This window comes from Siniperca chuatsi, linkage group LG19 (assembly GCF_020085105.1).
Source record: "Siniperca chuatsi isolate FFG_IHB_CAS linkage group LG19, ASM2008510v1, whole genome shotgun sequence".
NCBI lineage: Eukaryota > Metazoa > Chordata > Actinopteri > Centrarchiformes > Sinipercidae > Siniperca > Siniperca chuatsi.
In genome coordinates, this window is record NC_058060.1 from 20,119,136 (window position 1) to 20,263,314 (window position 144,179).

A 144,179-nucleotide genomic window follows, 5' to 3' on the forward strand; every position below is an offset into this window, starting at 1 on the left:
ATAAAGAAAATACAATCCTAGTTAGTGAATATGTGATGGTTGTCCGTAATAATAATGCTCCTCTTGGGTGAATGCTGATGTTGGTAAAATGACACATAACACACAACAAATAAGATCTGTTGCTATGGATGCAGGATGTAGTCAAGGTGAGAAAAGCAAGTCTCTAAATCTTACCTGTGGTTGGGATAAATAAATCATCAGCACTTTCCCCCTGTATAATGTTGCACAGGAGCTGATTTTCTAACATGTAACATGTAAACAAGGTTTCATATTTAGCATACGCTCACGTTTCTTTTACTTCTCCCTCATCCGCTCTCGCTATCAGATTTAATTTTAAAACAAAAGTGAATGAGATCTGGCTCCATCCAAGTGGCTTGAGAATTAAGCTGAAAGTGATAATTAGATGCAGGCTAAGCCTCTTGTGTGAGGCATATAGTTTGAAAGCATTATTAATATTCATGTAGTTAGCATATAAGCTACAAATCCCTGTTGAGTAAGTGTGGCGTTCTTGTCACAATTGGCTGTTTATGTGGAGAAACAAGAGGAAAAAGTCAGTATCTGTCTCTTCATGCTAGTACTTACAATACAAAACTCCAATTATGAGCAGCTAGTTACCTGTAAACAGAGTGAGAGTAGGTTAGAAATTGTCTCTCAAAAGATTCCAGATCATTGTTCATTGATCATTGAAATCTGCATCATGTTTTGTGTGAAATTTACTGGAATTTTGTTCTGAGATGATAATAAGGCTAGTCTCAACAGTCTCAACAAATAGAAGTGGAAGAAAAGTTGCTAAAATACATTCATCTTGAAAAGGTTTCCTGATCTTAAAATTGTCAGAAGATGATAAAAAAGAGCATTTTCAATTAAGAACCTATCATTAATTAAAAGTTACATGCTTGAATGAAATTTGGTTAAAAAAATAGTTTTGTTTCATTCAAACTTGTTTCTGTTTTCTAATTGAGTTAATGAAAGAGCCTTAGGTAACATTGGTATAATAATTACGTTTATGATGAATAATTGCATGAATAATTCATTGTTGAGTTTTTTTAAATTGCTTTAGAGAAATTGCTCCCACAAAGAGCAAAATGAAGAAATGTGTCCTTGAAGAAGTTTTTAATGATTATGTAACAGTGCTCAGGTGGGTGACATGAACTTTTAATAGTAGCTCTGCAAAAGTTTCAAGTAATTACGGTACTAAATATGAATAAGATGTGGAAGAGGCAAGGCATTCTGAGGTCCAATACTGCTCCATTATGTATGTTTTTCTCAGAAAGGCACTGCATGTTTTTAGTGTAATTATAGCCGTGTGTCCTCAGATATTCAGCATGTTGTTCTATGTAGTATCAATCCAAGTACTTAAGCACTGAAGGTCACAATTAGCATCTACTTTTAGTAACTAATGATGGCTCATACAGCCACTTCAATCTCTGCACCTAAAATTTACTTTACTTGAATTTGAGGCAGTGGATGCCAGTTTTTTGTTGATATGTCATGACACACTGTGGACTACACACTGACTGCCATTTAAGTGTGGTTTTAAAAAAAATATACTTCACTTTCCCGGGTCTAAGCTGCTCTGAAATTAATTGTCCTAGGCCACAAAACCTTTTTCGACAAATGGAAGTAACAAAGGAGTCACTAATGTTCACCTACAGAATTTATCCAGAAAATGCAAGTTTATTTTTTTTTTTATTAGAATAAATGTAAATCAATGATACAACATAGAAATATACAGTAAAAACTACCACTAATACTTTATACCTACAATAACAAAACACACACAAAAATGTCCCTCACTCTGTCCAACCTCAGTTTCTTAAAATCCATTTTACCTGGTTTATTTTCTGTTGCTATCCTCTCTTCAATTTTGAAATAATCTAACCAAAAATTTTTTTTGTTTTCAGAAATCATTTTTTTCAACTGATTATATCTAAAAGTCCCCCTGTGCTGCGAATTACATTGTTTTTTCAAGTTTGCAATAATAACACTTTTCCCCCTTCTGTAATATCAAACCAACAGACCAAAACCAGCACACAGGTTATTTTTACTACTATACAGTATTGGCCCTATACATTTTTTGTCACAATGTACTTTCAATTTTCTCACTTTTACACATCCTGTGATATTGCAGGATAGTATCTTGAAAGGCTACAGGTTGTGAAATTTAAATCATGTCAGTACAACCTTATCCAAGTGGCCTTGCAGCAAAATGGGCAGTGCATTTTAAAGCCAAGAGGCTCGTGGCACACAGCTGAGGCTGGAAGCTAGTCAGCTAGCTGCAAGCCGCACATGCCAAAGTCACCAGAAAAAGCCATTCACTGCAAGGTTCAATGGGAAGGAACAATAGCAGGCAAGCATCCTTAGACTCTCTCTTGCCCTCTTCTTTCAGGAGAATGTGTATAAGGAAAACCTGCATGGCTGCCAGAGTACTACTGGCCTCTTTTCACTATCAGCTTCTGCAGAATCTGATTAAGAATGATGTCCATTTCTGCCACAGCCATCGGGAGCCCTCCTTCCAGAAGCACCTGTGCCTACAAACTGAAACCAAGAACCCCTCCAGTTTGGCTGAAGTAAGAAAGCGTGTAGCCTTGCTTGGAGATGAGCCTGGACACACACGCACACACAAACACACTCACCACATTTCCATCTTACACCCCTTTTGTATTGGCCCACCATTTAAGTGCCCAACAAGATCTAAAGTTCCCATTGCTAAGCTGCACCAACACTAACCTTTACTCTACATTAAGAATTGCAAGTTAGAGAAAAAAAGGAAAAATATACACAGTATAAACAATAGTATATAATGTGATACGTGTGTTAAAATAATCTGAGCCCTGTAACAACTTAAAAATCACATCTACCACAATCCTAATACGTACTGACAAAGGCTTTTTCAGCATCACAGCCCACCATGTATAACAGGTTTGCATAATTGATTAACTTACATTTAATTAACCCTTACATTTCACCTTGACTTAGTGAGTCTAAAGAATGATCTCATCATGACTCTCTACCTTAGGGCTTATGCTAATAGATGTACATGTAAATTGTTGACCATTTTACCTTTAATCCTTTGCCTCAGCAACAATACACAATACAATTCACAATATCAATAGAATGAATATAGTATAACATTAAAGGAATAACCCATGCAAATAAAATATATTACTTTAATTCATAACACAAAAAATAATTATAAGAATAACAGAATACTATGATTTTTTTAGTACCAGCATTATATGCCTGGTGTTTCATAAGAGGCAGGAAGAAAGAAGAAGAATCAGCCCAACTGTAATTCAATAGCAGATATGTATCAACAATACTAAATTGAGCTAAACTTTTAAATAGAAAGTTTTGAATATAAAGACAACATCAGGAAGGAGTTGGGGCACATGAGGCCACCCAACACAAAAACAAACATTCAATAGCGACTGTGTCCGGTATATTGTACAGCATATAGATACTGAGCAAGAAAGATATACTTTAAATGGATTCTTCAGGAAACATAACTGACTTCAGTGAAGCTCCACTCAGGTATGAAATTAGTAATCAGTCTAATGAAGTAGTTTTGTTTCCAAATTTAGATTATGACTACAGTATATACCAGAGAGTCCTGTCTTGTCTTTTAGCCTTCATTCGTCAACATCAGCTGTAGCTTGAGAAAACTCAGCTCAATTTACCTGAACAAACAGTAGGCCTGTTTTGTTTTTTTTTGCAAGGTAGTTAATTAGCTATCAGGCTGTTAATATTTTAATAGCAATTTTAATTTACAGATGGAAATTAACTAGTAGCTAAATCTGGTACAAAGAATCTCTTTTCTTAGTGAGATTAATGTATTTTGTACATGGTCTCTGATGTAAATACATTTGATAAACTAAACTAAACCAACACTGCTAGCATCAACTGTGCATGCTAGCTTGTGTGCTAATCAGATGACACAGTGATGATTAGAGCCAGCCAAAAATATTTCCCTGTCAAAAATAGAAAATACATTAAAAAATGTTAAGAAGGAAATGGCCAAGAGCTGAAGACGCCCATTATGTTAAACAAAAGGTGTATTTGGTCAACTAAAAGTCATATATAGACAAATAATACACCACCATCTCACTTAATACAAATTAAAGCTTTGCAGGACAGACGCAGCTTGATGCCATATCAGGTTTGCTTTTAGCAATAAAATATAATACACCATAACTTGTACAATATACTTTTGTGTGACAGGAGCCTTGTGGCTAAAATAGCCAGAGTAGTTTCACAGTGAAAGGGTGGACAAGCATTTTTGCCTTTGTCTCTGACTACCAGGGCACAATTCCTAACTCGTGTTTTTAGCCAAGTTAATTTTTCATTTTCAGCAACACAGGCATCAGAGGTGGCAAATCAGAGGTGACAAAGGCTTATGCAAAGGTCTTTAATACATCAAAATCAAAGACATCCAAGGTGTTTTTTTCCAGACTTGCAGACAGACATAGAAATGGGAAACATACTGGGCTTGAATACCAAATCATTCTCTGTACATTTCATAAATGGCCTTGAAAATCCTGGGGACAAATTGACAATTTCAGGTGATTTTCCCCCCCACATCCACTGCTGACAAATAATGACACTAGCTATTACATAATCTCACTTTGTGCAGTGTGTTTAGTCGTACCTAGCAGCTCTTTTGCTATTATGGGCACTAAGAAAAGAGCAAAGAAGGAGAGGAGGCAGCAATCATGTCCATCAATATACTGTATATTCTTTCACCATATTCTCTCAAAGTTGAATCCAATATTATATATCTGTTTGGAGCAAATACTGTATATATTTTTTCATATTTAATTAGGTACAGATATCTTTAAAGCCCCTGAAAACGTGATTTGAAATATTTAGTATGTCTCTATAACATTAAATATTCATGACTAAATAAGCTACAACATCCAAAGTTAATTTATTAGGACTTTAACAGTCAAAAACTCACATTTTGATTCAAATGTTGCTAAACTCTGATTGGTGCATGGGAAATATGGGACATCACGTTTTACCAACTGAGCCCAGCCCACTTCAAACCAATGACAAGAGCACAGACAACGCAATAAAAATACAGAAATCTCTCCTGTGTCATAACCAAAAGTGATATAACTGTGGCTCGAAATCTTATGTTAATGTTGGACCCCAACGATCGCTCATAGTAAGAGGCTGACCAAGAAAATAGGTTTTCAGGGCCTTTAGACTTTAAATAGACTACAGTATTCTGGGGAAATCTGAGAAAACTGCGAAACTGACATATGCAGCCAGTAAAGAGATTTTTAAGGAACACATTAAAAGCCATTTAGCTGATAAAGTTCGCAATTTAGTTCCAACATTCACAGTTGGACCAATTTCATCCTCCTGTGATCGAACAAAGTACTTAAATGGTTCAGCATCTGTGAAAATGTCCAATGAGATGTCCATTATCAGAAATCCAAAGCAATTCTGTCCCTACCTGTATCTTCAGCCACACATACACTCTAATGTGCAATGCAATACTGCTATGGAGAAATGGCATGGCACACAGAAGAACAGTAACGCTGCATGAAAACAAATTAACTGTCATGTACTTATGTTAGTTAATTATCAAAGGGCACGTGCAGCACACAGCACAATCAGCCTGTGTCAGTCCCACAATGCGCCAGGCCATGTAGTGGCCAGGAGAGTCCTGCTACTTTGTGTTGAAAAGGTCATCCTGCCTCCGTCTCTGTGGGGCCCGGTGGCAGTCACACCGAAATGGAAATGTCCCTGTGTGATATGACAATTAATCTGACTGCTGTTAACAAGGTAAGTACATAAGATGTGTGTGCATCTGTTCAGAGGGACCTTTCTTCTTCTTCCCTTTGCTTCCTCCTTTTTTTGTGTTTCAGTTGGGATAGGGCTGTCGCACTGTTTACCTCCCTTTTCAAAGCCAATTATTTTGTTCATCAGGATGTAACGATGTGAGCAATTTTTTCCAGCTCCTTGTCACCGACTGAGCACAATTAATTTCAGTGCAGAGGCCAACCTTTTCCTCAAGACCCCTCTTTCTCTAACCTTGACCGGAAGCGTAAATGCTTTGTAAGATGGCATTGCAGCGCGCTGTCAGTAAATTGGTAAACTCAAGTTCAGTGTCTATGTGTGCATCCACATGTCTGTCTGGCCATCTATTTGACTGTCTGTGTGTGTCTGAACCTTTGACCTGTTAATTCATACTTTTGTTTACCTCTCTTGACAAGGCATCAAAATGAGTATTACTTGGAGGGGAAGAAAAACACAGTGTGAGTGAATACAGAACGCCTGTAATTGGGTCTTATTTCACAGCCAGACAACACAGAGGAGAGCGCCTTGGTTTGCATGAGAATTCCAACAACTGTTGACTGTTATTTTGTTCAGAACGACTTTGACTATTCAACTCCAGTACATCAATAGCAAGCAAGCAAACAGACAAACAACCAAATGCAGTCCACAGGGGCATAGGTAAAAAAAACAAAAAATCCTCTCAAAAGGATTATTAATCTGGGTTTGGGATGTCTGTGGCCTCCTTAGCATCTTGACAACCATCATTTAACTCCCATAGTGAAGCAGTGACATTTCCTTAAATATAAAGATAAATAAATGAAGACTACTAAAGGAAAGTTTTGACATTTTTCCATAATAATTATCATAATTGTGGGTGTGCCGACTAATAGGTGATTATAAATTTGCATTTGCCACCTCTGTTGTATAGATTAGAGGGACAAATTTGACAAACGTAAAGCTTTCCAGCTAAATTTGCATTTTACATGAATCATTTTAAACGCTTTCGGTGCAAACAATCTGGGAGAACAATGGAAAAATCACTTCCAACTATTTATCCTGCTCATTAAGCATACACCACAAATTTAGCATTGCACTCCAAAACCATTGTCAGACTCACAATGGGCAGGTTTTAAAAATGTGCAAAATAGATGCAGCAGAACATAGAAGATATCGTCTTTTTTATTCCACACATTCTTCTTTCTTGTCAAAATCTGGTGCCTACATTACCAACAATGCAGCTCATCCACCGACAGATTCTGGTGTGTTATGCTAGTAGCCGTTAGCCTCAAGCAGAGATGTGGAGAGGGCTACAGAGGTCTGGTAGGCTCACTTCTTTCTTATTCCAGACCCCCAGATTTTTTTCATCTTTAAACTTGTAGTCAATCAACAATTTATCAGATTTTGTGCAGCTCCCTCTGGGCCCACAAACGGCATCATACAACTATTTTCACATATGCAGTAATTCTCCCAGTAATTCTTGATGTGTAAAATTGGTGACGTTCCCCTTTACGGAGAAAACCTAAAACTGAAACACTTGAAAACACTGCATTTTGAAGATGACATTTTTGACAATATGTTTTAGTCATTACAAATACGTCTAATATTAAACTCAGAATGCCCTCTCTCAGACATCAGACCAAAGTAAGTAAGTGTACTTTGGGCAAAGTCATTTAGACATAATAGGTATATTAAAAGTATTAAACTGAAAACAGACAGAAGTGTGACCTTCTGAACGTCAGATTCAATGTAACATAAAAATGATCGTGTACTGATGGCTATACTCTATTTACCTGACTTGAGGAAAAGATTATGGATCATAACTTACGACCTTATTTTTCGTATCTTCAAAAGCTGATACATATATCTCAGTTCGTGACTTTGATGACACTGTTTCCTGATGTGCAAATGAAAGTCAGAAAGACCCTTTTAAACCCTGTACTGGTTCTAATATCTGCTTCATTATATAGATCCCATTTCGATGTATAAATAAAGCTATAAATGTACAGAAATTTACTGTACAGCGGTAGCAGAAAATAAATAAATAAACCACAGTTTCTTGTTATAATAAGAACATCCTTTTGTTATAATGAGTTGCTTTTGTCATGAGAATATAAGCACTGGATCTCATAAGCCACAGCTGAAGGTTAGACAGAGGAATAAAGATAGTGGAACAAGCTGTCCCATAAAGAATAATGCAGCTCTCAAATTTCACTTTGCTTCTCTCTCTGATACTGTAGACAAAGTCCTTTGTAATATCCGTATACTAATGAAAATCCCATTAAATATTATATTGCTTAACAATCCCATTGTGCTCTAGCTCTGAAAGGGAGAAAGAGTTGACTAGTTCATTAGTGGCCTCTTCCTGTTTTGTGCTGTATTACATTTTAACCTGATGCTTGATACTGTAAAACGCAGCTCAAAGTATGGTGGAAGCTGCCAATCTTCTTGCTGTTTGTCTAGATTATTGTCAATAACTTTCTTAAAATTACTGTGATTTACTGATGATATTATTACACATAGTAGCTTTAAAGTTATAATCCTTAAGATTTCTGTCAATTTGGTGACAGCTGTGCATCACCAGTATGGTTTAAAACAACTGCAAACACTACTTTTTCAGAAATACAACAGAAGGGCAATGAATATGTTTACAGTGCAGCCAAACAAAGTCTCATTGCTTTAATAAAGAAGTCAGTCAATAATGCCATGAACAACCACAATTTGATTTCATGCTGCGCACACTGCAAGTAGTTTTCCACACAACAGTAGAACACAGTGAAGTTGTTATTATGTTCCTTCTCCTTTTTGTTCCATAACACCCTGCAATACTTAAAACTGATCTATTGCCAAACAATTCCAAAAATAAAAATGTCTTGTTTTGTAGATGCATCTTTGATGAACAATCGCTGTCAGCGCTAACCTTGGCTACAAATACAATGCATGTTCTGTGACTGCTTCACAACAAAGGCCACCCTGTGTTTCGCCAGCTGAACACTTTTAATGTGAAGTAGTTGCAGTAGGAAATGTTGGGTTTGCATTAGCAGTAATTTGATACAGCTCTGACACAGTGTTAAGAGAGTGAACAGTAACTAGTGAGGCTGATATCAGTGGGATAAATTAAAAACAGTAAAACGCTGGAAACATGCTGCATCATTTCCTGTGAATTCTGTGTGCATGTGAAGGCAATTTGAATCCAGTGCGGGAATGGCAGGCTCTGCCAGTAACAATGAATGGCTTTTGCAGAACAAAATGGAGACCATACATAGTATCAAAAATGTGGTTTGATTTCATGAAATGCTTAAGGATTATAAGGATTATACCCCTCAGCATCATTCCCTTCTGAACTGCTATCCACCAAGTCATGCAATGACTTTGCTTCTTATTTCACAGATAAAATATTTAAGATAAGAAAAAAAGTCTGTAACTCCATCTCGGGCAAAATAGCCATGTCACCTGTGTCTACCCATAAAACTAATCTAATTCATTTGGCACATTTCTACCCCATAGATTTTGCACCCTTTTCAGAAATTGTTTGAAACCTGAGACCTAATACCCGCTGCATTGACACTCTGCCTACAAGCTTTTTTAAGGATGTTTTCAACTGCATAGCATCAGATGTACTACAGATAGTCAATAGTTCACTTCAGTCAGGCATTTTTCCCAGGGCCCCAAAGACTGCAGTTATTAAACCGCTAGTCTAATCTGGATGCCTCAGTAATAAATAACTACAGGCCCATATCAAACCTACCTTTTATGGAAATATCATTGAAAAGGTTGTTTTCCAGTAACTTAACGCTTTCCTGGTGCAAAACAGACTTCTCGACAGATTAGAAAAATGGGTGGGACTCTCTGGCACTGTGTTAAATTGGTTCAAATCATATTTACAAGATAGGGACTGCTTCGTGTCAATTGGTAATCAGAAATCTAAGCGAACAAAAATCATATGTGGAGTTCCTCAAGGGTCCATTCTCGGGCCTCTTGTATTCAATATCTACATGCTCCCCCTTGCTCAGATTGTAGAACACTATAACATCTCCTACCATTCTTATGCAGATGACACACAACTCTACGTAAAAGTGTCACCACAGGACTACAGTCCCTACTGAGTAAGTGTATTGAACATATCAGTGAATGGATATGCCAGACCTTTCTACAACTGAACATAGAAAAAACTGAAATTATTGTTTTTGGCCCCAAACAAAAGAGATCAAAAGTCAGTGCTCACCTCGAATCCAAAAAATGGCAAAAAAATCTACAAATCAAGTCATAAATCCTGGTGTAGTTATGGATTCGGACTTAAATTTCAACAGCCAAATGAAAACAATTGCAAAATCAGCCTACTACCATCTTAAAAACATAGTAAGAAATAAAGGATTTAAGGATAAACAAGATACAGAAAAACTTGTTCATGCGGTTATTTTCAGCAGGCTAGATTATTTTAACAGTGTCTTCACAGATCTCAGTAAAAAATTAATCAGACTGCTGCAGCTCGTCCAGAATGCTGTGGCCAGAGTCCTCACTAACACCAAGAAAGTGCATATTACACCTGTCCTTAAATCACTGACTGGCTTTCTGTGTGTCAAAGGATAGATTTTAAAATCCTATTACTTGTTTACAAAGCACTAAATGGTCTCAGGCCTAAATAAATCTCTGATTTACTTGTACATTACGAAGCATCCAGACCCCTCAGGTCATCCGGGACAGGTTTACTCAGTGTTCCCAGGATCAAAACCAAGCAAGGTGAAGCTTATAGTTTCTATGCTCCACACCTGTGGAACAAGCTTCCTGACTACCTGAGGTCTGCTGAAACCATCAGCTTATTTAAATCAGGGCTTAAAACATTATAGTTTACTGCAGCTTTCCAATAACTCAGATACATAATCTCATTTTAGTCTGTAACTATTTACTTGCTTTTGTTTTATTGACTTTCGAATGTAATTTTAACATTTTCTTAATCTCTTATGTTTAATGTATTCCTGTTCTTAACAACTAACAAATGTATTTGTTAGTTTGTTTTGTTTGTTTTATTGTTTTTATTATTGTTTTATTCTGTGTGCTTTTGATTGTTTGTTTCATTGTTTTTTATTGGTCTTATTCTGTTTTTTTTTGTCTGTTTGCTTTTATTGTTTATATTTATCCTGCTTGCTTGCTTTTGTTGTTTTTAGAATTAGTTTTTTTATGCTTTTGCCTGTGTTTTCTGTAAAACACTTTGGTTTGCCTTTAGGTATGAAATGTGCTATATAAATACATTTGCCTCGTCTTTCCTTGCCTTTAAGACAAATCAAACAATTTGCTATTTGTCTCCTAATTGACTGGAGTAAACCTTCTACAGTAGGTCTTAAAACTTAAACTGTTAGTCTAAGATGGTACCAGAGACTGATGGTTTTTAGTACACATATCTACAAGACCTCTAAGAGTCAAACATAGGATTATCTGCAGGGTGACTGCTAGTCATGTCTTATGTCCAAACAGGCTGCTGTGGGTCAGTCAGTGCAGCCCCTGACAGGGACAAAGAGAAGAATGAAAATGAAGGTGTCACATAAACACATGGGGGATCCATTTAATTGAGTCTGATACATAAAATGCATTGGTTGACATTTTTCCAACTGACCCAGCCCACACAAAAACATTTCCAACCTTTAGAATATGCATAACGGTGTAAAAAGCCTCCCCTGAAATGATTTTACTAAACCCGCATTCCAATGCTGATATTAGCAAACACAGGCAATGCAAAAAGGCTGTCAAGTATAATTTCATTTTGAATTATTTGATATAATCCTTCCACCTCAAGCTCTAGATTTGTAAATGTAACCTATTTATTGTAATGAGCATTAAATCCCCTTACAGTTATGTGCGCACACTCGCACAATTTCTGCAGACTCCTTGACAAAATGATAATTAAAGAATACAAATCCTCTCATTGCTTTAATAAAAGGAAATTAATTCAGTCCATAGTTTTTTTGTATTGCTACAGGATCCAGTGCGCTACCGCCACACATTGAAGAGGGCCTCAGCTGTGTGTGGGATGACCATGCTTTGACTTTACATGATAGAAAGTTCATCCAAATTAAAGATAAAACGTCACACACAAAGCAGAAAAAAGGGATTATGTTATATTCCTCTTTAAATGATTATATCCCTTCACAGAGGGCATTTTGTATTATTACTGAGATGGGTCATGGATATTGGTCCTTAGTATCACTAGAGGTAGCTGTATAACTGAACACATTTTTCTTTCTTTTCTACGTTGCTGCATGTTGCACTTGATTCCAGCCAATAAATAATGCACTAACAAATATTGATTAATGCACCTCGAGAGGAAACACCTTGGATGTGTGGAAAGGTCCAAAAGCCCACATGTTTTGAGCTCTGCCTCTGATTGGCTCTGTATGGCCAAAGGCAATGAGTGGTTCTTGCACAGTGCTATACTAATGGGGAACAGGCAATGAATTATGATTTAGTTCAGCTTCATACTTTATTTAATTTGTAAAACTACTAATGGCGATTCAGGTACACAGCAATATAGAAATGGAAAATTTATATTTTCGTTGTGTCTTTGGCCGTGAAGGGGCTGCTGAGTGTATACAAAGAGCAGCACCACGTCAAAAGGATTGATATTTCTTATTTCAGATATTCATAAAGGGCATTCCTTTAACCTTGCGAGTCTCTTTCTGATGCACCAGCATAGTTGATAAACAGCACAGACCTGAAACCTGAGTGTGTATCGCAGTACACATGACAGCATCTCCCACGTTTATGGTCACATATGTATTAATCATGTCAGGTGAGACATAAATTCTTTATTTACCTGTATATCTTCTACAGCATCCATTAAAAGTTATGCAGCATTATTAAACTGGGAGAAAACTTGATTTTAGGCCAAATGACTGTTTGTTAATAACGATGTCATGCATCAGTCAGAGTTTATTATAGAGTGTGGTATTAGATTACAAGGAATTTTGCTGGCTGTGGTTTAATTGCATCATTTTCTTTGTCATCTCTGCTCTGCCCACATGTTGGTGCCTATTTTTGTATTTACTATCCAACTCTTAAGTTAGACCTCTGCAGCTTTCTGAATCATCTCATTGACAGTGAGTTAGGTCATGAACACCCCCAGGCATCGATAATTATGGTCTGACATGTCCTGCATGACAACACGCTGATGGTCACGTTTAGTTTATAGGCACAAAGACCAATGTGCTATCACACTGTTGACATATGACATCAAATGAGATAGAAAAAACAGTGCAGTGCAGTACGTTGCCAAAGTGATTTAACAGGCTCTGATGACTAAATGAAAGGAGAGGTAAACACACTCAGAGATAAGTTTCTAGATTTTGCATCAAGGAAAGTTTGATCACTGTTCTTGGACACCCAATGTATTCTGTGGAGACTGTAAAGCGTTTTACATTGTGCCTCCCAAAGGCTTGGATGCGATCTGAAAAGTAAATTAAATTAGACAGTGCTTAAGGTGGAAACAGTGCACCAACCATGGTTATGATGAATGAATGGTGACAGTTGTCTCCAGTGCTGCGTGTTACATGAATTTTGTCTGACAACTGCAGTCAGATGCTAATGCATCAATAACACATTATTACTTTCCTGTCTGGCACAATCAGCAATAACCTATATTTCTCAGGTGTATTTATTTAACAAATGAGAGAGAGAGAGAGAGAGAGAGAGAGAGAGAGAGAGAGAGAGAGAGAGAGAGAGAGAGAGAGACAGAGAGAGAGAGAGGGAGAAAAGATTTTTACAGGTAGTCAAGTAGGTGCTATACTATGAATCCGAAATGCCAATAAAACCTACCACAAGTGTCACCTCTTTGGGTTCTGGGCCATAAATGAATAAATGATTGCAGTGTCTCTCTATCTATGATGCCTGAACAGCATTTAGGCACACTGAGTATAGGGTGAAAGCCACCCAGTTTCAGCACCATGGACAGAGCTGCACGGCATTAGGAGTATGACACATTGTTTGTTTGTTGTTCTAACATTAAGAGTATGACCCATTGTTTGTTTGTTGTTCTAAATAATGATACACATGCGTTCACTTTCAGCACCATGGGCAGGGATAATACTGTTGTTTGTCCTAAATGTGCTAGGCTCTCCCAGTTTCAGCACCATGGACATGGCTTAATGATTTTAAGCAAGTATGATAGTGGTGGGTATTTGTCCTAAATGTACTACTATGTTAAGAATATGATACTATTGTTGGTTTGTTCTAAATCATGCAACAACCCTTGTGTTTAAGCACCATGGACAGGGCTGGGTGATATAAGCAGTATGTCATGTCCAAAATCATTCACTATTTGCTATATAGTTGACTTTAAAGTGTGTTTGCCAATTTGTAATGTTGTCCAAATGTCTAACAAATCTTATGGTATACCCTATATAGCGGACTCAATATATATTCCATTATTCATTGTAAATAATAGTGCACAATCAATGGCCACAAACCATGAAGCAACTCATTGTGCAGACAGGAAAAAAAGCTACATTTTAATCAACTGCTACATGATATGAGTATCGTCCTACATAAAATTTACTCTACATAAAATTCCGCATTCAGTGAATAATGAATAAATGAACAATTCCAGACTTCTGAGTTTCTTTGTGCTAAATTCCCTCAGTTTTTCAGCATCATGGACAGGGCAAGATGGTGTTAAGAAATAGTTCTGTCTGAAATAATTCACTATTCACTATTATTTATTTATTTATTCCACTTTATAGTATGTTTATTTATTTATTCCACTTTATAGTATGTTCACCATTTTTTAGTGAGCATTATTTTATCTGATATCATGGACTCAAGTTATTCCATAATGCAATGTAAAAAGCAGCATACAATCAGTGGTCACTAAGAGACAACTAGCATCATGTATTATGCAGACAGAACAGAAGGTACATTTAAATGACTGACATAATAAAGAAATTACCACAGTAGTGTCTGGGCCGTTTCTTTATCCATCTGACACATTTTATATAATGGTGTTGTTTGTTTGTTTGTTCTAAATTGTGCCACACTCCCTAAGTTCCAGCACAAAAATAGACAAAATTGGGGGTTGTTAAGACTATATTTTTTGTTTGTTTCCATTTCAGAACCATATATAGTGGTGAAACCATGGTTTGTCTTCAGTGTTCTGCACTTCCTCTGTTTCAGCACCATGGACAGGAATGGGTGATGTTAAGAGTATAATACTGTTGGGTTTTCTGTCCTAGATGTGCTACTACACAAGTATAGCTGTGTCTTCTATTCTATATATATTCTATACTATATATATGTATATATATATATTCTATACTACACACTAATTGTATACAATATCAAATCAGACTGTATTTATATAGTGCCTTTTGTGCAAAATACAATAATACAGTGAAAATAAATGGTTATATAAGGAAAAAATAATATAGTAAATAAGAAACATGGTAGAACAGAGTCCAGTGTAGCACAGTAGAAGAGGGTAAATTAAAATAAAATATGAAGGGAATGCTAAGCTAAAAAGGTATGTCTTAAGATTTCTTTTAAATGTATGTACAGATTGTGATGCCCTCAGCTCATCTATGTGTTATACTAATTGTCTTAGTATACTGTTTTTACAGTTCGTATACAAAAATTCAGCATACTTAACCGTTACAAAATAAGAGAGCAGCAAATGATTCAATATGTGTTTACAATGCACAATCAAACTGCAACTTCAGAGTGTCACTGCTAATTAAACTTCACTAACAGAGAGCAAAATGTTTTTCCAAAGATTTAATAGTTATTTTGTTGTTTTCTGGGTTGTTCACAAAAGTGTTTTACTATCATCCACAATTTGATTACATTTTTTCCAGCAGTAAGCATCTCCTCCATTGTCTTTGTGTAATGCATCAAGGGAAGATAGTGTCCATCAACAGCCCATTAAAAATCTAAAATCTATTTTGTATGCATACTGACCTTTTTGTGTAAACTTGATTTAAAGTACTACAATCTCAAAACATGTAAGTAGTACATAGTGTGTAATTGGGACACCGCTATTGATATTATTGTTTGTTCTAAATTGAACTGCACTCCATTATTTCACCACCTTAAAAATAAAAATAATAAACTTTATTTATATAGCACCTTTCATACAAAACATGCAGCTCAAAGTGCTTTACATTTAAAAGGAATAAAAACAGGAAACACAAATTAAGTAGAAAATAAAGCAATAAAGATAAAGTGCTTAGGTTGCAGAGAAAGCAAGCAATTTAAAAGATTTTGAAAAAAGACATTTTTTTTTACAAAAGGTCATTTAAAAACAGCATGTGGGACTCCATGTGAAGCATGCGCCTCCCTAAGAAGTAGTGTTAGAAAAAGGCTAGATTAAATGGACAGGGCTGGGTGATGTTAGAATGATACTTTTGTTTGCTTTTCCTCAATGTACTATATTCTATTTCAGCAGCATGGACAGGGACTGGCATGGTGTTATGGGTAGAATACTATTGTTTGTCCTGAATGTGCTACACTTCCACAGTTTCAGCACCATGGACAGAGCAGCGCGCTATTACGAGAATGATGCAGTTATGTTTTTCTTAAATGTGCTACACGTACATACGTTGACCACCCCCACTGTAATAACCAACACGCCTCTCCCTTCATTTCTCATAAGAGAACAGACACATGCAGTGCATAACAGCCCATGCTTCTACTGAATGGAATGAAAGCATGTCTGGATGCCGCCGTGGCGCTGACACCGAGTGAGCTCTGCATCTTTAAAACAGAAAAAAAAAGCCTGAGGAAAACACACAACCAGCTCAGTCATAACTGTGGGATGATAAGGACTACCTCTTTTTACTTTTGGAGAGAGCCAAGCCGTTAGGAGAGCATTCAGCATCAGCTGTTCAACACTGGTCTCTCATTGCTGGAAGTCGGGGCTGAATCAGTCACATGACAGAACTGGAGGCAGAGATCTAGAGAAAAGGCACAGCATTTCGGCTTGCACCGCCATACTGTATTTTGAGCCATATCACATTTTTATTGCAACATTTTACTCCCGCTCGGTGAGTACATTTCCAATGGCTTTTTTGTAAGCATTTTTGTCTTTTTAATTGCCCCCTTTTTTATTTTTCCTCCTTTTGCTGGTGTTTGAATTTGAGCATTGACATGGTGGTTTTGAGCGTTTTTCACATCCAGGCTTCAAGTTTTTAGCATGCAGTTATTCTGATCGAGAGTGCCAAGAGGGTAAACGGGTGCGATATCGGTCTTGAGAAAGCCTTTACTTGCTTGCAGATTTGTTTCGAGGGTCGAAACCAAGCAGCTTTTGTCAGTATTGAGATTTTTTAAACATTTATTGGTGGTTTTGAAACATTTTTATTTTTTTGTTTCTGTCGACTTTTGCTGTTGCTATGCTTTGGTTTGCATTTTGCAGTGTTGTTTGTTGCCTTCGAGTTTTGTGATTTTGATGTCTCGGTGAATCTCACCGATCAAACCCTTTGCTTTTACTTTGTTCCTCTTTTCTTTATAAAAAGGAGTCATTTTTAAAGCCTGGTGACGTTTTAACGTGATACTTTTCTTGCAGCTGAGCTCACAGGTTTGTTGTTTTTGTGTTTCTCTCTTTTTTCGATTTCATTATACTTTTGCTGGTGGCAGTGTCAAGTATTTTTGGATGTTATCATTTTTTGACTAGATGATGCTGGGTGGACGAGGGGAGTTTTGATTCTTGGGGCAGTTCAATGCGTTTTTGTTTTCTGTATCAACGAGGATGAACAGACATTTTCCCTTTTGCAGGTATATAATATGAGTGGATAAGTGACACGTTTCTGTATTTACAATAAAGAATAAGGTGACAGAAATATGCACCTGTGGCTGACGTGTTCTTTTGTAAGGCTGGCCAAATTGCTCTTTTTAGAGAAAGCTTTCTTGATCAATGTTATCTGAAGGTTACCTGATCTGATCGATCTGTCCGTAATGCTTCATAACAAAAAAAACAAGTGACGCGATCAACAGTTCAAGAACAAGGATTGGAATCACACGCAGATCGTTTGATCACAATGTTTTCTTTGTTTTGAGTTCAACAATCTTCACGCCGTCGCAGCTGAGGAATAAATGTAAGTAGCTGCATTCAGGTCCCTCGGAAGGATGCACTGTAACGACTGTAATGATCTCCCACAGATAAACTATCGAAACTCCATCCATATATCGACTTGTAGGGGCAGACATAACAATTTCCTTTGCTGCAGGAGTCGTTTCTTTGAACTGAAGTAGACTATGCTACCAAGTTGGGAAGAAAATAATTAGGATAAACCACAGTTTGCACTACAGTAGCCTATGTCATGGGCAAAGTATAGCACTACACTTAAGTGCCCTCCTTATTGCTGGACAAACTCAAATCGGCTTTTGTAGGCCTGGATTCATAAATACTCTTGGATTTGTCACATCTGATATTGCAGAACTAAAAGAGGACTTAGAGTGAATTAATCCTTCGAGAAGCATGTTTAAATTCAGATTACTTGTGTGCTGCAGGAAACGCAAACATGAGTAAATAGATGCCATGTAGTCTCAGAAGAGCGCATGCTTGCAACTAGTTACTGGAATTATTTTTCTGTTTTGTAGGCTGCAATACTGCTGTGTGTATGTTCTGTGAGCAGATTTCAAGCTACTGTAACATTGCTGTCTGTTCATGAATCTTCCCTAAGTTTAGTCTTTTTTTTTTTAGGAAATGAGTACATAATCAAAAGGTACTGGTACTAAACAGAAATCCACAAATCTTCTTTGACTTTTTATGGACTACTCCTGGAATAATCTAAACCGTTTCTCTGTAAATGCTGGCTTTAGTATTGGCTTTCTATTGTAAGAAAGGAGTCCAGTTTGTGCATCAGATCTCACCATTTTGCTTCATTTTGATCCATATGTATTCAGTTTAACAGAACACAGGTTTTGTCAGTGCAATATCGTAGGCCTATAAAATAAATGAGAGTGGCCCATTAAGTCTGAGTATAGACCGTTAAGTCCCAGTGTCATTAAACAAGCTGACATGGTAGATCAGAATCAGAACCATTTAATGTGGTGAAATGGAATATTGATAAATGTTGAATTCAGAACTAGGTTGGTAAACTTACATTTTTAATAAGGCAAATTGATTAGAGCAATTAAGATAATACATTTTATCATGTACTGAAAAGCAAACAGATTTGCCTGTCCCCTGTTAAGAAGGCCATAAAGCAGAGCCACAGGAAGATTTGAATGTTTTTTAAGTTGTTAGAAACAGTATGTATAGTCCAACCAGGAAGACATTTCTTATAGTCTTTGCATTCAGTGTTTGGTTGTATTACAGGCCCCTTAGAGACAGAGCAGTCAGTAAACAGGTTCAAGGTGTTAATTTACCAGCGTGTCAATTATTGAGCGGAGGGGTGTAACAATTCATTCCAATAGTTTGATTCTGCTGCAATGTTTTAATGCATCAAGTCTCATATTTTTCTCAAGATTATATTTGATTTAATCTGATTCTTCAAAAAAAGTTGGCAATAATTAAACATATGTAAGTCTTACACTAAGTCACTAGTTGAGAGAATGACTTTCATTTTCTAGGCATTTATTTTTAGCCTCAAACAAACACAGCATCTCATTGTGTTGAGATGATGTGTTCAACAACTTCTTCAAGGCAACACACCTGTTTTCTCTGCAGAATGGAGCACAAACATTTGCTAAATTCAATCAAACCGAGGCTTTTACATTACATTTTTAGCTGTGTAAATAGTAGCCTGTAATGTTTCAATAAATACTGAACAAATAGATTTTGATTGAACGGAACATTTCAAATCTTGCCTTTCAAACCTCGAATTGCAACATCACGACACATCAACATTTCTTCACGCCCGTAGTTGAGAGGTGTTTCTGCCACGCCGCCACAGTACGAGCTCCTGGACATCTCTCCTGCTAAGCATTATGATAGCTTCTATTATGTCCTGTGGTGTTGTGTCTCCCCTCCAGGCAGGTTTCCTGTTATCTAGGCCAAGCCAGACCTGCACAGGAGACTTACAGAGAAATATGATAGCTCATGAATGGATATACTTCTGCTACCATGAATAAAACATCACGCAAGAGCAACTTGCATACACTAAGCATGTGCTTAACTATTGAATGTATGTGCGTCTCCATGCTTGTTGGTGTGAATGTGAGTGTAACTGAAACAACAGTTTAGGTTTCAGCTTGACAGAGTTGGGCAAATGGAAACATAATTAATACGCTGTGTATTGCATCTTTTATGCACATGTTGTGTAGTTATTATGGGATGTTGGATTCAGTGGCACATGGTATGAACACTGTAACCCACATAGATAAATGTTACAAGCACAGATGCATCTTCTGTTATATTCTTAACAAGCTTTGCATTAGCTTGTTTAGTCTCAGTTTTAGGACACGTACTACAAACTTTACAGTCAAAATGCCAGCTATTAAGGCTGAATAATATGTAGTAAAGGACCAGAATTTAAGATTTTTTACAGATAATTTGTGTTCCTGAGCAAAATTAGACTTGTGTTATTTTTCACTTTAAGACATTGGAAGGGGTCTGAAAGAAGTTATATAAGAAGCAGCAGTGGAGCTTTAGTGGGTTTATTGGCCTTCTTGATACATAAATCACAAGTAGTTGAAAGTTTCATTTAAATGCCCTTTATTGACCTAAAATCAATACCTGCAAAGTCAATTCAATGTTTACACTCATAGATCCTCTACAGTGTTTTTAATCTGAGCCCACTGATTTCCTTAATCCATAACTCATATATAACTCATATCTAAGGGAGTATGTTTGGTTTCAGAAGTGTTGTGTTTTTGTTCTCGTTTCTTTTTTGGTTGAAGAACTAAAAAAAAGAAAAAAAAACTGAATGCTATTTTCTGGATTGATATACATTTATATCAATCTAAAAAATAAATTATGAAATTGGTTATTGTGCAAAAAATAGATAAATAAATACTATGTAAATTGCTGAATTATTAATGCACTATATCTACTTAAAATATAATTTAGCTTCCTGACTGAGACCTGATACTGAGCCATACTGATTAATAATGTTGTATTTGCAGCTTGACAACAAAGAGCACTGGCCTTAATAGAAGACTATTAATTATAAATAAATAATATGATTAAATGTTAGATTTTCTTTTTTACCTAAAAAAAAACATTCTAAATTGGTGGAAGTACTTTTTTCAGCCCCAACAACCTCTACTAAGAAGAAAGGACAGCCTTATGTAGCCTGAGAGGCAAAATCCGGGGCAAAAAAGTTAGAAAATGACTCCTCGGTAAAGCTTAATTTCTGTAAACGCACGGTATTAACTGAAGCTGATTCAAATGAGCATATCAACATTGTTTATCAACTCAAAGCATCTTTCATCTGGATTTTGGCAGCTGGACACCCTTGCCCATATCTATATGACCTGGAGTATCAAACTGAAACTGGCATGTTTTACTCTCTGAATGAGGCATTCTCTGCCTGCTCCCCCATTTAACAGATAAACAGCTTACCTTTGGCATGACTCATTCTACTGAAACGAGTGTTAAGTACTTACTGTCCTTTTCTGTGCTGTTAATTTGATAAGTGAGGGGATCTCACACTTCATATTCTGGGCAATTAAACCCATATCTGAAGAATAGGGTCAGGCTGAATGACTTTTCACTGTCTATTATGGGAACCAGTTGAGTTATAGTGCATCACTTAAATGAGCCGTCTGCACCGACATGCTGAGACCTGATTGTACTTTTAGAATTTGAGATGAAAGCACAGTTTCGTTTTAGTTATATTTCATTAACATTTGGTCTCAAGTGTGCCGTTCTTCATAGCCTGATAAGATGCTAATGAAGACATTCAGAGAAGTTAGAAAGCAGTGGTTTTTGACTACCAGTAAACGGATATTACTTTCATTTGACCTTTAATTAGAATTTAGAAAACAAGACACAGAGTGAGAGTTGATGTGGGTGCATGTGTTTAAAATGAGCAACTCACAGGAGTATAAATGCAGTATAAAAATAGCCAATTAAGCCCCAATCACTTCCATTTTTCCTTGTTCAAGCGTTAACAAATTCACAGAGGAATTTTTCTAATTTTAGAAGAAAATAAGTCATGCAGTCTGATAAGAAGTATAAACTAAACATACAAAGAAAGTTGGATCTTAGATGTTCCAAACTTTACAGTGAAATTCTTTCTAAAGAACGAAAGTGGAGTTTATGCTGTTTTACTACCTTGTCAGTCAGTGTGCAGATATCGATCCAGCCAACCTGATAGCTTCCAGGACATATGTGCTTCAGGTCGAGTCAACACAGTCAATACAATTTTCTCATCATACTGTTCATCAAATTACATTCAGCAGCATCGAAACATTCAGAGTTAGTTTTCAGATTACATATAGATTCAGCATCGCTGCCCCTGATACATACATGTATTGCTTTTCTTCTTAGATAGGAGTAAATCAAAATTCAAATCATGACATTTTCTGCAACAGCATCTTTCCCCCCCAAACCTCCCTGTTATTAAACTGTAATTTTAGAAAATGGTGAGTCTCATTGTTTATACACAAGCTTGTTTCATCACGCTTAACTTTTTGGCATATTAATACATGTTTTTCACATCCGTCTGCAGAGCATCATCATTAAAGTTTAACCCTCAGGCAGGAAGATGACCGTACTAAAGATGATTCGCCAGTTTTCTGCTCGAGTCTGTCTTTTCTGAAAATAATGGAAAGTCTCTGCTCGGGTATATATAGAATTATGGAAATGTGGCTGAAATGTTTTGACAGAATGCAACAATGTTGCTCCATAAAACATTATGAATATAATACTGTACATACACAGACTCACACATATATACATAAAAATGATTAGACAAGGAACAGGAGAATGAAACAGAGGCTAAGCAAGCTTTTGCAGATTGAATAGTAAGATTTTTCTTTCTTTTTTGACAAACAACATCATCATAGTTGTCTGATACATGGCAGCATCAGATTTGTTTGTTTGTTTCTTCCTTATAGTACTAGCCATTCAGTATTAAGTGGAGTAGTAGTAACTTCAGTAATGCCATATAAGAAGGCTATTTAGAATAGAGTAGAACTTGTCTTTGTCTTTACTTTACTGAAACGTAAAAAAGCACAAAACCTAGAGTATAGCAGAGCAAATAATAGTAACAGAGCACCATCAAACAAAGTGCACTATAAAATGCTAAAAGCAGCATTAAAAGGATAATTAATACAAAAGATATAACAAAAAATTACAGAGCAGGTCTTAAAGGTCAATTTGTAGAGTTTAAATTTCTGATTGCACTTGAAATAAAAGACTTAAAAACATTCCTGGTTGCCTTTGGCAAGCTATAAGGCACACTTAATTAATCTAACATTAAGATGCAAAACGACTACTACTGGCAATTTAGAAATGACCCGGGCACGAATATAATAAATAAAGAAACATCATGCATGGGAAACATCTAATTGGGGAAATCATTTTTGTTTGCTACTAGATAAGTAGCAGAGTAGTCCCCATGGCAGTTAGAGCGGAAGAGTATTAGTGTGCCTACTTTATTGGAAAGATTGACTATCAGGACATAAGGTCTTCAGTGAGGAGACAAAGGTTCAGACAAACAGAGACGACTTGATCCATACTTCTCAGGCACATATCTGATATGTCTAAGTGGCTGTGTGATGCCCTCTGAATCTGGGAAAGAGAAGTAAACAAACAAACCTGAAATAAAAAGAGGCAGAGGAGCGGCGTGAGGGCTTCCAGAGCAGGTGGCGGAGCCCTCCAGATGCTGAGAGAAGCAGCGAAGCAGATAATGTCCTGCCTAGATTACCTCAGGGACCCCGATTACAGTGGAGCGTCCTCATCTGGGTCAGCTCCAAGCTGGTTCTGCAGGGATCAGCTGTTCTCGCTGTCGTCCTGCTGGCCTCAGCTGTCTTTCACCTGCTCGTGACCAGATGCAGATGCATTGACACACTGAAAACCACAGTCTCAACAGACATGAAATACTGTGCTGTACCTAATACATAGTGACAGCTTTGCAAGCTTATTGATAGTGTGGATATTGTTTTGACTACATCTGCATGGAGACATTTTTCATAAGCATGGAAGGATTACTGAATGGGCCTACTGGGAACCGTGACCCCTTAGGCCCCTAGGCCAGAGCCTCTGTTTGAAGTGACTGTTAACATCGCTTGTTGGAAAGTCAATCAAACGACTACAAAGAGATGCAAAATGACAGCAGAGACGCAAAGTGATCACAAAGAGAAACAAACTGACCACAAAGAGACGCAAAACGGCCGCAAAAAGACACAAACCCACTGCAATGAGACACAGACGAACCATAAAGAGAGACAAAACAACACAAGGTGTCTTGCTCCTATGTAGGCGGGGTGGGGGGGCTTCTCCATGTCTGTGCCCAGGGGCCCATTGTCTCATAATCCGTTCATGTTCATAAGGCAGTTTGAAACAGGAGTCAGAGGTTTGAAAACTATGAAGTCTATATCGAGAAATAGAGTCACATCACATAATGAAGATTTACCAGCCTGGAAAGTCTGTCATCACTTTACACAAAATGCTGCCAAAGGGTGGAGAAAAGTAAAATATTTTATGTTGGTTTGCTGTGTCTTGACAGAGGGCTCGCTTCTTACTACTGCTGTTAAGGAGACAGTTGGGATTTCAATGCTGAGTTCCAAACCTTAACTTACTTACAGAATTCAAACTGAGGGGGGTGAAGGGGTTACCTTTATTGCTGCATAATGTTTTTAAGGTGATTAAAGCTGATAATTCAGGTGTTTTTACTCTTGTTTAGTGATTAGATTTAATAAAGGAAATTGCAGTGGCTTCGGAAAGCATTCAGACCCCTTTTTTCTTTATTGTGTTATATACTTAATTAAAAAAATGATTAAATACACTTGTTTGGCAATCAATTCTACACACAATAATCCATAATGAGAAAAAAAAAACATTTAGGGGCATCCTGTTTGTGTTAGAGTTAGAGTTATATATAATTATAGATAGATGCACTACTGCAGTATTAAATCTATATTATACAAAGGAGATGTAGAAAAAGAATCAGATATATAAGACTGTGAATTGTGCAAAAACGGCTACAAATTTACATAAGAAAAATATCCCTTAGATTTTGTGTACTCAGTAATAGGGAGAAGGTAAATGTGTAGAAATATCCCGTATAGATATTTCAAGGAGATGTACCCTGAAACAGAGAAAAAAAGAAAGACATTTCAGCACAGAGGCATCCTGACTCACATACCTACGTGGATCATGACCTCAATTTTCAGCGTCTGCCACTAGGAAAGCACAGGTGCACTCAAGGAGAGACGGCTAGCTAGCTAGCTAGCTATTGAGTTTGTGTACCCCTGAGGGCAAAAACATGTCCACCGAGCAAACCTTTTATGTTTCTCTCAACAAACGGTTCACACAGGGGTAGCAAGGGACTGTTGGTGATGGCGAAAATGTATTCCGCTCCACATTCAAACTTTGATTGAGCCTGACAGGGAATCCTTAACTGACTACAGCATATGGACAGAGTTGGGGTTTTTCATTCGGAGAGATTCACATAGTTATTTAAATGTTGTCTGCCTTTGTAGAGTTCCTTTGTCCTGCAGAACTTTTACTAGGAGAAAGTAAAGCAGACATTTGTTATTTTCTTTCTTTATTACACTTTATTACAGTCTTCTCAGCACTTGGTTTATCAGTATGGGACACAAAGTGAACCTAACCCATGTGATAATCCCAATTGTGTGTTTGTGTGCATGCACACACCCCTGCAATTATGCATCCCGAACAGGATTGCATGCTCGCCGGATTGAGATTAAGAATGGCAAATGTCTGTCTGATTACAGGCTACAGAGGCTCTCTGAGCTAAATCTGAGGGTTGTTTTTTTTAAAGACAAAAACATCTGTCTTGCTAAAATGTAGCCCTACTCACCAGTGTGTTTATGGGTAAAAATAGAACTTCCATCATTTAATTCCCCACTTAGCCTCAAAAAGCAATCTTCTCCTGAAACATTAATAGCTTGTTGACATCTTGCAGTGAACCACAGTCTATCAGGTGGCGTGTGTAAATAAGGCTTCATTCTTCATATTGATTTTTCCTCCAGGTTTTGACATCAGAGGAAATCAAGGAGCTCATTGCTGTGTGTTCTCGCAGATACCAGGGGCTATTACAGCCTTTACTTCTTTTTCCATCCACTTTCTCTAATAAACATCATGAACCTACTCTCATCACTGTGCAAAGACATGGTTAGGATTCTTGCATTGTTTATTGGAAATTAAAAAAAAAAAAAAAAAAAAGATTTATTATAAAGCACCTGTATCACTCAAGTATCCTGGTCTATGATTATTACAGGATATCAATTTTACTTACATATGAATTCCCCTACCTCTTGATAGTAATGTGTTTCTCTGGATTATGTTATTTACTCATTTTGGTACCCAGAAAGTTTTTATGGTATTGCTGCTTCTAAACATTTGAATTAAAAGAGAGTAGCACATTTAAAACACCTTCAACAGTGTTCAGTTTGTGTCACATACACACATTTTGCCTTTGTGACCCAGTAAACCGAAGAAATGTCTACTTGACATTTTTTCCCTGTTTTATTTGGATCAAATTTAGAGGCCTGAAGAGGTCAAATTGTCCAGTAAATCACAAGGAAAAAAGCAAAGATTATGAATAAGATGTATAAGCAGCACATTATCAGTTAAAATATTACAGGGCCTCAGGAGTTACTGTTCCTATTTTAAGTTTATATTAATCAATAAATTAAAGTAACTGCCACACAGTGAACATGGGGCCTTTGGGGACCCAGAAAATCTGAGGCCACAGGGCAGTTGTCCACTTTTTACTCTTGTCCATCATGTGGCAACCCTGTCTCCTAGAAATTTGTTTTGCCATATACGTTTTGGAGAAAATGTAATTGCTGCCTGGAAAACTTTTTTTGAGTCACGGAAATGTACCTATTTGTACCGTACGTGAGATGTAGGTGGTTGGGGTGGATGGTGGGCATTCAAAGGGCAGGACCATGGAGAGTGGGGTTTGCATCTTGCCAGTAAACATTTTACTGATAAATTTTGTATCAACATTCTTGCCAGATATGTTAATTTCCTCATGTTAATAGACCTGGCAGGCATTATGTTTCTTTCAAAATATATTTGCTGTTGCAAATTAGTTGTATATAAATGTAATTTCTAGGATACAGGTATGGTTACATCTGTAGCTAGAGCCAGCAGCTTGTTTGCTTAGCTTAACGAAAGGACTGGAAACAGGGTGAAACAGCTAGTCTGGCTATGTCCAAATGTAACAAAATCCTCCTGTCAGCACCTCTAAAGCTGATTAATTAGCACGTACTATCTTGTTTGTTTTATCCGTACAAAACACTAAGATTTTTCGTTTTACGGAGGGTTATGTGCAGGACTTTTTGTCGGCAGGCGCAGCGACTTTATGCTAGTTAAGCTGGATATAGCCTTACATTTAACCGACAAATTTAACAGTGGTATCAAACTTCTCTTCTGACTCTCAAGAAAGCAAATAAGCGTGTTTTCCAAAATGCTAAGTTATTCTTTTTAGAGCATAATGCTCCTAGTAGGAGTATAGGAAATGCTTACTGCACTCCTAACTCAACTTAAAATGTATATTTACATTTTATTTATTTATTTTTTTAATTTTTTAGAGCCATGGGGAACTAACTGCAAGGAAAATCCATTTCTGTCTGTTTCTGACAAGTCAGTCGATGACAGTGAATATATTTGTCAGCCCTGGATAGATGTAAAGTCGTTGCAAGCCACAGGAGCTCAACAGCTCTGTGATTCAGGTAGAGCCACAGTTTCTGTATGGGCTGCAACATTCGTACGTGTTGAATGAACTAGAACATCTGCTTGGGTCTCTTCTTATTTTACAATACTCTAAAAGACACCTGTCAGTGACATCATCAGGGAATATAAACATAATTAAGTAATCAAGCAGACACATCACATATGTAAATGACATTAATTGCAGACATGGGTTTGAAATATTCATTCAAATTAGTCACATCATTTAGGCAGGGATATCTTCCCAGTGAGTGTAATCATTAAACTAATTAGGTCAGTCAATGCAAGTTGAAACAATCTGAAAAGCAATTTCAGTTTCCAATTAATTTGTGACTAAGAGAATGAAAGTAATATAGAATGCAAAAATGTGAAGCGATAGTAAGGCTAGAAATAACCAGAATATCAACACACCACGTTGAGCAGACTGACAGAAACATACTGAAAGACAGAGAAAATTCACCTTAAAACCTGAACCTCAGGTGTTATCATATTTCATGATTTTTGGGTCAGAATGTGTCTTTGCCAACGCTGACAGTCTGTATGGATTCTGGAAGTGTCTCAGGGACACTATTCTCTGAATAGTGTCAGATGAAAGCCAAACACTCTTTCACCTTTTTGATACAAAACAAACCACTTAGGAGAGTTCATAACCAGCTGGAGAGTGCATACCTTGTTCAGAAAGAAACAAAATAAAATAGATCTGATTCTCTCAGCAAACACTTTGGATCAACACATGCTACTGGATCATAGTTTGATATTATGATAACAGTTGTATGATAATCATTAAGGTTTGTCAAAACATTTGTCTTGGGATATAAACAAATATAAAAACATTGCTTGTATATGAACAGATAATGCACTCTGAACAGACATGAGCAGCATCCAAATGTTTGCAGTCATATTTGTCCCCTCCTACCCCCACTGACCTGTCACAAGATTGACACAAATATCACACCACTTCTTCTCATATTACAGTCAAATTGAGACACACAGACACCAGGCTCTCAGGATCATCAAGAATAAATGTCCATAAATCTGGTTAGAAATCAGAGAAAAAAGCTCCTCCTTATAATTTCAGATCTTGGCTCATGATCATTAGATCGAGACTTTTTCCTTCAGTGTCAAAAATATTTCCAGGTGATTGCCGAAGTGTAAACAAATAGACTATAGGCTCCAAACAAGGAGGTGTGCATAGCTTTTTGTTCAATATTCAGATATTTAGTGAGGTTCATCTTTGATAGCTTTTCTTCAGTTTTCACCAGATTTTTTGTTCAGTGCAGGATCAAGTTTGACTAACATTCCACAGGTGTTATCATTACTTCACTTCCAATATTGAAACCAGGCAAGTTGTGTGAGCAGGAACGGATGACCTGAAGAAAGAGACCGTCTCAAAAGTGCAAAATGGCCAAGAGAGTTTTTGTTTTGTTAACAGCTTTTTTTGTTTTGTTTTTTGAGGCGTGCATTTTATGCTTTTAATAGGCAGTGCTAGTAGAGACATGCTGTGACAATAATGTTGCATTCATGCCAATAAAGCTTATTTGAATTTGAATATTATTTTCAATGTGATGCAACAAAGGTCCCAGTCTAACTCAAACCATTGCAGTTCATGGTCAGTGCCTCAACCCTCAAGCCACGGGGATCCCAACTTTCTCATTTTTTAATTATAGACACTTAAAACCAACTATATTTTCATCAGGACCTCCTTCAACTGCATGCGCAACCTTGTTTTGAAGAAACTAGGACCCAATTAACTAACTCATTTTTATCATAGATCCTACAGACCAACTTAACAATAATCTGGGCCTCCTCCCAATATATACAAAAAAAATAAATAAATCATGCCATATAGCAAAAATGCAATTCAGACTTCCGGTTCTATTTCCGCTAATTCATTTCCATCTCGACCATTAACAGTTACACAGCTTTTTTCAGTTTCAGTTTAGACTTACCTTTTAGGATCCATTAAGATTAATTTAGGTATATGGTACAGATATGTTATTTTGTATATTTTCTTTGCAGCTAAACGTATACATTTACATATGAAGACTAAATGTATACTTATGCTTCTAACAGTATACATCCGAATACAGACATTTTTGTGACAACATATGACAGTTTTTAGTGCAGATTGTTTTGGAAAATGTTCTTCAGCTTTCTTCAGCACTGATTAGACTATGTGAGGAGACATGCGCTCAGTGCTCTTCTGCTCTTTTTCTGCCCTTTGTTCCTTCACCTTTTCCCACACATTACCTTCATTCTCAGTTTCCACCTCCCCACAGCTGCCCATCTCTCCATCCTTAGAGATCCCTCCAGAAGCCTCCAGAAAGACAGATGCTTTCTCCATTCATTCAGTAATTACATTCCACTGCCAGGTCTTTGCAGGCTGATTATTTAGCTGTCTGTCTCTTTCTCTTTATCTATTGGCAAGCCACTTCTTCCGTGTTAGCTCTGATTCAGGCCAGCAGCACATTCACAGATAAGACTCACATCCAGTAACATCATCCTGACTGTGTTAAACAATGAAAAGAGTTGAAATCGATTGGCCTGCCAGATTCAGGTTTATTTTAAGCTCCCATTCATGGAGGAAAAACAATAATCGCTTTATCACAAATGACAAATAAATCCAAAGTGTTTAACTGCATTAGACATAATGAATTTATTACAACCATACAATATGGGAAGAATCTAAACAGTAACATATGGAGGATGCTTGTTGGTGAGCTGAAGCAATTAATTTATGTAGCCTATACAATCACAGTAAAGCATGTTTACTATGAAAACATAAAGTTAGTTCTTAGAAAAATCGGAACAAATGCCTTTGGGCTTCATTTCTCGCCTTTGTTTTTCTTGCTCTTTTTGTTTTTCTTATCACAGCATCACTAGCTGTTATTGCAGATGGGCAAAGCAGCAACCAATTTAACTCCATTTCTAAGCAAGCACACAAGAAACTGCCTATAGTCTCTTCTGTCGCTACCTGTCTCACTGACTCTCTGGCTTCAGCTGTCTCATCTAAACTGATTTTCCTCTGTCGAGAACACGGTCTTGCCCACTCTTTGATTTTGACACAAAGATTTGCCAACGCCAGCCTTCAAGTGAGATTGTTAGCATCCAGCTGCACAAAGAAAAGGTGAGGTGCTACAGAAGGTGTTGAAGAGGTTGAAAGTGGCCTGAGATGCCATTAAAGGTGTACAATGTAGTGACAAGAGTTAATGGCAGGGAGGAAAAGTTGAAGAGGATGCTGCTGTGATTCACAAATTGCACATATCAATGTTTAAAGAACACATGGTGTAATTAGTGGGAGTCTATTGTGCTTCTAAAATCTCTGACTCTTTTATGCATATTCTAATGTATGGGCATTAAAAATCCAATTGCCCAAGCAATAACTACCAAACACCTGCACTATATCAGCCAGCTAGTGCATTAACCTGTCTTGTTACAACTGCTGTGGTAATAATGAGAAACAGTGTGGGCACATCAGCATAGAGCTGGACACTCCACATGCTCCACATGCGTATTAGGAAAAAGGAAATAAGAAAAAAAGGCTATATATATATATATATATATATATAATATATATATATATATATATATATATATATATATATATATATATATACTGTCAGGATTACTGTGTTGCCATAGTTTTATTGCTTTCCTCATGTCTCTGCTGCTGCTATTGGTGGCACCTAATCAGTTCTGGCTCACTCGTGTCCCCATCCAGCCACGTGGCGTAAAGTGCACATGTGGGAGGAAGTGGAGAAGGTCACTTAATAATATTTGTACTGACTACAGTCTCTTAGTGCAAAAAATGCTGCAAACCCAACGACACTGACTGAGTTGTTTTAATCAATTTCAATTCAGAGGCACTACAGGACATCTTCATGCTGGCAGCTGATGGAAGGCCATTGCTTGTGCTTTGGATAACAAGCAGAAAGTGTGACCATGAGGACCACTGGTGCAAGCTGCAGTACAGTAGCACTTATAATGTGAATATACAACATTCTTGTTCTTGTTCACTCAAAGCAAAAGTATATATTTTTCTTTTAAAGTGAAACTTGATAGACATGTGATAAATGTGTATCTGTAAACGCTATTGAGATACTTCATATGTCCAAATGGCCGTAATACTTCAAGTAATGGAATAGGAATTTCAGATTTAGATTTTTCTTATCAGTACTACACTGCAGCTTGGTCTACTCATAAAGCTTTACAGTAAAGACATAGTTTGACATTTTAGGAAATATACATTATTGGCTTTCTTGCTGAGTGGTTAGCTTAGCTAAGTTTAGCTTAGCATAAAGACTGGAAACAGGGGGAAACAGTTAGCCTGGCTCTTTCCAGGTAACAAAATCAGCCTACCAGCACGTTGGTATGAAAGTATGTTGGTTGTTTTTTGTACGAATTAAACAGATGAGATGTAACGCGTTAATTAGTGAGTTTAAGAGGTGCTGGTAGGCAGATTTTGTTACTTTTCGACAGAGCCAGACTAGCTTCCAGATTAGTTTTCCCCCTGCTTCCAGTATTTGTACTAAGCTAAACCAACTGCCTCCGGTAGTGAATAAGCGTATTTCCCAAAGTGTCAAACTGTTTTTTTAACACTGCAGCGGATGATTATAAAGAGGGTTTAAAACACAACTTTCTGTATTAGTAGTTCCAAAAAAACAATCAAAATGTCCTGACATGATACAGTTAGTCTTCTTACTGTGACAGGAAAGCAGCGAAATGAAAAAAGCAATGCAAATGAGCCAGTGGGGGGGTGGGGGGCGAGAGTGATTATTTTCTGATTTGCTTTTGTGACCAATTCCATAATTATGTGGTCATAAAAATCAGCTAAAAAGCCCTTAAACATAGGGGTTTTAAAGTTGGAGAGCACTGTGAAGGAATAATTCAGATCAGCTAGAGAATCATTACATTTTCTGAGTGATGTGTGGATACTAAATAGACAGTTATTTTACCCAGAGCAGTGTTACATAGCCAAGAGCAGGTTCAAAAATGTGCCAGAGGGGTTGCTGGGACTGGCCCTGCCGTCCAGGTATCTAGAGCTAAACTTTTCAGCCTCTAACAGTGAAATAAAATAAAATAAATATGATTTATTTGGACTTTAAGTCGTATTAGTTTTAGTTTAGTTTTTTCTTTTTCCTAAATATATTATTTAGTGTTATTTATGTATGTAATTAGCTGACCACCACATAACCTTAAAATTCAAAAAATATAAAATTCAAAAAAGAAATAGAATTAAAGATAATAGACAATAGAGTTAAACGGGTATTGTATATTCATATTTGGGGTAATGATTAATATAATTTGGTTGCTGTGTATTTATGTCCTATGGACAAATGGTTTTTCTCCAGAGAAGCCAGTCTAGAGTCTCCTGGCTAATTAAACTGTTTTTTAAGGAGACTGGGGGAGCTGATGGGATTCAAGTCTGTCCCAACTCGACCATCTCATACTATGTTTCACCTGATGATAATGTATTCATCTTGCTCAAGCCTCCTTTAAATTATGTGGTTGCTGTACAAAGATTGCACTTGTGCCACTGGTCATCAACACTGCAAAAAGTATTTGATCACACCCAGGGCTGTAGCCAGGGTTTTAAATATACTGAGGTCACATGTCATCTCAACACAACTACCAACCTTAGAAAATTTTGACCAGAAATAAAAAAAAATGTAGTGGAGTACAAGTACAAAGTAGCATAAAATGGAATTATTCCAGTAAAGTACAAGTACCTCAAAATTGTACTTGACAGTACAGTATTTGAGTAAATGTACTTAGTTACATTCCACCACTGGTCAGGATCAACATTATTATAAAGCTGTCCAATTGAGAGAGGACAATGGTGAATAAAGTCTCAACACAGAACTATGGCAGTGAGATGACACTTTCTATTGTCTTTTAAAAGTATTGGATTTTGTAAATATAACATGCTTACCAATAAAGTTTAAAAAATGCCTTCATTGCATTCATATATATATATATATATAGTTACTGTATATTAAGAATTAGGTCTTCCATATCTTGCACTGGCCCATAGTGGGAAAAATAAATGTAAAAAGTTGTACACTCAACATCTGTGAGTGTATCCCCTTTTCAATCTACAACCAGACCTGTAAACCATGTTTGTGCTCTACACAAAAAGCTTTACTCATTCATTGCATATGCAGTGATGCATATATTACAGTTCTGATCAGAGATGGCAATTCTGCAGCCCACATTTGTAACTAAAGCAGTTCCTCATTTCCCTAACAAACTGTCTCTGAAGCGAGGTAAAAATGCAAAACATTTTCAAGCAGTGATGAATCACGCTATCTCATATGGGAAATCAACACATTAAAAGCAACAGAAATAAATACTCCATATAAACTCTCAAGATGTTTTTTCATGGCCTTGTTGTGCTTTCAAGTCTCTTCTCCTGCTTTGGATATCTGCCAGTGTCATAGTAATGTGTCAGGATGTGTCATTGTCTTATCCAGGCAACACTTTTCACAGGAATCTGTTAAGGGTGCTGCACACGCACCATCAGGAGAGTGTTTATTTTTAGACACAGCCCAACACTGATTGTATTTTGAGTGATTTAATAAGTGTTGAGAAATGTGGAGAAACTTTGCGAGGTTTGAGACATCACCCCGGAAAGGTCAGCAGAAATTAGTGGAGTAGGAGGGAAACTTAACCTTTCCCTGGGTTGACTGACAGAAAGACAGAAGTGGCTTGATTACAGCCATTGTGTACTCTTGTGTTTGATGATAATTACACATCCTGTTGTTTGCCCGGCTCCATAAATATTTCATGAGCTCCTATCATGGATTTAGAAAGACTAGACTGTCCTATAGCAGAAAGTGACAAAAATATATCGGCAAGTGTTGCTATGGTTGATATACAATACTAATGACTTCTTCTGGTGCTGACATTTGTGGCTTTCTGCCCTGACTCTTGCCTGATTTTGAAACCTCTGTAGCTGTTTTTGCATGTTCTTTGTTGCACTTAGAGCCTGTTAAAAGTGACATTTTACTTTTTACTTAAGCACCATTTATAAGATCGTCTCCAAATGATTGCTAATGAGAATCAAACATAACATTACAGAGCATAACGCATCCAGATAAACTGGAATGTTAGAGTTGTTTATGAATAGTTTATGACATTTTGGGAAATATGCCTATTCAATTTCCTGTCGATAGTTAGACGAGAAGATCAACACCACTCTTATGTCTGTTAATTAACTATGGAGCTAGAACTGGGGGTTGATTATCCTAGCTTAGCATAAAGAGTAGTTGAAAACACTTTGACCTCAGACTTTTTAAACAAGCCTGGGCCCCAATGTTACATATACATTTTATAATCCTTGTTGGGAAAAATCAGAACTATACTAAAATCCAGTACAGTGTAATTTTACTTTCTAAACATCATGCTTCCCTAAGATTACCTGTATTTCTATTTCCATAACATTATCATGTGTTCCCAAAACGTGTGCTGTGTTGCTGTCATCACCATATAGTATATGTGAACACAGGACAATTGCAGTACTTACCAAAGCACTGAACAGCAGAATGGTTGCAGCAGCATCAGTTTCTGCCTGCACTGTATTTTTCAAAGAGAATTCTTTACACCAGCAACTAGAGATTTGTGTCTACTATATACACTGCATAATAAACATGACCCAGCGGCACAAACCAGCATACTTCAGCACACATATTGATTACCGACAGAGGGATAAAGAATGTAACATCTGGAGACGCAGTTGGGTTTTGATGAACGTACCCCCTTTGGACATGAGCTGGTAAATTCAGCTGAACATTAAGATTCACTCCTTTCCTGATGCACTGTACAGTACAATAGTGGCATCTTTTCAAAACATCCCTAGGAAGTGCTTATTGTATTGTCATCCATTTTGAATTAAAACCATTAATACCACTGATAAAATAGCTCAAATGGTCAGTTTTACAACTTTGGTACACTGTTTCACACTGAAGAAATCCTGGGATAGCGCCACTTTAACAAAGTCACAGAGGGGGGTTGTAGAGTAGTGATGACTCTTTGGGGCATAGTTTTCCATATGGTTGATGTATATTCACAAGTATTAGATTAAATGTTCGCAATGACCTAGTCAATTGCTTTCTATCCATATCATGTACTTGTAAGGGTACTAAAGTGGTTTAATTTGCACTAAATTGAGAAACTAACAAAACTGCATAAATCCCAAAATAAGGACCCAATCACATACACTTTTTAGATCTTTCTAGGTCCAATAATATGCCATGAGCCCAAAGAAAAAAAATTGTGCATATAGTATCAGTATTGGTACATATACAAATTACATATAATCTGAGAATTTGCTTATTGCACTACCATGATACAGCTTGGGTATTTCATACATTCATACATTATGCTTAAGTGACACATTTCTGAGCTTATAAAAGTCTGTGAAATAAATTAATAATGAGTATCCCCTTTATGAGTCATCCTGTTTTTAAACATGATGTTTACAGGGAACATAGAGTAAGCTGGTTCTTCATCTGCCTGTATTGATTATCATGTTCCCAGGCATGCTCAGGCATGACTATCATGTCTACATCGACTTTGCAACATTTGAAGATGAACACATTTTGGTTTGGATCTGCTTGAGAGAAGAAGGAAACATTGACACTGAGGTGTTTAGAAAACCCACACGCATTAACCAGTACCGCACCATCCTGTTTGAGCACAAACTGGATGTTATCCAAACCTTGTATTACGAGACACAATTAACAGCAAATTCAAAAGCTAAAAACAAGAACAGAAGCACATACAACAAGAGTTGAAAGCGTACAGTTAACTGCCTGGGCCACAAGCAACGTTGACAGAAAAAAAACTGACACAAAATACATCTGAATATCACACAAAATCACACTTACCTAAATTCTATCCCTAATTAGCTGAAAAGTATAAGGTAGGTAAGAAGAAGAATTGAGGTGGTTTTCAAACCAGGCAACAAACAAACACAATAAAGGCTGCATAACTTAACACCAGCAAAGCTACATTGTCTATGCCATGAATACTTGTACAACCATTTCACTGCAGAGGGGAGTGAAATTTATGAAACTGAGATCCAGATTCAGTGGACCCATTTAAAGGATAAGAAACACACTGTCAAGGATTACAAGGAATACATTTGCAAAAAAAGAAGACAAAGTGCTAAAGAGGCCATACTGTATGTCAGGCCGGAGGCTGAATGGGTCCTGCAACAATAGTCTGCTGCTTACAACTCTAACAACTGCCATAAAATCAATACCTTGGCATTTTTCCAACTCACCTACTGGCCTAGTCCGAGGAACGGGGACATGGCCTGGAAATGTGACATCACATGCAAAAGGTGACAAATGTGAGTAGGTGTCCTCCACCACAATCTCATCCAGCAGCAGTCATGGGTCATGAATACAGAGAATTCCCCACCTGATGTCAGATGAAGCCATTTAGAAGAACAGGAAACTGTTTTCTACTCTACTTTGCTGATCTCTTACTACCTGGATGTGTGAGATGACTCTACACAAGCTTACTGGACTATAGCCTGTCCTGCAGTGATGAATAACAGGCTGTTTGACTGACTAGTTTCTCCAAATGAAAAGCAGCCCCCTAGTAATCTTTTTGTATGTCTGTAACCATTGGGAAAAGCAATAAAACTTACTGTAAATTTGTCTTTTAAAACAGTAACTTTAAACCCATATATCTGTTAGCCTTAAAGATGTTTGTGTGGAGACATTCGCTTGTTTGAGTATTTACAGTGAACACATTTCTTCACCAGCAGTTCTGAGATTCAGCTGCAGTTCAGTTCATAGGAAACTCTCCAGGTCTTTGGAAATAAGTGAATTTTTTTTTGAAGGTTTTGGCATTCTGTTGGACACAGACAGACCTAAAGAAAATGTTTAAGTATATAAGTGAGTCTTTGGATTGTGAAATAAACCATTCTTCACTCCCAATTGTGGAGAAATGTTCAAAAACTGTATTTGTATTTTTAGCCACACTAGCAGATAACGGATGGCAACGTCAGTCAGTCAGCTGGAATTGTGAATCACTTTGGTGACTTTTCCTCAAGCGCTACCAGCAGGTCAAAATTTCTATTTGCTAAATACCTTGTTTTCTGACCAAATACCTGCAAAAAAAAAAATCACTTAATGCAAATGTTAGCATGCTAGCACAATAAACTGAGATTGTAAACATTGTAAACATTACGCATGCTAAGCATCAGCATGTTAGCATTGTCGCTCTGAGCATATTATCATGTTAACATTAACATGAGCTCAAAGCACTCACACAGCCACAAGCGTGGCTCTCAAAGTATATTCAAGCGAAGTGGATTTTTGCCTCATGTAATTCCTGCTAATTTGACCGTTACACCATTTGTGCAGTCAGTGTTTATTCACCCCAAACAGCCAATGTACCGACTGTACAGACATTAGCTGTAAGCTACCTAGCAACTTACACTAACTGTGTGTATGGGAGTGTTTCTGTGTGTGTGTGTCTTTGTGTCAGTTCACACCACCCCGGGTGAATTTGCGCCTAATCGCATCTTTCCACTGACTTTGTATGCAATTGTGCCGCCTCTAAAATATGCTTCACATCTGAACACATAGTCTTGTTCTTACACAAGCAGCGGCCCGTTGGTGGGCCAGTCATTACAAACTCATGCCGTGTAGCCAAAATGTGGTCAAACTTTAGTTTAAACTCTAGTGAAGATTAAGTTTCCAAAGATACCAAAAATTTCAGACTGAATTTTGTATAAAATGATGCACAAAACATATAGAACATTTCCATTTGATGGAATAGTGCAGCTATAAAAAAACATTGAGTCTTGGGTTTAAATAGGCAACTTCACACAACATACAGCTCCACTGAAGAGCTGGAACAAGCAGATACAGAATATATATGATACTATTAGACAGTGGGTAATAAGAGGATTTATCAACATTAAAGCTGCTTAAGGGGAAACAATTTGTGGACATTAAACCACTTCAGTCTCACAATGACATTCTTTGGGTACAGAATGATTGGCTACATAAACCATTAAGCTATTAATTGTGACTGTATTAAGCCAATGGAAAGCTATGGCCCCGAGTTTCATCACTAGTAAATGGTGTTTCAGCGTTGCCCTATAGAGAGCGCTACAGCCCTGCTTATTTGGCACCATATCAGGTTTTTTTCAGTGTGAGAAAAATTACACAGGCATACAATTTTTTGATCTGTCTAAACCAAAGTGGGCAAACTAAACTATTAATGGGAAAAGAAAAACACTTTTTTGTTGTGTTATTCATGTTGTTCTGAGAGTGACATTCAATTTCAAAGTATTTTTAATCATATTCTCTTTCATCTCCCGTCTATTACACCCAAATACACTTTCATCAATAAGCTCCCGGGTGAGTCATTAGTAGAAGAAGAAAGTCATTACATGTCATCTGTATACTGAATAATGGAGCGGGTGCTAGTTGTCTTTGTCATTAAAACGTTTATAACCAAGATGCACCATTACCAAGTGGATTCAGCAGGATTCTCCAGATTCTCAGTCAAAACACTTCACTCATTGCTGTGTTAGATTCAGTTGTTTCATATCCAAAAGACATTTCAATGGATTGAAATGATGGTATTAGCAGTGAGGTTTGCAGACTTCTTTGCCATAATTGCAAATTACTGCTGCATATCAGATTTTTTTTTTTTGGATGACTGTTCATATTTTCCAGGATGTAATGAATATCTGAAGTGACAGCAATGTCAAAAAGACACAGACACATATTAACAAAAATACACACTTGTTTTTGTAACGTCTCTCACTTGTTTTGGACAATCTTAGCATGTGCCTTCAGGTTTAAAGCATTTAATAGTCTCTCCATTTCTGTTGTTGTCCTGATGAAACATTGTCACTACCTCAGGTAAGCAGGGATGAGATTTCCTTATAAACACTGTTGACAAAGTCAGATTTGTTGTACTGTGTGTGCATGTGGCATACATCAGAATTTGACAAAGTGCAGTCCACAATTCTTTTTTCTCAACACTCATTAGAAAGCATCATATTTTTGTCACAGGAGAGGAAAACTGTCTCAGCTTCAGTTTGTGTGTGCTGTCACTGCCTTTTGAAATAACCACCGCACTGCTGTCATGAGTGATTGACTTGAAAATGTACATATGTCATGTACCCAAGGACTTCTGATGCGTAACTCTGAAGACAGACAACAACCAAAACACTTCCCAAGCCAGTGAGCAATGGGAAATTTGCTGCAGTTCTACTCATACTATTTTTCTTTGACTGGGTGGGGGCGTGGGTTTAATAAGGACAAGGACACTGAGTATATATTGGGTATATATCACATACTGCTTCTATGGAACCTATGGAGTGAACAAATAACCTAAACATCATCCCATTTGTATGGCTAACTTCAAATATACCTTATAAACTAAGAAATGTAATTCTCCAGCCAGTTACGTGATCAGGCTATTTTGTCTTTGTTGTTAAATGATCAATTTGTGATCCACATATAAACAAAAGGGTTACCCCACCAGTGCTACATAAAAAACACTGTCAACACCAATTACTGTACAGATATAGCACATATGAAAATACACCATATATAACTGGGTCTCTGAGACCTCTGACTAATGCATATTTTCTATAGCAGAGTTCTAATCCTGTTTTTTAAGCAATTCTCATAGAATTAGGAAACGTCATGAAGTAACAAGCTGATAAAATAATGTTTTTTGAGCTGTTAAAGAGGGCCTGTTGTTTCCAGAAACATAAGGGTTAAGTTTATATGGTCAAAAAAATATTATATAAATAGTGTTGCTGTCCAGAGAAAACCATGTATCTCCAAATTTGGTGATTTTGAATATTTAAACTCAAGGATTACTAGTTCCTTCATGGGTTGAGAAAATACAATTACAATTTAAGATAAATAGACATTTGAAAATCTATGGGATTATTTAAACAATACATAATCACAAAGCTGAAAACATGGCTGTTTTTCTTAGCTAATGAAAAGTTGACATTTTGGAGATACATGGCTTTCACAGGACAGCAACAATAGGCTTTCAAAGTAACATTCTTGCCAGTAAATACGTTCTTTGAATAACAGTACTTTTCACTGGAGACCACATTGTGTGTGTGTGAGGCACTGCACTGTGTCTATTACACACTAGATGAGACAAATCAAAATTGCTGCAGTCAGATGGAGCTGATGGTATAGCTATAATGTAGAGGCTGGAGGGGGGTGCAGTGCAGTAGGTATCAGTAGTGATTAAGCCTGAGAAGAAGCAGAGGTGATGGAGAGAAAAACATCAGGCCTGTCTATGCTGTGCGTCCGAGCTCCTCAGAGAGATGTGAGGCAGTAAACACTAAGCCGCCTGCAGCTCTGTCGTACATATTATTGGGTTAGCTATGAAGGGAACCCAGGCTTAATCCTCTTCAACTCTGCAAGGCAAAACAGGGAATCAGCAAGCAGTGATTATCACATGACAGTGTTTATAGTTTTATTAAAGTAAATCCATAACTTTGCAACAAGGCAAATAACAGCATGTGATATGCGCAAATTTGATTTTTAGGTGATTCATTTTGCGGTGATTACACAATTGTAAAACACTGCGTCAAGTGACAAAAAAGAGAATCCATAAGAGAAGCTTATTATTGTGTAATACTTGTTATTACTTCACCAGCATGACAAATTAACAGGATTCACTCTTCGATGAAAAAGCTGTTTATCTATGTATTTTAAACTCCCTGGGGTTCATGTGGCGAGGCACAAACGACCCGTCTGTCATCTATTTCTTCACGATTCCTTGATCATTTTGTGACCTCTCTGCTCTCCTCCTCCGCCCTCCTCCACTGCGGCGGTTTATTCACATGACGATTCATCCGGCACTCTATCAGCATTAATAATGCAATCTGACAGATATTGTATAAGGCTGAGTATGAGGTGTCACTCACAGCAACAAACAAGTGAGGAAATGGATGATGTGATAAGGCTTGGGACGGAGACAGAGACAGAGGGGGAGGATCAAAGGTTTAGCAGTTCACTTCACCTTAAGTTATTTTAGTATTTGACAGATAAAGAGCCCCTAATCCTCGTGGATAAGATTTCATTTGTCACCGTTTTTCACCAGTGTGCAAACCCATTTTTTTTAAATGTACAGATATTTTTAGGAGTCATTTTAAGTCATCTTTTATTCATAATGTGGGACATGGAGATGGATTTCATTTTGGGAATGAGAAATAATTGTCACACTGACAGATGACAGTTGTCTTAGCGCAGCTGAAAAAAAGCCCTGATGGCTTTTCCATTTAAAGGAAACTCTCAAAGCAGCATCCTCCTCATAAGAACGTATGCCATTTGAGTGTTTGACTTTATGTATTGCTCTTAAGAGCATGTGAGCATTCTCCCACAGCTAGTATGTCATTATTTGGTCTGGCTTTTGCACAGTGCTTTAAGGCTTACATGTCATCCAGTAAGGAAGTAAGGAAATTTAGGGTTTCAGTCATTTCAAGTGGTTGAAAGCTTTTTTGTATTTAGTTATTTCTAAAACCTGATGATTCTTTGCTCAGATATAAATAAAGTCTCAGATATGATGTTTAAAACCTTTTTTTAGTAACTTCAGACTGAGCCTTATTTTTGTGACAGCAATCGTTCTGAGTGAGTAGGTGTCATTTTTTCCCCAAATGATTGATGTCTAAACCCTTCATATGCATATGATAATGCTGCTTTCTGAAGCCTGCAATTGAGCTGGTATTTTTTTAATGTCTATTTTTATATATTGTTTGTTTTGTGTCATGCAAGTGAAGTCTCTCAAGCTTGTGTAGTGTTATGCATAAAGCCATATGGTGCATGCGTTTTATTACTCTAAGAGGAGAAGTGTCGAGGGCAGCAGACAGACTCCATAAACCTCTTCAGCTACACAAAAGACAGCATGGGCTGTCAAACTGTCAAAACTTATACTTCAAGGATTGTGATCGGTCCGCCGTATGAGGTTCTCCATCGCTTTTATGTCTGCGGTGTTTGTGTACAAGCGTGTGTGTTCTGTGTGAGTGACTGTGCATGAGCTTACGTGTGTATTTTGACACCTGTGTATGTCCTTATGTTTGTGAATTTTGTACACATCTGACTGTGTATGCATGTTTGTGGGTGTATATTCAATATGTCTGCTTCTTTTTGACAAACCTAAGACTCTGATCCATTTTACTGAAGCCTGCAGCTCTCATGCTGCACGTAAGTAGACCTGATAAATGGGAATATGCCAGGGCAAGAAGAAAAAAAAACTGCTACACTTCATGAGGCACAATGACGGCTGCATTGCCCAGGGAGGCCCTTGAGGGTTCCCCTGGGCTCCAACTAGCAAACGCTTTCAAAATATGCAACTGTGCCCTGCAATTACTGGTTAGAGTAAGTGAGCTGTGGTTTGTTGAGAATCGGTAGAATTATCAGCAATTACTACCTGCTGCAATTGTGTTTGTACTGCACATTTGTAAGAGACAAAAAAAAGAGTAAGTGAGGTATCAGCCCCTTCATCAAGCTTATCTGCACTTCTTCATTCTGAATTATTTAGACATCAAGTGGACTCTTTAAAGAGTATGGCTATCAGCAAATATTGAGATTGTTCTAATTGTACTTTACTGTTATACTACAAATGCTGTGCAATTAAAGGGAAATAAAATGAGGGGGTGAGATGAAGTGTCTATTTAAAGACAGAGAGGGTGGGAGACACCACATGCAGCCAGACAGTTGAATAAAGCTGTTGAACATTCAGTTTCCCTCTCTAAGACACATGATTTATTTCTTTCTGTCTCTATTTTCTTCTGCATGACATTACCAATGCTTGCTTTGGATTTAAATTCATAACATGCATTGTTGAGAATATGAGATGTGTCATATTCTCAGTAGTAACAGTGGTGTGGCTCTTCTGGGACTTGTGGGTTATTAAGATTCAGCCCTTAAATGCAGGGCCTGCTAAGTCTCCTTTGATTTTTGGGAACTGTGCCCTTCACTACAAGAGGCCCTTCACTACAAGAGGCTACTTTGATATGCACATTTTAAATTGAGAGAAATCAATTGAATTGAACACCTAGCAAGTTCTGCTTTTATCTTGACGTCGTTCATGCTTGCAAGAAAATATTTTAAACACACCTGTGTATTTCTCAGATCTATAAAACTTAAGAGGGGGTAAAGCAAGTGCATTGATTGTTTTTGCGTTATGGAAAGCTAACAAATATACAAACTTGTACACAATGTACTTTGTTTGATCTTCTGAACTTATCATCAACATGTCGTCTGTATGTTTCTGCAAAGTGGCTCATATTTATTATCTCTCTCTGTCTGTGGTTGGGAGGATGATAACTGTAATGAAAGTTGCATGAACCTTTAAGGTCAGAGGAAAACAACATTAATGTCTCTAATGTCAGTTACTGAGTGTGTATTGCTCTGATGTAGAGCTATTTATGCCAGAGCTCACTGCAGAGTGAGCTCCTAATTTTATTAAATGTACAACCCTTAAGAATGTCTTTATATAAAACTCCTTTTTGATACTATTTATGACCAATATTTTTCAGCAATAGCCATTACATGTAATAGCATTCAGCAATTACCTCTCTAAATAGTTGTTTTCATTGTGACTAACAGAATCCGCCATTTCCACATGGATTCAAACTGCGTACCCACTCACAAGGGATTCACAGGAAACTATACATTCAGGTACTGGATATGATGCAGAAGACAAAAGATGAATCATGCGGACAATTCAACTCATTCAAGAACCACTTGTACAAACAGATTTATGATTTAGTGATTTAAGAGCATTTGTCACGTTCACCATTTTATCTTGTATTTAGAATTTTCTCTTAGCTATGAATGAAAGTCACGAGAGGTCCAGGTCTTTCGTAAAAGTCATGCACAGTCTGCCTTTCTCCACAGCGGAAAAAACACTTTGAATGAAGAATCTGAAAGCCTTAACCTGAATGATGTTGGAGTTAAAATGTTATCAAAATCACCTAAGATAAACATTAAAAAATTAAATAAAACTTAAAGTAAAACTAGTTTTCTTTCATCAGTCTTCAGGCATCATGGCTTGCAAGGTTTGCAAAGAGGTTTGCCAACTTTCTTAGCTTTTTTCTTTTTTGGTGTCACCAAATTGACCATGACTGAAATCTTAAGGAATATATCTTTACAGTATTTGCTTTAACCAGTAACTCACCATCTAGTTACCACTCACCATTAACATTTTTAGTACCTGTACCACTCTAATAATGCAGGGATACAACACAGAGTCATTAAAAGTCCTAATAACAACTAACGTAATTTGGTGGTGAGTTATTTCAGCCTCTCTTGGTCAAAGGATATATCCAAAGTCAATTAGTGGGGCAGAAAGAGAACCGTAGAAAGTCCATAAGTTATTAAGTCCATGACAAGTATTTCTCTCAAGGCTTAACATCCAAGGCCTTTTTCTCCAGATAATTTCTCGAGATTACTGTGATGCACAAGGCAGCAAAGAGGTAAGATAGATCTACTGTAAGCTCCACATTGACTGGAATAAACCTCCAGGATCACCAATAATTCTCCAATTTACCTTAATGTCTGGCTTCAACCTCTAATGACGTATTCATTTGACTGGTGGCAGTAGTAATTACCAAATGTCTTCAGCCAGGGGATTTGGATTTCACACAGGCGAGGGACAGACTTTGTCTCAATTAGCTTTCGGTTTTATCTCCTCTCCCTTTCTCTACACCTCACACCTCAGTGGCGCTGACAAGGATGTTTGTACCTGCTATACACAGCGGCACTATCAGTTCAATCCTTGGCATGACTTTGAAGATTAGTCACCGAACCGTGAAGAAGCTTTTGAAGTGTTGGGGATTCTTTGAAGTGTGCCATGCAAAGTTGTTTTTTTCTTCCTTGTCAATGCATTACACAAAGTTTCTGCTACCTTTGAACATTTAGCCTGGCAATAAGAGGAGGGAGCAGTCACAGACATAAACATAACATGATGGAAATTTGTATCATCAAAGTCCATCTGAGAGGTGTTTCAAACCGATGTCTTTGGCATACGTATCCTACAGGTCCCTTCACGCAGAACTGTCATTGCTGTTTTCTGTGATTAGCATCTCCCTCTTTGGGAGTCCACAGGACAGAGAACTATGTTTATACTTTCCTATATTATATTTACTAATGTTCGCATAGCAGAGTTTTTAAGTTGCCCTGTTTGACCAACAAGTGGTTTGAGAAACTCCAATTGTGTAGAATTACTTACCCTTGGCCCTTGTGAGATGTTTATTCCTCTGTCATGTGGGGAGCAATAATTGACTAGAATAAACTCATCCATTTTGCACTTGGCAGGCAAAATGATTATGAATAAAAATGAAACTGACATTGGAGACAGCAAAGGAGGAAAACCTGCTCATTGAAGCCTGATGGCCACATAAAGGAGAGCATAGCCACATTTTCTTGGCCAACTGAGCATGTGTAGGCTGAGTTTCCCTGACTGCTATACCTCAATAAGAAATTAATGAATTTCCAGTGACTTGACTGATTGTGTTGCTTGCGGTGTGGTCAGGCCAGCTGCACTTCACAGCAGACGGAGAGCAGGACTTTGCCTCTCTGTGTGCCGTGCTACACCACCAGCAGAAATATGTACACAAACCCGAGGAGGGTGATGGGCAAGCACCTTCTCATGAAACAGTTTCAGAGCCAGGTGGGATGCTACAGGCAAGGGCAGCTGCTGCTGGGCGGCCTCTGCTGACACATAGGTCATAGCAAGGCTACAGATGGCCAACCAGCCCCTCTGTGCAACACCACCAGAGAAGACCCAACACCAAATATATCTTCCCTATTACCTCTTGGAATTATACTCAAAAACAGAACACACTACATTCATATGCATAGCCCATAGTTAGGGGCGGGGCTAGATTCTCAGCACTGAGGGGGCGGGGCATTCTCGAGGGCCCTTTTGATAGTCATTTTAAAATTCACAACTGTAAAATAGTTGATATATCAGAATCAGAAATCAGAATCAGAATCCTATCCCATCCTATCCATAAACACAAATTGTCACTTAGTGAGCCAAGCAAGCCTATGTCTAAGAAAACATACAGTTAAGCCACTTTGATTCAGCGCCAAAGACCGCATGCAGCGCTCTACATGCATCGACTGATAAGCGGTTTAGCACCACCGCCGATAGACAGCGACAGGCTTAGACAGCCAGGTGTGCTGTCTCAGTACCACATCTTTCTTACATGGGAATAACTTTAAACATAAACATAACGTAAACTATAGAAGACCTTTTTAAATATAATCCATATAAAACCAGAAACGAGAACTAAATAATTCAACAAAAATGACCAACAACAAATGAAAAGTCTATAGACACCGTGGAGGGGGCAACAAGCATTATTAGGCTACAGAAATGAAATTACCTGCCACTAAACGATAAAAACTCCACAGCCAGTGCAGCCACAAACACACATATTATACATATACATTCTTCCAACTTTGTATTGCAACTGCTGTACAACAATTTCCCTTGGGATAATAACCGTTTTTACACACTGCATATAGCTTGCACACACAAAGCTATGATGCACTCATATGGAAAGTGAGTTACAATTATCAAGAGTTTGTCATTGTACTCATCTGTCTGAACTGTATTCTGTGAGCTTTATGCACTGCGAAGTCCTCAACAGTCTGCCCTAGTTCTTTCCTCGTTCATACTCAAAGTTTAACCCAGTCCACTCAGCCTCTCTAAAAAGATAAGCTTTTAGCGTCTACAACACTATACAAAGTTCAAACATAAAATGGACACAGCTACAAGGCCTATTCAAATATGAAATACACCTACTACATACTACATCACCACAGGCAGTGACACAGACAGATGCCGAGATGTGGTAAACATGGCGTTAAACAACAGATTAATCTAACATTCTGACTGATTTCTTTGTAACCTAAATTTAAGTTAATAAAAATTATAATTATGGATGTTTCACTCACCAACTGTTGTCCCTGCTCAGCCTGCTGTAGGCCTAGTAGGCCTAACGTTAGTCTATTTGTATATTAAACCATCCTCCATAGAACAAAATAATCCAAACAGATTGACAAACTTTGTATATATCACGGCCCCTTTTTAAAACTTCATACTCCTCTCCTTCATGGTGGCAAACCTGCCAACCACTTTGTCGTCAATATTCATGTCACACACAGCATTTTAGCGCCTAGCTAGATAAAAAAAAAAATGACTGAGTATTTTGTTAAGTTTGCTATTTTATGTTCCAAAATGCAAATGTTACTTTTTGTTAGTGTTTGTAATGTATCTGTTCAGAACATGGTTTATGTTGGTATTTGTCATTTTTGTGCTGGTTTATAGTTTTAACCATTAGTGAGGTGGCTGTTACATTTCTAAACTATAGCTGTATTTTTAAACTGTGGTCAGAGTCCTAGTTCTGTGTTAGATGTTGTTGAAGGACCAAGCTAAATGAGAATTGTGTATAATTTCACATTTGTCCTTGTATGCTATGGGAATTAGAAATAAAGGCCCACTTTGAATAGATATGAATTCCTTATGTGAGGAAAGATGAAATAAGCTAGCTCAGTAGGGGCCCATACTGAATGGACCCTGGGGTGGTTTCTCTGCTTATACATACAGGACAAACAAAGTGCATGTAATTTGAAAAATTAGCTTATTTTGATGACATTATACTGATAATATTTCTCCCTTTCTGCATAGTAATTCTATAAACGAAACCTGCAAATTTTAAGGTCATTTAAATTCCACTGAGCTGTTGCCAAGGCTTTGAAGCCAAAAAAATTGCCTGTCATCCTCTTACAATACAGACTACTGAGCACAGAGCAGCTCACAGGGGCGCCCATAAATAAGAAATATCCTTCTGTAAACTGTTAATTGTAGGGAGCTGAGAACAAGATTAAATGAAATGTCCCCTACTCTGACAAAATATACCGCTGTTTGCCTACATGACTGAGTTTGTGTTTTCAGTACAAACACTTTTTAAAGTGTAGATTAATGCTCCTAATGAAGAGTTGGGACTTTGTTTTACCTCTTCTGCAGAGTAGATGTTAACAAATGCTAATTTGCCCCCATTAAAAATTTGTCCCAGCTGCAGCTGCAACTTGGAGCACTAATGATGACACATCCAGATTTAATTAGAAGAGCAGAACGGTCAGCGGCCAAATACATTAGACCTGCCAAATTAAAGCATACCTCTACAATATTTCAGCATGTTTAAACACTTTGGTTTCAGTTACGTCATTTTACATTTTACTTACAGTTTCTCTGTATGGATTTTAATGTACTTTGCTGATCATTATTGGTTATAGTGTAATTGCACCGGGCAGGATATTCATTGACAGAACAGCCGCAGTAAGCAGTAAGTAACAACTCACAATCATAGCAGCAGTGTTCCACCTGTCTAATTGAGACTCAGTTGTTTTGTCCTGTTCACTTTTAATTAAATGCTTGTGTGGTGTTTCCACAGTATGCCCAAAGAAAGTGAGTTTTTTAAACAGTGGGTAAGAGTTCTGTCCATAGAAAGCTAGTATGATCTGTTGTGTTTGCAATCCTTTCAATATTCTTTGATTTAAAGTGGCTATAATCAACACTGTCATATTAACAATGGATCACATGACTACTTGTATGTGAAAGAGGTCTTCCATAGTAATGAACCCACAGAGAATCATCACCCGACTCTGCAGCTCATCTCAGCTCTACAGAGCTTAATGCCATCTTCCAGGTCATTGTTTTGTTTTTCCGACCCACAATTTTACTGTTTTGGTTTTGGCAGCTGTTGTCAGCGATAAAGCTCTAAAAACCCACTGTACATTACCTGCCCAGCACCTAACAGCCGTCAAAGTTAGAGTTAGTGTAGTTAGTGATAATAATATGTCATTGTTGTGCTTACTGTTTGTTTCCACTCCCCGCAAGGGGACCAAAATCAGTTATCGCAGTGTGCTGCTGTTTGTAGTTCGAATTTAACGGAATTTTGTCTGAGATTGTCATTTTGTCATAGCAACATGCAAAGTTGCAGTTAGTTTTACAGTAGTTACAGTATTGCAGTCACAGTTTTAGTTACTTCAATACTACTGGTATCCACTGCCCTAAACAACTGTATCTAAAATCTGTATATAATAGTAGGATGATACAGTAGATGAACATAATATTGTATCAGCCTTTGGGAGCAGTGACGGCTGCAGCCCCTCAAGTAAGAATGAACTGTAGTACAGCTGATACCTTAGTTTCCGTTTTAAAAATGCAATAGGCATTAAAGTTGAGTTTGAGAGTTAATGCAGTAAGCATGGAAACATGTTAGTGCAGAGGTGAAAAGTTCAAAGTTTATTTACAATTCATTCCCAACAGAGTGTACTTAAGTACATTTTGCACTACTTTTCCATTTCTATTTTGTGATCTTTAATTTACCCTCCACCACGTCTCAGAGGAAAAAAGTTCCATTCAGATCTGATAGTTGCATTAAATATGATGCACTGCCATAGAAACCCAACAGTATATGAAGTAGTTAGACCCAATGCCACTTGACCCTGAGTATGTTCCATTTGTTGTTTGCTATTTGTACTAAACTGAAGGATTGCACCACTTTTCCACCACTGCCTAAGTGACTTTATGTTGATTTTATCCTAAAAAGACATATGCCTGATGTGCTCCGAAATACCCTGATTGTGTTTTGTAACTCAGAAACAGATGTTATTTGTCTGCCTGCCCATTTTGAGGAGATGGGGAATATCTCATTGCACTATGGAGAGAAAGCTTTTAAATATCCTGTGGAGCTTTCAAAACAATCATGCAGAGTGGGTTTTATATGATAAAACACCCTGGTGCTATCCTTACCAATCAAATTGGATTAAGAGCAGACACAGATTGATCTATTCTGCGCTCGACAGCTCACTGTGTTTGACCAGATTAGTTTCAACTCTGTGCTGCAGAAAGAAATGAAATCTTGTCATTGCAATTGAAGTGTTCCCCTGTCCATCACAAACAGTGGACTCCCCCTGGACAATAACAAATTCCACTCATATATCATTTCATGTCTGCCATGCCCCGGCACACAGCAATTTCTCCCACCTCATTTTACCCATTTCCCCGCTGCAGGTGAATGGGGGCCAACTGAGAAATGGCTCCATTTGCATCTTAGCTAATTGTATCACTGCTTTCTAATAGTTAATGAATTTTCTGAGAACAGAGTTTGGAAGGACAAAAAAGAGGTTGGAGCTGCAGAGCGTATTGCCACTGTTTGTAGTGAAAAGAGGTTTGCTGCAGGTAAGAGGAAAAGGCCCTGCTGAGAAAGGCTGTGGGATTGAAGTCAGATTAAACTTTGCCTACAGTCTTTCTCCCAAGACCATAAATATACACTAAACCACCCAAGTAAAAAAATATTTTCAAGTATATAAAAAACACTGAGTATTTAGTAAGTATACCTTTGTGTTTTTAAATGTAGTATACTAAAGTTATTAAAAGTGTCAAGGTAAAGCAGTATAGCCCAAGAAAGAAGGGGAACCCTGAAATCTTATTCCCTCAATTAACACTGTGTTAGGAATACTATACAAAAATACTATATGTTAGATGAATGAATTGTCATTATTAATTAAAGATTTGTCCAATCACATTCTGATGCTTACTGGACAAGCAGTTTCATGATGTCAACAATGGTCTTTGTGCTAGTTTGCACTGATGCTACTGAGAAAACTTAAATATTATGATATATCTTTGGCAGCAGTATTAATTGATTGTTTGGCCACTAAGGGGCAGCAGAACAAGCTGTGAAAACATATTATCACATTTTAAAGTTGATATGGTGAACGTGTTAGCAAACAATTGCCTACTTATATGCTTAGCAGACACTGAGAAACATTAGCATTTATTTGGCGTTGTGTTTCGATCTCCGGCTCATGTAAGTCCAATGTCCACTCTTCTTTCATCATCAACTCATGAGAAAAATATCTCTTTCTCTGTCCTCGCTTTAGCTGCTAAATGCTTCAATATGTTCGTTAGCTAGTCGCTAACTTTGCCAGTATACCGTTTGGTGCTGGACAGGTAGCGTACAGTGGGTTTGTCAGAGCTTTATTGCCGAAAAAACGGCCAGCTGCAGCTTCACTTCAAGCTACCCCTTTCACATTACATGTAGTCATTTCCAAAATAAATGGGTAAACACAGTACAAAAGAAAACAATACAAAAAAAGTTAAACAATAAAGACAATCAATACAAGGAACAATACCAGAGAAAAGCTATCCATCATCTAATAGTGTTGTGTCCAGTGTGTACCCATCCTCTCTAAATGAAAATACTCTGCTCGGATCTACTCACACTGCATGTTGATATCTGATTCAATATTCTTCTAAAACGACCATGGAAAATGCTTATCAAAGACATTTGATACACTAAAACTGTTTGAGTTCCATGGTTGAGGGTAGTAGACAAAAGCACACCCCCCTTATTGTCTCCAGTCCTCACACCATTACAGGTTTAAACTCAAAAGATATTGCTGTCTTTCTCTATACAAGTATTGTTCAGAAAAAATAATCCCTCAGGTATGACATATAATAGCCATAAGTAGTGTTGTGAAATGCCCCATTCACCATAATTTATTTACACTTTTACAGCGCTTTAAGCACCCTTGGTGGGCAAAATTTGAGTTGTTCCTCTTCCTTTTATAGAACCTCTTTTCTGTAGCTGTCTACTTACTGAGTTGAATTCCAGCCCAACACTGTGTATCTTGACTCATAAAGCCAAAGGGCAGCAACTGATTGAAAATGTGGGGGAAAGGAGGTTAATCTCTCTCTATCTTGAAGACTAAACACATTTTTTCAAGGGGTAGGTAGAAATGTGGAATGTCCTATATAGGATTTAATTGCTTTAAGGCCGTTATCCTGTTATCATAAATCAAATTTCCACGACTGTTCTTTTACCTTCAAATCAGACAAAATGTTGAGACTGCCGTTTATCTTTGTGGGGCAGAATAGGTTCGCCCTCTGACCACGCTTCACAAAAGTGCACAGATTTATGGCTAGTTACACCACAGAAATGCTCTGCAGCTTACAATACAAATAGTGGCATTGATTTACAAATAGAGGGAATTTATTTTTCGGTTGTTGCCATTGCTTTCACAGGCAGAGAGACACATTTTAAGACAAGATATAAATGGAAGGAATCCATGAAACAATTATTCCACCTCTGCAGTACATGGCAGCTACACCATTGGAAAAGGTGTATCAGGCTACCTTTCTCTGTTCTGTTTCACTGAGCAGCTTCTCCAGCCTTTCTTCAGCCCGTCAAGCTGCCTTGGCAACAATCAGAGCAGAGTGGCTGAGGCATGGCGAAGAGAAATGTACACTGGTGGAGTGGTAGGAAATTACAAAACGAATCAATTCAATGAGTTTCCTCCCTCCATGAAAAAATGTCTATAAATCAGGCAGGTGGCCAGACCCAAACAACAACCATTTAAGAGCCTCTCTACCAAGGCACAATGCATTTCAGAGCAAGGTACAACCCGGTAATATGGCTACTTCTGTACTAAATCCTTTCTTCTTTTTTGACTCAACCACTTTCCCAACACAGCAGTGTTGTCAACCACATGACGTTGGTTCTTTTTCTGCTAAACTTATCTATATTTCTTTATCATTGGAACAAGATTGGGATGCTTCTTCATAAAGTATTAGAGTCAAAGTATGCCAGGATTTTCTGCAATGCCGGAAGACCAGTGTTTCATTCCAAAAGGAGACATCCACCTTTTGAAAAATGTGACACCTGTTCTGACCCGGCCACGCTGGCACGAAGAAATGAAGACTTATCTGTCTTCTGCTCTTTACTGACAAAAAAGGCAGTACTGTAGAAGCTGTAATCATTTTTAAAGAGTGGGCTTTGAAAAGCATCATTTTTCCTCTAAAAGCAGTTTGTAGACTGCATTTCTGGGACAAAGCTCTTCTTTGTGCTTTTTTGATAACAAATGTCAAGTCCTCGGAACAATTATTTTGCCAATTACACTCCTGGTGCCTATCACTTCCTGTGGTGTTTTCCCATGTTTCTCCTCATGACGCTATCACCTCATAGGATGAAAATCTTAATGGAGGTTGTAAATAAACTAAACGGCAAGGTCAGCAGGAAAACCACTGATGGAATAAATTAGTGTCCTGCTCTAAAGAAAACAACAGACAAGACAACATGAAATATAACAGTAAGGAGCGGTAAAAGGGCTCCGTGACCGTTACCCACTCCTGATTTATCTGACGAGAGAGGCAATCTAACGCTTCTCCACTGATTTGTCATGTTCCCTGTGACCCATCCACGAACATCAATATGGGATGGGTGTCAGAATGTGGGTTTAAACTAACATTAGGTGGTCATTGTGGAGCTCATTTGAGTTAGCACATGTATGTGTGTGCCTGCGCCACATTAATTTTCAGTGTCTGCTGCTGATAAATGTCAAGGCCACTTGAGAGATGGCGAGCAGCAATTTATTCCCAAACACACCCACACGCAGAAACAGCTCACACCAATGCAGCACTGTAAACCGCAAGCCCATAGGAGCCGTGAACCATCACGCAACTGTAGTGGGTGTTGAACAGTCATGGGAAAGCGAATAGCATTATACTGTAGGTGATGTAATGCTAAAAACATTTGCTCGATCTCAGTCTCAAGTGTAATGGATACATGGATGGACAGAGAATCTCACCTCTGTAAATCACATGGCTACTTCCTGGAGGACTGGACAGTTTCCTCCTTCATCTACTGTACAGAACAAGCAACCTTACGATGTAATTAAACCATCACTTAGGTTGTGAATTACATCCTCTCTCTGTATTTTTGACATAATCTCATGCCATGCTATAATTAGCTGAACAAACCCATTAGCACTTCACAATAAAACTATATCATGTAATTGTGAATATACTGACACCACATAGTGTCAAGTCAAGGAGGCTGAGCTATAAGGACCTACAGCCTCTTGCATTGGAAAAATAAGTTGGATAAAGGTAAAAAAAAGACTGCCGGTGACAAAATGTGTGTGCATGTGTGTATCAATGCGATATTCCAACAACATCAGTGTTACCTTGGTTACTAATCCTATTTACTGAGGATTGGATCCATTATTCAGGTTCTCCATCTCAAAGCTGAATAGTTGTTATCACCGTGTGTCAGGGACAGAGACTCAGAGGAGGCAAATATTGAATATTCAGTGTTTTCTTCACAATATTTCACAGTATTTAATGCACGAGTGTAATCCATTTTGGAATATAAACGGTAATGAAAACTTGGATTTCCTCAGCTATGAAAATGAAATGACGTGTGTGGATAAAAAAGAAAATCAATGGAAAGAGCAAAGAGAAATATGTAGGATACATATCTATCTATGTATCTATCTACTTTATGATAACTGTAGTTAAATATAGAACTTGAATTGTTTAATAGTGCATCCTTTCCTTGGGAGATGTAATGATCCTGCAGCCAGTCAATGTAAAAACTAACATTCAGGTTATGAAAAGGTCACTTAGAAATAATTGCAGGGGAGGCTTACAAAAGCTGAGGCTAATGTATGCTGATAACTTGACAGCACAAAAAAGTCTGAATAAAACTGTAACATGAATTACAGCCTACGCATTCTGTGATCAGTGAAATGGCACACAAAGCATTAGGGATGCAACAATATGGGTATTGAGAAAGCAAAGATTTTCCACTGACAGCTACTGTATTTGGTTTCTCACAAAGCAGAGGAAACTGCTGCGACATTCACATATTGTTGCTCCTTCTAATTCTCCCACTGAGCCATCCAGTGGTAGCATTTCAACCATGCAAAACTGTAGCTTAGGTAAGCTGTTGACTGGCCAGTGACCTTGCACATAAATAAGATGAAAAACTGTCTTGAAAAAGTGTGTATTTAAATTAAGTGATTTAGATTCCAACAGCAAATTCCACTACAAACCTTGTGTTTTATGGAGCCCTAAAGTGTTCAGTATTAAATAAGTAAATAAGACATTATGAAATCAATGATCATATGAATAAAATTGAGTAAAAAGGAGCCGATAAATAAGCCAATAAATTGTGAAGTAATTTAAGAAATGAATAAAGCTTTACTCATTATTATGAATTGTGTGATTTTATCGTTCTTATTTCCACATTAACATAGTTGATTTTTATTTAATTATATAAGTTCTCTTTCAAAATGCCCCTTTCAAGTCTGTTTTTATTTAATAATAATCCTTTCCTAGTCACATTTTATTTCACAATGTCACTTCTCATGACAGTGGAGTCATGAACCGCCCCTTCACTTTTCAGCCAATCACATTCCCGCAGCCTCTCTGCAGGCTCAGCAGCTGCCAGCTAGCTCCTGTTGGGTAGCTAAACCACTGAGAAAGACTGCATGTCTTTGCTCTTCAGAAGCTAGTTGGCTCATTCAGAACTATGTTGATGTTGTTGCTCTAACTAACAGGAGCTAACATGCTAAATGTGGTATGGTGGCAGTTGTTGCTTTCTGCACATGCTACCTACCTCCCTGGCTAATTAGCTAACTAGCTTTAAGTGAGTTAAAGTAATTAAAGAGCCAGTATTAATGGGTGCAGTTAACTGGTTAATTCAATATTATATCTTGGCAGTGTTGATTGTAAAGATGTCACAACTCTGAAGAGCAAAAACAGTCTTTTTCTGTGGTTTTTCTAGCCAAGAGGAACTAACTAGTAAGCTAGCGAACAGTTGGTGGGCCTGCTGGGAGGCTGGGGGCATGTAATATGAAAATGAGAATGATAAAATTACATTTCATAATAATGACTTTTTTTTTAAGAATTCCTTAAATTGTTTGATGGTTTAGTGGTTCATTTATATATTTTACTAAAGGATTATTTATTTCACAATGTCTTATTTATTGATTTCGTAGACTTTGGGGTGATTAACATAATTAGCAGGAGTCGGCCTGTCCAAAACCACTAAAGACATGTCCTCCCCTCCCCCCTCTGTCTGTGTCCCAGGAGGGCAACTGGAGGAGAATGACTGGTAAAATCCAGACCAGCAACGTCACCAACAAAAATGACCCGCGCTCCCTAAACTCCAGAGTCTTTATTGGCAACCTCAACACAGCCATCGTCAAGAAGACCGACATAGAGGTCATCTTCGCCAAGTACGGCAAGATAGTGGGCTGCTCTGTGCATAAGGGTTACGCCTTCGTACAGTATTTGAACGAGAGGAATGCCCGAGCAGCTGTGGCGGGAGAAAATGCCCGTATCATCGCTGGACAGCCTCTTGGTGAGTCTTCTTTGCTTTCTCTTTTTCTCTCTTTAGTGAGAAATTTCTGCATTGCTTGCATTGCAGATGCCACTAGGAACTCATGAAGGGCCAATAAGATACAGTCCATACAGCACTTCAGAAAAACTTTCTCCTTGAAATACAGAATGTTTCGTTAAAGCCTGTTCTTTGCTAGAGGAATGGATTGTCTCTCTCGGGAACACAAAATGCCTCAGGCATCTTTCAGACTTTTAGTTTAGAACTTCCCTTGGCTCCTAAATGCTGAAGTGTCTGTGTTTGTTGTCACGCTGTTTTGGAGAAAATCCCTGCTGAATCAGTTCACTGATCCACTAGTGAATGTAATCACAGTTTGATTTTAACATTTACCAGGCAGCAACTTGCAAAAAGTATGTTAAAGTTCTTGAGACACACTACTTGAGCAGAACAGAATATGTTAAGTGGCATGGGATGCAGCTACAATATGCTGTGCAAACACTGATTTTCTACTGTGCATGCACTTTGCTATGGGTTGTTTTTGTGGATGTTGACCACATGTTGCCAAGTGTTTTTATTCACATTTGTTTCGCTCAGTCAGAATTAGTTTTGTCTGTAAAGGGCATCATCTTGAGCCTTGTCCTGCTTTGTGAAGCCTAGGGATGGATTGCAAAGATACAGCAGAGCACATTCCTAGACACTCCTGCTTTAAAACATAATTTTAAAATGATCATGACTGGATAATACTACGTACAGGCAAGAGACCTTTTGATTAAAGTCTTTGCAATGTGTTTGGTGATTCAACGAGGGAACCTGGGGTCCAGAGTGTAAAGAGTGCAAATATATCTGGGTGTCAGTATGTTACACAGTTAAAAGTATCAACATAAGATGATCAAAGGGAGCAATGCATGATGGAAGTTAAGAGCAGAACAGGAATGGATTATTATGTGAACGTAAAATATCTGACTTTGGTCTTTGACTTGGTGTTTCAACCAGGGAACAAGGGTGCCAAGGAGTAAAGAGTGCAAATATCACTGGGTGTCAGTATATTACAGAATTTAAAAAATGTTAGAATGAGTTGATCAAAGAGAGCAGTGCATGATGGAAGTTTAGTTAGGAACTGGAATGGATTATTATGGGAAAGTAGAATATGTACACAGTTGATATTTGGCATCTAGACTCTGACCTGGTCACTCCCCACAAGCTCCCTCTACACAGCAGGGATTGGGGAGTGACGGTAATGTCCCCTCTGAGGTGCAATAGAATGAAGTGCAGCTGACTTTTGTTGACAGAACTAGCTTACAGGCTTTGCTTCATTATAATGTGTCACTTAGGCTTATTGATGACATTAATGGTTTCTGTCCAATCTTGGGGAAGCTATAGTGTTGGTTCAGCTGTGGTTTAGGTATGAAGAGAATGACTTTGTGGACATTTCAGCAGGACATGTGTTTTTGAACTCTTGCTTGAACATGATCTTTCTAACTGTTCATACACTCTGCCACTCCATTATACAGTATCCTCAGGGTGGTTAGGGTTGGTAGTGAAAGAAAGAAAGTTTTATATAAGATAATGAACAAAATTGAGGTAAACAAACCCAGTTCAAGGGCATTACCCAGTGAAAATAATATTCCCTAGACTGTTAACTCCTGGGTTAATGCACATTAGCTGTAACTAACACAGATTATGTGCACAATATAAATTTAATATTTAAAGAAAGAAAATACAGAGCTGATTTAAAGGTTATTGTGTCTCCTCTGCATCGACAGGACAGGTTATCGGCCTGCCTGTTTTTTTTCTAGACTGCATTTGTCAATCTAAACATCAAACCAATAAGCTGTCTCGACTGTCCCAGCCTCTTCTAAAAATCCATCTGGCTGCTGAGAGACCTAAGTGGCTTCTTCATTTGCGTTCCTATTGTTAAGATGATGTCTGCTGTTTATGAAGGCCTGTCTGTTTGGATAGGTGTTTGATGTTACCTTTCCACAATTAACACATTTTCTGATCTGAAAATATAGCAACAATGGTTAATGAAACATTTTGTGCATCTCTATTGTTCCATGATGGTAAAGATCAAAAATCATCAGCAAGTAATGATTTTGCCTGATTAATGGTGGCTAATGTGTTTTTGCTCTTTAAGTCTATCTTTAGTTTGATATTTAGCATTATGGATGTTGTAATCAGCAAATAAGCAGAAAAACACATCAGTTATTCAAACCTAGTCACAACCAGGACTAGCACCGGCTGGAGCCAAAACCATCACTGAGCATTCTACCATATCCATGATAATAGTGTGAGTGATTTATTTGTTACTTCTCTGCAAATCATTTGACTCTCTTCACGTGTGATTGCTTGTTTTTGGTTGAGAAAGCAAACATAATCGAAAGTATTTCCATTACTCCAGAGTTCAATTCAACCAACCCTGCAGCAAGGCAATCCTGCCCTCATTGTTATCACTCAATCTACAAGTCATGTGGCAGGAGTATGACTGGGAGATACATCCTTAATTGGCAATTAAGGACACCCTCAGTCTCATCCTCCCAAGCTGATGATTTTTATATTAACATGGCGGAGAAATGAATCAGCCACATAGGTCTATCTTCCTGTTGGAAAACGTTTCATTAAAGTGTTATTACCTGCAAGTTGATTGCACCTCACTTTCGGAGATCACATCTGTAGGTAAGCTAATATTCTTTTGTTGCTGGAGGAATTGCATTCTAATATGTTTGTGTTTCAACCATCGTTGACTATGTTTACTGAGATCATTCGCAGCCCATGTAAAAAGAAGCAGAACATGTTGTTGTGGAGGCAGAGGTATGTTTGAAAAAAAGCATGGTTTTCTGGCAGTGGTCACTGGAAAAGAGGTCAGTGGAATAATCACATCATACTGCGACTGCACAGATCCACCTCAGCTGCTCAGACGCACTGGTGATGACTAATCTGTGCACTCAATGATACACAAGTGTCAAAGGTCATAGCCTGCCGCCCCCACAGAAGATGAGACTGTCACTCTGTGTGTGTGTGTGTGTGTGTGTGTGTGTGTGTGTGTGTGTGTGTGTGTGTGTGTGTGTGTGCGTGCGCATGGATGAAAAACAGCTGATGAAAGAATGCAAAAATAACACAGCTGGAGGCACCTTCGTACCCCTGCCGCTGAGTGAAAAAATGGATGCTCCATTACCCTATCAAATATGAATAGGAGTTTATGAGATCACATCTAGGATTGTGAGCACAGCAATCATTACTAAATAGCAGTGCATGCACTGCTATTCTGAATGGCGTAAGTGCAGTGTCTCTACGCAATTCAGAGTTACGAGCATGAAGACATTTCTCTGAAAGCACTCCACATGAACACAGATGTTGAATATTGAGTCTTGCAGAGTAGACATGAAGAATCTTTCCTCTGTTGTCTATTTTGTGGTGCTGAAACATTCAAACCCAGACAACATCCCAATTAATACTATAAAGTATATAAATATACAACAAATTAGCACACTTTACTGAATATTATACTATACATGCATGATACCAAAGGATTTTGGACTGCACCTGCATGTAAAATTTTGAAACCTAAAAGAGAAAGCAAAATGTTTGTCCAAAGATTTAATACTTAATACTGTTTGATAACATGATCATGGAGATGGATCACAACTATTCAAAATACGTTTTACTGTTTTGCAGCTGTGAGCAGCTCTTATATTTTCCTTGTGAATGGCGTTGTGATAGTGGCAATTAACATCAAAAATCAAGCAAAAAAGCGGATTTTAGTATGCTTTTTCTGTCTCTCTCCATGGTGCTGAAATATTTCAACCCATGTTCCCCACTTAATACTGTAAAGTATTCAAAAATGTATAGTATTATACAGTTGTATAAAATAACTTAATACACTTTATATGTATATATATGGATATATATATATATATATATATATATATATATATATATATATATATATATATATATATATATAATGTTATATATATGTTCCTATTCCTATGTGCATTGAATTGTGGGATAAGAGTGTCAATCAACACCAAAAACCTAGCAAAAATCAAGGAAATTTAGTATGCATACTGACTTTATTTTAATTTTTTAATGTTACCGTCTTGTCTCTCTCCGTGGTGCTGAATCATTCCAACCCAGGCTGTGTTCCAGTTAATGCTATAAGGTATACAAATATGCATAGTGTACTGTCTTGGGAGTCAGTATACAGGAAATAAATACACTAGAAAATGATACCAGACATGCAGACATCAATCAAGCAATTAGGGAGCACTCCTGCCAATTTAATGTCAACAAACTGTTTGTAGCTAGATTTAATTCTTCCATTTTGTTTGCTAAGATGTTCCTGGGGATGTCTCACTATTATCCAAAATTAGTTTTAAAGGCACTGCAAAGCAACATTTTCAGTTATTCTGGCTGATTATGTGGTTGGAGCTAGAAGGTGAGCTACCAGTGAAGTCACAGGACTCCATGTACTAATAATAATAATAATAATAAAGGTGTACGTTGCTCTGTCCTAACAGGTGAAACAAAGCTAACAAGAGAGTGGGGGAAATGTCAATGGCTGTGCTCCCTTTAGCCGTGACAGTGATGCTTGTTACGTAGCAAAACTTAAAAAACTAAAATGGAATTCAGGCAGCAGTATGACATTGATTTCCTATCCACTGATAATCAAACAGCAGCAGGTAGTGGAGATGCTGTGGTAAACTTTAATTTCTTATTCCAATGGCTTTTACAGTAAGTGTTGACACACTACAATTTTCAATTTGGATTCAGCCATGACAAGTTAAATACATGCATTAACTAGTTCATCTCAAAGTTGCACTATGCCAGTGTTTTGGAGTTCACCCAATTAAGCACAGTCTGTACATGGAATCACAATCCTGGGAAGGGGTCTAATTATCCAAAATAATTCAAATCACCTGTGTGATTAGTACATTTAGTGTGCATACTGTAATCTTGATATATACCTAATTTTGGCTAAAATGAAAGAACTTCATACTCAATCTTGCTTAAAATGAGTGTGTACTGTAATTAGGACACAGCACCAGTCTCCATCTCCATGGCTCTCTCCATTTCGGCCCCAAAACTAGTTTAAATTTCACTACAGTCACAATAAATTCACTTACAATCCCACCCTACATACAGCCAGCTAAAGTTACCTGCTCTGTTGTTGCATAAGGCAAGTTAAGTACAAATATCTCAACGTCCATGCCCGGCCTGCCCTATACGCCCCTATACGCTGAATACACAATTGTGTATGGCCCATAAATCCTTATATATATATATATATATATATATATATATATATATATATATATATATATATATATATATGTTGCTAGGAAACATAAAGCAAATCAATGTTTCTGACCCAAAACATGCAGCCCCCTCCTCAATGGATAGATCAAGCCATTCAACATCACGAGCACAGGAATCTCTGACTGCATCACCAAAGAGAGGCACAGAGAAAGAGAGGAGCATACACGTGTCTGCATAGCGTGCCAGTGTAACGGCTTTGCGTACAGGAGAACTGTCACGGATGGCAGAGAGAGAGAGAGAGAGAGAGAGAGAGAGAGAGAGAGAGATTGACCCTCTCAACAGGACTTTATTTCACCAGCAGAATAATCACAAGGATAAAATGGTCAGGTCATTTAAAGGCAGCAGTATTACAGAATTGGCATTATGCATGAATGAAGAGATCAAAAATTTCACCTGCTCTCATGCGGCATTCTGTCAACAGGTCGACAGGCACTGCCATCAACAAAAAGCAGGCGTCATTCATGTATGACAAGCCGCCCTGCATCAACCTATCAAAATGTACTGAATTGAAAAATATATTTTGAAATTCTTACATTGCTCTACAGTTGTATTTGCAGCATCTACAATACCGGAAATACAATTAAGTCTATATATAAATGAACCATTCAGATTATTAGTGCAAGAATTAGCTCATTTTTTTCGAGCTTATTTTGAATTGTATGAATGCTGTTGAGTGTTGGCTTGGTTGTGTTGTTTTTCTGCCAACATGCCTATCGTCAAGAGTTGTAGCACCCTCATTTTTCGTTGACAGGTTAGAAAGACTTATGCACACTTTATAGATTGCAGGAATGTTCTTGCCACACTGTGGTAATACAATATCAAAGGGTTGTCATGTTGTCCTCATAAAACAAATAATAGTTTTATATAGTTTTATTTATAGTTAAACTATATATATAGTTTATAGTTTTATAAAGTAAGGAGGGCCCTGCAGTTATATATTTTTTGTCTTGCACCTGAATATTTTTGCCTGGATGTGCACACACTTGGTCCCTCTTCTAAAGTAAGGAGGGCCCCCAAAGAAAATCTGGCCTAGGGCCCACTGTTGTCTAGAGCCGGGCCTGTCTACATCTCACTTGTGTTGTTGTGTGTTCTCTTCCCTCTGGCTAAAATCTGACTGGGGGAATTCCTCGTGACACAGTGACATGATGATTGCTAGCATCCATGAACCTCAAATTCATCTGAGCAGTTTCCTTCTACACTCACTGAGATGTGTCTGCTGTATTGCTATGGCCTCGCTCCTCAGTGGACTCAGTGGGCAGCCATAAGAGACAAAGAGTGATGACAAAGAGTTTTGATTGTAAAATTCCTTTGATGTATCGTAGAAAAGGTTTCAGTCGTAGTCATCTGGACACTGTTTTCAGAATCAAGATCAATTCGGAAGTCATTCTCAATTGTGAAAAAAATGGGACGGGAACTAGAAATTTATATAATATGGGCTCTCCGGTCTCTCCCATCGAGGCCAACCTGTACATGGAACAGTTTGAGAAGAAGGCGTTATCCTCATTCCCGGGCACACCACCAAGTCATTGGTACCGCTACGTGGATGACACCTTTGTGAAAATCAAGAAACAAGACTTGGAAGCGTTCTCAGAGCATATCAATACTGTGGACCCCAACATCAAGTTCACACAAGAAGACGCCAAAGAGAACCGCTTGGCCTTTCTTGATTGTTCTACACTCAGAGGAGAGCACGGAAAGCTCCAGATAGAAGTGTACAGGAAACCAACACATACGGATCAATACTTGCTCTTTGACACACACCATCCATTACAGCACAAGCTGGGTGTAATCCGGACATTACAACATAGAGCCCAAGAAGTGCCCACCGGCTCAGAGGGTAAGAAGAAAGAGGAAAGGCATGTCCAGAATGCACTCTCAGCCTGTGGTTATCCTACTTGGGCTATCAACAAAGTTAAAAGAGCCAAAAAACAGGACAAAAGTGTAACAGAACCAAGAAGGAACGGTGTCTCCATTCCTTATGTATCTGGACTGTCTAAAAAACTACAAAGGATCTTTAGACAGCTTTTAGACTTTATCAGCACAGACGACACGCTAACTCAGGATTACAGAGCGTTGTGCATTTGCATCTAAAAGCTACAAACCACACATTTGAAGACAGCGAGGTGAAGATTCTAAGTAGAGAGAAGAGTTGGTTTGAACGGGGTGTCAAGGAAGCCATTTTTAGGAAAAAAAGAGAACCCCTCTTTGAACAGAAATGGTGGTCTGAGATTCAATCTGCCCAAAGTCTATCACAGTGTATTATCACCTTGGTCACGCCAATCATATGCTAATCAGGTACTTAACAGTGATGAGGTAGATGCAGCCAGAAAACAATAGGCCTGATTACTGATTACTGGGCTATCTTGGAATCAATTAGGTCAGTTTCAGGTGAAACTAGCTATTAACAGATACTCAGGCAGATTCCTTCCTGAGGGCAGGGCTTATGTAACACAGAGTAGCTTAAATTTCTAGTTCCCGTCCCATTTTTTTTCACAATTGAGAATGACTTCCGGATGGGAGCCGAAACGTCTTGATTCTGAAAACAGTGTCCAGATGACTACGACTGAAACCTTTTCTACGATAGAACACTCCTGGATAAATGAGGGACTACACCGTCTTACTCCTTTGATGTATTTGCACCAAATACTTTGTTATGCATATCACTCTTACCCTTTATGTGGTAAGATGTGTATCCATCTTTTCTTGTTTTTAATCTACAGAGGTGGTTGTTTCAACTGTGTCCTGATGTGGCACCGTGTGCTTGTGTGTGTCTGCCTGTAGGCAGCAGATGCGTGTAATTGGCAGGGGGTGATTGAAGCCCTGATGGAGAAGGACAATGAAAGAATAACATCCCATATTTTTCTGAGAGGCCATGTATGAAGCTACAAGCTGCTCTGCAACCATGGAAGCAGAGAAGAGAGAGAGAACGGCAGAGAGACGTTAATAGCAGAGAGAGGGCGAACTAACAACATCTCTGGAGAGTCCGTCTGGCAGCAAGCACACCTGATAATCTTCCCTCTGTTGACTCGTGTTTTGAGTAGACTGGCCCTCCCAGAAGAGATCTGCATTCCCTTCCACCTGGAAGTTTCATGGTAAAGGTCCATCCCATTACAATATTAATGACCACAGTGAAGGATAATGTGTGATGGATCACCAATCATACTGCCTCCAAATGGCATTGGCAAGAGTTACGCACATAAATAATAAAGTGATTTAGATGCAAAATCCATCCTAAGCGGATTACAAAGGCAGTGGCACTGCAATCAATCGTCATTTTGGGCCAACATGATGCATAGCAAGGAGCATGGGACACAGAAACTGAACTATACCGGGAACAAGGAGAAGACTGTGCAGGGAAAGGTAGAAGGAGAGTGTGCAGGGAGAACTGCTTTAAGTGTGGCCACAGTATTTGTGTTTCTCAGAGTGTAAAAATACACCTACTGGAGGCATATGTTGTATTTGTGGATCCATTTTGTTTCCTGATTTAATTATTTTTTACAGTTGATGCAATATTATTTTGGAATATTTGGAGCACTCCTACAGTGAACTTTAATGGCATAGAAGTTTTCCCTTCTCTTAAAGACCTTTTACACCGTGCGATTTTGGGCTGTCCCATGTGAAAATTGACAATTGTATGAGAAATGTGTGTGTATGGGATGAAAACTGTCGTTGTCAATCCAAAATGGTGGTCTTAGATTGTGGTGCGGCAGCATACAGCATGTTTGGTTTATCACAGTATTGTTTTCCCTCTGCTTGTGTGGTATGACACCATACTGTATATGCTGTATTGGCTCTCAGACATGTGTGGATTATGTCTTGGATTGTTTTTCTTGTGCATGTTTTTATGTTAAATTTTCTACCCACACTAAAAAACAATTTCCCTTTGGGATAATTAAGAAAATTAGTCGATCCATCAATCAAACCAACCCATCAGAATACGACAAGAAATAAAGAACGCAGAATACACTAGCAAGCGAGGGCAATGCTGACGCTAAAAACATATTGACCTCAAACTCACTTTGTAAATTCAGCATTTCATGTTACCTTCTCTTTGCTTACCAGCTTCACAATCTCCTCCATCGCTTTGTCTTTTTTCTGTTTCCGCTGTCAAATTATTCTGTTTATACTGTAGTGCTATGATTCACCAGGCAATCCTCACATCATCTGGACATGTCTCAAAATTAACATCAAACAGTCTGACACAGATTGCATCCAAGACTTTATTAGACCCATCTCTCACATTGTGACATACAATGAACTATGGTGCCTTAAAACAGTAGTTCAACATTTCGGGAAGTACACTAGTAGACGAGAAAATAGATATCACTGTCATACCTGTCCGTTAAATATGAAGCTACAGCCCTACAGCCAGTACCTGGTTAGCTTAGCTTAGCACAAAGACTGGAGATGGGGAAAAAAGTTAGCATGGCTCTGTCCGAAGGTAATAAAATCCCCCTACCAGTATCTCTAAAGCTCACTAACTAACACATTATATCTTGTTTGTTTAATCCATAAATAAACAAAGTATAAAAACAACAAGTTGTGCTTTTAGAGGGGGTTATGGGTTGGACTTTGCTGTACTGAGATGATATTATGTGAGTTGTATCGATCTTCTCTTCTTACAACAAGAAAGTGATTAACCATATTTCCCAAAAGGTCAAACTTTGAATTTGAATTTGGTGTCGATCCCCCAGAATTAAAAGTGCAAAGGCTTTTCGTTAGACTTACCATTTTGTGTTCAGATTTCAAGGCATTCTGGGAAAAGAAGGGTATATGTAACTCATATAGACAAAGATGGGGCTGTAAAATAAATTGCAACACTTCCTCACAAAATACATGCAACTCCATAAATGCTCTGCATATCACAGGCTTAACATTATAAGTGAATACCACAGGGGGGATTTTTTACTTTAATGTCTAGTGTCTAATGTATTAAAGCAATCCTCCTGCATCTTCCCCACCTGGCTGCTGTAATTCTCTCTATCATTCACCATTAGTATTCACAAGCTCGCTTTCACTTTGAAATTTGCATAGATAATTCCAACTTTGTCTACAATAACTGCACAGCTCAGTGACTTTATTTTGAGAGCCAGGTTCAGAGGGATGAACATGAGTCATGAGTGAGAGGCCTTATGGGTATTGCAGTATGCAACTAGATGGGCCAATTCGTCCTGATCCACTGGACTGAGCCTTGCCAAAGCCAACCCCATAAGGCCCCCTCTGTGTCTTTCATGTCCCCGTGTTTGCTTCTGAGGCTGTGAGAGTATTCACGTAAGTGTGTGTGTGTGTGTGCGCTTGTATGTGGGGTCTATGTGCTTGCAGATGGGAAGAGAATTCAGGTTTGTGCTTCACTCAGAAAAGGATTTTAACCAGAGCGTAAGAACTGTAATATCAACACATAACCTCATTCTCTCTCTTCCTTTCTCTTTGCTCTCTTATTCCCTCTCTTTCTTCCTTTCCATATCTCTCCTTGTCCTTGTGGGTGATTAGAATGCACCCTGGTTGTCCATCTCCTCCCTCATTAATCACGCTCTGAGAGAGTGGGCTGGACATTGAATGCACAGTTGGCCTGACCCAGCACTCGACAAAAGCATCCATAACACCAGGTACAGAGCAGTCATACAATAACATCAACAGTATAGCCAAGCCAAGGATTCATCTGTGCTGTGATGTATTCAGAATATAAGAACATGTTTCTTTTGTGGAAACAATACTGAAGAAATGTAAAGATTGTCATTGTGCACTTAATAGGCTTTAATAAAGCCACCCAGGAAACCAAGAAAGCACATTTCCCCGGCTGCCAGGATCTCTTTCTGTCTCTCTGTCCCTCTCTTTCTCTCTTTCTGTATCCCTCTCTCTTTCATGCATTCTGACAAATGCTTTAGTGGGGCATGAGCCACAGTGTGGACAAAGTGAGATGGATTACTGTGTGGATTTTGGCAGGGGAAACTGCAGCTAATTCTCTGATTAGAAACCGGGGTTCAGAAGGTAGAGAAACACTGAGCTGTGAATCAGAGTCAGAGCGCAGGGCTCAGTGGGCTCCAGAAACCTGTGCATGTGTGTGCATACTGTATGTCTGTGAATGTGTGTGGGTGGCTGCATATGCTCGTGTAGAATTCAGAAAACAAGCTTGTTTTAGTTTATGTGCGTGTTTTGTCTGCTGGTGTCTGTTTTTTTGTGCTATAGTTATGGTTATGGTTATACAGTATGTAGTAGAGTTTAATTACCCAAGTGACATTATTAATATGATCACAATAATTAATTCTCTTTTAAGAATAATTAATTCTTTGCAATGCATTACTATACTCAGATTACCTGGTAAATCATGAAACTACATTGATTTGAATTTGATTTGTCTATTTCAATTAAAATGGTGTTACTTTAGAAGTTCTTTTACACATTACTTATTTTTGGGCCTCACAGATCCCAGCTGTAAAACAGGGTTTAATACAATGTTTACAGTACTTAATACACAGCACTACCCCTCCTTAAAGGTGGGATATGCGATTCTGGAGAAATCCAATACCATGGCAAATACCATGATATAGAGCAAACAATGGCACAGCAAGTAATGTAACTAACGTTTGCTAGGTTGTGGGTTAGCAAACTGTCACTACAGTTGCTGCTGCAAATTGAAAAAAAAATTGCAATTAATGTCAATATTTTTACACATACAACAGCGGGGCCTGTGAGAAAGTGAAGCCAATGAACAAAACACATGAACTAACACATTCATTTTTGAGAAACACCTCAATGCAACTAATTCGTTTTTTAAGGTAGTAAAGTAAAGCGATTCATTTCTTTCAGAAGTAACCTATTACTACCATTGGTCATGGCAGGATCTGAAATATAACTTTGATGCTGACATGAGTCGGTAAGTAGAAGCCGCATCCATCTTCATCCCTGTCTTCATATCTTCCATCTGACCAACCAGCCACCTCAGAGGATCCCTGAAGCTTCTGTCCCTTCTTTTATTGCAGTTAGTAAATAAACTGATGGAAGCCCAGTCTGAGTGGGGACAGTAAGGCTTCAAACTATCCATCCTGGCTAAGATGTGTTCATTAATATTACATCCGTCTACAGAGAAAGAAAGAAAGAGAGGGAGGGATAGACAGCAAGGGGAAGTGGCTTTGGTCCACTGAAGAAGAACAGAGTTGGATAATTGTTCTCTATGCATAATCCGAGATGCCTGTTTACTACTGAGCGCTAAGGTTCACATTTAGGGCATGCTGATGCAGACAGGATGGCTTTGAATGAACAGATCATTGGTTGAAAATTGAGATCTGGACTTTCTCATAATGCAAAAAATAAAATGTTACACTAGCTTTGCATGTTGGCACATGCCTGTTATGATCAGACAACATATTTGGAATAAACACATTAACTGAAGAGGCTAGTCTTCACTCTGACTTTATCTGTACGAGTCTCAGTAACATGCATCAACAGTAATGAGCCTTTTGTGTAGGATTAGTGTTCTTACAGATGCTCTACTTGTGCATGCTGGGCGATAATACTTCAATAAGAAACGTGTGTGACAGGTGTGCAGTCTTGCTATGACAGAGACCACTGCAGTGCGACCTTTGTATGGAGCATCAGCTAAACTGACAGACCTTCATAACAGACCTGACACAGACCCCCAGAATGGAAAATCTGCCCTTTAACACTCTATAATAATTGATCCAGTCAGTCATGTCTGTCTCTTAATTCATGCTGTAACTGTCGATATGCACCTCAGGCTGAACGACAAAAGAGAAATCCAGGCGATAAAAGGTGACGCATTGTGTGAGTAATGGTTTGTGACTTGTGATTACACATGCAGTGATAATTACTGCGACCCCGTAGGGTTTCTGCAGACCCGTGCTCACAGGGCTCTGCAGCGTAACCCCTCTGACTCCCCCCGCTTAGTGTGCGAATTAAGAATCACTGTGACAGACTCACTGAATGAAGATGGACAGTATAAACAAAATAACATTAAAAACAGCCCATAACCTCGCCCGGAGCAATCTCTTGCTCTCTCATGTGTTTACTTTTCCTTTCACATTTCCTTATTTGACTCCGCATTTATTCTCCCTACATCTCCTCGCTCTCTCACGCTAGTTTGCTTCCACTCTTCCTCGTTCCTTCATACTCTTACTCACAAGGCCACCTCGCCAATTACGCTGCAAAGCTGAGGACTTGTGAACCATTGCATCCAGTTGTTAGTGCGGAATACTGACTCACAGCTGGAGGACGGGACCCAGCCTTGGGCTCCACTGTCCAGTAAAGGTCACACTGAGCATGATGGCGGTTAACTACCTCAAGTTTATTGCAGTCAACACTTTGCATTAGCTGCCGCCACGAGTAACCTCTCCGACACCATCCAGACACAGTTTACAGTCAGGTTATAACCATCCCAAGGTACTCGGAGCACTGTTTAGAGCACTGGTGCATGACAAAACTGGCCACTTGGCCTTCTTAGACCTCAAGCCTGTGCTATTTTGGGGAGTGGAGGAGCAGCTAGAAGGATTATTCCACTACTGAGAGGGCACAGATTTGTTCCTGACAAAAGATCCACATGCAAACATATGTCTAATTGAATATACAGTGATTAAACAAAACATCTGGTGCATAGTCACGATATTTTTGCAGCCCGTTTCACACAATCTAACTTATCTCAAAGCTTAAAACTCTTTTCTCAAACTCAGCTCCTTCTCCTTTATCTGTGTCTCCTCCTTTGTGACTGGCATAGATTTAATTAGGGAAATCAGTGAGGGATAATGACTTCTACCTGAATTGACCTCTTTCTAAAAAGTGTACGGTATATTTTGCATATTCAGTGAACATTTGATTAAAACACAGAACTGCCTGCTTGTTGAAATTCACTTTGGATAGGAGTTAAGTTGTTAGAGCCAAAGAGATACTCAATAAAAAGGTGCACACTGTACTGAGCTGACAGGATGACCAAACATCTATCGCAGCTGTTGAGGGAGAGGAAGCATAACACACAGCTGTCTGCTCTGTGTCTCCAAGGAAAAATTGACAAACGCGGGGAGTTGTCTTCAATAGATAGCAGCTGGTTTGAAGTGTATTCTTGACCTTGACAACTTCTTGTGAGTTGTTCACACATCCCTATTAGCCTGTAGCCTTGGTGGAGACGCAAGAAATGGTAAACAAGTTGCAAAAATAATGATTCTGTAAAAGAAGGAACATTTGTTGGTAAATACATGGCAGTTTCATACAGAATATTCACACAAGATGACTAAAAAATAAATGTAATACATGACAGATGGATAAAGAATAACTCAAAGCAGCACTCTTGTGTGCTTGTGTAGTCCTGCTTAATGTAAAATCAGCACCACGGTTTTGAGCATCTTAGTTTTTAGGGCACAGTATGCGAACATACCAAAGTGGGCCTTTGCAGCTGATGAGTTCTGGGACTTAGAGTGCTTGAGCTGTAAAGTGTGTCACTGTTTTCTCCGTAGCCTACCTGTGTGACAGAATTATTAATGAGCTGTGTCTGTATTTATGCACCTCACATCTAACAGGGGAAGATGGGCTGCCTTCATTACTTTGAGTTGTGGGAGCCTTTCTGTCAAATGAAATTTGAGCCTCGGCCAAGACGAGCGCTTGTTATAACAAAAGGGGAAATTCATCAAGTGTTCATCTGGTTTGAAATGATGGGTCAAGACAGTGTCAGTCTCCTCTCCTCGTACATGGAGTAAATGAAGATCATGGAATCAGGAGTATGAGTGTGAAAAGGCACTTGTTCACTCTATGGTCACTGAGCACCACACTGTGGTACACAGCAGTTATTACGTCTTCTGACTGTCATAACCAATACAGTGTACATTAAGTTGTGATCATGCCTCACAAATTTATGTACGCTGTAACAGTTTCCGTGTTTGTGCTTTTCTTCCTAAAATACCATTTTATTGAATTAATTTCTTTCTGATTAGTTTCAGTTTCTTAAATTCCCTTTTTGTCTTAATGTGCTCATGTGTGACCTTCTAAAAACCGTGGACAACTCTGGGTATTGGTTCAATGGGATTTGACACGCATCATATTGAAGGGCTGGAAGCAGAAGGGCATAACTGCCAACATTTGGAAATTAATATTACATTATACATTTTAATTGATTAAACTGTACATGTACAGTATAATCAATTAAAATGTCTTAAAGAGGTTGATTTACTCTTGCATGTGTATTCTGTCATTTGCATGAGCTGATTTAGTGCACATAAAGTTTGTTCTTCAGAATCAAAAAAAGTGCATGTACAGTAAATGTATAGAGATGTTATAAAGAGGTTTTAATGCATGTGTCTATGTTAATGACAAATAGTATTGGTACCATTATTATATGTACTTTATTAGTTATTATCGATCATTACAACATCAATACATTAAAATGCATTTCAGATTCATTAAAGTATTAATTGTTTACAAAGTGCTACAGTCATAAGTTACTTTCTGTGTGTGTGTGTGTGTGTGTGTGTGCTCTTGTGCAAGCCTTCTTATGTCTTTGTGAGGACCAGTTTTAGTTAACTTGAAAAGTGAGGACATTTGAGAAGTAGCCCAAGTTCGAATCCACTTTTCTGCTTCCCCTGCATCCCCTCTCTCTCTCTCTCTCCCATATTTCCTGTCTTTCTTCCTCTTCGTCTCTGTTCCTCTCAAATAAAGGGAAAAAGCCCAACAATAATCTTTAGGATGCCATTTTTATAATATCCCAATTTTATATGTGTATGTTTTGTGCATATGTGTGGTGAAGCATGTGTACAAAGTATATATATATATATATGCCCGTGTGTGTGCATCTATATATTGTAAACATATATATACATTTATGTATATACATGTTTGATTTTATCACCCTGTTTTAACACTTTACTATTTTACTATTATCTTTGTTATTGATCTTTTTTGTGCTGCTTTGTTTTAATAGTTATTTTATTGTTTTTGTTTTGAAAAGTGCTATATAAATAAATGTATTATTATTATTATTATTACAAATGAAATGTTGTATGCATAAGCCATTAATCATTATTTCAATACACTCAGGGATTTTGCTTATACAGCCTTGCTTGGTCTGGTACAGTTTGATGCATCATGTCAGTGTGGGTCCTCATATGTATAGATGTTTTTGCAGCTGGAAATACACATTTTCTAAGCTTATCACAATCATCTGTGAGATCAAAACCATAAATGATTTTTCCAATGTTTTGACAAGAATAAATGTATTATTTTCCCTCAAACTTAGCCACTGCCAAAAAAGTGTTTTTCTACAGAGCAATGTCCACTTTGCAAATGTTTGCATGATCTATTTGAAAACTGATAAAGAGAGGAACAATAGCTGACTTTCATCTCAACTGGAGACCTACACAGGTGCTGAAGTACTTTGAAGTAGTTTCATTACAATCCATAAAAAGGGGACATCTTTGGAATGATTTTGTACATCAGTGACCCCTTCAGAAGACAAGAGGAAATGCTTGTGCATGTCAGCTATAGATTGCTGTAGGAAGGGACAGGCATGCAAAGAGATTATTTCCCTAGACAGAGCATACAGTAGGTGTGACGGTGAAATGGCCAAATGAGTTGATGATGTAGACTATGGAAAAAAAGCACTTTTAAGTTTAATTACAGTATTAGATTATTCTTGTTTCTATTACGTTTTATATGTAACTGCTGTATGTAGCATATGACTTGTGTGTATGATGGTACCCTCTTAACCCCCCGTGACATAGAAATATGAATCTACCATAATGCTGGCTGTTGTTCTTATCAAGTGCAAAAGTGCACTTGATAGGAAAAAACTAGTCCTGGTGTTTTAGTAGATTGATATGCTTTGTATGTATTATGGACATGAAAATGAACTGTATTTTAAAAGTTCAAAAGTCTGTGGTGTTCGCTTCTTTTTTCTTCTTCTTACTCACAATTACAGATGTACAGTAGCTCATCTCTTATGACATGTCCATGTCCTGTCCAGTTTACTTCTGAAGTGTACTTTGTCTCGTAAAGGTCTTAAAACCAAAGCTGACAATCGGCCATTTGTCATCCTTGGTGCATTAATCACTCTATTCTTTACGAGTGTCACTTTCCAACTCATGGCAAAGAAATCACAGCCTTGTTAATCTCTGATGCAGTAGGTAGAACCAAAAATGAAGTAAAATCCATCTGCTTTGCTTCCTCTTTTCTTCCCTCCCTTTGGTTAGAATCATTCTACAGTATGGGCAATGGCTCAGTCAATTGTGGCTCCATTACATCCAGGAGACATTATTGTCTCTGTATTGGGTTTTTCTAATCCCCGCCGCCCTGTGTGGTTTGTATTATCTCTGCCGACTGGGTCAACGGCTGTGGCACCGATAGTGTCTAAGCTAAATTAGATTTGGCAGCCTTTAATGCCTGTATGAATAGCAATTGCGACTAGTTCAACATCTGAATACTTCTTAATGTGATTCTTTGTACTCTGCTGACCCTGACAGATGGAGAGAGAGAGAGAGAGAGAGAGAGAGAGAGAGAGAGAGACAGAAAGAAGCAGAAAGAGAGAGAAAATGGAGTGAGTGAGAGAAGGAGGGAGAGAAAATGAGAGAAAGGAAGTAAACAGGAGGGAGGGATAATGCAGATCAGGGCCAAAATAAAAACGAAACAAGCTCTTACTTGAGTGTATGAAAAGATGAATGATTAAATAAAGGTACATTAGAAGATGGGTGAGCCTTTAGAAAATAATCCCTCAGTTTAGAGAAAAAAATCATTAAAATTGAGTGTTTGCATGTGTGTTTGCTTATTAGATTACTTGATTTGTGGATTTTAGAGTCATGCACCCCCACCCCACTCAGGAACAGCTTTGCTTCAGCTGCCAGTAAAAGAAGAGTTTCTGTCCAATAAAAATGTGATTTCCACTATTTCAAAAACATGACACATATACCTTGAGAAACAGATAGCTGTCGTTAAAATAAACTCAACAATAGAATGTCACTACAGATGTTATCACCCAAACACACATTTGGTAACAAACTGGATTTGCTGGAAAAATGTTGTGCTGTATTTTCAAGATATTGATCAGTAAAATGGGGCTGGTGAATCTGTGGTTACCACTGTCACCTCACAGCAAGAAGCTCTTGGGTTTTTGTTGTTGGTCCTGGTAATTGAGTTTGCATGTTTTCCCCATATTTACTTCTTGATCTTCTAAATGCCTTAATTGGAATCAGTTTACCTACAGGTGTGAAAGTGTATGTTTGTTTGGTTGTTTGTCTTATTATATTGTATTTTATGCTCTGTAATAGACAGGCAGCCAGATGGTTCTCTGCCTTCTCTGCCAAGGCATGCTGGGATAGACTTCAGCTCCAATATGATCTTGAATTGAATGGGACATTAATGGATGAGTGATCAGCATTTATACGTTCTAATAAAGAAAGCCAGGCAATTTGAGAATAAAAAACTGAATTCATATTGTACTGTTCCTGTGACTTTACATAGTAATGTGAGGTAATTTGAAAATTGTAGCAAAACATCAGGTGACAAATTTGGTCCAAAGCATGCCGAGATAGTCTCCAGCTCCCTAAACAAGCAGGAGGGGAAAATGTACAAATGAATGGACAATTTTACTTTTCATTCCAAGACAGATAGCCAGGCAATTTCAAAATAAGGCTAAATCCACCCTACAACAGAATTTACATTGTTTTGTTCCTGACAGCAAAAGGCATAATGTACAGACACAGAAAATTATTTTTTTAAACTAAAAATTAGAGCAAAACATCGAGTAACAAATTCCTTGAGTTGGCCCACTGACACTGATTACTCAGTATCTGAGGGAGGTTTATAGGGCTTAATCAGTCGAATAGGAAAATGGACTCATGCACATAAAATCACTGTCATGCTGTTTCCTCTCCACTAGAGTGTGCTATTTTCCTTCCCAAGTTGGGGTTGCAATCAACACTTGAGCCACAGGGATGCTCTTGTTGAACACCTATTGAGAAGTTTCCTACAGTTTTTGCTTTCAGAGGAGATATTCAGCAACTTGTAGCAATGTGTGTGTAGGATGGGATGTTTGTTTTCTCCTTAATAATGTTATTTTAAGTGCTCTCAGTTTCTTGCAGGGGATTGTTGTTCTTCCTCCCACTATAAGGTTCCATTTGAGCACAGTGCCCCTTTGAGTAATTGAGGGCAATCTGCATGCAAAAACTTGGAGGAATAAAGAGAGAAAGTAATGCAATGTATACGAAAACACTGCTAACCAGCTGGTTTATAATAGGGTACATCAGAGATTAGTTCAACAAAGAAAAAACAGCCCTGGAGCCTGAGAGTTTGTTTTATCTCCTGTGTGTTTTTTGTATTTTTTGACACCTTGACACTAGTCTGTCGAATGGGACTGAATTCAAACAAATGAGTCGTTCAGGCTTTGTAAGCATAGTATTAGCAAAGAGAGACAATTTGCTGTCACAGACTGCTAAGCAGTTGCAGCAGTTGACACATTAGATACATTTGCAATTACTCAGTGCCAAAAGAAGAGCCTCTCTAATGAGCTAAGAGAGGCTGTAAGTCATAGGCCAATGAGATGTGATGGCTCAAGCTGATTTATATCCATCATGTAGAAAATCTTCCCCGTGGGCATCCACAGCATCCTCTCCATCTCAGCTATAAATGAGGGTCATTTGTTAACAGGGAGTGTGTTTCAAATGCCAGCAGAGATTGCCTGAGAATGCCAAGCACTTCAGATTAGGTTGATACATGTACATCTTCTAGGAAGCTCTTTGTATCTTAAAAAGGGTAATATTGTGCTTAGTGCTTTGAAGACTTTATGAGGGTATATTCTTCTTAAAATCACCACATCCAAGTTCACACTAGTTGGTAATTTCTTGTCAGTTTTCCCTCCATACAAAGCACTATTGTTATATGAAATCAGTTTAACTGGATTTAACTAGCCCCAGGGTGCAGTACAGCAAGGGAAATAACAGTGGCTGATTAAGAGAGGATGTAATACATTACTAGCAGTGATGGATAGTCACTGTGGAAATTTGACAGCACTGTGGTCCTTTGGGAAGATATGGTGTATATTAAAGTTTTTACCCTTTCTTCAACATAAACATTAGGGATTTAGATAATATAATAATTGGAACCAAACAAAGATTTTAAACCTGCAGTAACAGATGTTGTCTTTTTATAGCATTGACAGCTTTATAGTTAATATGGCCAACTCTTTTGTGGTCACCTGGCGAATGTAAATCCAATATTCACTGTTCTTTTTGCTCTGTTTTTGATCTCCACCAAGTCCTGAGGAAAATATCTGGCTCTTTAGCTGCTAAATGCACCACAATGTTTAGCAGCTAGTCACTAACTGTCTGTCTGTCATTTGGTGATGGGCAAATTGAAAATCATTGAAAACACCAAATGACTCTATGATCGAGGTAAGTGAACCAAAACAAAGAGCTGAAAGACGCTAAAAAAGCTCTGTAGAGCTGAGGGGAACTGCAAAATTGGGCCATAATTTTCTGTGGGTTCATCACTACGAGAAACCCCTTTCACATTACACATAGTCATTTGATCCATTATTGGTATAAAAATATTAATTATAGCTGTTTTAATAGCCTCATGGAGATTTTTGCTAAAGCCAATGTATCTGAAAGCGTATGGTGGTATGATTGAGACATTGAATATTGTTATCCAAATTGCAGTGACTGAACAGGTTCAAAGCTCAGATGTGATCCTTTGTAGTTTTGAGATATTCAATATAACATTTTATGTACTTCTACTCCAACATGAATACAGCACTTTTAAATGTCATATAACTGGAAACATCATGACTAGTCGGAGAAAATATGCGCTGCCCTTTCCACTAACCACAAGGCTGCTAAACATTGTTTTACAAAGGAGCATTCAATTAAAGAATCTACATATTTCTTAAACTGAAAATGTAAAAAATTTCAAATGAGGAGTCTAGCTTTGCGCAGAGATTTATTCTGTGTGATGCTCATTAAAAAAGGGCCTTGGGTCAGGTGGGACTGTTAAACACAGCTGGCCTTGTGTAAACTAGTTCTTTAGTTTCTTATTTTTAAGTCAAATAAGGCACAAAATGAAGCACATAAAGAATATTAATTATAAGGGATTCAAATTTCCTCATTTTATGCCATGCTGACTACATGCTTCCTTTTGTATTATTGAGGCTGTTTGTTGTATTAATCCATCATGGACAGCAGATGTCCCTGTTATACTTTTAAATACAGATTTTTCTCATTGCTGGTTGCTGATGATTTTGTTTTCCCCATCCAAAAAAATACAGTTTCAAATATGAAGAGAAACAGTTTTACAGTGCAAAAAGCCATTTTTACAACAAATTACCTTGACCTATAGCCCAGTGCATGAACTAGTAATCATATCTGCTATATTGATTTATTGGATTTTCACAAAATTCACTTTGAGGGATTTCATCTTTTCCAAGTTTCCAAGTAAAACATAAAGAAGACCATTTGTCAGTCTGGAGCATGTGAGAGCAGCAGTTTCAAAGGAGAGCAATATTGATTGAATTCCTGCTACTTCCATGCAGTTGGCTTTCAGAGTTGTTTGTTTCCACTGCACAATTCATTTTGGGCCAAAAAAAAGTGTTGTTATTCAACCCACACAACAATAATGTAATATAGTGGAATGAATCGCACAAAATCAACATCCAGGCTTCCTTATCCTTGTCTCCTTAGCAACACAATCCCCTTTGCAAGTAAAATGAGATGCACCTTTTCTCAAGTGTGCCCAGAGGTTGTGGAGGGACTGGAATATTATTTTTGTGCCAATGTCACTGTATGCTCATATCGTGTAAGATAATAATCTATTACATTGGAACGTGGTTAGATGCCGGATGCAGCCTCCTTCTTGTCTTAATACAGAATGGATCTATCACTGCTTTGTAGTGTGAACCAGGCAGAAACAGTGTCACCTTGAAGGTCAGAGACAGTGCTTGATTTCAGGGTTTGGTCCTCTTTCAAAGGTTGGATTGGCAGATAATCTAAAGTAAAGGGTGTGTACTATGAATTAATCTGAATTAAATTATTTCCAGCAGAAAGTTAGAATAAATATGAAGCATTTTTGATGAATAGTGTAGGATGATGATGATGAGCTGCTGCTTCCCTACGTTTTTACTACAATAGTTAGAAGCAAAAATATATTTGCAAATGCATTTTTAGCCTTGCTAGCATGGATGGTAATGTCAGTCTGTCCACCACTTTGGTCCAGACTGTAATATCTCAACAATTATTGAATGGATTGCCATGAAACTTTTTACCGATATTTATTGTCAACCGGGGAACGAATCCTCCAATTTCTCATCTAGTGCCATCATCAGGTCAAAATTTAAATTAGTTAATTAATAATGACATTCCAATCAGCCTAAGCTTTAGTTTGTCTTTAGTGCAAATGTTAGCATGCTAACATGCTAAGCTAAGAAGGTGAACATGGTAAACATTATACCTGCAGGTTGACCACAGCCTTTAGCTCAAAGCACCACTGTAGCCTGCCTCACAGAGCCACTAGCATGACTGTAGACTCTTCCTGTCTATCTAGAGTGACTTAAAATTCAATAGCAGGTTGAAACTTGCTCCTAAATATATTTTCTAAATATATTTAATCAATATTCAATTTCTGACTAAGAGAAATTATACTCAGCATTGATCTGCTGTATTTGGTACATTTAGCTATAGATGAAATGTTTAGTTTGATATAGATAATCAGCTCAGAAGTCTGGCTTATAAATGTTGATTTATGACTGTAAAATTTGGTAAAAATAAGGTAAAATTCAGAAGAAAAATGTGTGACCTATCCAGTATATCCAAACAGAACGAGTTTTCTAAAGTCATATAAATTGAGGGTAGATATGATCAAAATGAATCGTGACAGAGTACTCTACAGTTGTTTTGCAAAGGCGTGGATATTTCTTTTACTCATTTTCAGATTGTTGCTTCCTAATTTTGTTGATTTGTGATTTTCACTCCACTAATGTGTGTGTAGGAGAGGTGCGCTATAACGCGCCCCCCCTCCCGTCTCTGAGTATGGTACGATCCTCGCTTCCGTCTGAGGGGCTAATTTATATCTAGTCAGAAAGTATCGCAGCACGCAGAAGTCCTGACGCTCCGTTCTTGTGTAGTACCTGAAAGCGGATTTGAAAAAGCGCAAAGCTGGACCCGTACACAATGACAATGTATAAAGGGAAGCGTCGCAATCATCGATGTAAGTTTGGACAGCGCTATTAAGGCTTCATGTCACAGCGAGGACATTGTCTTTATGGTGATGTCGCTCGATACAAGTTGCAAATATTGAGCCGTGCCAAGAAGCATCCGGATCGCTTTAAACCGGGTGCAGGCCTATTTAAGTTTTTATAATTTGCATGAAATATGGTTTTACGCAGACAGTTTCAGGGAGCCAAAGTTAAAAACCACCACTGTCTGTCGGGCTGCGTGAAAGCGAACTGTCTTTGTCTGTAATATTATATATTATATATATTAACATATTTTTTTAATCTTTCAGTGCTTAACTTACCCGACTAATAGGAAGTCAAGTCACCTGCTGCACGCTGGCTGATCAGTGTTTGCATCGAGCTATTAGTTTGGAAAGCCATGCTTGCACCTGCTGTGTTGTCTGTTGTAAATACCCTATATTCACTCTGCTGAAGTTTGCGTCAAGAAAAGTGTGTCGACTCCTCAATGCTATGAGGTAGCTATTAATAATGCAAACAGTCATTTTAGGTGCAGTTTACATTCAGTTAGAATCTCCTTATCACCTTATACTGAGAAATGGAAATTCCAATAAGCAGTCGTTGTGCTCCAAAGTGCTATTTATGTGAAATCTGTCCTGCTGGTGCGTGTTACACACACACACACACACACACACATATTCTTCTATGTATATATACTTCTATAACTATTTGGATAATCAGTTTACTGTTAGTACTTTTTCAAGCAAACATTTAAAAATTGTTACCAAGTTCAAGTTTCCTAATTGTGAGTATTTGCTGCTTTTGTTATTGTAAACTGACCATCTTTGGGTCATGGATTGTGCATCAAACAAAACAAGCAAGAAGTCACCTTGGTCTTAAGGCAATTGTGACTGTGAAAAATTGTGGGGGGGTATTTTCCCAGTATTTTCTGACATCTTAAGGACCAAATGGTGATATGATTAATCACTTAATTGAGAAAATTATCAGAAGCTTAATTGATAATGAAAGTTATTGTTAGATGCAGCCCTATAACTGTATAGCAGGGATGGTATTCTACAGCCTGGAGAATCCTATTTAATGCAAGCCAGTTAGAGCTGCATGGACCAGTGCATGCTCTGATATTTAAAGAATATGGATATTGTGGCTCACTAATTACCCCTTAGTTAGTTTTTGGCACTCATTTTACAGTCAGGAACACCCATGACTGAGTGTGATACAGGTTTTGCAGTACTGGTTTGTGGTAGGCTATATAGCATAGTTCAGAAAAGACAACTCGATTTTCTTCTCCTCAACAGATGAAATGCAAAACAATATTGTGCACTGCATAGGCTACAAATAGATGGCACTGCACAACTTTCCAGATGTACAGCTTGCATATAGACTATGTGGGAGGAAACCCAAATTTGGATGGCAAGCACAGAAGAGTCAGTGTCAAGAGACACAGTGGGTGAAGAAATCCTGGAGCTCCTTAACCAAAGAGCTGGAGACAATAAAAAAAGGATGCGGATGTTGAGCTTGTTTAAGAGGCTGCTCTGGACTTTACCTGTCAGCTGGCCAGAGACTGCCTGTGCTATCGACTGCAGGTCCAAGCCCCCCTACTGTATGGTTAAGAAATGGACAAACGTGGCATCCAGTGCTTGAAATGTGTACAGGATGCAACGTTTTTGTGTGCTGCTGTGGAGATTGAATGTGGATGATGGACAGTAAATCTGTTGAGGTTTGTTATTACCAGGTTAAAGTTCTTATTGTATACTGGTATGTTTCCAAAATGAGAAAACTACTGTCATTGGTGGTGTGTCACTAGGTGCACTTTTAACTAATGGGGTCCAAGTGATATAAATAACCTTAATTCAACAGCTGGGGATGTGACCTCTACTTACTTGTTGCCATCGACTTCATCAGGCATTACTGCGTTGATGGGAGCTCCCAAAAACTGCAAATTCAGAGACTCAGTTGGGTCAAGCACAAGCATTGTTGAGCACTGGTGGCTGGAAAAGGTGATCTCAAATAATAGTGGATGACTGCTGTAACCAGTAGTTGACATGTCATGCCTACAATGGGCTTTGTGCTTCTTTTTGCCATCAGTTAGTGCAGGGATGTTGGGGTTTTTTTTTTTGGGGGTGTTTTTGTGTTTTTAGCAGCATATAATGCAGCAATGCTCAAACGATGGATGTGTGAGTGACTGTGAAGAGGTTTGTGTAGGTGTAACTTTAGGGATGAGTTAGTTTGAGACTATAGCAATTTTATCATTCATGTCTTGGCACCAGCAGCTCTTATTTTGAAATGTGCTCTAACAGTGCCGCATAGATGTAAAAATGTAATACACGGAAAGCTTTTACAAATAGTGATTGTTTATTAATTAGAAAGTAATAATCTAGTAAAGATATCTCTTATGATGTTATGATTGTGCCGTGTAAAACCCATCCCTCTTCAGTAATACCCGTGGGGGAAATTTATCTCTGCCATTCGCTTTGTTCGTCATCAAAAGGTGAACTCTGTGCCTGTGAGCGTGTTATGGTGTTGCTTTTTGTGATTTAATTTAATTAGAAAAAATAAAACCTCTCAGCCTCTTATGAGTCTGAGCATGAGCAGGAGTATTTGAGTTGAAGTCCATAAATATTTAAGATTTTGCAGCTCAGGAATCTTTGGAGATCAAATGGGGTTCCAGCCTCTGCGCCACCGGGATTTGTTTCCTGTGCGTGTGTGTTTATATATTCTTCTGTGTACAGTGAGTGGTTGTGCAATTTCATTTATAGGGCAGAGGAAGACTTTGAAGCCTGATACATGCTAATGAAAATTGATCATACAAAGAAACTTTGTGTAAACACACGCTCTTTAGACTCTTCTCCACTGCTTTCCACTTGTCTGGGCCTAAGCTCCTCTTGTTTCAGTTGCAATTTCTGTCGTAATTTAAGGCTGCAGCACATGACACATGAATGTGTCTTTCTGTGCTGCAGATGTTAGTCTGTGGCTGTATTTGTGTGCTGCTGATGGTGGAAAGAGAGGGGATGCGGGGGGCACAAGAGGCAGGCTGTTACATCTTCTGTAAGATGTCCTCCATGTATCTCAAGCCATGTGTCAGGGGCAGTAGTGGCTGTGTGTGTGAGTGCCTGCCTTCCAGACTAGACTTCTTTTCAGCTTAGCTCCATTTTGCCCAACATTTCAGTTTGCATGTCCATGGGAAGGAATACATATCATGTGCAACACAATCCTTGGTGGAGCTGCTAGTCTTCTGCTCTACTTCTCTTGAATAAATCACAAGCAATTGCAGAATATAATCCGTTCCAGATACTTTAGTTGCCATCTAAAATGGAGTTGCTACAGTTTAAAAAATTCACCAGCTGTGTCTCTGCACTTTTGCAGACCGGTCCAAGCAACCACATCGCACTCAACTCTGACCTGGAAATGTGATTTTCATCTGTCAGAACAGACCTAATGAGACTCCTCTATCGATGATGAAATAATGTGATAGAGTTGTCACAAGATGTCGCTCGCCCAAACTCCTCCGTCTCACCCACCAGCAGCTCCGCTCGCGTTTAGTGGAGCAAAGGCTGTGTGGACTGTTGCCAGGAGAAGCGCCAATCAGTGTGAAATAAAGACAAGCATTCAGTGGCACACACACACAGTGACACATGTATGAGCACTGATGCACGGAGAAAACACCAACACTCACAAGTAAATGACACCTTATTATCCACGTGTGCAATAAGCTTTTTGTGGGGGGAAAAAAGTGTTGCAAAATGACAGATTTTATATTGTGAAGATTGTGAAGAAGCAGAATATTTAGAGCAACAGGCTTTAGTGAATGACGGGTATTAATATTGGATCTAATGTGCACAGTCTCCACATATGACTGCAGCAGTGTACCAGTGTGAAGAATGGTAAAAATGAATGTCAATTGTCATGGCAAGCATGCTGAAATAATTAACTTGTAACTTCTCACTCTGTCTCTCTTCCGATCATGGTGCTCGTCTCACTCGCGCACCTATACAGGGATGTGTAACATGTTATCTGAAAGCGGAGTACAAAGTTACATCACATTTTCATGTATGTATGCCAGCAATGTGCCTGTGAAATTTCTCTCAATCTGTTATTCTCTTTATTTCCTGGTTTAAATGAAATATAAATGTCTAAGTGGGAATTTTAAAGCAGAGTGACGTCAGAACAACTCAAAGATTTCTGTTGTAGGTTCAACGCTTAAGAGCCAAAAAGGGCCTATTTTTAGCAGTGAGGAACATCTATGGCGATAACCTCATTATCAACGGTTGTCATGATCGTTTCTCAGACGAAACACTTGTTCTAAATGCTTATGTGTTTGTTCTCATGCCTCGCTCCCCACCACTAAGCTTCCTCACCGTGCCATGTTCATCCGTCCAGCTGCCTGAGTAGGGTTTTTTTTAAATATTTTTGAAGTGCATCATTGTTGACTCGCGTGAGACAGCTCGCTGGGTTTTACAGGTCACACAGATGTGATCTCAAACCGATGCCATGCCTTTTATCTGTTCTGCCGGTGCCTGAAGGGGCCGGGGATTATGAGCTGATCCCCTTGGACTTTGGTCCGTGCAGCCTCAGAGAGCCACCAAGGCAGGGCAGCAGACTGAAAGTCACACTTGAGTGTTTACAGAGGGAGAGATGCTCCTGTTTTGTAATGGGATGTTCACTGAGATGTTGTAGTCCTATATAATAAAATGGCTGTTTAGTGAACTCTGGTCTGTATTATAGAGTGAAGGGATGGAAGGTAGATGTGATTTTTGAGGCACTGGTCGTCGTTGTCAAGCCAGGGAAGAGGATGAGTTTGGAAAATTCCTACAACAAAGAAGTAGAAATGAAGACGATAATTAATCGGCAACTATTTTGATAAACAGTTAATAATTTGTTTTTGTTTTTTAAGCAAAAATGCCAAAAGATCATTGGTTCCAGCTTCTAAATGATAACATTTGCTGGTTTTCTTAGTTTTCTATGATATTAAACCAAATATCTTTGAGTTTTGGACTGTTGGTTATACAAACAAGTAATTTGAAGATGACAGAAAATTGACTAACAACCATAATTTCATTAATTGATTAATCATTTCTATTTACAAAGTAAAAAAATCAAACATTTGCTGGTTCCTAGTTCTCAAATATGAGTATGTGCTGCTCTTCTGTTTTATATTACGTTATTATATTGTAAATTGAACCTCATCTCTGGGTTTCGGACTGATGGTTGGACAACAAGCTATTGAAGACTTCACCTCGGGCTTTGGAAACTTGTGATTGGCATTTGTCACACTTTCCTTCTCTTTTTGTGGTCTTATAGATTAATCATTTTAATTTTTATTGTCTTAGAGTGAAGTGAATGATTCAGCATGGAGCAGGAAGGCTTTTGTGAAAATCAACCTATCGGGGCACAGTAAGAATCCACTTTGAATGGCATATTTGATCGTAATTCACACTGAGATTTTGGGGAAATCTGTCATTTTAAGTTGTCAGTCTATACCTGCAGTATGATCTTTATCAGTCCGTGGAAACATGTCAGAGAAGCAAAGATGAAAGGCGTATCTGGAGTTTTATGATGCCCACACCAGCCAGGGCCTCGCCTGCAGGTCATGATGTACAACGTTGGGTATTAGATGCGGCAGTTCCTTCATCTTAGACCTCCCGCCTTCCTCACAGACCGGTCCAGCTTCACAATTCATCGATGAATTTCCCACATACCTACCTGTCCCTTCTTCATGTTCATCACCTGCTTGATTCAGCTCTTTCACTCCTCTCCCGCTGAGGAACAATTTGCATGATTAGTTACTTGGTTCAATTAATTAAGACATTGGGGAGATTGGCACCAGAGTTTCTCATTCCATGAGGAGATGATCGGCAGCTCCCTCTGCGTCCCGCTCTGTCATTCTTTCTTTCTCCGTCTCTGCCTTTTAATGTTTATCTCATCAAATAGACTGTTGCCGTTTGAGAGGAGAATGAAATGAAAGAACCCGCAAAAATACCAAACATTTGCTGGTTTTGAGTTTTCAAATATGAGGATTTGCTGCTCTTCTATTAATTATTATACATTTTTAGATTATTGTAAATTGAACCTCATCTCTGGGTTTTGGACTGATGGTCGGACAAAACAAGCTATTTAAGACTTTACCTTGGGCTTTGGGAACTTGTGATTGGCATTTGTCACACTTTCCTTTTTTTTGCAGTCTTAGAGAGAAAAATGTTTAATCTATATCTATCTGTTTGTCTGTCATAGCTAGTGTGGGATGCTTTTGTAGTGAAGCCAACTGTATATTCTCGGCATTTAGTAAAGCAGTCCACTGTGAAATAATCATCCATTGCAAATTTCAGATTCTGCAAATAATAAAATCTAGCTACTGGGACACAGCCTTGTTTTTCTAAGTGAAAGGAAAATATTTGGAGCTCAACAAAAATGCATCAGTGTGTTGAAGCTTGTGTCACCTTGAAAGTTGTGACGGTGCAGGTTTTACATGATGGCAGGAATGAGTGGCTTGGAATCTTAAATTTGTACTTGTTGTTGCAATACATTGCTAAGTGTAAATCATGATGCACAAAATCAACTAACAAAGTAATTTGATTTTTCATGTCACTGTGCCTTTTTTAATAACACAGTAATAACATGTTAGAATAGGGTGGATGATATGGGTAATATCCTCACCTCACAGTATACGTAACATAGGGCTGCAACTAACAATTATCATCATTATTGGTTGATCTGTTTACTATTCTCTTGATCAATCAGTTTATTGTTTTGGCTACAAAATGTCTGAAAATCATGAAAAATGCCCATTATAATTTCCCAGAACTCAACGTGACCTGACCAACAGCCCACAACTAAAAGATATTATCATGTATGACAAAGAAAAGCATCAGATCCTCATATTTGAGAAGCTGGAACCAGCAAAGGTTTGGTATATTTGCCCGTATAATTTACTGAAACAATCAATTCATTAAAATAATTGCAGATTAATTTTCTGTTGATGTTGACTAATTTATTAATCGACTAATCTATTCAGCTCGAATGTAATTTTATATCACAAAATTGATATTGTGATAATAATTGTTATTTGATACAGGAACCAGACATGAATGTCCGTCTGTTTCTGGCAAATGTTTCAAAACTGTACCCTAACTTGAGATGAAAGAATATGATGTGTAAACTAATATTTTGAATTCAAACAGAAAAATGTAGAGAGCCACCTCACCTTGAACTTTGATTCACAATGCTTCTGAATAGCCCTGTTGGGGTTCAGGTAGGGCAAGTTTGGGTATTAGCAGAAATATCAAAGATATTTAATATTATCAAAATTATTTATATGGATTCATAACTACGGGGCATCACCCTGGGATCAGGGACCAATAACCAAATGTGAAAAACTGTCTCAAAGGTGGCTGCCCACCTAAAAATGTTGATATTTAAGGTACTATCTTACATTAAAAACGGGGACAGTGAAAGGTGAGATCCAGGCACTGACCGTCGCAACCAGCTATTATCACAACATGTACACACAATAACCACAGGTAACTGCTCTTTAAAAGATAAAATAGTGTTTATTTAACCTTTTTTAGCACTGATTAACAATCAATAACAACTAACAACCACTATCATCCAATGGCAAAACTGTTCCTTTCGAGGCAGCAAAGGAAAACAGCGGTCCACGTCGGTAGGGAGAGGGGCTCAGCGGTGATCATGCTCTCTGCAGGGACGGGATCGTTATGGGGAGTAAACGATGACGATCCAAAAGTGTTGAGCAAACACAAAATAGTCTGTTTCAGAAATACTTTATTGACCCCCCCAGGGGAAACTCTTTTGTTGCTTTTGTTTCTTGTCCAGACTCTTCCTAGGGAAATTAAAGTTCACGTGAAAAGCATCTTCTTGTGGTAACGGGAGAAAGATGGGATGCGCCTCCTGTCGTAAACAGAGTTTACTGTGGAAAAGACAACTGGCAGTGTGGGGCGCAAGGCTTTGTAGAGTTGGTGTCGCCATAGTCGTGCACTGGGATTTCATGCGCCACGTTGTCCAATCCAGTGTTTGGATTCAATGTTGGCTTCAAGTTCGTCTCAATATTACATCTAGGTGTGAATTAATGGCTGTGTGGGCTTGGCGCCTTCCCATTGCCTTCTTTGTTTCTCAGTCAAGCCTGTGGTGAGGCTAGGCAAGGCCCAACAGCCTCGTCTGATCTTCAAAGGTTCCAAGAACAGCACCTTTGATATGCAGATAGTCCCCCTGTCTCCTTGCCACTCTTTTTCCATGTAATTAGACAACAGCCGTCCACAGCATTACCGACTCTTCGGTTGTTGAGAGATGTCAGTAAACAAGCAGGTTTTTCTGCCGGGGCTGAAAATGTCCCCGTGTTGAGAAGAAAGAGGTAAACGGCTTTTTCAGTTTAAAGAGGCCGCAGTACCTTGTGACCTTGATTGAGCGCTCCGCAGGCACAGAAAAGTAAGAACAAGGCTAATGTCTGAGTGAAGTGAATGATTCAGCATGGAGCAGGAAGGCTTTTGTGAAAATCAACCTATCGGGGCACAGTAAGAATCCACTTTGAATGGCATATTTGATCGTAATTCACACTGAGATTTTGGGGAAATCTGTCATTTTAAGTTGTCAGTCTATACCTGCAGTATGATCTTTATCAGTCCGTGGAAACATATCAGAGAAGCAAAGATGAAAGGCGTATCTGGAGTTTTATGATGCCCACACCAGCCAGGGCCTCGCCTGCAGGTCATGATGTACAACGTTGGGTATTAGATGCGGCAGTTCCTTCATCTTAGACCTCCCGCCTTCCTCACAGACCGGTCCAGCTTCACAATTCATCGATGAATTTCCCACATACCTACCTGTCCCTTCTTCATGTTCATCACCTGCTTGATTCAGCTCCTTCACTCAGTTCTTGACTCTTTGCTTACGTCGCTCCCGCTGAGGAACAATTTGCATGATTAGTTACTTGGTTCAATTAATTAAGACATTGGGGAGATTGGCACCAGAGTTTCTCATTCAATGAGGAGATGATCGGCAGCTCCCTCTGCGTCCCGCTCTGTCATTCTTTCTTTCTCCGTCTCTGCCTTTTAATGTTTATCTCATCAAATAGACTGTTGGCGTTTGAGAGGAGAATGAAATGAAAGTGCACGCAAAGGGAAAGTGACAAATGTGTTGTAGAACCATCAGCTCTGGTCTGTGCGGAATTTTCCTCTGTTTTTGGAAAGGAACACATTTCTCATTCCTTTCAAGGTCCTCGCTGATGCGTCTGAAAGGGAGTTTATTGCAGTCAGTCTCCTAGTCGCTGTGCTGCACGTCTGCGATATGACTTTAAAGGTGACACCAAAGCTTTTTAGGTAATCAGGAGGAGAAAATACTTTTTGTACCTTGATGGTAGCAGGGTGTTCTAGGTTAGTAAGACTGCCCTATAAATTAAATATCACAGGTTTAATCCCTTTGACATAGCTGCATTACTAATCTTTACTGTTCCAAAATGTCCTTTTTAATGAAATCATCAATGTGTCTGAACATAGAAACACGTGGGGCTGGATAATGTAATGATGCCAAAAGTTTATGTTATGGCCATCAGTTTTAGAGTTGAAGACTTAAGAGTTATGATGAGATCAGAAAGAAATGGATTTTCTAGAATCTGCCCTTCTGCACTTTGCCCACACTAATATAAAGAGGGTTTTTTGGGTCATGTGGAACAATTCGATTCAATTGGGCTTTAATGGCATGGGATACAGATGTTAACATTGCCAAAGCATGTGAAAAATAAAAACAAACAGAAAACATGTGTATTAGAATATGTACTGATGATGATGATGATAATAACAGTAATAATTTAAAAAAATATATATGGACTTGCAGTTAAAAATACAAGTATATGAAAATTACAAACATTGCAACATTTTTTTTAATGAATGTGTGTGTGTGTGTGTCTAGGTCACTCACTCTCTCTCAGGTTGTGGCATGTTTATACATATTGGGCAGCAAGATATGCCCTATCTCCTTCTCCTAGGAGTATTTTCAACTTTGAGAGGTCATTTAGCTCTTTGAAATCTGAGATTACAGAGTTGAACTTGTTAAAGTAAATGTTTATTTTATTGAATGTTGTACATTGTAGGAGGAAGTGCATCTCTGTCTCAGCCTCACTCGTCGATCAGTGACCACATAATCTGTTTTCTTTTGGTTGCCATTATTTTTTGTGTCTTCCTTTTTTCAATTGCCAGTTCGGTGGCCACTGAGCCTGTACTTGGTTAGGATTTGTCTCTGCCTTCTATCTCTGACAGTAGACAGATTATTCTGCCAATTCATAATCTTTTTTAGGGCCAGATAACATTATGATCTACTTTGGCTTTTAGTTTCTTCTCTCCAATGTTCCAAATAGGTTTCTTTACATTGTGTTATATTTTGGTTTACTCTGATTTTTGGAGGGCTTGGGAATGGAGGCTGGATTTAAGGTGATTAAAAATTGTGAGCATTCTGTTTTGAATGTTAATTATCAGTGGGTATCTGCCTAACTCTGCTCTACATGTATTTGTTGGTGTTTTTCTGTGTATGTGTAAAATGTATCTGCAGAATTCTGCATGTAATGATTCTGTTGGATGTATGTGCCAATGGGTATAGCTATGATGACTGAGTGGACCCCATACTTCACTACCATACAGCACAATGGGCTGGATGACACTATCAAATATTTTAAGCCAGCTTTTAATTGGAATTTGGACACTATAAATTTTTCTCTTATTTGCACTTAGAGCTCTTAGAGCTTTTTCTTTTAGTGCATTCACTGCCATGTTGAAACTCCCGATGCTGTAATGGTTATACCACGGTGGGGATAACTCGATATGATTATATATGGTAATTTGTATTTGTTCTCCTCAATCTACCCATCTCTCCTTCTCTCTGACCTTGTGGTGTTGTGGTGACCCCTGCTACCCGCACCTGTTAGCTTTCCTCTGAAGCCTCGGGCTATTAGCTGGTTTTACCTCCTTTGCTTGAGAGAGGAAGAGAAAAGGTAGACAGTCTCTTTCAGGAAGAAACAGACAGCGAGACCAGCAGGTCTTGTGCCTGCTCCAGTAGTTCATTCATATTCCTTCCAGGAATATAAGGTTGTCCTCCTGTTTCCTGAATTCTCCCAAGACTCCCCCTCTCCTTATGTGTTTGGGTCCTGTTGATTTTCACAGGAGTACTTTGTCATCCCGGTGATTTCCCCTGCAATATGTTGCCATATGGCTCAGTTTATGGCCTTGATTTATTCAAAGCCTCGACTTATATTGCTCTGCTGTTATTCATCCCTTTAATGAAAGGAGGGGAGAAATAAGACTTGCAACACTTTCCTTGACAGCACAGGTGTCGACTAGAAAAGGCCCCACGGGTGATGCTCAGCACTGAAATGTCTCATAATGAGCTTCCTCTGTGCGCACAGAAACACAAGAAGAAATACGGGATGTGAGAGAGTGATGGATGGTGAGGTGGGGTTAGACATCGTCTTGTGTGAGTGCATGTGCAAGGGAAGGGACTGTGATAGAGGGAGGGAAAGTGAGGTGAATGGAGATAGAGAAAGGGATGTTGAGGGATAGGGTGAGGCCGAGGGCAGAACAGGAAGCATGAGCAAGAGTAGTCTGAGGGAGACAGAGATGTAAGGCAACAAATGAGACCAATAAAACACATGGGCAGGTTGCTTCGGGGAGTCACGGATCCTTGTTTTCTTGACAGAGGAACACAGGTCTGTCCTTGGTGATTACTTATGCTCTGTGCCTCTTGCTTTCCCCTGCAATTTACCTCCAGAACCTTTTCCCCCCTGATTACTCAGCCAGTAACAGGGTTACCTTTTAAATATTTATACATACCTGGGTTGTGTTTGTTTCAGTGTGTGTGTGTGTATATATAGGCTTACAGACACCTTCTCTATGAGAGATAAAAAATAAGAGTCAAGCTCAAACATATCTATAAATAATTTCAGGGCTCTGAAATTTAAATCGCATCTTGTGTATGTGTGCACAGCTGCAAGGTTGAGCCCTTTTGTTTCATTCGCTGCCCAGACAAAGCTGTGCAACAGACCCTCATTCAGCACCACAGACAGCTCTGACCGAGCTGCATTGAGCAAGCAGACAAGCTGCTGCCGCGCCGTGCTCTGCGCTCTGTATATTTTCCTGCTTATTTTGTCCTTTACCAATCCCATGCCTCATTCAAACCAAACATAGTCCTTAATGCTGCACAGATTTGACTTGAACAGTTTTTACAAACCAAAAATTAAAATGACTTAGGATTCCTGTATACTTTTGTCTGAGAAAAACATGTTTATCAAGTTCTCCTTATGATTAGTGCTGAAACAATGAATGCCTACAGTGTGGATAGATTAATCATTTAAGTCATTTATCTTTTTAAGTGATATCTTTGACAGACAAACATAACCACCACATAACTGTTTATATATTACTCAGTTTGTGTTTGTCTGTTTGTTTTTCTTCGTTTTAGTCATTTGTCAAGCAAAAAAGCCAGATCAACTTCTAAGATAAGAATATTGCTGCTTTTTTTTTCTTTTTTTATTGCTTGTTTTACATAATTGGACATTGAAAATCTTTGAATTTTGGACTGTTGGACAGACAAAGCATTTTGAAGATGTCACATTGTTGTCTAGGGAACTGTTGGGCATTTTTTCAGTGTTTTCTGACATTATATAGACTAAATATTAATTGATTACTAGAAAAAGTAATTGACCAGTTAATTAGTAATCTAATAAAATAATCTTTAGTTGCAGTCATGATTGAAGTCCAAACTGATTTGAATTATTTTAGGAGTAGCTGTTGTCTAAAGCAGTCCTTGCCTTAAGACAAACTGCAGGGTTTTCAGCATTTTTTTTGTTTGTTTGTTTGGTTTTTTGGTTTCTTTTTGGAGGCTTAAATCCACTAACATATTTCATTGCCCAAGGTGACATCTTTAAATGTCCATAATCCAAAGATATTCAATTTACAATGATGTAAAACAGAGAAATGCAAAGAACAAAATACTCTTATTTAAGAAGCTGGTAACCACAAATGTTTGTCAATCGAGTAGTTGATTAAATCAACATAATCCACCTTGTTTTAGCTCTAAACCTAACTTTTACTATGCCGAAAATGTGTTATTGATTACTGCAGTGGACTCAACTCTTGAACCAGACTTATCCTGACCGTTTCAATCAAACTGCTCTGAAGTTCTCCTCTGGCAGCTGCAACACTTGCCAGGACAGAATAGCAAGGATTTGTCTTAACGGAATACTGTATATGAACCATATAGTAATACTGTCTGGGGTCAGAGATTTTTAGATTGCTTGAGGTTTTGGATGCCATTTATATTTAGTTGGATTGTTGTGGGCTAATTAAAGGTTTGGTATTCATATCCCTCTAAGTAAACCTTCAGGTTAATGTTCACAATCATCTCCTAAATTGGCTTCATGGTCAAGCCCAACATGCTCTGTCAAGTATGCACACACACACACGCCCATACATGCATACACACTGGTTCACTCATTTGGTTATCCAGCTTGGCGTAAAATGTCTGTGTTTCAGCATGTCTAAGTAGGTAGTATACAAACAGACCAGGGTTTAATCCTATTTCTCGTGAGAACAGCCACTGGGAGAAGGAGGCAAGAGTTTGCCAGAAGCTTATTTTCACCCCAGTGAAATTCCACTCCTGGGGATTGGGGCGCTTTCACTTATTTGGGGTTTGAAGGGGGGGAGCATAAATTATTTAAGCAAATGTGTATTGCTGAAAGGGACAAAATTATGGTGAGAACACAGCTGCATGAAAAAAACAACAATTTGAAAAAAAAAGAAAGTGCCTTTAAAGTGATCTACTGTATGTACCTATGAGGCACTCATCCAGAGTGAGCTCATGACACAGAGGAGAGTTGGGTTTAGTCTCTCAAGGGCACCTTGTTGATGGGTGTATTGTTCTTAAACGGTCTTAAACTTTTATCCTGCCAGTTATGAAATGGCCTTTGTGATCACCTTGCAGCTTATAAGCATGCAGATGCTTGCAAAAGGTTGTGTGACATCAAAGATGATATAAAAAAGCAGATGGTGGGATTCTGCTGCCTTTGGTCAGACTATGCAGAAAGTATTTAAGTTTTTTTTTCTCAGTTTTTGCCTTAAGCGATCGATATTCTTTATAATCCTTTGTGTCCTTTTTATTCATCTTTTTTGAGAATAATGTTTGTACAGCTCATACCTGACCTCAGATAAGGATAAGAATGATACTTTTAATACCAAAGCTCAGTTAAAGGTGGTATTCTCATGCACTATTCTCTGCTTAACGTCCACATCCATAAAGTTTCTGGACTGTTTTTCTGGAGTGTTTTACTTGCATATTTTGACTCACTGGCTCCTCTCCCAGAAGCCACTCAGACTATGAAGAAAATACAAGGACCTTGCAACACCCTTGGCAATTCACAGATAGCAATTTGAAAAATTCTGCATCACTGACTGGCTTGGTCACAAAACTGTACACAGTTTTTTTACATTTTTTTTTACACAAAGAACGAACAGCCGGCTATAAATCAAAGCTCCCCTAACATCCAGCTTTGTTGGGAGTCTGTTTCATTGTTTTTATGTTTTCAAGGATTCTCTCCTGTCTTCCAACAAGAATTTCATTTTGTAATCTTTCCAGTGCACAGTGGCAAAGTCTCCAGTCTTGCCTTGGGAAATTGCCTCTCACAATGCACCTTGACATTAGTGAATGTGTCGTACAGTTCTGCAGCTTTGTGTGTTGCTTATTTAAATGTCACATGAAAAGTTCAGTTTTACAGCAGAAATGGCACAGAGCTTCCGGAGAGCTTGAAGTGATATTTAACTCACTTTATTATGAAGTAGGCTAGTTCTTTTTATGCTCCCTTGTGCTCAGGCACTGCTTTGAGCTATATGCAGTACCATCACTACCATCATGAGCCGTTGCTCTGTGTGAGGATTTTTGAAGAAAGGAAGTTTGACACAGTTCTCTGCTTTTAAATTAGATTACAGTGCAGCTTAGGAAATGTTGGTGTTGATAGCAGCGTTTCCCCTAGGATTTTTTTCCAGCAGTGGTGCTGAATTGCCCTGCTGGAAGATATTCAGCGCGTCCACTGACACGAGAAGGGCTTTAAACACACATTTGTACACATTTGTGTAAATCGAATTACATTTAATAAAATGCTTTGTTTAGCTTAGCAAATCATAACTGATTAACATTACATCATTAATAAATTGTGAATTTGATCCGATATTTGCTACTGACTTTTATACCCTGGGACCACCCCCAATACGCCCATAAGCGGGAAAATTTTGATGTAATGTTATGGTGAACTCATCGCTTTTGGTATGTGCGAGTTGGCAGAGTGTGGAATTATGTTTTTCAGATAAGAGTTTAGTGTTCCTTTTTTTTTTTTTTTTTTTTAAGATATCTGATCCTTTTTTGAGATATAGGAAAAAAATAAAATCCCCCTCTCACCCCCCGTGGGGTGGTATGTGTCATCCTCAATCAGAATCAGAAATACTTTATTGATCCCCGTAGGGAAACTCTTTGTTACAGTAGCTCACCTTTACGTCAGTGCACACAGGAGAAAGTACTAGAAAACAATATGATACACTATAAAACACTATAAAAACAGGTCAGAAAATAAATTAAGTATCAGGTCGGTATAAGTATAAGATAAACTAAGTGTCAAGTACCAAGTGGGTTTACCGGTTGATGATGATGATAGTACAGTATAATAATACAATGTAACAAAATAAGTAATAAGCAGAGGTGTGTGTACTGTCGAGAGTAATAGAGGTATATCAATAACAATAAATAAGAAAAACTAACATGGGAAAACTAATATTGCACGGGAGTAGTGCACAGAATATTGAACAATTATTCAATTATGGCAGAGATGTAATGATCAATGTCCAGTTTAGTGACCTAGGGTCATACAGACTAACCCTTAGAGGGAGAAGTTAAAGAGTTTGATGGCCATGGGCAGGAATGACTTCCTGTGGCACTCATGGAGCGGGTGGGAGACACTGTCCAAGATGGTGTGTAGTTTGGACAGCATCTTCCTCTTTGACACCACCGCCAGAGAGTCCAGCTCCACCCCCACAATGTCACTGGCCTTACGGATCAGTTTGTTGAGTCTGTTAGCGTCCGCTACCTCCAACCTGCTGCCCCATCTTGCAACAGCATACAGGATAGCACTGGCCACCACAGACTCATAAAACATCTTTAGCATTGTCCGGCAGATGTTGAAGGACCTCAGCCTCCCCAGAAAATAGAGGCGGCTCTGGCCCTTCCTGTAAACAGCTTGAGTGTTCTTGTGTTCTTGAGCGTAGTTTAAATTACACTTACACACAAGTTACTCAAGTTTGGAAGAAAAAGGAAAGTTAAAAGTTGGAAAAAGTAAGACGACGAGACGGAGCTACGGCAACAGGCAACAGGCAGCATGCGGGCTGGCGCATGCGCACTAACCTGGGTCCTAACCTAATCTTGGGTCCTCTACCAGAGACCTGGGAGTTTCAGGGTTCTGCACAGTATCTTAGCTGTTCCTAGGACTGCACTCTTCTGGACAGAGACTTCAGATGTTGTTCCTGGAATCTGCTGGAGCCACTCTCCCAGTTTGGGGGTCACAGCCACTAGTGCGCCGATTACCACTGGCACCACTGTTGCTTTTACTCTCCACATCTTTTCTAGCTCTTCTTTCAGCCCTTGGTATTTTTTTGAGCTTCTCGTGTTCCTTCTTCTTGATGTTGCTGTCGCTTGGGATTGCTACATCTATCACCACTGCCTTCTTCTGCTGTTTGTCGATCAACACAATGTCTGGTTCATTAGCTATCACCAGTTTGTCAGTCTGGATCTGGAAGTCCCACAGGATATTAGCTCAGTCATTCTACTACCTTAGGAGGTGTCTTCCATTTTGACCATGGGACCTCCAGCCCATACTCACGGCAGATGTTCCTGTACACTATGCCAGTCACTTGGTAATGGCATTCCATGTACGCTGTTCCTGCCTGCATCTTACACCCTGCTGTTATGTGCTGAATTGTCTCAGGGGCATATTTGCACAGTCTACACCTGGTGTCCTGTCTGGTGTGATAGACCCCAGCCTCTATTGATCTTGTCCTCAGTGCCTGTTCTTCTGCTGCCATGATTAGTGCTTCTGTGCTGTCCTTTAGTCCAGCCTTTTCCAACCACTGGTAGGTATCAGCCACTTCTTCTATCTATCAGTGGTACATATCGTGCAGGGGCTTGTCTCTCCATGATGGTTCATCCTCCTCATCATCCTTGGGGTTCTGTTGCCTGAGGTATTTACTTAGCAGTTCATCATTGGGGCCATCTTCCTGATGTACTCCTTTTGTTGTTTCATCCTAGACAGTGGTTTTGACACTCACTAATCCTCGGCCTCCCTCATTCCGCTTAGTCTCAGGGTGCTGGATTTGGGATGAAACCCTCCGTGCATTCTGAGGAGGGTCCTTGTCTTTATCAGTGTCTTTATCATCTCTGTCTCCTCCTTTGGCCAGTTTATACCAGTGGGGTATCTGATGACTGGCAGGGTGTATGTGTTGATGGCTTGGATCTTGTTCTTCCCATTCAGCTGACTTTTCAGGACCTGCCTTACTCTGTGTAGGTATTTGGCTGTGGCTGACTTCCTTGCTGCCTCCTCGTGGTTTCCGTTTGCCTGCGGGATCCCAAGGTATTTGTAGCTGTCCTGAACATCTGCAATGCTGGCTTCTGGTACTTCAACCCCCTCTGTTCTGATCATTTTCCCTCTTTTTGATACCATCTGACCACACTTCCACATCCAGTCCGAATGACATTCCAATGTCGTTGCTGTAGATCCTGGTAGTGTGGATCAGTGAATCGATGTCTTGCTGATTCCTGGCATACAGCTTGATGTCATCCATGTAGAGAAGGTCACTGATAGTTGCTCCACTTCGGAACCAGTATCCGTAGCCACTCTTTGTGATGGTCTGACTGAGGGGGTTCAGGCCCATGCAGCAACCTTACCATACCTTGGTATGTGCTGCACTTGATGGTGACTTGTACAAGTTGAGTTGGCTTCTAGAGTTTTCCAGAGCCCCATTGAGTTCTTGATGAAAGCTCCTGTTGATCTTGTGTCCTGTTCATCTTGTACATTTCCAAGCATTCCAGTATCCATGTATGTGGTATTGAGTCGTAGGCTCTCTTGTAGTCAATCCAGGCGGTACACAGGTTGGTCTGCATAGTCTTGCAGTCTCGAGTGACTGCTCTATCGACCAGTAGCTGGTGCTTGGCTCCCCTGGTATTACCAATTCCCTGTTCTTGTGTTATTACCCTGCCACCGAGAGTACACTTCGGATGGTTCGGTGGAGAACATCCGGTTTATTATCCTGGCTTCTGCTTCTCCCGTGTATCTCTTCAGGCAGGTAGCCAGATCTGTGAGTCATTGTTTGGCAGTCTCCAGTGCCTCAGGTATAGACAGCTTGTTGTATTTCTTAGGTAGCCCTATCTTCCTTGCGCCTTTCTGTAACTCTGAGAACTTCTCTCCGTGTTGCCTTGATCTTGGCCTCTAGCCTTCTCCTCCATGGGGGATAATGCTCCTTGTGGCTTATGGTGTTCATCTTGTATAAATGCGCATCGGATCAATCCTGATTGTTCTGTTTTTTTTCAGGTTCATGAAATTCAGATTCAAATTAAACTGTCCAATATTCAAAAACCTGCTCAACTTCAGTCATTTTCAATTCTAAAAATCTAAAAAGTCAATCAAATCAAGTTGTTCAGACTGGATAAAAGTCAAATTATTTCACTCTTTCTTTGCTTCAATAATATTTCCAATGCGGATGCTTCACAGGAGTGGTTTATTATAATTATTATTATTATTAATTAAAAAAACACTTATTGTAGTTGTAAGAACATCTTTAAGTGTTATAATTGTTTATTTACTGCTCATAAATGCTAAATGAAGTATTACCATTAAATCTTTATTTATGCATGATTTATGTAAAGGCTGTTCACTGTAGTAAAATAATGAATGACAAGTGATTTTGTCTGTGTTTTGTATATTTTTGCAGACATAAACATGGCAGGTGAGCCCAAGCCATACAGGCCTAAAGCAGGCTCCAAACGGCCGCTCTCAGCTGTTTATAGGTAAGATTTGCCTTCCTTACAACATAATCCTTTACATGCAAATGTACAGCTCTCATAAATAGTATCTTTCATATCCTGCTGCTCCCGCTGATGTAAATGTGGAGTAATATTTAGAATATGAGGATTTCTATAATGTTCTTTTTATTTAGGTTTTTTTTTTTTTGGGTGGATTTTCTTTTTTTTTTTTTTTTTTTTTTTTTGAATATTGAATTTCTAATTGAGTTTTGAATGCTCTTCACATTTCCCAGCCTTGACTGGAGTATGTTCGGCACAGGCCTGTAAAGCTCAAAGGAGATGTTGTTGTATAAGCTTCATTAAGCATGACCCTGATTTTCTGCCCCGTACACATCTCCTGGTCACAAACAGATCAAAGCAGTGCTTGTTTACTGCAGTCTAATGTGACAGAGGCAGACATGTTTTTTCTATTCACTACATTTTTTTGTGTGTGTGTATTCTGATAGTTTGTCCATTAGCAACGCTTGTATTCCCACCAATTTTCTCTTTTCTGAATTGTTGGCTTGTTGCATTGCACATCTTATTTTACTAATTTATTAGTTTGTGCATTGTGTTTTTATAAACCCTTATTTGCATTTATAGCTGCAGCTGAAAACAGCCAGGATGTAATATGGTAATTAGGGAACAGGAGAGGCAAAAATCAACACTACATGACTCTAAATTGAAATAGTAATGCATTAATCCTATTTAAAATTCCTGTGAGAATAGCAACGTTTCAAAACAGCTCTTTCTTTGCTCCTCTTCTCTTTATTTTTTTTCTCTCTCTGAATTTTAAATTAGTTGCCATCCTGAGCACGTACTTAACATAGATTTTCCTCTCCAGGGTCTAAGAAAAGGTTTTTCTTTCATTCTCCTACTGTATTTCCCCTCTGAAACTTTTTTCTTTGTTGATCTGTGGTCTTTGCATGCCAGTGTGGCTTAGGATTGCTGCTTAACCTGCAGTGAGCTTTAGGCATAAACTAGAGCGTGTCCATTCAAGTCAAAACAGCTTGAGTTTGATCTGCTTACTTTTGACAGATCCAAAATGGCTCACCTTAATACAAACCATCTCTTGCTCTTTATCTCTTTCTCCTTGTCTTTCTGCGCCCTCCTCCCCCTTCTGTCTCTGTTTGTCTCTCTCATAGTGGTTATGAATTTGATTACGAGTACTACAGGGATGATTTCTACAGCAGGTATGTATTATTCACATTATCAAATTTGGGATTAAACAAGGAAAAAATTGAGCGTTAGCTAAGCCCCATCCCCCTTAGCTACTACCGCTACGCCTGTCAAGCTTTCCGTTCTCTCACTGCACATATGGAGTTTACAATAATAGCAGATTTACCATTAACCGATGTATTTGGCAAACGTAACTATCTGAGGCAACCTGTAAAGTGTAAATTCAATAAAAAACACAGAGCTGCCAATGTTATCCTAAACTCTGGTAGCTTCCAGGACCGGCTACCACACAGTGGGGAAATACTACACAGTGGATGTGCTTGTTGTAAATTGTGCTTTTTTTAATCTAGTTTGTACTGTAACCCCACAAACTAATGTAGTTAGTTAATGATGTGCTCCTTGGCCTTGGAAGTAACAGTTACTACCTGCTATGTGTTACTACTGTAGTGAGCTAGTTAGGTGGACATGCTAACGATTGCAGGTTTGCAGGTTAAGTCAAAGCAGATAAACACTGTTTAATCCATCCTTTACACTTTTTCTCTTCTGTTTTTAGGTTTTGGAAAGGCTAAAAAAAGTCACCACCCTCCAAGCTTTTTAAATGTTGCTTTTGCTAAAGCCCTATATGTAGTAACATGGAGAAATAAAAAAACTTGACAGACCTGGTGTGTCTAGTTATGGCTGCTAAGCTATGATTGGCCAATCATGGTTCAGGGGAGAGGTTTAGCAAACGGTCAGTAGGACTTGCCTTTTAGATTTATGACTCATTAAAAATTTCCCCTTGTCAGATGTAATTCAGTAACTTTCGCACAGAGGCACCTTCAAATCGTCAACTTGTCAAAATGGCTGAACAGCTCAAGCATGCAACTCGAACATACTGATGAAGGAACACTTGTTTTCTCTCTCATTTATCCGCCAGTGATCAGAGTGCTTATCTGTTGAGGCATTTTCTAAATGTCAAAGTTGTTGAGAGCCGTGACAGACGTTTGCTGTCACTGAGAACAGTCAAAGCTGACACCTTCATTTGACATTTAGCACCCTCTTCTTTTCATCCTCTTCACTTGTAAAAAGATACATGAAGGGGTTATTTGCATACATGTAATGGCCTGGATAGTTGTACAGAAATAGGGATATGGGTAGATTTGAACTGTAATGTTTGTCTTTTTGTTTTATGTGTGCCGTTTTAGAGAAAGAACCCAAGAGAAATCCATAGAAAATCTATCTTGAAATACAATACTGGGAACAGATAATAGGCTTTTGAAAGAGGTGATGGAGAAATAAACGGAAAAACCTTTTTGCTCTAGTAGATGGAAACTTTCTGAATGCTATAGGGCCTCTTAGAAAAGACACTGACTGAAAAAGTGTAAGAAGTGAAATGTAATATTATGGGTTTTTCTTTTCTTGAGGCTTTTTGACTACCATGGCAGAGTGGCCCCCCCACCCAGAGCCGTGATCCCCCTCAAACGCTCCAGGGTGCTTGCTCCCTCCTCCCGCCGTGGGAAGACATCCTTCCCCATCAAAACATCCTCCTCTTCCTCTTCTTCATCCTCCAGACCTCCCACATCATCCTCCTCCTCTGGGCTCAAACGTACGTACAATAAGGTGCTTTTTACTTCTAATGTGTTCACATTAGACTAGTTCGATTTTTACTTTATTTTATTTTTCAAAAGAACACTGCCTAATTAATTACGCTAATGGAATTCTGTCCTTTTCAAAAACCAAAGGTTTAATGCAAAACTATGGCTTTGAGAGAAAAAGCGGTGGCATGATTCAGCTCTGCTACTTACGCTGCGCCACAGTAAAAATCTATTTAATTCACTCCAGCAGCTCAGGACAAGTCACACTGCAATGTAGAGCAAAACACTAAATCACAAACACAAATATAATCCGAGCTTTGCGAGCAGCACCCATTCAGCAAACAGTGCTATTCCTGTCACCCAGGATCCATCTGGATCACATTTGGTCCTCTGATTAACTGGTGATGCATTATAACGTCCTAAATGTAATTAATGTAAGATTGGGGCCATCTCAGTGGAGCTGTGGTCAGCTGTGTTTTCGTAAACGCAAGTCTCTATCCGTAGCCTGTGTAATTGGCTACAGTGTTTGTTTCATTGTTGCCTGTCTAGGCCGGTGTTATCAGCGCGAGCAGCTTGGTAAGGTCTGTCAGGAGGACCCAGTTGCAGTTGGTATTATAGAGAAGGGGGGGGGGGCGAAGCCCATCTCCCATCCTCTTTTTGGACAGAGTCAATGAATTCTCTCCTCTGTCTAAGCAGTACTGCTGTATGTTTGGGAGACTAATTTGCCCCTGCCAGTACTGTGAAAAATCACAGTTTGTATTGACTTTGGCCTAGATAAATTGGACAGCAAAATACGGTTAGCTTGTCCAAACAACATGGTGGGTTAGTGTGGGCAGTTTGAACCACTTGGCCTGTACAAGTAATAATTCACCTGAGGGGGAAAAAAGAAACAGCATGGATCATGAGGATGGATAGATTTGTGTTTTCCACATTAAACCCTCTTTGGCACACAATGTGGACTGTCAGTTTATGAAGACGGGATTTAGCTTTTGGCCTATTTGGCTATTAAGGAAAGACTTTGAATGATGAATGAATCTTTAAGTTGTGCTCTACCTTGTGAAGTCAGAGGCAGCATTGAGAATGGGACACAATTGAATTAAATACTGTATGTGACCCCTTAAGAGCTACATGGTGAATGTAGTGCATGCAGTATGAGTACTACGCACATTTCATTGTTGTCCTTCTCTCTTAACATAACCTTTCTTTCTTTTACTCAACTGTCAAAATATCTAATAAATACGAGCCCAAAACTGACATACTCAAAATAAAGTAGTTTTTGTTCACTATCAAAAAGTCAGAATTGGTCTTGTGATACTGATCTAGTGCTGCAATGATTAGTCTATAATCTTCTATGATACTAAACTGAATATGATTGGGTTTTGGCCAATTGATTGAACAAAAAAAAAGAGAGGGGGAAAAAAAAGACATTTGAAAACACCATGGGCACTAGAAACTTTTTCACAACATTTTTCACAATTTTCTGACATTTTATAGACCAAACAATTCATCAAAAGAATAATAAGTATATTAATAAATAATTATTTATTTAAAATATTTGTTAGTAAAAGCCCCATACACAACCCTATTTACAGAAGTATTAAAATTGTAAAGATGTAAGGTTTCTTCTCACCTTTTGTTCTGTTTTGTAAACACTCCTGTTACAAAATAAGCAAGTTTTGTCGCAGTGATATTAGGATCTCAAAATGTTTTCCACTGATAGAATCATGAGGCGTTGTGCTTTCAAACGATGTAAAGTTGAGAATTCACCAGGATGCCATCCCAATCATGTAACAAACCCCCGTACTTGCATGCTGCTGCATGTTAGGGGGGTTTAAAAAGTATTCTAGCTTCAGATATTGATATAAAACAGATACATCATGTACAGGTGTCTTTTGCATTTTGTTAAGTAGGTGTACATTGGTACACGAAAAAGTTATAAAAATGGTTCAAAAATCAGGTTTCCTTCCAATGTGTCTTTAAAATTCTGGCTCACAGAATCCCCCTAATGTTCACATGTCCAAACTGATCTTCATAGACCAGTGATTCAAGAGATCCTCACGATCCCCAAGATAAAGTTTTTGTGGTTCATCATGAGGTCCTAAAATTAGATCCATTACTCATTCCCTAAATCTTTCCAAATTCTTATTAAATAACAATGGCTTTTTTCCTCCCTTTTTCTTTAACCCAAGCTATTTCAAGATGCTGGGTTGATGAAACGATGTTGGATTAGGATGTGTATGTTTTCTCTCTGCAGCTTATGTGACTGATAGCACAAAAGGAAAAGGGCCTGGAGGCGGCGATAAATTAGAAACTGTTCCACACTTTCTTATCATCAAAGGACGACTAGTAAGCTGGCCAGAGCGAGCCCAGATAATGTTGGAATAAGGAAGTGAGTGTATATGTGGGCACATTCATGGATGTTGGTTTGTACAAATTGGAAGCAGGTGATACTGAGAAGGCGATAAAGACACTTCAGTGTATCCCACTGTCGATATATCATTGTATATCCACTGTTTTCCCCTTTTTTGCCCCTCCAGAAAGGCTGATTTTCTGCTTCTCTGTAGCTTAAGGGTTGATGGCCTCTTTACAAAATAACATGAGACTCATTCTTGTAATTTCCACACACGTATTATCTATGTATGGCCTTCAGTGTGGCATTAGATACCCCTTTTCTCTCTCTTTCTCATGCACACATTAATTATCCTGCTCCGTTTGGAAGAAGTATTTACAAATACCGCACAGTATGCATTGGATCTTACCTGGGCAGCATGTGTTGTTTTTTCAGTAAGAATTCTAGTGAAAGATTAAAATGTCCTTTTTGAGGAATCTAGTTTACAGTGAGCTAATATGTGAGAATTTATTATCGGGCACTGACATCTTCTGACCACAGATGGTTATGTTTAATGCATATACATGCATACATACATGCATACATACATGCATACATAATAGCGTACAGACACTCTGTTAGTTTCTTTGATGTATATTTACACCCACACCACATCAAAATGCAAAGAGTCGCATGCAGACATGATACCAGACAAGTAATGTTTTGATTCTGTGCGCGTCTCCTGCCTCTGATTTTCCAGCTGAAGCTTTACAGGAACTCGTGGGTTTGTTTACCAAGCGCTCATCCATCCTCTTCCCAGCCCTGACAGAATCTGATAAGTGTCAAAGAGAATTTTATGTTTTCTCCTCAACTTCTGGTTTCCATTTTTCCCCTCCTCTCAAAAAGATGACACATTTCAGCTGCCATGGGTTAAGGAATAAGATTATCTTATTACTTTATGGTATAAATTCTTTAATCTGCTCAGTTCAAGCTGCTAAGGAGTACACGTTTCAGCAACCGTGAGACGGGCCAGATTGAATTAATGGTGACGTCCTTCAGATGAAATTTTTATTTTTTATTTTCAGCAGATTAGTTATTTGCATATGACATATCAAGGTTAAGACTCAAACTTTGACATGATACGATTACGCTTCATTTACCCAAAGCTGATATATGTATTGTCGAGTGAACACTGAGTGTAAGATCGAGAGCAAAGCAAGAAGGGGAGAGCAAATATTCATGAGGCAGTAAACAGAAGCTGCGGCAGGGCAAATTGTACCCCTTGTTTCTCATGCGGCACTGTTAGTGAGGCTATGATCAGGTAAAGTTGGAGGATTGGTGAAATTTGGTCTTTCTTTGGTTCAGTTAAAACCCAGGAGGCTGAATTTTGAATGTGGTGTAAACTGTATTAAAACTTTTTGCAGATGCCAGAGAGCAGGGAGTTACAATAGTCCAGTCTGCAAATGATGAAGTTGTGAATAACAGTTTCCAGGTTTTTGAGAAAAAAGGTCCAATCTTTGAAATGTTTCTGAGCGTAAAGATGCAGAAAACAGCATTGAACCATAGATTTAATGTGTTTATCTAACCTTAGGCTGACACCAAGATTGATAATTTCTTTGTATTCTTCAGGAAAATACAGTATGCATTGTTCAACAACATTATGTGGTATCTGAAAATGAAAAAGTAAAAAATGAAATAAAGTGAAAAGATATTTTTGGTACTTTTAATTTTAGTCTTTCTTTAACAACCCTGGATTAAAAGACAAAAGTACTGTTTTGCATTATGTTCAATAAATGCTACTGGTTATTCACATTTCGACTGCAAAAATAACATTTTATATTGTATATGTATATTTTTCTCTGCAATTCAATTATTTGAACATTTTACTGTACTCCATTTGTTACATTTAAATTTGCTGTTTGGATTTCAGCTGTGTTCTGTGTTGAGACAATTTGATAATGCTTTATTTTATGGAAAGAACAATGCAGTTGGGTACTACAGAGACTGTATTCTGAGAGAGTTGTTTGGAAAGTTATTTGTGTTGAGTTTATAAGCAGCAAATTTCAATACTTTTCCCTAAAATACTGCTATAATCTTAAAGACTGGAAAAAACTGAAATCTTTATAAACCTAAGTCAATATTAATTTATATTTGGAAACATATTTTTGATTGTATGCTTGCCTGTAGAATAATTTTACATTTTTGTATGTTCAACTGAATGAAAGACTAGATTGTTACCAATTAATTTGATTACTTAAGCAAGTGTACCAATTGAACACTGTCTTCATTTACCCTGCAGTTAGTTCAAATGGTATCTTAAGAATTTACAATTGTATAGCAGTTCTATTCTGTTGGGACCAGTAACATGGTTACAGTTTTCTAGAGAATTCTTCAAATTCAATAATACACTCAAATGCATTGACAATCATACTAAAAAAAATCTATGTTTAATTAAAATGAAACTCTTTAACATTTTTTTCAAGTTATAATCCATAAGATTTCTGTCCTGGTTGATTTGGGGACACCTGTGGTTACTGGTCAGTCCTTGAGCAGCTACTTTATCAGAAATAAAGAAGAGCAACTGATGCATCAGCGAAGATAAAAATACCTTCAGTTTCCTGTAACAGTAGGAAATGATCAATTTGCGTTAACAGTAACTTAATACAGCTATAATATGGCTGTAGGAGAGTGAACAGTAAAAAGTGAGCCTGATATCAATGCAGGGTTTAATGTAAAAAAAAAAAAAAGTTTCAGAAATCTATTTGCCCAAAGTCAATTTTTACTTTCCCCTATACAAATTGTTTTATTTATTAGTAGTTATCAAATAACAACAAATATTAAAGTTAATTGCCATGTCTAATCTTTAAACCTGCAAGGCCCTGGAGGAGGGGTTATTGGCAGCCCTCTTAGCTGCCATGCATGCAAGATGCTGTCGGCTCTTGTTATGGCACTCCAGTGACATTTTTCAGAAACTTAGCGTGCCTTTGGAAAAACTACCCCATTTTATCCACCTTGCTCTCAAACTTGCGGCAAACTGTACAATACATAGTTGGAGTTTCGCGCACATCCTCTAACGCCACCCAACTAAATTCATGTTTCTGGGATAATTGAAATGCTCGCTTCTGCTTCAGCTAATAAACTTTGTCTTTACCCGCCGCCATTTTTTCAGTTCCCGATCGGTACTGCACTTGTGCAACTCTCAACAAAGATGAGAAGGAAGCAAGATGGCTCACTCCTTATCAGCTCCAGAAAAAACTGTGTTTAATTCTTTTTACCACTTACCCAATAGGGCAAGTGAGTTAGTAGATTTACTAGCCTAACATGGCATTTTACTTGCCCTGGGCAATTGCACAATCCTTATTGTTGAGCCCTGTCAGTGAGATAAAATTTAGAACCATAACTCTAGACTACATACATTACATACATACATCATTCCCTTTGAATTTCTCGTGCATGTGAAGGCAATTTGCATCCAGTACGGGAAAGCCGATCTCTGCCCAAGACAATGAAAACTATTATATACTGTAGAGAGGTAATAATAGAATGGCAATTTAATCGCTATTGCTAAAATAAATAAAGACTAAGTTATACAGGATTTGATTTCATGAAAATCTTAAGGATTAGAACTTTAAGACACAAGGCTTTTACTTGACATTTATAATATGCACTCAACCAAGCAGATACTATCCTAAAGGGTAAACAATCTCCATTCTTTATATAATCATCTAATGCCAACTGAAAGATAACATACACTTTGTTCAGATACTGTCATTATTGAGCAAAACTTGAGCAGCACTGCACAGCATGGTGGGCGTAAGCTGTGCACTAATCTTCAAATTGAAAGCAGCAGGTCCACAGTTTCAGCAGGGTAACTTTTCAGTTGGCCAGATTGAGATGTTCTTCCCTGAGGAAAGTGTGACTCAGAGTGATGATATGATATCCATTAACAGCTGACAGCATGCAGTCTGTGATAAACTGTATGAAGCAGCATCACTAAAATTAGTGTACAAATGAAATTAGGACAAACTAAACCCAACTTAAAGTAGCTATAAATTAATCAGTTTCTGTGTTTCTGTTCCTCAGCAGTGAAGACGGACCAGCTTCAGACTATTAAACGGGAGCTGACTCAGATCAAGATGAAGATCGACTCTTTGCTGGGACGCCTAGAGAAGATTGAGAAGCAGCAGAGAGCAGAGTCTGGTGAGAAACACAATAAGAGCTAGCCGGGAGAGAAAAGGGAAAAGGGAAAAGGACACCGACCACTGAGGGAGGGAAATTAAGAGCACACACTAGCCATAAGTCTTAGTGACATTGTGGGAGATAAGAGCAGTAGAGCTCTCCATCATAACAGCAGACAGGTGTCAACGCCACGCTGACTCAGTTTATATGAGAGGTCTTTATAGATGCCCTACACTACGGGACAGTCTCAGAGAGCAGCTCACTGTGAAGGTCATTCAGACTTTATGCTATGTTGTGCATGATACAATTTTTGTTTGAAATGTTTCATTCAAACTCTGAAGCATTTTCTTATTTAACTCCATGACAATTGAACACCAAATAAATCACACCATGTCTTGGTCTACCTCCAGGCAAACTGTTGTGTGATTAGTTTGAAGTGAGACTGAAAACTAAATTGGACACTAGAGTTAACAATGAAAAATCCAATGTTTTCTGGTCAGAAGGAGATGGGTGTTTTATATCTAACACTAATTAGCCAGTGGCATGCAGAAATATGTAAAATGTAAAGGCCAAAATTTGTTAAAAGAGCCAGTTAAGGTAATTTACCATAAAAATGTAACCATCTTGGGCTTTTATATGCTTGATATGTTTGGTCTTTCCCATCTGTATTTGAATATAACTTGAGGCTGTGTCCCTCAGGGCTTCAAAAGGTAATTCGTAAGCTTTCGGAATAAATTTGAAAAGCATCGGGTAGCCAGAGTTTTGAATTTGCTGTAAATAGGATATAATTTTTGCAGCAGATGCTGAAAAGAAGAAACCATAATGAAGGTGTGAATTCCAGGTTTTTGGAGAGAAATTGTCCAATCTTTGAAATGTTTCTAAGATGCAGAAAACAGCATAGAACCATAGATTTAATGTGTTTTATCTTAAGCTCCGGCTGCAAAGACGTCACCAAGATTGATCATTTCTTTGTGTTCTTCAGGAAAATACAGCATATGCATTGTTCAACAACATTATGTGGTTTAAGTTTAAAATGAAATAAAGTGAAAAGAAACTGTTTATAGTGTCAAGTAGTACAGTTGGTACGTTGGCTGTTTAGGGCAAATAAATACAAATGGTCCAACAGTCAAATTCATGCGAATGACAAAAGATGAAAATTCGCTTCGCTTTCTGTCAGAACAAAATTCTAGCATTTAGTGGAATTCCAGAAATGTTAGCCTCACTTAGCATAGAGCACTGACACCTTGCCTACACAACGAAAGCTGCACATGAGCAGCTGCAGTCCTCAATCAGTGTCTATACTCACTCCATTCAATCATGTACTTACTTGGGTTAAGTGGAAAGCTAAGAATAGATGCTTCAGGTTGCAGTTATGCTTGTAAAGCTTGAGTGAAATACAAGAATTTGGCAGCTGCTGTAGACAGCTGCATTGGTCAAAATGGTAGTGTGTCTTTTCTGTTAGATGGACGACTGAAAAGTTAGTCTAGAATGTTTGGTGTTGACAGGGTAGGGTGTATGTTACTTGGTAACTTCATGAGGTCAAACAACTTGTGTCCAGTCGAGTGTATGGAGCAGCGCAGCCTCTAGGGATCGCTAGTGGGGGCAACACTTTGCTTTGTTTCTGCAGAGTTTGAAAACAGAAAAAGGCAGCCACATACATTTTTCTGCTACAATGTGCCCTCCTTTCTCACTCAGAGGCCCAGAGAAAGTATGAGGACAACTGCGACTCCCTGCATGAGGAGTCTGTGTCAGAGACGGCTGAAAACTCTGGGGAGGATGCCGGTGAGGGAGCACTGGACGTGGAGGCGGGAGAGATGACCGATGGAGGGGAGGATGACTACGACGACGAGGGCAGCCACCATCTGGTAAGAGAAACAGTTGACAGGGCTGACAGGGAGGGAGAGAACAAGGCACTTCGGGAGATCTCAAGTGGGCAGACAGTCTTCGCCTTCTGAAAATTAATTTTCCAGAATTATTCATGGCCACAGATCTGAGAGAGCGGGTCTCCACATGAGTGAATGGTGAGGGCGCCTGGACTGACAGTTTCTCCCTGTTGACCCCGGCTAAAACAGTGGAGGCAAGGCTCTTCACAAGCCCACACACAGGCACAGGCTCACACATACTTACAGGCTATAATTAAAGCAGAGGACTCAAGACTGAACCTCCATGGTCTGGTATGGATCTGACCATGAAATGGTGGATGTAAAACAGTATGAAGAGGGTTTTCTTTCTCGAAAATATTCCATTTAAAAATGATTTGGAGAAAAGCAGCAAGTTTCATATATCAAGCTGGAACCAGCAAATGTTGGCCTGAAGGTGATTAACCCTGTCTTTACACTGCTGTGTTCAAATGTCTTACCCTTTAACTTTAAAATGAAATGATGTTTTGGTTTAATTGCAGTTATCTGAGGGCTTTAAAACACCCACAGTGCTCCATATTAGATTATTGATTATTTTCAGGTTAAGCGTTGACATCCGAGTAATTAGCCTTGCTTTCATCTGGGTTCAGCTGTGCAGTGTGGCCATGCTTTTGACCATGCTTTCTCTATTATGCTATATTTATTAGCCATTAACCAGGTGAGCATGGGCATGCTATCCTTGATGAAAGCTTGGTGCTCTCACTAATAGAAGACATTATTTTTCAGAGACGTGGTGGAAGAGATTTATTTGTTTCCTGAAGGTCACATTGATCACAGATTGTGATCATGTACCACAAAGACTGTTCACCAGGTTGGCATGGCTGCTCTCGTTGGGCGTATGTCAGCCATGACCTTTAGAAAAGATTAAATACAACCTCAGTGCTCAGTTTAGAACGCTACATCGTATCCTTGATTTTAACTTCCTCTCTCTCCTTTTCAGATAGAGAACCATGTATCAGATATTGACAACTGAGATCAGGTAAGAGCTTTGAATTTCTGCTAAATCCAAGTGTCCATTACAGCAGCTGTGAGGTTGTTCTACAAGATTGCCAAAGGTCCTGGAGGCTCTTGCAGCCAGTCCTCATTAAAGGCCTTACATCTAGTCCTCCTTAAAAGCCGTAACCACGGAACTGTGCCTTGAGCATCTCTAAACATTCATTAATCATCTCCTAAGTCATAAGTTCTTTGACATTTGGAAGACCAGCTCCACTGAAGGGCAGCTAATGCCGAACTCAACAGAGGGAGCAATAATGGCATTCCAATGGGCCAGAACTGCCCATAAACAATATTGATCTAATTGAATTGTGTGGAAGGGGGTATGAATGGTGAGGCCCAAGGTAAAGAGTTTCCTGTCTCTCGCCTCTCAGGGTGTGGGTAATGATGCAGCCACATCATCAGTTGGCTCTGTGCCTGCTGGCTCCTCATAGCAGGGGTGCTTAGCTGTGTTTATGAGTCACAGACTGTTGATGTAACATTGTTACATGTAACAGCATCTGTTAGTCTTCTTTTGCTTCTGGGTGAGCAAAGGAAATCCAAAAAGTGGCTCTGTTCATTAGAGACTGTAAAGCAGTGTTCATTTTGGTACCTGGTTTTGATTTAGTTATAGTCTTTCTGACAGAAATGTAAATTCGTTTTAGTCACATTTTGGTCATTTGTTCATTTGTTTCGTAGTTTTAGTCAACACTAAAGACACTTTTTAGTCAAGTTTTCACCAGTGACATTTTAGTCTTATTCATGCATTTTTAATGTCTATGGCTTATGTTTTTTTTTTTTTTTTTAGGCTGTCACCATCTTTAATGTGTACAGTTACCATGGTTACAGGGGGCGTTTAGTCTATTGCGAGGTTGGCAGAAAAATAACTGTTTTCCTGTTTATACCTGACTGAAATAGTTCACACACAAATGATCTATTTCACTCCCTGTGGTAATAGACTCTTCTCTGTTAAGGTTTAGCTTGAACCAATAATACGACATTTCGGGAAATACACTTACTTCCTTTTCTGCCAAGAGTTATATGATAAGATCAACACCACTGTCAAGTCTGTTCACTAAAAATGAGGCTAGAGCCAGCAGGCAATTAGCTTAGCTTAGCAAAAAGATTGGAAACAGGGAGAAACAGCTGCCCTGACTCTATCCAAAGGTAAGAAAATCTGCTTATCAGCACCTCTAAAGCTCACAAATTCACACGTTATATCATGTTTGTTTAATTCCTAAAAAGCCAATAAGCGTATTTCCAAAAATAGTTAAACTATTTCTTTAAGACAAATTCCTAAAATCCTGTAGCAAACTACAAGATTTAGATGGTGGACAGCACTTATCAATAACACGAAAGATAGCCAACTGAAAGTGTTGATAACATTACATCCACAGCCTTTTGATAATGTTATGTTAGCATTAGCTTATCTTTTTCTAAATGTTAGCGTGCTTGCCTGCATGCTTTTGTGTCCAAGCTGTTTAGTTGCCGCTTCTTGTTCAATTTCTAGTGGGATTGTGGATGCATTTAATCCATAAATCTGTTCCTTTTTACCTTCAAAGAGCTGGTAATTTCTGCTAACACTGCAGTCAGAGACCTGTTCCTCTAAAAAGATTTGTTATTGGTGCGACAAGTCAAGCAGCTAAATCAACTTCTGAAGAAGATAGTTTTGGGCGGTGTTTTACCACTCCGGAGCATACAATGTATCATTTGCAAATGCATGCAGGTGGTTGAATGAGACTTAGCATTAAAACAGTAATACTTTCTTCTTTCACTCGTTTAGTTTTTATTCACTTACCCAAATTGTAATAATCATAGTTTTTGTTTTCAGAGTTACTTTTTAGTTTCTCACTTTTGTCGTGGCTAAAAGATCAACACAAATATTTTTGTCACAGTTTTTGTTGTCAAAATGAACACTGCTATAAAGTTGTTTTTATGTACGTACTAGCAAAAATGTTCATAGTGAACACCACACCTTTTTCCCCCATCTGCCTGTCCAGGCGTCTAGTGTCCTAGTTCTATCCACCTCTTAAGAAACCACACGTTACACTTGAGTTTTCCATTTCCTTTCCATATGTCTGCCTTTTTAAAAATTCTATTTCAGTAGCAGATTCACCAAACCTCCTCACAGCACATACATTTAAAAACCTGAAAATCCCACTCAACGTTATGGAGGATATATGAATGTTTTGCTTGCAGGCCTACCAAGGATAGAAAATCACTGTGAGAAGACCTTAATAAGTCATGTCCAGAAGGATTAGGGAGGCAGCTCCAGCTACCAGCAAATATTTCTGCACTTTCCAAGATATTTCTGAGGCCATTCAAAACGGACAAGCTTTAAAACTCAGCCTAATCCTCATCAGATTTATAGCATTATAAATAGCCACCATGTTTGAGGAGGAGACACAGTACTATGTGTTTTCATCAGTTTTCTCCTTTATCACTTCAGGATGAGGCAGCAGACACCCCAGGTCGGTGGTATTAGAATTCATCATCACCTTGGAGAGACAGAAAAGGATCTCTGAGGTACCAAGACACCCATTCTGGACTGTAAGTTCTGTTCAAGAGATGCTGAATCACATTTAGATGCCCAACTGTGCAGCACAAACCGAATGTGATGTGCTCTCTAAAGAAAATGTACTCAAGACCCATTTTAATGCATTGGCCTGAGTTTGCCTCGTGCAATTTATATTTCATTGCAAAACGCTGACAGTATCATGCGCTAATCCTGTTCCTGAAAAAATTTAACGGTAGGGAAAGAAATTAATGTTTTTTATTCTGATTTTATAAATTTAATTACGTGGAAAGAAGGGAACATGATGTTGTTGATCAAATTGTTGCTGCTTTTTATGAAATGTGTTTGCGCTGTAATTTCACAAACTGTTTTTCAATGAATTTCTGTTGTTGTTCAAAAATCAAATGAATAAATGACAGAACAATCTGCGACCGCAGTATTGTATTCAGAAAATGAATGAAACATCAGTGCCGTCTGGTTCGGATTTGACTCATACATAAGCCAGTAGCTGTGAGCATAACTTTATCCAGCTTTATCCATTTATCACACAAATGCCCTGTGGGGCTGTTCCATCATATATCCCTACTCCTGCCAAGTTTCAGAAGCAGAAAGAGCTTCCTGTGGTAGAGAGCCAACAGTGGCACAGGCCTCCTGCCAGGGAGCAGTGCCCTAACGTCTCAACGCGCTGCTCCCTGCTTAGCCTGTGCATCCCAACATGGACTGCTGCTGTTCAGGAGCCAACGCCCTTTCTCCTTCTCCTCCACTATCTCCCTCTGCATCCTGCATTGATTCTGTATTATGTAGGCAAGGGAGCGAGAGGCTTTGATGTTATCTAATTAGGTGATCCAGATCGCTTAAATTTCCAAATAAATATGGAATAATCTAATGTGACACAATGGCTTATGCTGCCTTAAAACAACCTAAATAAGTGGTGAGACAATACCAACAGTATTCCATTACTCTTGTAATAAAATGCCCATTAAAGTAAAGTTCAAACTGTGGTCAGATAAAGCACAACTGGCCAGCACTGGAATGATTTGTCCACTCATTTGGTGCAGTTTACTAACATGATGTACATGATTACTACCACTTCAGATTACTCGGTTACACTGTTGCCATGTGGAGCTACTAACATGCGAAAAATTCAAAGGCAGCTTTAGCTTCAGCTGAGCAATTTATAATTAACCTCATTATAAATAAATTGCCGCAAAGTGAATTATGTCACCAGTGACTGGATGTTCTACTGTTAATTATTCACATCATGTGCAGCCATTTTTTCCCTATATTTAACAGAGTAAATTTACTCCAAACAGTGACATAGGCATGTTTGTTGTCTCAAGCTTTTATGCAGCAGGTGTGCCAGCTGATTGGTCAGTAGTTTCAATTAAGCTGATGTGTATCAGCCAACATTATGTCAACAACTTCAGCCCTTTAAAAGCTTTTAGACCACTATTCAAACAAGTTTAATAGTGCTGATGTAATTCATGTTTTTGAGCAATCAGCTGGCACACCTGGTATATATTAGCTGTAGTTCCTAACACCTCTAAATGTGCAGTCAGACTGGATTTCGCCAGCCAAAATTCACTTGCATGGTGTGGCGAAAAGCAGGTGAGACAGAAAATAGCGTAGATATGGTTATAAGCATAAACTGCGGGAGCTAGCAAACAACTTCTTATGAAACCCTTTACTGTCATTAACCTTTATCATTGTCCTTGCACTCACTGCAGCCAAGTAACATCTCTCCTTCTCTGCTGCTTGTTTAACTTCACTGTGCAGTGATAATAAACAGTCAATATTTCCTGAATGAGAGGTCAATTCCACCCCCTCTCTTAAACTGGCTGGACATTGGAGAGCTTCGCAGTTTCAGTGTCAAATTTCAATCAGATTGAACTTGTTCCTCTTTTACTTGAATTTGCGCAAAGAAGCATGAATGTCCAGTTGTGACTGCACTCTTAACTCCTCACGCATGAAAGCAAACAGGCCTCTTGTCATTGGAATAACTTTATTCTTATACTTACTGAATATCAGTAGAAGTCCTTTTTAATTTATGTAAAAGTTGAATCATTGGATTCAGTACTGTTGGTAGTTAATTGAGTTATTTCACTCAAATTACAAAAAAACACACAAAAAAACACAAGCCTAGTTGTGTCTAGTCAAGCAGATAGTTGTGGTTTTATTTGCACAGGCTTTGAGATATCTGCCCCTGAGACTTGTAGCCACCCCAGTGCAATCAAGGTAAAATAAATATCATTTGTGGCACTTGAAGCATTGAAGGCATTTGAAAAATTCAACAGCATTGTTTCTTTTCAGAAACAGTGTCCTAATTACTCAGAGATCCATACATTCCTCTGTAGATATATTTCACTATTTTATTTGACCTTGCGTAGAAAATGGTTCCCATGAAAACTGGATTAATAACCTGAATAATGGAGTTTTATGTACTGTATATGTAATTGTTCAGTGTTTTGAACACCATAAACAAAATTCTATTCACCCCTATTGTATCTTACTAGCACAAAACCTGGACAAATAAAACCAAACCACTAGGGGTAAGTAAGAAAATATTGTTTTGTGATTTGGCTGACCTGACCCTTTAAACAGAGAATTAATTGAATGTGAAGGAATGGTCACCTTGCACAGTTTCATGAACACAACAGTCATCCCTGGCAGTGCTGCCTGGAAAAAGTACATAAAATAAAACGTCTGTCCTGCAGCTCATTCAAAATAAGTGTCTGGTGAATGATGATAATGTGTAATATTTAGCACTATTTTTGTATCCAAAAACATGTCTAAGGGAAATGGCTCTGCTACATGTTTATCTTTTTTTGCTGGTAGCCCGTTATTTAATGAGCAGTATGGTGATGTGATAAATATTTTGCAAAAATACTAAAAAATAAAATAAAAAATAAAAAACTCATTGCTTTTAACTGTTGTATTTTATGTAGGTCACTTTTAAACATTTCTGGCTCAACGCTCACTTTTAGTTTGCCCTGTAAATAGTCCTTATCATGTTTATTTCAAATATCAATAGACTGAAAGAAAAATTTTATTAAGTTGAAAAAAATGCTGAAATAATATACTGACAGTTTGTTGGAATGCAGGTTTTAACCAGAATTGTGGGGCTTGTAGAGATGTGTAACTGACAACTGTTGTATAGAAATGTACATTTTTTTGTAAAGATATTTTTATCAAAAGGCATGTTTACTGTAACTTTGTATTTTCAGTTCATGTATTAAAAAGAAACCGTATATTCCAACTGTTGTAAGGCTAGAAAACTCATCGTCATTGTAGATAACTGTTTGTGTTCTTATCAGTCAATAAAATGTTTGTGTCATATATTTAACTAGTCAAATGTTTCAATGATCAACACTTTATTTTACAAATAAATATGAACTGAAGGACAAAGAAACCTTTTGGCTTATTGTAAAGTGCTGTACATAAATACAGACGTGATAATTACTTACAGATGGTTTACAGACGTATGTAAATATCTGGTGCATCATTAAGACGTGCCACTTTAAAATCCATTCTATCCGTTCATTACCACGCATCTTCCTTCAATGCAGGCTGCTCATTTAATCAGGATTTATTTAGTTGATTTATGCAGCGCATGTGCCACAGTTGTCATCAAAATGACACTTCAACAAGTTGCACAGCACAGTGTTTGAATACATGTCAAATTAACGTCAGTCAACAGAAACCTGGACACCGTTAACGGCTTGTCATCTTGTATTTCACTAATGGCACAAGTTGATATCACTGTGTAGCTAATACAGTCTGACCATAGCAACATGTCCACCTGTGCCAGGTCATTTTACACCTTAATGACACCTAACTAATAACAGTAGATGATTATAAGAATGCACCAACCCAATCAAAACATCCATTTTTGATTGGTAAAGTTAATGTTTCTGAAGTTCAGAACTGGATGTGAACATGTTTAGTTTCTTCTCTGGTCTATTAAATTGAACATAAATACTCAATTGTACAACGTCAACCTGCAGGGACTGCAGATAAAAATTAGCGTCTAGGCAAAATCTGACACGGTCTTCTTGAACTAGCCTGAATGGAAAAATTGTCCCAGTATTGACAGGATGCTGAAATTCTCTACAAACACAGTGCGTTTGCATTAATAAAAGTTAAGTATTTGATGAGCAGTGTGAAAAGTGTTTATTAGAATTTATTAAATACAACTAGGAAATATCTTAATGTTGTTGCTAAACCATAAGAGATCGCTCCTCATACTTTTAAAGTTAATATAACCCATCCAGTGAAAACCATGTACTTCCAATTTTAGTGATTTAGAATTTTTCAGGTAAACTGACTTTTCATGGGTTGAAAAAATTGTCTGAGCCCTTAAAACTCATAGTAAGAAGCTGAGTGACAGAATGAGTGATTGGGTGAACACATGAACACACAATTCTCTACCAAAGTTACAACAGTTTGGGTTATTTCACATTTCTGTATTTCTTGTTTTCTCTGTGCTCCTCTCATTGATTTGAAGTGGGCGGGGCTCCGTTGGAAAAAGGTCACATACTTCTTTGCACCAATCAGGAATTAGCAACATTTGAATCAGACTCTGGCAGTTGGTGGGTTGGCGGGTTGTTTGGTCGCTGTCAGTCAAATCTGATCAAATCACATTTTTCAGCAACAATTTGCAAACATTCTACTAAAATTTGTAATCGTGTCTTTCAGTACAGTAGTTATGGCTGAAAAATTATAATGGTGAAAATATATGAAACCACAAACTGATCGCTCCTTGACACACAGCCCTCGTGAAAATCCAGTCACATGTTTTTGACAGTTAAACCAAAATGCAGGAAAGCCTATACTCTTTGGCAGAGGTAATGAAAATAATGTGAGAGTTCTATTGATCCGTGTGGGGAAATATTGTTTTTGGTTGCCGCCGTTCAGAGTTCAGGGTCAGCTCCAACACAGAGGTGCTACTTGAGCTGCTGGGTAATCACTGTCATGTTCAAGGACGCTTAAGCAGGACATATGGGACTTGTACTTGTGTTCTCTGGTCGAGTAGTAGTCTCTAAACTCATTACACGTGCCCTCAGTCAGATTAACAAACAGTCCAGTTCTTCGGCTTCACTTGGGAACACACAACATGATTTAAAAGCTGATCATGACCCTGATTTGGCCTTGGTTTTATGGAGAGTCTGCACTTGACTGTGCAAAACTCAGCAGAGCAGCATGGACAGTTAGCAGACATTGTCCCGTCCCTCATTTCCCAAATGAGTCTCAGAAGTGTGAATGTTACAGCTGGGACAAACATTTTTTCTGTAGTTTGAGCTGGTAAATAGCAACGTCCACTGAAATCCCTGTCCTGTCCTGTTATTCACAGCCTTTTCACAGATGGATAGGTTTTTTAGTCTACATGAACTATTCTGTTTTGATTGTATCTACTCCTGAAAATCATTTCTTCACCACTTTCTGAGCTGCCCGTCACACAGCCACGTTATGAGTCCACTCCTCTAATCTCAAGGGCATCAGTGTAAAAATAACATGCAGTTAATAAAAAATTAAAAAATCTTGATTAATGCTGGATATTTCAAAACATAAGGTGTTTTGCAGAGGATTTAAAACATAAAATCAGCAGCTGCTGCAATAAAAGCAAGAAATATTATAAGACGGGAAGCCAAAAGCAACAAAAAAAGCTCCTGACATTAAAGCAAATCCGTTCATAAATGAATGTTTGTAGTTCTTAAAAGATGGTAACGGTTCAACCAGTCTGAGTTTGTGTGTGTGTGTCATTAGAGATGTCCTCTCCATGTTAGGCTACAACATTAATGTCCTTGAAAGGTTTCAGTGTGTCACTTCCACTCAGTTAGTGACTGTTAAGGTAGCTGAGCAGCAACAGATGGCTGATTTAAAGCCCCCCATTTATCCACAGTAAAATGTAATGCAGTAAGGTTAATGAGGGCCAACTGCAATGCCACACACAATTAGCCCGCTGTATTAAGTCCACAACACCAGTGGCTGGCATGATTGCACACAGCTGTTCCCGTTTAACCTATATATGAGGAAACTTTTCACCCCTGCTTAATGCACTGGAGTTTATTCATTCATACAGAAATGACTGAAGCTTCTGAAGATATTCAGCTGTGATAGTGAGCCTTAGGATGACATCGACGATGAGATTTTTATTCCACTGGAGCTGTTAAGCTTCTGCAATATTGAATTTTTCACTTGCCCAGCAGTGGAAATAAAAAATAGATTAAAAACATTGGTGATGTTGCTGCTGATGCTGGCCAGTGGGTCATCTCTGGAAATGTGTGTATATATTTTTAATTTAAACAGATATATTATTCAGTCTGGCCCACAACCATCAACTCGCGTCTGTTTACGGCAGCTGACAGATTCCCTCATTTTTGCTTGTCTCTCTCCATTTGCGAAATAAATCTGGTGATCACTTGATTTTCAAGCTCATTGTTGGCATTTGCATATAGATTTGCATCTTTGAATTATCTCAACAATGGCAACCACATGGATTACTGTGATGGAAAATAAACATCATTTGGAGCCAGGCCAAATTTACAACATATTTAGAAGCAGCATTTGGGTGATAACTCATGCTCCATCTTAACCGTATATTCTAATTTTCATCTATATGTATTCTCAGTTAAAGTTGAAACAATATATGTACAGTATAAAAAACTGTATTCAAATTCAAAAGCTGGAGAGTATTTGCTTTATTGCAAATATTCATTTCCCCAGCTCGCTGCACAAATCTTAATTAACATTTATATTATATTAGCTCAGGGGTGCATGATGAGCATATTTTCTTCGTCTGATTTGAAATATATTTAAATGAATCTGCATGTGTTGCCAATAATCTGAGTGTCAAGCTGCAAAAGCAGAATGAAGAGTCCCGATTTTCATCTCTGCAGAGGCTTTAATGAAATCAGTAAAATTTAAGACAGCAGTGAAGGATGAGGTGTTGCAAAGTCATTAAGTTCAGCTAGCAGGCTAACATTAGCTTTTAGCTAATTTGTTTTTGGATAGTATGAAATATACAGTTTATCTTAGTTGATTTATCTATTTATTTGTCAGATTCATACTTTTTGGGTGATTACAAAGTCAAATGGTTGTAACAATTCTACTAACCTTACATGAACAGACATTTACAGTATGTGCATACAGCGCCTTGGTGAGGAAAGAAAGCATTTGAATGCTACCGTACATCTTCCACAAATTGTTTTATTGCCAGTGCAATTTTATACCTATTGGATGATAATACATTGATTTAGGAGCGGGGAAGAACAATCAGTCCTCCTGTCCCCCGCGCTGCCAAAGTCATCAGGTTCTTCAGATGACATCCATCATGAGGTAATTTAAGATTGAAAACATGTCACAGTGATGTATCGTGAAGGTAGAGTGGAGAGCAAGTTGTTAAACCTCAGTCAGAAATAGACAGCCATGCTGTATGTGTGGTGTGGATTTGCAGTTTCAGCAGAAATGAAACTGAAACAGAAATGTCACACAAGAACTGAAAAGCTGAAAGTTTATTGATCCTTGTGCAGAAATTGGAAGAGCGGAAGTAGCATGACTTAGAAACTTTAGGAAAATAGAATATAATGACACGTATAGAATATAAAGTAGTAGTAGTAAAAAGAGTAGACTTGAGTTAGGAAATACTTAGTAGGATGTTAGTAGGAAATACTACAGTATGGATTAGTCAGAGTACTTTTATATGGTTTACTAAGAATTAGTGCTATATATAGGAGATGGACAAAAAAACGCTTCACAATACCATAGTAAATACATTTAACTAAAGCTTGGAATCTTTGGTTTTTGTGGTGTTTTTAGTGTTAATTCTACTCAATTACCATTTTTGAGTAGCAGTCTGTAGTTTGTTTTGTAAAACAAATATCACATTGGCTTAAAGGTGCCCTGTGGTGTTTTCTTGAAATAAAACAAAAGGTATGTTTACATTCAGCGTATCTCACCAAAATGTATTGTGTGCAGGTGTTGTTCTTCATAAAACATTTGTGAAGCCATTTATTGCAATTTTTTTTTTACATCCATGTTTACTTTCTAGCAGTCTTCTTCTTCACTGCCTTTATTTTTGCATTGCTACGTTTGTTGGCTCGTTACCCCCACCAACTGTAGATCAGCGAAATAGCATGAAACCAACAGCGGTATGTGAATTGCACAACAAAACATTATTCCATACAGTAGTGCTACTAGTGGTCAAAAACTCCACAGGGTACCTTTAAGTTCCTCTTTGCTAATGCAGTTTTCCAGTGTTAATTTGAATTTGATTCTATATTTTGTTTAAAGCAGCAATAACTATTTTTTGGCCACTTGGGGGCAGCAGAACACTTTGTAAATGCAACATTGATATATTATCACTGAATAAAAATGCTGTGGTGAACGTGTTCACAAACAGTTCTCTATTTACACATCCAGCGGACACGGAGCAACATTAGCATCCAATTGGAGTTGTGATTCTGGCTACCCAAATATAATATTCACTCTTCTTTTAGCTCTGTGTTGCTAAATGCTCTACTGTCTTCACCAGCGAGTCGCTAACTTTGTCTGTCTGCCGTTCTGTGCTGGGCAGGTAGCATACAGAGGGTTTACAGGTTTTTTTCACCAAAAATAGCTGGCCGCCGCACCTTGAAACAAGTTTGATGAGAGCGGTGAGAAGGAACCAAAACAACAACAATTGCGGGCCATGAAGCCAAAACAAAGACACTATTAGTGGAACTGCAGAGTCGTGTAAAAATTATCTGTGGGTTCATCATTACAAGCCACTCACATTGCATGTAGTCGTGAATATAAAAAAACAGTCATTAGTGCAGCTTTAAAACATAGCAGAATGAAAATATGTTACTGTATCTGTGTTTACAGTAGTCTGTGACATAGTGGAATTATCATTAAAATACAAGGCAGAATGTAAAACTAAAGAACTCAAAGAGGAGAAACTAAAATATAATGGCAAACGACCAATACAAAAAATGGAAAGAGGATGAAAACATCTCCCCATGCAGTGGAAGATCTGACTGCTGCAAACAAGAAGGGAGTAATTCTCATTACCTATGCAGCTGTGTGGGCTGAGTTATCCCTTCAGTTCTGCACTAATTGCTCTGAATCAATAAAACTGTATAATCCAAAGTAAAATTTCTCAGTCACATTCAGGGCATCGTGACCTTGGGAGCCCCTTACATACGAGAGACATAGACATTTATCTGTGTTTTATCTTTTCCAGAGGACTACACTAAGAATCGCTGACTTGAGAGAGAGAGAGAGAGGGTGAGACAGGCAGGCAGGCAGACAGAGAGAGATAAAGGGAGAGGGAGTGATCTATTTTGAAGCAGTGTGGTTTTGCTACATGCCTCAAGGTGTCACTTCATAATTGAATCCCCTCCTTTGTACTGCGGTGAGGCCGAGGAGGCTCGAGGACAGCCCGAGGACGACTACGTGAACACCTCCAAGGACCGCAGGCCATGGTATCCCCTGCCGATAACACTGTATATGAGCAGTATCACCAGCTGATAACTCTCCGTAGAGACAGACTCCTAATGGAAAAAAGTTATTTTGCATCTCAATGGGGAAATGATAACATACTACAGCGAATTGTCACATTATAATTATGAGCAGTGAATGGGTAGAAGAGGAACCCTTCAGGTTTCGTGACTGAATCCGCTCCTGTTGCAATTACGCTCTCGAGAGGCCGCTGTCCATTCATGCACAGCCACAAATTATTTTCATTTTAGTCCTAACTGTCATAATTATCATTCACATTGTGAGAAAACTTTCAAATAAGTTGAGAAAGGTAATATGGTGTTTGAAAAGGGAGGACTGACTCTGAGTTCAGCTCTTAATCATTATGTGTTTGTGTATAGAAGGTGGATGGAAGAAGTACTGAGATATTTTACTTCTCTCAAGCTCTCTTCTTTGATTTGTTAAAAATCTTAAACTGAAAAGTAACTATTGCTGTCAGATACATATAGTGGAGTTTAAAAAAAAGTAATTAATTAGTAAGAAAGTAATTTGCCACTGAAATGTAGAGGAGTAGAATCAAATGGAAATACTCAAGTAGTTAAGTACATGGCCTCAAAATTGTACTTAAGTGCAGCACTTAGTAAATGAGAACAAAGTACAAATTGTTTGGCTTTTTCTCAGCACGTTATATATTGCACATACCAAAGCTGCAGATCACAAAGAAGCAATCTTACAATCTTATCTGTACTACCAAGGTTAGTCGTATACAGCCGATGAATGATTCACTTCTTTACTGTACTGGTCGTAAATGTTCATCATACTTCTCCTGGCTTCTCCGGGCTATGAAGAAGAGAATAAAATGAATTTTCCTTGATCCATTCTAGCCTCATTCCAAGGCCAAATTGGCTATTGATCTCTGTCTCTTTGTCTATTAAGGGAGAGTCTTGCATGCCAAAATCGGTCACCGCCGTGACGGCTGCCCATATCTCAATGCTGATTGATTCTGTGCAAGCTGTGGCCGGCCGGGCCAAACCAAGGTTGATGGGAGAGGGGATGAGGATGATTGTCTGAGGTTGCAGTCAGTTTGGCAGTCATGATCAGTAGAGCAGGAATCCACATAGGCCCATCCTTTTGCCCCGTTTCTTTGTCTCGACGTTACCCACAATCTCTGTGTTTCTGCCATCAGCTGAAAAGGAAATGGATACAGAGGAAGGTTGTTCCATTAATCCGTTTGGACGGACTTGATGCAAGGTCTTAGACTGTGGTATTCTATAAGGAAGCACAAAAAAGGAAACTCCCCCTACTGTGACCCTGTGAGGAAACAACAGTCACTTTGATTGCTTTTTTCTCTGAAAGAGTTTTCAGCGCTGCCTTGTGGCTTTCACTGGATTGAATGAGAGTTGAGTGATTTTCAAAAATCCGTCTGAACAATTTTTCCCTGTTCAAATGTTAAATCAGAAGAGTTTGGACATGTGATTGCAAGAACAGAGATTTTCCAAAATAGTTTTCAAAACCTTTTACATAACACATAGATTTTTGAAAGTAGCCTGGCAACAGTACTCCTCAAGCACTCATGCTAGTGCTATGCAAGTTACAACAACACCCCGATTGAATGGTAATGAGAAGAAATCAAATCTTATCCAGAAATGTGATTGCGATTTTATTAATTTCCCAGATAAAGAATTATGAAATGGCATTAGCTCATGTGTTTATTTGATATACTGTACCTAATAATATTGTATAATAACATCAAAATTCAATTTCATCTCACCATTAAAATGTGATGTGTTTTTATCTGGCTAGTTAATGCAACAGGAATGCAAAGGTCCTGTGTCCTGTGACAGTCCTTTGTCTGTCTGTCTTGGCAGATAGTTTGCAGTGGATTTATTAGAGCTTTGTTGCTGAAAACAGTTGCAGCTAGAAACGCTGATGAAAGCAGTAAGAGTGAACCAAAACAACAATTTGCCGGCCGTTAAACCAAATCAATGAGCTGAGCTGAAAGACACTAAAACACTTTACAGAGCTGAGCGGAAATGCAGAGTCATGTGATAATTACCTGTGGGTTCATCACTATAAGTAACACTTTTCACATTAAGCGTAGTCATGTTGTTCATTGTAATATAAAAATATTGATTAGTGCAGCTTTAAATCTTAGCTATTGTGTTACGTTTTTCTGAAGTTATCAAGGTTGTGGGCAGGTATTGTCCATCTAACATATTTTCTGTTGAGCTATTATGATGGAACATGTCATTTTGTGCAACAAAGGGTTTCTCTTCATTTAAAAGATGTTTGTTTCTAACTAGGCTGTACATAAGTTACACCAAAAACATCACAGTTCAAACAAGTGCAATTAGAAAACTGTCAGTGGGAAATCGCAGTGTAGCCTTGCCCCCAAAACACTCAGCAGGCAAGCTGAAAAGAAAGTGCTAATAGAGTATATAGAAAAAAAAAACGTTTATCAAGATTTTGTTTTGCCACCTTGAGATTAATACTTCTTCAACTACCGGCTACTACAGCATCTAGTAAATTCTTGAGCTATGGTATTTCATCATTAAAGAACATTAATCATCAAAATACTTTTAAAGAGGGTAGTGCTTTGAAAAGCTCTGCCAACCGACAAAATATTTCTCTTGATCCAGGTTTTGCAGCACGTCGAAGAAAGAAGTCATTCACTGATGGCGTGCCTGTCGAAGCAAATGGGCTGTTTCTGAAATGTCAAATGAAACGGTGCAACCTTTCGAAAGGTTAGGCATAACAAGGGAAGCACTACTGTACAAACCCCACCGCAATCAGTGTGGCCCCAACACAAGATTAACCTCCCTGCTAACTGACGGAAAGATAATAAAGACATCTGAATGGGAGCCGATCATAAATTGAGTCAGATGAGTCTTAATCGTAACGACAATATTAATGTCTGCTCCAAAGTATCAATAAATCATGAGTTACACTGAGGGTGGCTGCTGAATTTAAATTCTATCTCCATGCATAATTTGATTTTCCCAAACAGCTGCTCAGGGTAATGTGGAGGACTTTATGGGAAGGTGATGGAGTGAGCTTTGGAGAATCCAATGAGGGAGGAGGGATCCAAGAGATGGTCTATAGCTCAATGAGAATGGCTGGAATACTGGTCTGATTTAATGACTTTTTTAATTAAAGGATGTGGTGTGATTGATTCGAGGCTGTCTACGTGTGAAATGGCTGCTGTTTTAAATGAGGAAGGATTAAACCGGTGTAGTTGGAATTACTGAATACTGGAGATCAAATACTCACATTACTCCTTCCACTTTCCAAACAAACACACCTACAATCGCTTTGCGGTGTCACGGGGCATCATGAGGTTGGTTTTCAACCCTCTACACTGTGGCGCTATGTTTGCAAAACACCTTGTGAAAAAATCAATTGACAAGTTTGGTTCTAAAATGAGACTCTGTGAACACGTCCTCTTCCAAAATGAGTCCAAAACTTATTTCTGAATATTTTTTTGTTACTTAAGGACTACTTTAAAGCTTTACTTTACAGATAATTATCACCAAACTCTGCAGTTTCCCTCAGCCCTCAGTGTTTTCACAACTTTCAGCTCATTGTTTTGGTTTTATGGTCCATACTGCACAGTTTTGATTCACTCTAAGCTTGTTTCTAGCATCTGTTTCTGTTTTTAGCGAAAAAGCTCTGAGAAAACCTACTGTACACTACCAGTAGACTGACAACGTTAGCGACTAGCTAACTGTGAGACCAAAACAGAGCTAAAAGGAGAGTGAATATATTACACTTACATTTGTCAGGTTGCCAGAAACACAACTCTAAATAAATGTCAATGTTCCTCTATGTCTGCTGGATGTGTAAATAGGCAATTGTTGCTAACATGTTCACCACAACAACTTTTTTAAGGTGTCAGTGTTGTGTTTACAGTTTGGCCGCTGCCCCGAAACACAAAATATATATAAATATATTGCCAACTAAAGATTTTTAGGCTGGAAATACCTGTAACTTGGATGTTTACATGATAACTTTCAAGTAGCATTTTCCACCAGAATCATAAGCTTCGTAAAAGCTGTTTTATGTAGAATTTTGGATACGTTTTTCCTGCAAACGTAATAAGTAAATATAACCACAGCTCTGTTGCTCTGTGTGGGATAATCAAAATCTTGATTATGTTATTGATTTTTTTTTGCAATGTTGCATGAAGAATTGATTTTCTGCCATCATTAAAGATCAAGTTTAACAGTATTGCCTCACTTGATCCAGTTGGACATAAACAAATCAGTGTCAAGCAGTCAACTTTGGGTCATTTTCAGCAGTCTCAAAATACTCAGATTGGTTGACTTTGAAACAGACCCACAGCCATGTTTATATTTTGTGTCATAATGAGGTTTTCATTGCTATGCAATCATTTTCTTGCACTCCATATCCCAGTGTGCCCAGCTCCCCAATTGTCTTTCCTTGGATTTACCGTTGAGAATCGAGTTTCTGTAGGTGGCGCTGTTTACTTAGTCAGTTTCACTATTGTAGCTATTGCTGCTCATGCCAAACTACCAAGAACCTCCCAAAAACTACACAATTCTTCACTCTATCCCAAATAAACCACTGTTGCTGCTTCTAAAGACACAAAACACATCATTCCTGGCACCTGAACACCTGGTTTTCTTAATTGTGAAAAGATTAATCAAAATGTTATTATATTAATTACAATTTGATTGTAAAACAGTCATTTGTTTATATGAGTAAATGTAACCAATTATTACATTTTCTAACACTTCTACACACTGTCTCCTCTATATTTTGATTGTACTGACTTCAATACTTCAGGCAGTTTTTCTCCATGAATGAATTTAGCTATTTAGAATCCATTTTTGATTTCAGAACTATTTCATTGTTCTTCAGATAACTCATTGTGTTGTAAAATGACGTCTAAATGTCCTGTTCATGATATTCCAAATCCAATCTTGAGATTCCACATATCAATATGTTGTGTGGTGTTGCTACATTGCATACAAATGTGTCTGCAAGATCATTAATAGCATCGCAAAGATGTGCCAAATTGAAAATGGAACACAGATGGGTTTTTGTACAGTTCATTACTTAGATTACCTTCGGAAAACAGAATTGTGGATATACAGTGTGTGTGCATTGATGAGTCATGTACTGTATGGGAAACAACAACCGTCTGCTGGGGCTCTGAAGACCACAGATGGACAGCTGTGAAGCAGAGAGACAGTACTGCTGCCTGTAGTGTAACATCAATGGCTGTTCTTTCTCTTATTGCTGCATGTTCAATGAAGAATTTCACAGTTAAATAATGAATCATCTGTGCTGCAGAGTCAATAGATTCAGTAATAGTTGATTCTAACATTTTAATTGGAGTGTTGATCCATACCTACAGGCTGCTGAAGAACATCATGGAGCGTGTAAATCAAAATTGCATTATTAATTCAATATCAGTAATGTAATACTGAATTAAAAACAGTTATGAAAAATACAGTTATTTAATTTTATAAGCAAAGGTTCTTGGTTGATATATTTTACCTTTTTAAAACTGTTAAAAATGACTGCCAGCTTCTATTTAGAGAATACATTTCAATTCATCACAAAGCAGTGTGCTGTAAGTTAAAAATTATAATAGTTTAAATATTGAGTCATGTTGAAAGTTAACAATGAATAAGATAAAAGGTCAATGTGATATGCACAGTGAAGTGACACTTAAAATTCTGTTTGGTATTTCAATGAAGTCATATAGACATCTTATTTTTATGTGTCATTTTGTAGTGCAACTTTAAGAAACCTTACAGCTTTCAGAGTTCAGCTTCAGATATGTATTTATATTCACATTTCTTCTATTTGTTTATTGTCTCTTTTTTTTTTCTCCTTTTTGGTCCAATGCAAGTCTATGGGAAGGGGGATGATGTCACCGACAGAGTGAGAAGCTGTGGTTAAATCCATAAGACATTAAATAAAAAACTGCTTTCAGCCCCACATTTTTCACTCTTCATGCACTTTATTATACATCAGATATGTTCCCACAAGCCTCCTTTCACCCTTCATTGATGGAAAGAGCACTGAAAGTAAAGTTAAATCCTTCTTTACTTTTCTTTTTAACTTAAAGATTCTCCCTTAATTTAAACATTGTGTACATATTATATATCATTATGATTAGCTACTCCTGCTGTAGGTCAGTGTAAAATTCTGAGAGATACAAGTTTGGAGGGAGTGAGAGCTGTCATTTTCCATGTCTCACTCTCCAGCTGACCCCGGTTGCATTTTATTTCGCTAATCAAACTTCTCCTCAGGAAACTGCTTGTGCAAAACAGTTTTCCTGCCTCCCAACCACAAGCTCCTGGCTTTAAACCTCTCTAGCTAACATGTGTGTTCATTGATAAAAATACTCCTACAACTTACATTTGAAGGTCATTGAAAAAGGACTTTTAGGTTCTCTGATATGCACTGAAGTAATGTCCTTCAGCTAAAGAGAGCATGAACATTTTTTTTGGCCTCTTCTACTTTCAATATACTGCTAATAGAAATGATACTGACTGTATTGGGAAGGCCTACCTTCATCGTAGGAACATGCATCTAACTTTGAGCTGTAGAATTTCTTCTTTGACATTTTGCAAAATCTACGCAATAGTGAAATTACATAAAGGAGCTATATGTAAGAAGTGGTCACCTGTTCAGTTCATACTCCAAGCAAATTGGGGGGCAGCATATCACCAGAAAGCTGGGGTGTCCACCCCTATCGTAAGAAACAAGGAACTGCACAGTCCCTCCCATAGGTCTTCCTTTCCTTCAACAGCTAACATTAACTTAGCAAACATAACAGTAATGTGTACAATTAGCTACCTTTATAAGCCAACACTAAATAGCCAACGTTAGCATTAACAGCTGTTTACTTACCAGTCTAGAATAAACGTTGCGAGTTCAGCATCAAACTTCCTCCCTTTACTCACCAAGAGCTGTCTCCAAGTGGAAGTGGAAAGCAACGCCAGTGTTAACTCTTGTTTTGCTTCTATATGTTGGACTGAGGGCAGACTGGACGCTACAGTGACTCACTATCGCCTCTTGAGGTACCAAGGATTACGAGACAGGATGGGCTGGGGCTAGCTGGTTAGCATGCTAATTTAGTAGATATCTCTGCAACACACTACTTAGACATCTTTGACATAACGTCAAAACTGTTACTTCTTCACATTCTGTTGATAATTTTAGTTAATTTTTGAATGTTTTAAACTAAAATTCTTACATATAGCTCCTTTAAAGCTGCAGTAATCAATATTTTTTATTTCAAATGACTACAAGTATTGTAAAAGGGGCCACTTGTATTTTGAAGCCACAGACAATTATCACTCAACTCTGCAGTCAAGCCACTGTTTGCTAACATGTTCACCATATCAGCTGTTGCGCTGTCCCCAAGTGGCAAAATAAATCAATTAATCAATTATTGCAGGTTTAAACTGAGTTTTGGATCCAGGCGAAATCTTTTTGAATCATGAAGATGAGACAGAAAATTGGAGACTGAGGGATTTGACGATATAGCTGACGTATGGCTTCAATTGTTTTTATATTTTGTAAAGTGAGACTAAATGTGTATCTGCTGTGTTTATTAGTGTATCTCATCTGCTTTTTCTTCTTGTTGATACAGAGTATTGATCTGAAACTTCTTATCCTTATCTGCTCCTTCCCGTCAGAATCAGCTGCGCCTCCCATTTTGTCTCTGATGTCTACGTGTGTGCATCTTCACTCTCCTCCATTTTAGTCATCTCAGTGCGCAGCAGCGCTCCTGAAATCCATTTCTTCACAACACCTCTGGGCTCCTCACCTCCCTGGGGTGAGGTGAGCCCTGCTGTCATCATCTTCTCTCTGTTTGTCTGCAGGTTGAAAACTTCCCTCTCTTATCTGCAGGGTCTGAAGAGGCCTAAACACCAGTCAGAAAGACAGGATATTAAATCTCACTCATCGAGGCAAACATCCCCAACAGAGCTTTTCCACTCATTGTACAAGTGTCTGACTTCATCTGGCACTTCTGTAAAACACTGGTAGCAACACACATGCTAAACATCATTTCAGTTATTAGCCTTAAACCCTTTAAAGAGAGGAAATTCTTATTTTTCAAATTTATTTTGGTGACATCCTGGTTACAAAGCAGCTAAGCAGTCGCTTCCCAGGTATCGCCTGTCAATCAAATGCCGAGTGCAATATTATGCAATCTTCCCTCGGTTTTTCTGTGCATGGCTGTAACTGCTCATGCTCTTCTTCTATTTATTCCATACAATGTTGCTCCTTCTGGTAACATAAAAAGAAACATTTCCTGTGCGCCAGCGGATTTTTCCCAGGAAAGATCTACCCAACAGCGAGTATAAAAGCTTTCATGGGCTGATACAATCAGCAGACAGATACTAGACTGACATTTATTAATAGGAACATGTAGATGATTGTCAATTTATTTAATTTTGTCTTGATAAATGATTATTTTGTTTTGAATCTGTGACTGAGTGATCATGGTAAAGACTTATTGTATTTGTGGAAAGTGTGGAGGTTTGTTTAATTAAAAGAAAGCCATTCCATTCCAACAACTGACCAACTACAGAAATTACTGGGAGTCATTAAAGAGAAACTACGGCTTATTACCAATTAGATTTCATTTTCAGCTCTGGCCATCGGTTCTATCAGTGTTCTATCACCATAATGTCACTAAAAATAGGCCCAACAGGCTAAAAAACATGAACTTTCTGATAATTATATGTTATAAATAAGCCAACGGCTTTGCCAGATTTGCTACCACTTTATTTGGAGCTAAAACTGAAAGTGAGTGCACCAGAAATGTCAGCAAAAATTCCTCATTAAAGGGTGTCCTTGTTGCCTGTGGTGGTTAAGATGCACACCGTATACTGTGACCGCAATGTCCCCTGTATAATTCCAGCTGGGGACCTTTGGTACATGTCATTCTCCCCCTCTCTTCCCTCATTTTCTTTAACCTCTATCCACAAATGAAGGCAAAGTTACTCTAAAACTAAGTAAGTACAGTGGGTCAAAGTTAAACTGTGATGGATGTTTCCAACAGACAGTTTGGGTAATAATTTTTAAAAAACCTGGATTTGTTTTCAACCACTACGATTGTTGCCCCGTTGGACCCATTTTAAACATCGTTGCCTCATTCTGAGATCCCAGTAATTACTTTGTTGAGTAAAATGTTTTCATAATTGATAAAACCAGTGGCGGGAGTTTCACCATTTTTCTAGATTTTTAAATATCTTAGTAGTGAATAAACACATTCAATAGTTCCAGCAAAAGTGTTAATTACTCAAATTCTTTCATCTTTCCATCCACATTGCCTATTATCATTAGTAACAATTATATTGTTGTGTTGAATATTTGATTGCACATTGTTTCAGGATATTGGAGCAAGCCATATAATATTAACTACAAAATTCACAAGCCTGGTGCTGGCACGCCAGGCTGCTTAGGGAGCTGCACCACCTCCGCTCCAGGCTACAGCCCAGCCAGGGCTCTGTTTCATCTTCCTGCCCGGCTCCTCGCTCTCCCTTCCCTGTGGCAACCTCCCCACTGCTCCTGAAGAGCCTCAGCTCCTCCACCTCCTGGATCCCCGACGGTCCACTGACCTGCTCACCCGCTCGGGATAGCAGAGTCTCCTTGTTTTCCACTGAATCTTCCCTCTCATCAACAAGCACTTCACGTCCTTCCCTTCCTCCCCTGTATCACAGACCACACTCCCTTATTGCACTCCTCTGGAAATGTTTCTGCCTTTGTTACGGAAATGTATGAATAACATTTTCCTTTGTCCTTGTCCTCTGTACAACTTTTCTATCATCTCCAAACTACTGGTTGCTTGTGATTTTGGCATTGACTGCTTAAAATGCAAATGTAAAGACATTAGTTTTCAATTTCTACCTTTCAGCACTCCAGCCAGTTAGAGTTAATTTCAAGTCAGACTTAATCTGCTTGAAATGCCCTGCTAAATAAGAGACTGTGCAGAATAATAGTTTTTATGACTAAATATCAGTGCAAACACAAACTGCAGTCCTGGAACAGAGTCATGGCTTTTGTATTGTTAGAATAAATTGGTGGTGAGAGATAAGGAGCATATTTTTTTCTTTTTATATATTCAAGGAGGTTTTGCTGAGCATGCATACTCTTATTCAGCACCTTCACATTCACATGCTTATTTACATTTGTACACTCCCTATAGTACTATGGTTATCCACTGCCTGCCATTGAAAAGATCCACCAACTCACTGAGCTCAAGGGAACTTCCATAGATGCTTAGAAAACAGGAACATCCCAACAAAAGTTTCTTGACTATATGGGATGGGAATCTTGGATTTCAACACAGTAACCACAAGCCCATCAACACAGTAACCACAAGCCCATCGTTGTTCAGCAGTATAGCACCAAAAGAAACTTTGTTAAACACATCCGACCTGGACCAAACAGTAAACAGCAGTTGCATAAGGTGACTGAAAAAGATAATGAAATTTGAAATACGAATGACTGGTGTGCACCGCAACCAACTTTAAAATTCAAATGATGAAACAACTTTCCTTGGTGCTTCAGAAAAGTTCCGTGAGTAAAAAACACTAATGAGATAACACTTCACTATGTCTTATCAAGCCAGTCTCATATGTATTTAGTCTTAAGATCTTGTTTTTTACATAAAAAACAATCAGCCAGCAAAGGGTAGATACGTCCATGTTTATAATTTCAAGTGTCAACATCTAAAATGTCAAAAACTTGCTTTAAAGCCCCTAAAAACTTAATTTTAAGTCTTTCTCTAAACATTCATGACTAAATAGCAACAATTAAAGCTAAAGTTTGGATAAAAAACACCCTTAGTTATTATTTATGAAGAGTTTAACACTCTAAAACTTTGCATCATGACTGTGTGGCTGTTGTTTGATCAGATTTGACTGACAGTGGTGGCAACACAAGCAATCAACCATACACACGTCATCATGTTTTGGTTCAGATGTAGCTAAACTCTGATTGGTGAAGGGAAGCATGTGACATCACCTTTTTCCAACTGAGCTCTGCCCATTTCAAACTAGTGAGAAAAGCAAGGACAAAACCACAAACAGAAATCTCTCATTTGAAATAAAACTAACTTTGGCAGAACATTGTGCATTCATGTAGGACCCCATTGTTAAAAGAAAGGACTGACTGAGAAAATAGGTTTTACAGACTACATTTTGAAACTCAAAACTACATTTAGTAAGATTTGTTTTTATTTTATTTCAAATGGCATGTCTGTCCCAAACACTTGTCACACCTGCTGCAAATTAGCATTTTTGCCATAACACCTTCTCAGTTCCTGTACTATATAATGGACTATGCACATTGTGAAATTCACTCTGAATTGCTCATTTGCTCTTCTGCAAGTCAATACATCAGGACATCTGTGTCTATATCATTTTTAAATATTTTCAAGCCCAAACATAAGGCAGTAATTAAAGAGGAAGAAGCTCTTGTTACAACCTTGCATATTACAAATTTTGCATGCTTTCACTTTTGCCACAGACATACATTTTGAGTAAATATAGAACCAGGACGACTGGACGAATTCTATAATGCTGTAAACACAGTATATTTGCATTGTGGTATTGCTGCTTTGAACACATTTTGCACCACTTTCTGTGTGTGCTCATATTCGTATGAAAAACAAAGAGACAGAGGCAGGCAGAAATAAGTGTGCTGAGCTTTTAGAAAGCCCTGTTTTTAGACGGTGACATCTGACGAAGGAGGAGGGGATGAACAGATGTACTTTGTTCATGCGTCTGACAGCTGTACCAGAAAGCTCTCTCCCCTCTCCACTCCACTGACAAGCAAGCATACGCTCCCCTCCAGATCTCCTCTGAGCCGTACACCTCTCTCCTCCCTCTCCTGTCCCTCAGCCACAAACCGGCCCACAGTACCTGCAGGTGGGACCTCACCGGCGATTCCAGCAACGTGCTCGGGATCCTATTAAAAAAGCAACTCTGTGTGTTCTCTCAAGTGTAAAGCCTATTTCATTCCCTATGAGCCAAACAGCTTGCAGTCGCTTGTCGCTCGGGTGGTTTGTTGCAGATGGAAAATAGAGCTGCAGAGGCTTGGGTTTGTTTGTTTTGGCATTTGGTTGTGATCCAGATACGGTGGGTTGACGGGGTTCTTGACTCGGCTGAGAATCGAGGCTTGAGGCTCGAGCTCTTAGTGGTCAGTCCCAAGCTTTGCCATGTCCTAAATCCAGGTTTGTGGAGAAGTGCTAAATGCTTTTTGAAAAAGAAAAACTTTAGATAAATCATGATCAAGTTTTTTTGATAGATTTACAGACATCTGTTATTTTTACAGCATTTCAAAATCAAAATGTAGTAGTTTTATTATAGGACCCAATATATGTTGGAATATCATTCAAAGGCTTTTAAACAATGGTATGTAACCTAGACGTCTATGCTCTCCAGGAAAACAACAGCATCAGTTGGTTGTAGGGCAGCAACAAAGGATTAATTTAATTATCAAAATGAATCTGTCAATTATGTTTTGATTAATCAATGAATTGTTTCATCTATGAAATGTCAAAAATACATTACATTTTTTCAAATACATTTCTTAAACCATGACCACACCCTAACAGAACAGAAAACATCCATATGAATTGTAATGACAAACTAGTTACGTAATTTAGGAATGGGGTTCCTAAGAACCAGAACAAAGGCAATGACAAATGAATCATTGTGATGTTTGGGTATGAGGCTCAAAGTTGAGGCATGGTGTTGGAAAATCACCAAGAACAGCATTCCAACTTCAACACAGAAAGTTTTTGAGTTTTTCTTCCCTTGTATGCACCAACCAGATGCTGAGGTTGGATCTGTACAGTCTTAAAAATTCTATTTCTTCCCTGACCTTGACGCAAAAACATTTTATGTTTTATATATTTCTGAAGCAAGGAATTGCAGAAGGCCATCTCTTTCTGTGTTTCTAAGGATAACGGAGACAGGGGGGAAAAAAACAGTAAATCACCTTTCCTTGCTGGCATTAAGAGAATTCAGACAATTTTAATCATGGCTGACACTTTAATTAACACAGCAAAGAGCCCTCTTAATCAAGACTTTTCAACTGTACCCCAGGTGTTAAGAACAACACATTACACACTGTAATGAAATTTTAACAGGCTTAATCACAACTATTCTGAAATGTTTCTAAAAAGAAGACGCCTTGTAAAACTGGAAGAAAAGCTAAATTCAGTAGCAATGTTGGTCCGATAAACTAGTTTTCTTTTAATCACGATCGGGATCTGGTAAAGATTCTCAATTTATACAATATTAGTGTTACTAGGGAAAAGTACCACAAGTGTGCAGGTTTAATCTGACTTTTAGAGGGACAGACTCTCAGTCTCATACTGAGGCCACAGTAGCAGCCAAAATCTCTGACTTCAACACTGAAGATTGAAGCAAAATATACAGATTCAGAGATGAGTCTGCAGGCATGAGAGAGCGTGAGGAGAATTTCTGGTAACTGTGAAGACATTGTAAGACATTACTCAACTGAAGTCTGGTCTGAAGAGAAAACTTTTATCATAATTTGAATCTTGGCTGTCTAACTTGTTGGCAAAATGCCTTTAAAGACATTAAAGGGAGATTCAAACGACTACAAAAAGGGCTCCATTAGAAGAGGAACAGTTGTTTGTCAATGACAAGTCAATGACAAAATGTGTTTCATTAAAGATAATTTTATATAGAGTAAATATACATATAGATTAATGTAATTCCTTTTATCTGACATCTGATTTTGAGCCTATCCTGCCGAGTGAGACATTAGAGTTGTTTAATTTTTAACTTTTCATATTTTATTATGACTAATAATCCAATTTGACTGGCATTTTGACCTTTCAAATACTATAATTGGACCTATTAAATCACATGGCTTTTTTTTTTTAAATCAAGGGTGCTTTGCTTTGAATAGTTCACCATATTCTCGTTTGACAGAGCAAATAAGACCAAGCATCGATCACTTAAAAGCATATTTCATTTGGGCATTAAAGCTGATAAATGTATGTCCTTGACATTGGCATTCATTTTTATTTTAAATAGTGGAATAGGAAGAAGTTAAGAGTATGTCACCATAAAGTCTTTTGAAAAACACTGATGTCTGGGTTATGACAACTGCTGCTCTCCGAAATGGCTGTGAAAAGCAAATCTGCATAGGCAAACACGCTTGCGCTTGCTGTATCTGTCTCTCTTGCACAAGTGATTCTTATTATTGTCACAGGGAGAAGTGCAGGTGCTGCAACCTTTTGCTTCTAGTCCTGTCAGAGTGAAAAACCCAGCTGTGCGGTGGGAATGGCATACTGCAAATAGGCCTTCCTAGGCTTCTTATTGGCATTCAGCAAGCCTAACTCTTCTCTCTTTTCCTTTCTCTGTGCCCCCAACTCATTCTCTCTCACACACACAAATCCACTTCCTCGCTTGTCACCATGCATATTGATAAGCCCATCCAGAGCACCATCTTGTGGACATTTCAAACTCTGGTGGTTGTCTAAAATGTCACTTTTGATTACATCCAATTAGGCAACTGACTAATCAGGTTATATCAAAAGTGCCTCTGAGTTTTTTTCCTCTCTTTTTTAAAGACACAATTTTAATTACGAATCTAATTTATGAAAATCAATTCTCTGTTATAAAATATAGCATCGTTACCATTGTCTGTCTGTGTCTCTCCTTGGCGTTTGGCTCGGTGAGCTATACTGAGCCAAGTTCTTATATAATTGGTGGTTCATAAGTTTGAAGTGGGATCAAAGGAATAAGTTTTAAAGCAACAAGCGGAACTCGTAGTCGTATTTTTTGCATGACTAACAGCAACAAAAATTACAAACACCCTCCCCCCTCCACACACACACACACTTACCCACAGTTCCAACTACCCCCTACCAGCTCATGTAGATTACATTCGAAATTCAATGTGTGCATGTGCTGGCATGATAACTGTATCCCCAGGGTGTGTAGTGGTGCAACCCCACTGCCTGTGCTGTGGCGCAACCCCACTGCCTGTGCTGTGGCGCAACCATCTGGATCACAGTGGGGAGCACCTGACACCTTAACACTGCATCTGCTACACTCTCCTCGCCAATCGTTTACAAGTGAAAAACCTTTTCCTCTGTATTTCTGCCCTGAAGGCATTGATCTAATGCATTTCAGACCAAATCTGTCATATTTGTTGAGATTTCCTGTGATTCTTCAGTCGTTTTGGAACTTTTATTGATGCTAAAAGGGGTTTGCTGCCCTTCTTCAGTGGCATCCTGCTTCATACAGTTACACATTTATATCTTTAATGCTCTAATCATTATTTCTATATTAACAGAAGATCAAATGAAATGATCAATTTTTAATGTGACAGAGGTCGCTCATAGTGATTAACCCCCAGAGAATTATCACCCAACTCTGCAGTTCCCCTCAGCTTTACGTAGCGTTTTAGCAACTTTCAGCACATTGTCTTGGTTTTATGGATCAACAACTTTAATGTTTTGGTTCACTCTCACCGCTCTCATCAACGTTGATTTCAGGCACAGCAGCTGTTTTCAGTCAAATAAGCGACTATACGCTAGTTGCCCAGCATCAAATGGCAGACAAACATAGTGGAGCATTTAGCAGCTAAAGAGCCGGAAATTTCCCTCAGGAGTTGGTAGAGAGCAAAAACAGAGCTAAAAGGAGAGGACTTATATTAGGATTGGACTTATATTCATCAGATGGACACAAACACGACTCCAAATTAATGTTAATGTTGTTCCATAACTACTGGATGTGTAAATAGGCAACTGTTTGGTAACATGTTCATCATATCAACTTAAAAGGTGATATGTCAGTGTTGTGTTTACAGCTTGTTTCTGCTGTCCCCAGTTATTGCAGGTTTAAGCTTTTCAGCACAACTACCTTCACTGCAGAACAGATCTTCATTCAAGTCACCTCCACCTTGAAAATCTCATTCTTAGCTTATTTACGTCAACACAATCATGTGTTGGTTTGTTTACCAGCCTCACTCATGCCTTACTCTAGATTTATTGACCAACTAACTCAGTCAGAGGTCGCCACGGAGACAAGCAATCAGTTGGGCAGTGGTACACCCATGACCTCTGATGTCAAGTTTCTACAGCAGGATGCAGCAGCAGCAGCATACTGATAACGGCCCGCTGCTCGCAGTTGGAGCTGAAAAATCTATACTTCATCTTCAGGTACACTCCTAAAAGAAATGATAGTGTGAAGCCCCGAAATAGAGCTTGTACACACAGGGATGGACGAAATAACAGAAACACCACAATATGATTCAGTCCAGTACAGCAACACCACTACAGCGTCAAAATGAGTTGAATCAACACCTCTTGAATGAAAACATCACAAAGACTTATCTGCGCAGATTTACACATTTAATGAGACTACATATATGGGTTTCTCATTTACATTCTGTGATTGTTTTAAGATGACAATTTCTACATGAAATTGTAATGATTTCCATAACAACCACTGGTAACCAAACTCTTTGAAGCAAACACTTTCATCATTACAAAGAGCACTCACAATGATCTCCTTTGTGACTTAATTTACACTAAATCTGAGGCATGAAAAGCACGAAACAAAAAGGTGTGAAAACCTTGAACTGTCTGGCAAAACAAAACTCAAAGAGGGTATGATAAAGTGCACATAATTCTTTTCAAAATGTTCTGTTTAAAATAACCTTATAAGTTGCCTTTAATTGCATACAGATTCAAGATGATGAAGAACAAGCCAGTATCTACACTGTTTGGTAAAGAAAGTAGAGCCAAAACAATTAGTTGAATAATCGACTGTCAATAGTCAGAAAATTTATTTGCCTCTATTTTTTAAATCGATTAGTCCTTACAGCCATTTTTCAAGCAAAAATGCCAAATATTCTCTGGTTCCATTTGCTCAAATGTGAGGTTTTGCTGATGTTCTTTGTTATATATGATAGTTAACAGAATATTTTGGGGTTTTGGACTGTTGGTCGAGAAAAAAACAAGCAATTTGAAGACTTCACTTTGGGCTCTGGAAAATTATAATATATATATATAGAAACAAAATGAGTCATCAGTGAAACAATATCACAAGTGACAGTGTCTGTCAATTGATTACATTTCTTTGCATTGAATATACAGAATATCACAAGTGAAATTACATTGATTACATGGTTTGCACTATAAATTACACACATGGTTTTATATAACCTCTTCTAATTTTTTTTTACTTATCTGCAGTCCTCATTTTGGACGTAAACTGACTTTGTTATTTCATATGTCCGACATGGAGAGACATACAGTACAACAGTTGGTCACTGTGTTTGTCCTCAGACTTTATGACAGTCCCACTTTCACAGTCCATTATAGCTGAGAGAAGAGTTGAGCAGCATTGTCAACGTTTACAGATTCCTTGGGTGGCTCTCTAACAACCTAAAAAGACAAAAAAATAAAATAAAATAATTACTAATTATATCAAGAGAATTAAAATGTTGGATAATAAATAAGGGATTTAAATTTACACCTCTACCTGTGTTTGTTTCTTTGGTTCAGGAGCAACAGACTTGGAAATGCTCTTAACATCCCTCTGGACTTCTGTGAAGATTTGATTGAGGTTCTCCACCTTCTCATTTTTCACTGCATTGATCTGTGAATCCATAAATTATGCTAGAGCAAGAGCAACAAACACTACATACAAAAGAGAATACAAAATATATGTAAGACAAAAAACAACAACAGCAACAACAGAAAAGAGATCTTACATGTTTGAGTGTTGTCGTGACAGGTTTTGCTTTGTTCTTGTGCTTCAAGTGCTTGTTTGCAACTTGAAAGACGTTCTTCTGTTTTTTCCCTTTTTGTTTATTCCTCGCCATGTTATCTGGGGAGAGAACACTAATTAGTACGGATCGGCTCATGGGAGGCATTTAATTTGTATACCATAACCTCTGTTTTATGCTGTGTTTTTTTCCTGTACTGGTTTCAAACCCACAGCTGCTGTGTTTGCATGCTCTAAAGTGGTAGTTTCCACATTGATCAAACAGGCTCACAGGATGCTGAGACTGTTCCAGCTTCTCCACATGCCTCCTACACTCAGTAGCCACCTGATTAGCAACACCTCTGTTTATGCCAAAAGCTCACTCCTTGAGACAGTGAGTCATAAAACTTGAACAGGGTCAGGAGGTTCAGATGATGTATGAATAAGCGTAATTGAAGTGATTCTCAATGTGGCATAAACTGAGACCAAACACACCAATTCAGGTATTTTACAATTTTGTAATGACTTTCTCCTTTTTTACTAGGATTTATATGCATAGTGCACTAGTATTTGTGGACTGTGTATCTGCAGCTGCAACTAGAGTACATAACTGCAATTACTGCCACTGTACAGTGACAAATATAGGCCATTAGTACAACAGGTGATTTGGTTATAGATCTAGATTATGAAATATATCTGGTAACTACAGCTTGCTCAAATTTTGAGGTTTGACAGAGTATTAATTTAATAACATAAACGAGAGAGAGGGGGGTCATGCATATTGGCAGAAGTGGCGACACGAAACAAAAACTGATCATTTGGTCATGTAACTCTGTAATTCTCAGGTTTATCGTTAAGTGTATGAACTATACTGCAGACTTGAGTCTCCGTTAACAGCTGTTACTCTGTTAACAGCAAACAGAGTGACTGGACAAAGATTGAGTCAACTAAAATAATTCCCAAACGTCCAAATGTTGTTGCCAGCTAGCTGACTGTCGTCCTCACTGTACGTATTGTCGTCATTTTCTAATGAAGCTGATTCATTTTACTAAATGGCAACATTTTAACAAAAGGGATTTATAACAGTGCGTACACGGCTTAACGACTTAACAATAAAATACGTATAGACAGACCTTATTTGAGGAGCAGTTAGCTGGTGTTTATATCCTCATGTGCTAGAACAAACGTGCCTTCTGAGCTACGTCATTTGCGTGCGACGCCTGCTGACTCTCAGCCGCCCGTATACCATGAGTTTATCCAGTGTTACAGTGTAATTAGCGGCAAAAAACAGCGGAAAAGAAACCTATTGCAGAACAAAGTAGACACGATTACTTTGTTAAAGCTTATACATAATTTCACCTGACTCGTCATAGACTGCTGTTAGTTAGCTACCTAAAACGCCATTATTTTGAAATTCATCTGACACGGTGTAGATGCTGACAGTTTGAACCCTTTCGGCTTCTCTTTTAGTGGCAATACGATCTTAAAATGGTTCGTGTTCAACGTATAGTCGCATAACCAAAATAATATACCTGAATATTTGATTTTCAGTAAGGAAAGGTCACCGAATAAAATGAAAACAGTACTTCCGTTTTGGATGTGGGGCCTTCAAAATAAAAGCACAAACGTTTAGATCCGTTGCAAATACTTTAGTATTCAGATCTAATAATGGCGAGGAATGCCTCGCACTGTTTGGCAACACATTTGCGCCATATTACCCTGTGACCCTACTACTGAAATCCATGGTAGGTCTATTATTTAACATTTTGGACGTTAACACAATCACAACAATAGCCAGTGGTGGAGGAAGTATTCAGATCCTTTAGTAGCCTAATACCACACTGTAAAATACTCGCCGTGCATTGAAAATGTAATTAAGATTATGTAAGTATAATCAGGAAAATGTACTTAAATTATTAAGTACATTAAAAGTACTCAATGCAGAAAAATGTTCTCTGTGACTGTTATACTATTATATAATATTAGATTATTTCTCATGCATTAATGTAAAAGGAGGATTTTTCTGTTGTAGTTGGTTGTTGTTGTTTTGTCCAACCAACAGTCCAAAATTATAAAAAAAAAATTGATAAAATAATCAAAAGGAAAAGCATGCTGGAACCATGAAATGTTTTTGCATGAAAAATGAGTCAACCAATTATCAAAATAGTTACCAGTTACTTTTCTGTCATTCTGCTAACGTTATATTTTATAAGCTCTTTATATGTTTTGTATGTAAAAATCTTAATTTGCAAAGTAACAAGCTGTCAGATAAATGTAGTGCAGTAAAAAGTACAATCATTCGCTCTGAAATGTAGTGAAATAGAAGTAGCAAGTGGCATGAAAAGAAAAGACTCAGGTAAAGTACAAGTACCTCAAATTTGTACATAGGTACAGTACTTGAGTAGCCTAAATAAACTTTGTTAGGCTACATTCCACCACTGAATATGACATTTTAAACACTAGTGTTTAAAATGTCATATTCAACCTATACATATAGGCTACGCTAAAATATTATTTATGCAATATTAACTTAATTGGATTAAGAAGGAATTAAAAGTCATTTTGTTTGTGTTGGTTATGGTTGTTTGCCAATCAAAGCTGCATGGAAAAGAAGAAGAAAAACGAACAAAAAGCCTTGTAGTCTCAATGACCAACAAGCAGGTGGCACCATACTACCACCACAGCTGTGTTCATTACAGGTGTGTGATTTTCTGAAAAACGCAGCTATCATTGTACACTGAGCTGTACTGGCCACTATATCAAACTGTTACTGGAGATTTTGGGCTGAGACATGGAGTTTTAGGCCTAATCGTCAGTGGAAGGATAATTGTTTCTGTCTGAAATGCACATAGCCTGCTATATTTTTTTCTCGTGCTGCAATCTTCTTTGCCTAAGCCTGTTTTCATGTTCTGATTATATGTTTCTAATATG

At 38.3% G+C, this 144,179-nt stretch overlaps 2 protein-coding genes across 3 annotated transcripts; one reads left to right on the plus strand and one right to left on the minus strand.

Annotated features, from left to right (window-relative positions):
• Positions 1–16,465: 16,465 nt before the first annotated feature.
• LOC122866784 (RNA-binding Raly-like protein) lies at positions 16,466–117,374 on the plus strand. 2 transcript variants are annotated; one of them, XM_044176892.1, is made up of 9 exons: positions 16,466–16,808; positions 56,549–56,822; positions 99,300–99,375; positions 100,515–100,562; positions 101,952–102,133; positions 108,535–108,651; positions 110,326–110,495; positions 111,490–111,528; positions 113,971–117,374. In XM_044176892.1, the coding sequence occupies exons 2-8, from the start codon at positions 56,567–56,569 to the stop codon at positions 111,520–111,522; spliced, it is 882 nt and encodes a 293-aa protein (XP_044032827.1). In that variant the 5' UTR covers positions 16,466–16,808; positions 56,549–56,566; the 3' UTR covers positions 111,523–111,528; positions 113,971–117,374. The 2 variants fall into 2 exon arrangements, with proteins under 2 accessions (XP_044032827.1, XP_044032828.1); XM_044176893.1 differs by lacking the exon at positions 16,466–16,808 and having other exon boundaries at positions 56,552–56,822; positions 108,538–108,651.
• Positions 117,375–140,700: 23,326 nt separating this feature from the next.
• rbis (ribosomal biogenesis factor) lies at positions 140,701–142,538 on the minus strand. The gene is made up of 4 exons (XM_044177315.1): positions 142,382–142,538; positions 141,256–141,371; positions 141,024–141,140; positions 140,701–140,926 (listed from the first exon to the last, which is right to left on the minus strand). The coding sequence occupies exons 2-4, from the start codon at positions 141,364–141,366 to the stop codon at positions 140,858–140,860; spliced, it is 297 nt and encodes a 98-aa protein (XP_044033250.1). The 5' UTR covers positions 141,367–141,371; positions 142,382–142,538; the 3' UTR covers positions 140,701–140,857.
• Positions 142,539–144,179: the final 1,641 nt, after the last annotated feature.

Bases quoted from the DNA above. Each gene is read 5' to 3' on its own strand.
- LOC122866784 (XM_044176892.1), top strand. From the start codon at position 56,567: ATGACTGGTAAAATCCAGACCAGCAACGTCACCAACAAAAATGACCCG. The intron at 102,134-108,534 runs GTACGTACAATA...TCTGTTCCTCAG, and splicing joins CTCCTCCTCTGGGCTCAAAC to CAGTGAAGACGGACCAGCTT. The intron at 108,652-110,325 runs GTGAGAAACACA...TTTCTCACTCAG, and splicing joins GCAGCAGAGAGCAGAGTCTG to AGGCCCAGAGAAAGTATGAG.
- rbis (XM_044177315.1), bottom strand. From the start codon at position 141,366: ATGGCGAGGAATAAACAAAAAGGGAAAAAACAGAAGAACGTCTTTCAA. The intron at 141,141-141,255 runs GTAAGATCTCTT...ATGGATTCACAG, and splicing joins TCACGACAACACTCAAACAT to ATCAATGCAGTGAAAAATGA. The intron at 140,927-141,023 runs GTAGAGGTGTAA...TTGTCTTTTTAG, and splicing joins AACCAAAGAAACAAACACAG to GTTGTTAGAGAGCCACCCAA.